The following is a 144,179-nucleotide window of genomic DNA, read 5'->3' on the forward strand; positions in this document are numbered from 1 at the left end:
TCGAGGGTATGGTTAAAACAGTGAGTGGGTTCATGTACACCCTGACTGAAGCCAATGGAGTCTATTAATGAGATAAACGCGGTAGCCAGGGAGTCATTATCAACGTCGACATGAATGTTAAAATCGCCTACAATAATAACTTTATCTGATTTAAGAACTAAACTGGATAAAAACTCTGAGAATTCAGATACAAATTCAGAATACGGGCCAGGAGCACGGTACACTATAACAAATAAAAGTGGCTGCGAGGTTTTCCAGGTCGGATGTAAAACACTAAGAACGAGGCTTTCAAATGAATTATTATCTAGTTTAGGTTTAGGGCTGATTAACAGACTAGAGTTAAAAATGGTTGCAACTCCCCATTTTCTCTGTGTGTAATTAATAACATGGTTATCGTAGATTAGCTGGGCTAACCGTTAGCTGTTAGCCGTGTCTGTAATAACTCACTAAACTCACAAAGTGGCCCGTGAAAAAAATATTTTCTCCAGTGGATGTCTTAGTTACAACATGATTGAGCTAACTGGAGTAGTTTCATGTTGTATCCGACAACGGGAGGCTTTTAACGGATGACGATCCTGATGTTAGCTTTGCTGCTAGTATTAACGTTAGCTGTCCCTGTCAGCTGCAGCCACTGATGCTTTCTAGACATCGTGATTTCCCAAAACTGAATAAATACCACACATCAACACAAAACTGCTTTGCTAGCTCAATCATGTTGTAACGGCTGGATGGTTGATGCGTACATGCTGATTCAGGTGCTATCAGAGCCGATCCGCACATCACTATGGCTTAATGATCAACTCAGTCAATTAAAACAACCCGTCCTGTGTTAGGAGTGTATGTCGCTGACAGAAAGAAAGAAAGAAAAGAAAAAAAAAGATAGAAAAGCAGTGTACACCTCACATATTTATTTCTCACAGGTGCGCACACGTTTGGCTGGCATGCAGAAGCACCGTCTGTGTGTCTGTGTGTCGAGGGTGCGAGCCGCAGCTTCAGCTGCTCAGGTAGAGAGGCTGTGTAGCCCGGTGTGTTTTTTCGCTGATTCGGTTCTGCAGGTTCTCTGCTGGTACACTGGAGACGGGGATCAAGCAGTTTGTCTCACTCGGGATAGACTGTGCTTTTTTGGTTCATAGTTTATGATTGACGTGTGATTTATTCGCGTTTAGAGGGAATAAATTTCCGTTATAACGGAAACGTGGGCACAGTTATCTAACGTTATACAAAATACACAGACTAACTAACTAACTAACTAACTAACTAACTGATTGACTAACATAAACAACTGAAAATTGAAAAAAAATTAGCTTGCACCGTTAGCTCCGGTAAGGGAAAGCATGAGGGAAAGCGGCTGACCGGAAGTCACGCACAAAAAACGGAAGTTGATCACTATTTACTTCCATGTTTGAAAATAAGGTGGATACCCGGCTCACTTCACTGAATGGCCATCAGCTGCGCTCATTACATGCATTGATGTATAGAAAAATAAACATTTCTATACTGCTACAGTCAGTTTGGCTGTAGAATCTAAAATTTCTCCAGGGGGAATTCCCCACAGACACCCCTGGAAGGCTGGGTTGCAGAAGGTGTTTAAGAGGTTTACACACACACACTGGGTGAGGATGCACTTGTTTGATTTAGATAGATAAATTTTGTGGGGGGAAGAGCTGCACCCCTTTTCCTGTTGCTCATGTTTTGTTGCCATTATCAATAAATGATCCAACACAATGCATATTTGAGTTGTATGTCGTAGCTAATGACTCCTGCTACAAAAGTTGTTTTACAGGCCTGGCTTGAAAGGGTTAATACTCATTTGGAATGCAATACATTTTCCATCACCTCTTGTTTGAAAAAACATTAAAGAATGTAAATTTGATGCATTTAATTTATGTATTCAGCATAAAATATCATAAGTCTATTTTTGTGTGCTTTGGGGCATGAAGGAGTTAATATCTGAAAATTCCCAAGGGATATCACCGAGCACCCTCTTGTATTTTGAAGAGGTACCCCCAAGCTACAAGAAACAGCAAAGAAAAAAATTGCACCCGACAAAACAAGGTTCAACCCCATGGCTCCCGGACTGCGTCGAATCATGTTGGAGAGGTCGTTTACGTCACCTGACGGGGCGGGGTTAGAGAGTCGTAAATGCGCCTGTTCCTTGGGCGCACAGGTGATCTTCAGTGTGTCGTTGTGGATCTGTGAGATTATGGGGAAGCTTCAGGAGTTTGAGATCACATTTGATAAAAACAAAGTGGTGTACAGTCCGGGCGAGTCCATCTCTGGAACCGTGACTATCAAACTGGGTCAGCCGCTGCAGTGTAAAGGTGAGAACGCTTATTCCACCAACATTTGATCACCTGGTGGGTAAACGTCGCCGCCGCTAAACAAGGAAGTGGGATTTAGCCAGTAATACATGGGTGTAAATTTATATTCATCATTCACTGTGATCTTACTGTGGAAATAGCCTTTCTTGTTTGAAAATGACTTTAATGTTGACATGATAGTGTGTGGTTGTCGGTGTCTGTGGTTGTAATGGGTTTCAAGTGGACTTTTTAGGGCACTTTAAGTCGTTTCATAGAGCAATACTACTCCGTAATGTTCCTGTAATATTCCTACACATTAATCCAGGGTTCCGGTGAAAGATTTGACTGGGAGTTGATGGTTTCATGCGTTGGTCTTTTTTTTAATTATCATAATTCTAAAGACATGGGATTTCTTATATACTGAGACTAGAGTCCCCCCCCCCCCTCCCACAGAAATAATGTAATACAGACTCTGGTCTACTCTGTGCAATTTATTTTCAAATATAAAATCTCTACCTTTCCAAAACATAAACTCTTCACCTTTCATCTAAGAAAAACAGTCCTGTTTTTATCTTCACATTGTATTTTAAGATAACCCATTGTGTTTTTAAAAGGCTCATTTACTTTAGGAGACATTTCTCAACACATAAAATAATACTTATTATAGAAGTTTATTTAAAAAAAAAACCCAAACAAAAACCCCCAAAACATTAGGTTTCCAAATCATGGAAAAAGAAAAAGAAAAAAAATGAATTTAAAAATAATACGTAAAAGTTAACTGTTGTGACGTCACCCATTAGTTTGCTGACTCATTTTGAAGCATCAAGTTCAGCATTTCAGTTGTCACTATCTTGATTTGTGGAGTCAGAAGTGACCATATTTGGAGAAGAGGGTAGGGCTGTGGAGGAACTAGGGATGGATCTGACTCACATACTGTAGCGATGCCTCACAGACAACCTGTAACTCAAGCAGCCCCACCCTAAAATAGGCATAACTTTGAGCCTTGATAAAATGTAAACAGGCGAGTTATACACCCCCCGCACAGGTGTCATAAATGTTGAAATTAGCTAAAGAGACCAAAACATTTTTTTGTACCGGGCTGTTAACACGTTTTTTTCTGCTGTGAAGTTTGGCATTTCAACATGGGGAGCTAAGGGGATTGACTCTGTTTTGGAGCCAGCATCAAGTGGCCATTAAAGGAACTTCAGTTTTTGTCAGTTTTTGGCACTTTTCTTGGGCTTAATTTTTCAGCCTTGGGAGTTGCTGCTTGTTCCAAATGTGATTCATGATTTTCACTAGACTGACTCTGCACATCAGAAATGAAAAAATGTAAAGGAATTAGTGAAGCTTTTATTTATTGACCAAAAATATTTCAAAATTGAATATACTGAGTTTAAGAAATAATAATAATCAGCCTATTAAATGTTCATCAATATAATATCCCAACATCTACTATGAGTCTACATTAGTTTTGTGTAATATCCATGATGCTTATGTGGTTTGTTCGTGTGCATTCCAATGTCTATAGTCTTGTTCTTTTCTATAGTGTGACGTTCTTCTTGGATAGCATATTGTGCCAGCCTGGCTAGGCATTGTCATTTGTGTACTTATGTGGACCATGTTCCTGCCCTTACTGTTCCACTGCTGCTCATTCCATATCTATTGCACACCATATACGGTCCAGTCCAGTTCTTGTTGAACATGGTACTATGCATGTGCTGGAGCCTCAGTGCTCATTTCTTCATAGTCCAGTCTGTTCCTTACCATTATTTGTCCAGCTTTGTTGTCCTTGTTGCTAGCTGTTATATCTATTTCTGCATCAGTATATGAGAGCAATGCAAAATTCAGAGTCAGAATCCTTGTTGACAATAAAAGTCATTCTAATTGTTTAAAGAGACTTTTTAGGACAGTATTTGCTCTAATTATGAAGTGACACTTCCTTTCTGAGATCATTCTCAAGTGTTCTCTCTGTCTCTCTCTCATTGTATCTGTCAAAGTGATCAGGGCAGCTTTTTTCTGTGTTTGGGAGTTTCTGTTTGAATGCTTGCAGTGCCTCCAGTCTGTTTACATTCCTCTTCAGGTAAAGCTGGTCTGACCGCTGGCTTCATATTGCTTCCTCCCAGGGAACAAACTCTCCCCAAGCAACAGTTTGAATCACTGATGGATTACGAAGTGGGCTCGGCCCTGAGACATATTTTTGGGCAAATATTGACAGTGCATCAAATTTGTTTCAGTCATTATGATTGGATACAATGAGTCATATTGAATGTAAAAAAAAAGAAAAGAAAAAAATAGTATTTGTTTTTCAAGTGTTTCTAGGCTGAAAGGACAAGGTTACATTTTATTAAATATATAAGATATGATTATATGCTTGTGTTATGGGCCAGTTTTTCTGAAGTCAGTTCTGAAGGAGAGATATCTACACCACCATACAATGATATTTTAGACAAGAGTGTTCTTTTAACTTTGTTGCAACAGTTTGTGTTTGTCCCATTCCTGTTTCAACATGAAACATGAAACAGGAATGGGACAGTGTCCCCCTGCACAAAGTCAGCCCATAGAGAAATGCTTTCTGTTTGGTGTGAAAGAATTTGACTTGCCTGCTCAGAGCACTGACCTTATCCCCATCGAAACTCTTGTCCACACTCATGTGCTGTCTTGGCTTGGTTTGGCCCGTCAGTTCAGCACAGCTGGGATTTGCAGGATTACAGGACTACCTGCTTCAAGGTGTGTCTTTAAGTGATAATGGCTTGTCTTGATTGATGATGTTTTAAAGCAGGGGGCTGATCCACAGCTAAAGTCCCTCTTTATTTTGCTGCCAGTGTTTTTCCATCATGTAGCAGGGCAGGTAAAAGGAGTTTACCTGTTGGAGGCAAGCTGTTTGCAGAGGTGCAATAAGAGCATGAGCGATTCATCTAACATCTCACTGTGGCTGTTTCTGATTTTACTCTTCCTCCCTGCAGTATTAGTCGATTTGTTTTTATTGAAGAAAAACCACTAACAAACTTCCGCTCATTTGGTGATGAACCTATTTCATTTCCTATAGACTTTCCCACAGTAAAAGTCCCCTGTTATTTTGTTATTTAAAAGCTTTTATTGTGAAGCAGAATAAGGACATTTTGGGTTTTCATCAGCAGTTACTTTTTTAAATTTTGTTTTTTATTGAACAATAATTGCAAAACATACAAAATTACAGTTGAAACAATATTTTTTCCTTCCATTTTTCTTTTCTGAACAAACATCCTGGTACAGGTTCAACACACTATGACATTGATTCCACAAAAAAAAATAAATAAATAAATAAAGTACAGTACAGTAGAAACAAAAGGAGGATTGGTAAATGATAAAAAAAATTGAAAAAAGTAAAGGAGAAAAGAGGAGAAGGTCTTTTGAAAAACAGTGCATGAGAGTAAGAAGCAATAGCATACATTTATATAATATTTCTCTCCTAATCAGGAGGGAGTGTTCTAAGGCTATTAAAATAAATTATCAGGCATTGCCATTTCTTATATATAAACGGTCTTCAGAACCCCTAATAGTGAATTTTAGATCAGGAGTTACTTAACAGACTCCTGTACATCTGAAAGTGAACATGAAACAGGAAAGTAAAGCAGCTCTCTAAAGTACAAACTGTAGAGTTTCTCTACTGCATCCCTGCAAACCACAGAGATTCAGTAAGAAGTTGAAAAGTACTATGAGCTAAACACACAGAGACTGGTCTCCTGCACTGACAGGTAAGTTGACATTTGGAACACAAACCATTTCAAAGTTGTTGTTTTTTGACACTCACATTTTTATTGGAATTTATTACATTTAAACAAAGAAATACATATTTGAATCATGTATTCCATCGCAGAATTGGATAGAAAATTAGGACAGATATGTTAAGTAAGAAACAAAAAACAGAATAATAACAGTCATGGTTACCGGCATCCATTATCCCAAACAGAGTACATAAATCCAAATCAGTCAATCCTTAGGCATCATTCACTGTGTCGTACTGTGTCCATTTCTCCCACGAAGACACTTTCTCTCATTCTAAGCCGATGGATCATTCTCTCCATGGTGCAGACCTCTCTTATGATGAGTTATAGTGGGTGGTTCAGTCTTGCACCAATTTTTTGTTATTGCTTGTTTACATGTGACCAATAACATTTTGGTTAAGTGTCTATCTTTTTCTAGAACATAATTATTCAAACTTCCAAGATACATAACTTTACATTCCCTGGGTATTACATATCCCAAAATGTCTTTCATTATGTTATGTACACTTTCCCAGAACGAGTTAAGTTTATGACACTTCCAGAAGATGTGTGTATGGTTTGCTTCTCTCTCTCCACATAACCGCCAACATTTATGTTGGGAACCAGTTTGTTCACTCTTCAATTTAGGTGTAATGAAGTAGCGAGTCAGGTTTTTCCATCTAAATTCCCTCCATGTTCTTGAATTTGTAGTTGTGTGTTGTTTCCTGCCCCAGTCCCTGCTTAAATCTGTCATAATATGCAAACCAACTTAACAGTTTTAAATCTCTCTCTAATTTGTGTTGTTTGACAAAATCAAACCAGATATTCAATGTGTCCAAAGTTATTGGATCGATCGTGTCTTGTAGTGACTTCATTAATTTAGCATTGCCAATCAGGGACTGGGTTGGAATACCTGCCACCGCCCTCTCAATGTCTTTCCACTTTGCAGTATAGTCTTTCATCACACCACTTGACCACTGGTCTGAGTTGTGCTGCACGATAATAGTCTTTCAAATTGGGAAGTGCCATACCTCCTTTATGTTTTTCCAATTGTAGTGTACAATATTTTATCCGTGGTTTTTTTTACCGTTCCATACAAATCTGGAGATCATTTTATCCCAGATTTTAAACTTTTCTTGTGGAATCCTAATAGGCAGACATTGAAAAAATATAGTAGTCTAGGGAAAATGTTCATTTTAATTACTTCAATTTTTGAGTTGAAATCTAATGGCAGGATCGACCATCCTTCTATGTCTCTACTAATTTGGAAATGGATCTGGTCATAATTTGCTTTATAAAGGTGAGCGAGCTGTTTTGTTAGAGTCACACCGAGATATTTAATAGTTTTTGATTGCCATTTTGGTAAGTTCTCTTGATTTGTGGGGATGGGGTATAATTAAAGGTCAAGATCTGTGTTTTATTTACATTTATTCTGTATCTGAGTGCTTGCCAAATTCTTTTATAAGATGCATTAGCTGAGTAAAAGTTGTATTGGGGCTGTCCAGGTATATCATAATATCATCTGCAAATAGACTTATTATATGTTCCTGTCCATTAATATTAATCCCTTTTATTTCCTCACTCTGTTTGATCGCCTGCGCTAATGGCTCAATATATATAGCAAAGAGGAGTGGGGATAAACAGCATCCCTGTCGCGTACCTCTTCCTAACATTATTCTTTCCGTTAGACTCCCATTAACTTTTATTCTGGCTGTAGGATTTTGATAGATAATTTTAATACAATTAATTGAGTCTTTATTAAATCCAAATCTTTCTAATACTAAGTATAGGAAGTCCCAATTTACACTGTTGAAGGCTTTTTCAGCATTGAGACTTAACAAAACAGCACTGTTTTTATAAGTTTGTATTGTGTTAATTATCTGTATGGTCCTCCTAATGCTATCTTGTGTTTGGCGCCCTGCAATAAAATCGGTTTGGTCTTCGTCAATTAGGTCATTTATAAATTTCTCACATCTTTGTGCTATAATAGATGTATATATCTTGTAGTCCACATTAAGAACTGATATTGGTCTTAAGTTGTTACAATATTCTGTGTCTTTTCCTTCTTTGGGAATTATTGAAATTATTGCCTCTTTCCAGGATGGTGGTAAGTGGCCTTCTTTGAGGGTCCAATTAAAGGAAGCTGCAAGGAGAGGTATCAGTTCCTCCTTAAAAGTTCTGTACCACTCCGATGGGAAACCATCACCTCCAGGGGTTTTATTGGCTTTAAGCTTAGATATAGCCTTGGATATTTCCTCAGGTGTTATCAAATCAAATCAAATCAAATCAACTTTATTTATATGGCACTTTTCATACAACAGTAACACAAAGTGCCTCACAGAGGTTAAAAACAACAAAGATCCAAAACAGAAAACAAAAAGAAAAGAGAAAACCCAACCCTCCCACCCCACATAGAGATACGTAAATATACATATACACACACACACACACACACACACACACAAGCTATCACTAAAGAGACATGGCCGTGCACCGAGACCCGAGGCAAGGAAAAAGCCACCTCTGGGAGCCGTCCACACTGAGAGGGCCCACGGTCCATGGCCACAGGGAGCGCCACCATAGAGACCTCCCCGAACCGGGCAGACATGAGGCTCCACACCGAGGTGCAGTGCCCTACAGCCACCCAGGTCAGAGCGGTCTCCCGACAGCACCCCCATTGGGAGACCAGGAACAACTCTCAGTGTGGTAGGCCCCCATGAGGAAACACTGGAGCTAAAAGCTGAGGGACTAAAACAGTAAGATAGGATAAAAGGTCTAAAAAGAACCAAATAAACAAAAAGCTATTTAGCTCATAAAATTGAATTAATGGATAGGTAAGAATGATCTAAAACAGAGACATAAAATGCATTAAAACTAAAACCTATCGGCTAACTAAAATTACAAAAGATAAAGGTTAAATGAGATAAGAATGTAAAAAGAGGAAGGGTAAGAACATAAAAAATAAATAAAAAATAGATAATAGATAGATAAATCGGAATTTAAAATGGATAAATAAAGAGATCAGTTAAAAGCCTGATTAAAAAGATGAGTCTTGAGCCTCTTTTTAAAAACATCAACAGTCTCTGCAGCTCTGAGGTTCTCCGGCAGGCTGTTCCACAATCGGGGGCCATAATAACTAAATGCTACCTCCCCATGTGTTTTAGTCCTAACTTGTTATAGGAGCTGTGAGGTCGTTGTTTTGTAATTCTCCAATAGCTGGCAAATCGAGTGAGTTGAGAAACTGTCTTTTTGCCTCCTCACTAGATGAGGGTAGTTGTGTATATAAGTTTTTGTAATCCTTAAATATATTTTCTGTTTCTGCAGCATTGTATTTTAATTGGCCTGATTGAGGATCTCTGATTTTGTGTATTGTATTTAGCGCCTGTTGTTTCCTAATTCGCCTTGCCAGTAGTCTAGTAGCTTTAGGGCCAGTTTCATAATATTCCTGTTTCACAAATAACAAAGTTTTTTCTCTATCTCTCCTCTCAGAATTTTGTCTATATCCCCTTTTATGGTCTTCATTTCCTGTAGGAGTTTTTATTTTGGGTGTTTTGATATTTTATTTCCAGGTTTTTTAATTTTCCTGTCAGATCAAGATAAGCCGCTTGTTTTATCTTCTTTTGATTTGATGTTATAGCTATTAATTTTCCTCTAATTACAGCCTTTACAGTGTCCCATAGGATTGTCGGGTTAATTTCATCTGTAGCATTTTCTTCGATACATCTTTTTTTTTCCTTTCTAATTTGCTCAATTATTACTTTATTGTTCATTATGCCACTGTTCAGTCTCCAAGTTGTATTTTTATGTCTATTATTAATTTGTACAGTTAAATGAACTGTGTTGTGGTCTGAAATATCAGCCACTCCAATTTTACATTCCTTCACCTTGTGCATGTCCCAGCTATTCATAAATACATAGTCTATTCTAGAATGAGTGTTGTGTGTGTTGGAATAGTGTGTATAGTCTTTCTCTGTTGGGTGGAGTTCTCTCCATACATCTGCCATACCCTGTTCCTTCAGTGACATATTCATGAATTTAGTCACGTGAGTCTTACTTCTTTTTGTGCTTGTTGTGTCTATCTTATGATCCAGAATTACATTAAAATCCCCAGCACACATCACAATGCCTTCTGATTCTGATGCTATAATTGTAAATAGAGCTGTAAAGAAATGTTCATCACTTTCTGGCGGGGCATATACATTGATTAATGTGACTATCTTGTTCTCTAATTTTGCTTTAACAAGAACATATCGTCCTTCTTCATCATTAATTTCTTTCAAGCATTCAAAATTTACTGCATTTTGTATCATTATCGCAACCCCTCTTTTGCGGCTCCGCTTGCATGTGCTATAGAAAGTGTTTCTATAACCAAATTTCTTTAGCTTTTCATGCTCTTCCTGAGATAAATGTGTTTCCTGGATGAAGATGACTCATGCTTTAAGTTTTCTCAAAATTACCTTACTTCTCTTAATTGGGTTGTTTAGCCCATTTACATTTAATGACACTAGTGAGATATTAATCATATTGTTTTTGTAAAATCTTGTACTTTACTTGGATCCGTATCGTAACCATGGCAACCAACAACAACTTCGTAAGAACATAGAACAGTTTGATATAGAATAGGGAACAATTTGACTTCCAAAAGTAGGCATGTATCCATGTGTGTGCCTCCCACGTTACCTTCGTGGGGTGAGGGGAATATCCCGCAGCATATGGGGGCCCCTCTCTAGGTAGGTTTAGTCTTATTTTCCAATAATGTACCTCTCCCCGGTACCTCTGCCGTGATTCCTCTCCGGCTGAGCTCTTTCGCAGCCTCCTGTGTGCTCTCGTATGTCCGCATGCCAGCTTCCCAGTTGATTCTGATTTTCGTCAAGGGCGTCTGGAAGCGTATTCCTTTCTCCTTCAGAGCTTTTTTAATACCGTTGTATTCTTTTCTTTTCCGGATAACCTCGGTGGCGTAGTCATGGTCAAAAAAGAGTGCTTGGTTTTGATAGTGTTTTTTTTTTTCTTCCAGGCTTCCCTCAGCACCGTTTCTTTCACCGTGTATTGAAGGAAGTTGACCACGATAGATCTCGGGTCGTTTTTCAGAAGATGTTCAATGTATTGTGTTACAGAGCTGCCCTCTGCTCCCTCTTTCAGACCGATGATGCGGATGTTATTCCATCTGTTTCTTCCCTCTTGGTCTGTCAGCATATCTTATAGTATTCTCTGATGTTTTATTGATTGAAGTAGGGCTTCTTTTGCCTCAGTGTTCCAGTTTTCTAGCTCTTCGATTCTCTGTTCGGTCTCAGTGATTCTCATAGTTTGTGTGGACTCTGCTGTTGTTTCTGTGAGCTGCTGGTTAATGTCCTTCTTAAAAACCTCGAATTCTTCTTTCATTTCCTTTTTGATTTCTTCTTTGAATGTGGTGAACTCAATTTTTTAGTTCGGTTTTAAAGTCCTGGATTTCCTTTACAATATCTTTAAGTCCTGCTCGAATCACTGCAGCCGCCTCGGCCTCCACGTGTTCTTCCTCACCCTCCATGTCGTCTGCTATATCACCTCCGTCTTTGTTGGTCAATTCGGGTTGTTTTTTCAGGTTCTTTTGGTTTGTTTGTCTTCTTGATTTCCCCCCCCCTTTTCCATCTCTGCTTCAGATGTATATATTTCTATCAAGGTAATCAAATTTGGTCAGGAGCTAGTTACCTATGCTGCCATCTTGGGCTGAGTCAACCCAGAAGTCCTACCATTTCAAAGTTTTAAACAATACAGCATGGAGAAATAACATTTCCCACATTGGACTTCAAGTCTACCAAGTGTCCCTCTTTACGCTGGACTAGTCATCATACAAACACTTTCATATGAACAATGACTTAAACCTCCACCCACCACCAGCCATTTTACCAGATCCAATCCCTCACCCAGCAACATTGGATCCAGAGGAGCAATTTAAGAATGAGAAAGTTACTGGTAAATGAAAGCCAGTGCATTGGGAAGTAATGGCTTTAAATGAAAATGTATAGGATATGATTTAGAATAGTACCTACCTTAGAATGCAGATTTGCGTTTAATCTAGGAATTCAGGAAAGTGAGTATAAAGCAGTGAGGTAGAGTCAGCAGGAGATGGTTAAACCCCCGACCCAAAGTACACATCAAAATGTTGCTCCCAGAATGAGCACCGAAGCTCATCACATGACTTATAACAAGGTGGCCTGAAAAAAAAACAAACAAAGCAACAGCTGTAGTACTTATTACCAGAGCTAGCAGGCCAAGCTACCAACTTGCAGACACGAACAACAAATTTAGTCAACCACTTCCTCACTGCCATTGTTTGTTCCTTACCAACCAAACCAAATTCTACCACATGCCAAGCCATCTTGAAGCATGCCAGGCTCAAAAAGAGTTGATAGTGCAACTTACCATCATGTCCAGACAGAGGACATTGATTCAGCAAAACTGGTTTAAGATTACAAACCCACAAAAACAAATGTGTACTGGAACATGTGCAATGGTGAAATCGAATAGTCACCACAGAGCTCAAGCTTCCCAGTCCTATCCAACTGGTCACACTTACTAGCTAATTAATCTTAACCCTAGTCTTCGTACAGATACTGGTGGTGGGTACTTATCCACTGATTCCGGGATCGTCCATGATTTTGTTCGCCCCATAGGGCCGCCAATGGGTGGGGTATAACATCGGGGTGTGAGTGTGTTAGAAAACTGCGTAGCAGGTGGTTCCTTGTATGGTAGCCTTGGCCACCAGTGTCTGAATGTGTGTGTGTGTGTGTGTGTGTGTGTGAATGGGTGAATGTGACTTGTAGCATAGAAAGCGCTTATAGTGGGTCCATTTACCATGTTCAGCTGTCCACATACTGTTGATCATTTGGTGTAAATGTGTCTCAGCACAGAACACTCAGCCTTGTCTTTATTCTGAAGAATGGCAGCTGAAACCATTGTTAAGGAAAGGTGTTGAGTACACTGCGCAAAAAAATTAGGGGAGCACGTAATCGTCACAGTATAACACCAAGTCAGTTAAACTTCAGGGTTTTTAATCTGTCCATTTAGGAGGCACAAGTGATTGTGAATCTGTTTCACCTGCAAAAGCAAGACAACCCCCAAAAGGGAATGGTTTTGCATGTGGTGGCCACAGGCAGTTGGTATCACAGATGAGAGCAGGTTCACACTGAGTACATGTGACAGGCATGAAAGAGTAGGGAGACACAATGGTGTATGCTGTGCCTCCTATAACATCAACCAACATAACCGGGTTGGGGGTGGGTCAGTGATGGTCTGGGGAAGCATATCCTTGGAAAGTTGCACAGACCGCCATGTCATAGCCAGTGGTACCCTGACTGCTGTACTGGGATGAAAACCTCAGGGCGATTGTCAGATTATATATGCTGGTGCAGTGGGCCCTGGGTTCCTCCTGGCGCAGAACAGTGCCTGGCCTCATGTGGCCAGAGTGTGCAGGCAGTTACTGCATGGCGAAGGCATTGATGGCATTGACTGGCCCTCTCGTTCTCTGACCTAAATCCAATTCAGCACCCATGGATTATGTATCGGTGCATCCACTACCGCCACGTACAGCCACAGACTGTCCAGGAGCTCACTGATGCCCTGATCCAGTTCTGGGAGGAGATCCCCAGGACACTATCTGCTGACTCATCAGGAGCATGCCCAGACGTTGTACACAGGGGCCATACATGCTACTGAGTCACATTATGAGCTGCTGTGATAAAATTCATGCAAGTTGGATTAGCCTGTGATTTCATTTTTTTTACTTTGAATTTTGGTGTGATTTTGAATCCAGCCCTCAATGGGTGATTTTGGTTTCCACTGACTGCGTCATTTTATGATAAAGGAAAATTTGTTCATCAAGATCTGGGCCCGTATTCACAAAGAATCCTAAGACTAAAAGTAGCTCTTAGTGATGCCATTCAAAATCTTAGAATTCCTTGGATTGTAAGATTTTTCTTAGAATTTTCCCTTGGTAAGATAAAAGTTATGCACAAAGCATCTTAGGCCTTAAGAGAGCTCCTAAGGTGAAAAACTGTTAAGAAGAGGGAATTTTAAGAAGCCTAAGAGTGTCTTAAACAGAGAAGATGGCAGAAAGACAGAGAGGAAGGAGAGATATTCTCCGTATATTGAACGACAGTGATTTAATAAGACGCTACCGGCTTGATCGTGCAGGGATGTTTGTGGTTGACCTCATCAGAGATGAGCTTACTTTTCCCACCCAGCGCAATAACGCCCGCTTTGGATTGCAGCACGTACCAGCGCTTCTCACACTCATCGCTTGTGCGTAAAAGGAGGGGGAACGATGCATTGATTTGTCGGGCAATGCGCTCCCAAGTCTGCCTCTTCCCTTGTGCCGTGATCCTGGGACTGAATTTCCCTCTTAAACCTCCGTTGTTCTCCTCCACGAGCTGTGCCAACAGCAGGCACTGCTCTTCTGTCCAGTTTCTCGTTCTTTTTTTCTCCATTTCGTTCATTGTTTTGGTCATTCCGACAAATCAAACCGCTTTTTACAAGGAGGCCAGCAATCACAGTAATTGCTGACAGCTGAGTCTGCGTCCACCATTAATATCAAATAGATTAAGCAGTAAAATTACCAGCATGGTGAGTAAACATAACAACAAGCAAATCAATATAATAATCGGCATGTTAATGAGGTACGTTCAAACATTTTAAAGCTGTGTAACAATGAATTTAATTTTGCTGAGTTTCATCATCATGACATAAAATTATTTTCACGATTACACATTTCTTAATACAGTCTAAGTTCTATGATCGGTTGATTTCACTGTCCATTCATTACTAGGAGCGCATTTGTTTTTGTTTTGTTTTTTTCTTTTTTCCTTTTTGTAACAACCAATCACAGCTTTTAGAAGACTGTGTCATACCTAGAAATGGGGTCAACCACACCTCCTCACTAAGATAAAAGTTTCTGTCCCCTCCTTGCTCAGAGTTGCTCTCAGAAACTTCCTGAATCACTCTTAAGCTAAGATTCCTTGCTAGGAATTTTTAGGCTAAGTTAGGAGCTCTCTGAGAGGACTCTGAGAATCTTTGTGAATACGGGCCCTGATGTGTGATTTAAGCATTCCCTTAATTTTTGGAGCAGTGTAGGTTTGTTCAGTGTAAGTATGTATTTCATTAAAATACACTTACATTTGACATTTGAAGAGCCAAGGTTTTGTGGTCTGTAGCTGACATCAAGTTGTTCATTTGCTCATAACCATAGATGACATACCAGATGACTCTCTTTGTGTAAGCTTATTGGACACTAGATATGTAACGGTATGAAAATTTCATATCACAGTGATTGTGACCAAAATTATCACAGTTATCATTATTATCGCGGTATTGTTGAAATGTGTTCAAAATGTTCAAAAAGTACTTATACACACGCTGAAATCATTTAACCAAGTTCTATTTAGAAAAACAATTAAAATAAAGAATACAATGTACTTTCTAACAGAAAGTCTAGCATGTTTGATTTTCTCTTTGTCATTCACGATTAGGCCTACTCCCATCAAAGCCGTCACTTTGACCAATAGAAACACAGAGTTAGCTGCTGCCATAGACAACTGTATGACAACAACACCCCAGCCTTTTTAATATTTCCTCTAGGGATGTTGCCACACAGAGTAAAAGGGGGAAATGATGGTGTGAAACAGCAGAGGCACTTTGTCAACCTGCTGAGTACTGCCATTAGCATCAAGCTAGCAAACAATGTTATGTCTTCATAATGGAGACAGACATAAAGTAAGAAAATTAAAAAATAGTGGCAGGGCTTTTACTGACCACAACTGCAGAGGCTCCCAGCTTCATGTGAAACAGACTACAATATAAAAGGGCCGTTATTTATTAATCCCTCTGTGTTTTTATATTTTACTTTTATCTGCTCCCTTTGGCTTCATAAAGTTAATGCATCGCGCCGTCATTTCAAACTCAACGCTTCCTGAATTTGTTTCAAATTAAAAGCCCCTTATAACCTCAGCTGAAAGAATCCCTCCATTTTCTAAATAGGCTTTTATTGCGAAACATTTGCAGAAACTTGTGGAGGAATATGTTTGCGATTCAAATGTAGCTCCTGCCGTCTGCTGGCACTTTTTACGTTACTACAACAACATTTCGGCTGGCACATGAACAGACACAGTGACTGATAGTAAAAGTAATAAAAATAGGACAAGAATAACCCGATGACATCACACACGTCGTGAAAGACGACCGGGGATAATTGGTGTGTACCATCGTGTAGTGTGTCATGTCTGTCGGCCAAGTCACGACACGATTTTATGACTCCACAATTGTGAAATGTGACAAAGTGACTTTCAGAACGGGCAGAAAAGTCGTGTGTGTACCAGGCACAGGTACACTCGCTGTATAGTTGTGGGTGGTGGTCACGGAGATTGCTCATCAAATTTCAAGTGTTACCCCCACTTCACAGAGACTTTTTTTCTGCATTTTCTACAGACAGTGTTACTATCTTCAATTAGTTTCCCCTCAGCATCCTTATAAAACCCAAAATACGTCCAGACTTCAGACTTTGTCCTTTTTAGAGGGGTAAAAAATCTCCGGTGCACTGTCCATGCGGGTGCCTTCCGTCATGTTTTCAGAGGCCAAACATTGCAAACTGCACATGCGTGCCTGTGTCTGAGGGACTACTGCTGCTTTTCCAGGCAATGAGCAGTATCACCGTGAGTTTTTCAAAGTGCGGTAATCAAACACAGTTTTAATCAGCTCCAAAAATCCAGTAATGGTCAGGCTCTAGTTTTTGTCTGTGTAATAGATGAAAGACCAGGAGTGTAGACATGAATGATAATACTTCATTATTGTAGACCAATGCTCTTGTTTCAAATTTTCAAGAAAAAAGTAGACAAAAACAAAACAAAACATTAAAATGCATGTGGATCACAGCAACAAACACATTCTGGTCATCTTCAAAAAGCTGCTGAGTCATCTCTCAAAGCAATTGAACGCAACTGGACTTGGTTTTGTCTTAGAAGATGTTTCACCTCTTATCCAAGAGGCTTCATCAGTTCATGCTTATCAGACTAGGCTGGAACTAGTCTGACAAACTGGTGTGGAAACAACCCAGGTATTTAACCTCTGGGGAGGTCTTCACAAGGCCAATGATGTCACTGGTTCATTAGTGCTCCAGTGGTATGTCAGTGATGGTCGTTGAAACTCCTGCTGCAACGGTTGATATTGGAGGCGTTAGAGTCACATGAGGCCATTTGTGAACGACCATTGTTTTTAGAGGTTAAGTTGTTAAACCTCCTGGGCAAGGATGAAAGGACAGCATTATAGGTAGGGGATAGGTGGTGTCGCAGACCTCCTCCTCTATTGAGAGATGGTTTTTCCAATTTCACATAGATGGCTTCTTTTACACCTCTTTTGAACCATCTGTCTTCCCTGTCCAAAATGTGCACATTGCTGTCTTTGAAGGAGTGTACTTTCTCCTTGAGGTGTAAATAGACAGCTGAGTCTTGCCCTGACAAGTTAGCCCTTCTGTGTTGGGCCATGCGTTTGTTTAGTGGTTGTTTTGTTTCACCAATGTACAATTCTGGGCATTCCTCACTGCATTGGACATTGGTCTTTTGGGTGCACCAGTCTTTGTCTGAGTGTGTTACTGGGTTTGAAATACACAGGGATGCAGTGTTTGCTGAAGATCCTCCTGAGTTTTTCAGATACCCCAGACACATAGGGGATGACAATGTTATTGCGCTTGCTCTTTTCTTCATCACCCACCTTGTTCTTTCTGGAACGGGCTGTTGTTTTCACAAAGGTACAACTGGGATAACCACAAGTTTTTAGAGCCTCCCTCAGATGTTCATGCTCCTTCCCTTGGGCCTGAGTGCTGGTAGGTACGTTATCAGCTCTGTGTTGTAGGGTCCTGATAACACCTAGTTTGTGTTCCAGTGGGTGGTAAGAATCGAACAGTAAGTATTGGTCTGTGTGAGTGGGTTTCCTGTATACCCCAATGTGGAGGCCTCTGTCCTCTGTAATGTGCACATCACAATCCAAGAAGGGCAAACTGTTCTCCTTAACATCTTCTCTTGTGAACTGATGTTTCTGTCCACTGAATTGATGTGTTCAGTGAAAGCTTGTACCTCTTGAGTTTTGATTTTAACCCATGTGTCATCCACATATCTGAACCAGTGGCCTTGGTGCTGTTCCCTCAAAGGAGTTCAAGGCTCTGTATTCTACATCCTCCATGTATAGGTTAGCCATAATGGGAGATACCAGTGAGCCCATGGCACAGCCATGTTTCTGCCATTGTATTTGAAATAGGTAGTGCTCAGGCAGAGATCCAGTAGTTGGCATATCTGGTCTGGACTGAGCTTGGTTCTGTCGTGGAGGGTGTTGTCATGTATCAACCGTTGCCTGACTGTTTCCACAGCCTCCATGGTTGGAATGCAAGTGAACAGGGAGGTCACATCATAGGATACCATGGTATCATCTGGATCCATTTTTAAACCTCTTACTTTGTTCACAAAGTCCATGGAGTTCTGGATATGGTGGGGCGTATTGCCCACCAAGGGAGCCAGGATGTTGGCTAAATGTTTGGCAATGTTATACGTGACCGAGTTAATGCTGCTGACAATGGGTCTGAGGGGGGCCCCTTCTTTGTGAATCTTGGGGAGCCCATATATGCCCGCTGAGTCATGCACACATTCATGATCACAATGTAGTATTTTGTTCCTGCAATGGGGACTAAAACGTTAATTCAAAACCCAAAAGTGAATTCAGCCAAGTTGCTGGGTTCTTCCTCCCTACCTACATTAGTGAAGCTGCAGCAGACTTTTAAGCTTAATGATGATTGGAAGCTTCATAATACAATGCTCTTTGGGACTTGAAGTGTATTTTTCTCCATAAGTTATGTACATTAGAATATTTTTTTTACATTGTTTGCACTGATATTGATTTACTATGTGTATTATTTGCAGCCATCAAAGTGAACTGCAACGGTTTTTGTGGTATCACCAACAAGGTCAATGACACGGCATGGACTGTGGAGGAACAGTACTTCAACAGTACTGTTGCTGTTGCAGATAAAGGTACGCTTATGAACACTTGTAATGCTAACTACAAAACTGATCCTATGAGTTTATACCATCCCTTCAGTTAGTATCTGATAGGTGCAGTCTGCCACATCGCAACAGTTCATGCTGAGGCAGTTCTAAGTCACAAATTACAGCACTCAGACGGCCTTAAATAATTGCTTGTGAGTTGGTCTACCGTAGGAAATGTCACAAAACACAAGGTGAAAAAACACACTTAAAGATTTAGACACATTTTCTTAATAACAAAACAACAGTTTTGTTTTCCATGATTAAAGATAAAAAAAATAGTGTGGCAAAAATAATTAAGTTGCAAAGACTGTAGTAGGAAAGGTTCCCATTTTCCACTGTGAATATTGCATACAGCCCTGTGGCATACCTGCCTGGTGGGAAACAGCAGGCCCATTGTCACTGTTTCCACTGACTGATGTTATCTGTGCTCTCTGTGTCCTCTACAGGAACCCTGAAACAGGGAGAACACACTTTTCCCTTCAAGTTTCTCATACCAGGTAGGAGCGTGGAGTGATGGGATGAACAGTTGTCGCTTCACATTCTTTTCTATGTTTGTGTGTGCTTTGACAGACATGTCCTGGCATATTGATATTTACCCTAATTTCCCTGTGGTTCAGCAGCAGTGAGGATGGATCTTTTTTTCCCAGTATTTACTGGGGCTTGTAAACATTGACACACATGAAACATTGCACTGATTTCCAGTATTTGTTCAAACCAGCCCAACTTATTATACAAAGGCAGCACTTTGCCAATTTTACATTCAACATTTTACATTCAAATTCAAAGTTCCCCTAATCAAGTAACCAATACAAAAGCATCACACAGCAAATCCTGCCATCAGTTAGAGATACTGATCCAATTTAATAGTAGTCACAAGCATACTTCTGTTTTATTACAACTTCGCTTATTGTCTGAAGCCCTGTTCCCACAGGACTATTACCTGGGGACCTCTAGTGATTAGTAATAATTGCAGGGGATCATCTGTTATCTTAATCTCATATAAACCTGCCAGGCCGTAATTTGTCAAGTAAAATTCCCTTGCAGATTACCTCCCATATTTGACAGAGGTCATGTTCTAATACTAGCCCCGCGTGAATCCTCATCTCTGTGATTTGGGGTCATGTTAAGACTCACAAGTCAGTCTTTAGATGCTTTGCTTACCTAAAGACTGATGTCTTTCTCCCTGATTTTGTGTTTAGATGGGCAGATACAATTTCAGAGTTTAAAAAAAACTCCCTACGTTGCAGAACCAATAGTAAATCCGCAGGGCGGTCCTTCGGTGGCTCGCTGAACTCTTGTGCTTGTAAACATAGTCCCACTAGAAACACGTGTAGCGGTACAAAATGGCTCAGCCGCGCTCGCAGAAAATGCTGTCAAAGTTAGTGGATGTTTGTCGCGTTTGCAGCGACACATTCTCACCAACTAAAAGAAACAAACATAATCTTTTACAAGGCCATGACTCATCCGTCCGGCCGGACTATAGAGGGAATCACCTTGTTGTTTACAAATACTTGCGGGTAGAAAACCAGCAGAGCTTTTAGCTATATATCTATCTCACATTTTTCACATCACTGTATCACCGTTTAGACTAATCTGATGTTTATAAACACAATGATTGAAGAAACATTACGATTTCTGCGTGCACGTTTTGTAATTAATAACATGGTGCTGGGCTAACCATTAGCTGGTAACGTTAGCTGTTAGCAGTGTCTAACTCAGTAACGGTCCGTGAAAAAAATATTTTTTCCAGCGGATATCTTAGTTACAACATGATTGAGCTAGCAAAGCAGGTTTGTGTTGCTATGTGTGGTATTTATTCAGTTTTGGGAAATCACGATGTCTAGAAAGCATCGCTGGCTGCAGCTGTCAGGGACAGCTAACAGCAGCAGCAAAGCTAACATCAGGACGTCATCTGTTAAAAGCCTCCCGTTGTTGGATACGACATGAAACTACTCCAGTTAGTTCAATCATGTTGTAACAAAGACATCCGCTGGAAAAAATATTTTTTTCACGGATGAGCACACGTTTGATAAAACGGAGTTAAATCTCTCGGCATCCATTTTCAAGCTCTCTGTGTGTTTCTTTCCTTGCGGACGAGAAAAGGGGGAGCACACATTTCCGGGAAGGTGTGTACTTTTCAGAAATGCAAGAGGCGTTGCTTTGTTGCTAGCCGTTTTTGCCGGTGTGTTAAACACACTTTAGAAAGGAGTGTCCCCAGACTATCAGAAGGCGGAGATCTCTGATTGTCTGGTGGTGAGACTATGTTATTATTGTTCCACAGCAGCTGACGCAGCTATAGATTCATTGTGCTGTTGAAAGCTTACCGGCAACTTTTTAGATGGAATGTGATCTTGCATGTTAGTAAATATATTTCAATCAGAAGAGACAGGTGAATAAAGTAAAGATGATTTTTTAACCCTAGGGGCCCGAACGAACGAAGTGCGTCCAAATTCACACCTGTTCTTCTCTATTGATTTTCTCATAGCGAGAAGCCACTCATATCACGTTAAACAGCGGAACCACAGCTTTCCGACAAGACCAAGCACTTGTCGGTAGTCCAATGTTTTCACAAGGAAAAAAGATATAAATTTACACTAAAAGTATGTATAATGGATGGATTACTCGCGAATGCGTGGTCGCACAGAAATGCCACACATATCACACGAAAGCGCAGGACCAGAGCTTTCCGATGATACCAATCACATCATTGTGCTGTCATTCCATCACGCTATTAATACACATCAATTGTCTACAAAATAAAAACCTAGGGCTGGGCGATATGGCCTAAAAAAAAATTTCAGATTTTTTCACAAAAAATCTGATTCACAATTTAAAATTCCCCTCCTAGTTAAAAAAAAAAAAAAAAATTCGGCCTGGTAGCACATACCTGGGGTCCAAAACTTTCAGCATGTGAATAAACCCCAGCTTTTCCACGGTAGCCTATGGGCACCATATCTCTTGGAATATACATGGCGACTGCATCTGTGAATGCTTTCCACCGGACCCCTTTCTTATCATACGGCAGTGTTTCCCCTACCATCATATTGGATCACAACAGAAGTGAACTGAACTACGGGAGCCCAGCGTGGAGCGGCGGTGGGGGATTTTAAATAGAAACTCGATTTTCATTAAAACAAATCGGCCTAAACTACAAATTCGAATTCATCGATAAAATCGATTTATCGCCCAGCCCTATAAAAACCTGATGAATTTCTTTTCAGTCCATTATACAGATCTTGTTATCAGTCACTTCATATAGTGAGGAATATCGTATCTTATCACGTCTTAGGCTTGCGTGTGTTTCTCCCTGTCAATCCAAGTTTGTAGTCTGGCTTTCAAGATGCAAATATCTCCATATTGTTCAATATATGGTTGACACTCCATCAAACTTTGTATGACAGAGTATTTCTGCAATTTGCCTTTTGTTCCAATGATTGAAGCATTCATAAGAAGACCAGCGCACTTCACATTTGCGCACCCAGACAACTTCTTCTTCTTCTTCTTCTTCTTTTTGTCTTTTAACGGAGGTTGGCAACCAGCGTATTAGGTGTATTACCGCCACCCCCAGACAACTGTAGCCTAATTATGCATGCGTGACGTAACTTCAGGTCACGTTCGGGGCAGGTCAGTTCAGGTCAGGCCAAAGAGCAGCACGGAGCACGGAGAAGTAGGTCAAGATCATGTCGAAAAGGAAACGTCCAGAATTCTGTTTTACTGCAAACGAAGTGGCAAATATTATCTTGGAGGACATCATTGAAGTTGGGTGACTATTTTTCTATTATCTTAGATGTAAATATTGCTTGTTTCTTTCAAATAAAATTAATTTTTGGCTTGTGAATGAGTCAATGGAATTTCATGCAGTAATGAAAAAATACTGGCGGTCATGTCCGCCTGGCACAAACCACATGTTTTGGACAACTGTGAAGTGCCAGAATGTCCCAGCATCATGGTTCTTATATTGCCAGATTCCAGAAAGTCTCCCCTCCTCATATATGGCAGAATATGTCTACTTCCAACTTGCTATGGTGAGATACATGTAAAAATGTAAGAATTTGGTAACACAGATTTTTTTCCATTGATATAAAAATTAATATAAAATACAGGCACATAGAAGGACATGTAATGATGGCAAATCTGGATAGCCCACATTGTCCTGAAAAATACAAGATATAGCATGTGTATGTAGCCCTTATAATGACTATGATATGATCTTAAAAGTAAAGGCAGTAAAAATACCCCAAAAAGCCCAAGGGCCCAAAGGGTTAATATAGATTGCAGGTACACAGATTAATAGTCAAGTGGACTCCAGAGGGAGCTTTGGTAGTCGAGGGGCGTCTGAGCAGCAGCAAGATAAATCCCCCATAGAGTCCAGACACTCATAGTGGTGGTGGTGGCTGATGACTCTGAGACTAGTGTTGTCACGGTACCAAAATTGGGACCCATGGTACGATACCAGTGAAAGTATCACGGTTCTGAGTAGTAAAACGATACCTCAGCAAAAATTAGGCAGATGTGCCTTTTGTCATTTATAAAAAGATAAATCACTTTTCTATAATACATCAATGACATTTCAATGGAATGAATTACTTATTGACTACTTCATACTTCAAAAACAGCATCAATAAGTGATTAACATGGGGGGGGGGGGGGGGGGTCAAAATAAAATAAATAAATAAAATAAAAATCAACCAGCCACCCTCCTTCTCTGATAAGTAAAGAACAGTCACTTCAGTGCGGTGAAGTTTGTGGACCGTTACCTGCCACAAAGAGAGAAATGTGAACAGCTCGTTTCTCCTCTGACACGACACATACCTATGTGCCGCCACGGCTCGGCTGTTCAGGTACTTCTTGGCAGTCATGACACCAACAAAGAGGAAATTACTGGACCTGGAGCTGGGCTTCTCGGTCGCCGGTAAACCGTTATCTTGCAGTGGCCATAGTGCTCCGCTGTATTCCTGTCAGTGACAGGCAACCGGCAGGATTCGCCTTTTGTTTCTGCTGCTGGTTGAAATCTATACTCGCACAGCATGCTCGTGAATGATTTCTTTTGCTTGCACAGAGCTATTTTTAGTCACAAATGTGAGTAACAGTAACAGCACACAATGCCTGCAGCATGGAAGAACTGCAGGCAGTCAGAGAACCATATTTAAAACAAGAACCAGTTTGATGATTGCCGAACGGTGTGTCGCTGTGTTATTTGTTAACTGTGATCAGCTAACAGAACAGCTGATGACTCATTGACAGCCCCCAACAATGAGAGCAAGAAATTCTAAGTGAGCTTGCGTGCGAGGAGTGAATGGCAGAAGGTATGAGAAATAAATTACAGACCTAAGCATAGAGACAGAGCGCAACGCGTCATAATCTGAAAGCCACGCCCCCAAATGGGAAACGAGGCCCACTTTCCCTTCTGCTTCTTCACTCGTTCGCTGTCATTCTGCCGCCGCAGCTGCGCATTCAGGTCTCCACGACTGAATTGCTAGCTAGCTAGCTAAAATTATTAGCTGTAGCTAGCTAATAATTAGCTAATAATAAGATGGCAAAGGATTATTTTAGCACGCTATGCCTACCAGAGAGGCAACAGTATATTGATAAGCTTAATATTGCCGGTCTACCTCAGTGTCCCTTCTCCTTACCTTGCTCGTCTTGAAAAAAACATGATGTGGAGATTCTTTTTTAAGAAGATGAGCATTTCGGCATGCTCAGCCATCAGCCTGCTCCTACTACCGGCACACGTTGTTGTTTTGAGACATGCCTCTACATGCTAGACTCACAAGTCAGTCTTTAGACGCTTTGCTTAACTAAAGACTGATGTCTTTCTCCCTGATTTTGTGTTTAGATGGGCGGATACAATTTCAGAGTTTAAAAAAACTCCCTACGTTGCAGAACCAATAGTAAATCTGCAGGGCGGTCCTTCGGTGGCTCGCTGAACTCTTGTGCTTGTAAACATAGTCCCACTAGAAACACGTGTAGCGGTACAAAATGGCTCAGCCATGCTCGCAGAAAACGCCGTCAAAGTTCAGTGGATGTTTGTCGCGTTTGCGGCGACACATTCTCGCCAACTAAAAGAAACAAACATAATCTTTTACAAGGCCATGACTCATCCGTCCGGCCGGACTATAGAGGGAATCGCCTTGTTGTTTACAAATACTTCCGGGTAGAAAACCAGCAGAGCTTTTAGCTATATATATAGCCTATATATCACATTTTTCACATCACTGTATCACCGTATGGACTAATCCGATGTTTGTAAAGTCTATAAACACAATGATTGAACAAACATTACTATTTCTGTGTGCACGTTTAGCTGGGCTAACCGTTAGCTGTTAGCCCTGTTAGCCATTAGCAGTGTCTGTAATAGGTAATAACTCATTAAATGGTCCGTGAAAAAAATATCTTTTCCAGCGGATATCTTAGTTACAACATGATTGAGCTAGCAAAGCAGTTTTGTGTTGCTATGTGTGGTATTTATTCAGTTTTGGGAAATCACGATGTCTAGAAAGCATCAGTGGCTGCAGCTGACAGGGACAGCTAACACTTGCAGCAAAGCTATCAACAGGATGTCATCTGTTAAAAGCCTCCCGTTGTCGGATACGACATGAAGCCCAGCTAAATGTGCACACAGAAATAGTAATGTTTGTTCAATCATTGTGTTTATAGACTTTACAAACATCGGATTAGTCTAAATGGTGATACATTGATGTGAAAAACGTGATAAATAGGATATATACAGTACAGGCCAAAAGTTTGGACACACCTTCTCATTCAATGCATTTTCTTTATTTTCATGACTATTTACATTGTAGATTCTCACTGAAGGCATCAAAACTATGAATGAACACATGTGGAGTTATGTACTTAACAAAAAAAGGTGAAATAACTGAAAACATGTTTTATATTCTAGTTTCTTCAAAATAGCCACCCTTTGCTCTGATTACTGCTTTGCACACTCTTGGCATTCTCTCGATGAGCTTCAAGAGGTAGTCACCTGAAATGGTTTTCCAACAGTCTTGAAGGAGTTCCCAGAGGTGTTTAGCACTTGTTGGCCCCTTTGCCTTCACTCTGCGGTCCAGCTCACCCCAAACCATCTCGATTGGGTTCAGGTCCGGTGACTGTGGAGGCCAGGTCATCTGCCGCAGCACTCCATCATTCTCCTTCTTGGTCAAATAGCCCTTACACAGCCTGGAGGTGTGTTTGGGGTCATTGTCCTGTTGAAAAATAAATGATCGTCCAACTAAACGCAAACCGGATGGGATGGCATGTCGCTGCAGGATGCTGTGGTAGCCATGCTGGTTCAGTGTGCCTTCAATTTTGAATAAATCCCCAACAGTGTCACCAGCAAAACACCCCCACACCATCACACCTCCTCCTCCATGCTTCACAGTGGGAACCAGGCATGTGGAATCCATCCGTTCACCTTTTCTGCGTCTCACAAAGACACGGCGGTTGGTACCAAAGATCTCAAATTTGGACTCATCAGACCAAAGCACAGATTTCCACTGGTCTAATGTCCATTCCTTGTGTTTCTTGGCCCAAACAAATCTCTTCTGCTTGTTGCCTCTCCTTAGCAGTGGTTTCCTAGCAGCTATTTGACCATGAAGGCCTGATTCGCGCAGTCTCCTCTTAACAGTTGTTCTAGAGATGGGTCTGCTGCTAGAACTCTGTGTGGCATTCATCTGGTCTCTGATCTGAGCTGCTGTTAACTTGCGATTTCTGAGGCTGGTGACTCGGATGAACTTATCCTCAGAAGCAGAGGTGACTCTTGGTCTTCCTTTCCTGGGTTGGTCCTCATGTGTGCCAGTTTCGTTGTAGCGCTTGATGGTTTTTGCGACTCCACTTGGGAACACATTTAAAGTTTTTGCAATTTTCCGGACTGACTGACCTTCATTTCTTAAAGTAATGATGGCCACTCGTTTTTCTTTAGTTAGCTGATTGGTTCTTGCCATAATATGAATTTTAACAGTTGTCCAATAGGGCTGTCAGCTGTGTATTAACCTGACTTCTGCACAACACAACTGATGGTCCCAACCCCATTGATAAAGCAAGAAATTCCACTAATTAACCCTGATAAGGCACACCTGTGAAGTGGAAACCGTTTCAGGTGACTACCTCTTGAAGCTCATCGAGAGAATGCCAAGAGTGTGCAAAGCAGTAATCAGAGCAAAGGGTGGCTATTTTGAAGAAACTAGAATATAAAACATGTTTTCAGTTATTTCACCTTTTTTTGTTAAGTACATAACTCCACATGTGTTCATTCATAGTTTTGATGGCTTCAGTGAGAATCTACAATGTAAATAGTCATGAAAATAAAGAAAACGCATTGAATGAGAAGGTGTGTCCAAACTTTTGGCCTGTACTGTATATATCTAAAAGCTCTGCTGGTTTTCTACCCGGAAGTATTTGTAAACAAGGCGATTCCCTCTAACGTTATAGTCCGGTCGGACAGATGAGTCATGGCCTTGTAAAAGATTATGTTTTTTTTTGTTATGTGTAGCTGCAAACGCAACAAACATCCACTAACTTTGACGGCGTTTTCTGCGAGCACGGCTGAGCCATTTTGTACTGGTACACATGTTTCTAGTGGGACTATGTTTACAAGCACAAGAGTTCAGCGAGCCACCGAAGGACCGCCCTGCAGATTTACTATTGGTTCTGCAACGTAGGGAGTTTTTTTAAACTCTGAAATTGTATCCACCCATCTAAACACAAAATCAGGGAGAAAGTCATCAGTCTTTAGTTAAGCATCTAAAGACTGACTTGTGAGTCTAATAAAAGCTAAGCTCTGGGTTTTTATTGGTCGTGCAGCCCACCACACAGGAACTTTTCATCATTTGGACTTAGGGAAAACTCAACAGGCTGGAAACGGAGGGGAAAGTGCAAGGGGAAAGCCAGACTTGTTTCCCCTTTGGGGGCATGGCTTTCAGATTATGACGCGTTGCGCTCTGTCTCTATGCAGAAGTATAGTCCTAATTAAACTTTCAGTAGAGCTCATGAGTTTATGTTGTGAATCATTCAACACACCTTTAAATAACAATTTCACAACTTTGACATGGGGTTTCTCCATGCACACTTAGTGGAAATGTTCATGGCAAAGCAAAGCTTTTTGTTGTCACAAAGATACAAAAGCCACCCTCATGAACTTTCCATCATTACATGGACCTGCTGTGCCGATGGAGGTGCTGTTTTCCTTTTTTCTTTGTCTTTGCGATGCTACTATTTTTATTCTGCCGTTTTCTGTTTTGTGAGTGTGCCTTATTTGTACAAGCTTTTTATAAATCATTCAATCTACTCTAACTCCAGCTTATGTTTGATAGTGCTGATTATTATTATTTGCTTGCAAAGTGGATAATATAAAAAGTTAGTATAGTTATAGTTATGGCTATTGTGGTACAATATGTTGAAAGTATATATTAATATCTGGCAGTATACATGTGTGACAATAATCATATGTATATAATAACCGTAGAAGTATGACTAATGATGGCAGCAGCAGGAGGAGGCATCTGGCAGGACCACGGCAGCAGCACAACCACACACACGCTATCCAGGCATCGCTGCAATATGAGTTAATCTGAGAGACAGTGGAGCACAAAGGCTCCGGAGAAGAAGCCGAGTTAGTGACGAAACACGATGAAAGTGTTTAAAGGGGCCGGCTGCTTTGGCTGCTAGAGCCACCATGATGTGCGCTTTCTCGTGACCGGTGGTCTTGAGCGAGACTGAGCGGGCCCCTCTGGTGTTGACTGTACTGTCACCCACCATGTCGAACCAGACAGCTGTTTAGTCCATGGCAATGATATTCTTCGGCTGGATCTTCTTGCTCTCTATCTGGTGACTGGAGAAGATGATAAAGTTGACTAGCTTCTCAATAGGAGCCTCCTTCTGAGCTACAGTTGTTCTCCTCCTGAGGGAAAAATTGTTACGTCGGAGGAATCGGTTAAGCCATCCCATTGTCGCTCCAAACACGTCCCCACCTCTCTTGTCACCCGCCGTGGCATACAACTCCTTGGCCTTTGTGGTAATCATTTTGCGGGAGACCTGGAGGTTCCGTCCACAAGTGTGGTGTATCCACTGGCATAAGTTATTCTCAAGCCCTTCGCTCACTTTTTTCCTCCCTCCACCTGACAAGCGAAGCCGCTTGGCATCTGTGGCCGCCTGCGACGCCATTTCACCTTTTTCTTTTCTTCCATTCACGGACGCGCTTCGGGTCCATGTTAAACTCTCTGGCAGCTGCTTCTCCGGAGTGCTGCTCTGCGTATTTCACAACTGCTAGCTTGAACTTCATGTCAAACTTTCTGTTTTTCTTCCCTCTTAGGTTATCGTTTTTGTCCCTCTCCTGACTGTTCTCCTCATTCCACTCCATCTCTGTGTTTTCCTCTCCACCGGTATAAACTTCCCTCGCGTCCGCCATGCTGGCTGTTTCGTTCTTAGTGACGCGAGAGTAGAAGACGGGATGTCACGTGACTCCCATATCAAATAATCGCCCTGGCGTTTAATCGGACTGGCGTTTAATACGCGAAATGGGGTCAAACCCCCGGCGGCTATTAGGTGCCCGGCGGCTATTTGCCACCAGGCGACTATTTGGAAATATATGGTATGTTCTACGCCTCCTCCTATGATGCCCTGTACCTGGCTAGATCTGAGAGCTACTGCTATTGGTTCAATTGTGATGGCAAACAACAGGGGTGAGAGCGGACATCCCTGACAGGTTCCGCGATTAAGAGAGAAGTATTGAGAGTAGTTGTTGTTTGTCCGAACCCATGCTGAGGGAGACTTTTACAGGAGCTTTATCCATGAAATGAATTTACGGCCAAATCCAAATTTTTTTAAAACAGAAAATAAATATGGCCATTCTACACGATCAAATGCCTTTTCAGCGTCCATTGATATCAACTCTGGAGTATCACAAGCGGATGAAGAGTATAATATATCGAAAACTCTTGACTCTCTGATGTTATGAAAGGAATGTCTACTTTTCACAAAGCCTGTTTGATCAACAGGGATGATATTTTGCAGAACAGCTTCTAAACGGTTAGCTAACATTTTGGCCAGTATTTTAGCATCCACACAGAGCAAGAAAATTGGACAGTAACTGCTACAACAGAGAGGGTCTTTATCTTTTTTTAGAATGAGAGAGATAACAGCCTGGTACAGTGATGGTGGTAACACAGTAGAGTTAAACGCGTCATTAAACATATTCAGAAGTATGGGAGAAAGTTTGTCAACAAAAGTTTTGAAAAATTCGGCAGGAAGGCTGTCAGGTCCTGGAGATTTCCCGCTTTGCATTGCCATGATAGCAGATTTGACATCGCTAATGGTAAAAGGAGTGTCTAGTTTCTGAGAAGTTCCAGAGTCAATAATAGGAGTAGGGATGGGTACCGAACTCTGGTATTGAACGAGCACCGGGGCTGCATTCTTCAAGACCGCAGTATTGATAAGCTCTGACCTAAACGGTTCTGCTATCAGTACTGGAGCAGTCGCGTTTTTTTTTTTTTTTTTTACAAGATAAACCTTATCTTGCACATTTATTTCACCAACTCCGTCAATTATCCGTCATTGTATCATAATTTTCGCTATTCTCCCTGAAGACAAGAGATCTGTCTCACTCACCCTGGCTGCCTGCTGTGTGTGAGTGGAGAGCAGGGGGGGCTGTTGTTCCAGTGACACACACACACATACACACACACGCACACAAGACAGCGCATACACCAACTCAAGCTCGTAGCCTACCTTTAGATAGATAACAATGGCGGAGAGAGCCAAACGGTCAAAAATGTGGCTTTACATTACAAGGGTTGATGCAGACACAGGGTCTCATTCATGAAACGTGAGCAGAAGGAATTTGTGTGTAAACTGTTTGCAGATGGAAATTTACGTGCGTGTCTGCATTCATCAATATTTTAGTAGCTCCGATCTTTTCGTAGCTACTAACAAAATCTACTCCTGCTCCTGACCACTCGTAGAGCTTGTGTAAATTTAGTAAAGCAGATAAATATTGCTTGTCACTATTGGAAATTTCAATTTTAACTCGTATTGCGCTCTGTTATGTACACAATACACAGATGCCTTTGAAACACGTAATGTAAACATGATAAAATATTAAAAATATAACACATTTAGTTAAATTAGTTGGCAATTAGCAGGTTTAAGATCCAGATTAGGTTCATGATTGTCAATTATCTATGTAAATCGACTCAGTAGATTATACGTTCTTTCTACATGTTGAATGATGATAATAAAAATATCCATAAGGACAGCCGGATCACAGCCTCTTCGGCCTCGGTGCCTGGGTTCAGCAGGGGCAGCTGAAAGAATCATTGAGACAACACGTGTTTTTGTTTTGTTTTGTTTTTTTGTGGCTTTTTGATCATTTGAATGAATAAATCTGATTTGAAAATGTTTAATTTACGTTGTATAAAACAGAGCTTTAGGCTATTAAGATTCAAATAATTTGAAGATGATGCATAAACTGCTGTAGCTATATGTTATCAGTATCATTTGTTAAAATAAATGTTAAATAGCTCTACATTCCGACAGCCATCACTGATTTAGAGTTTATCCATTATGCACAAAACATCTCTGGTTTCCCGTACCCACTTCATTCAAAACCCCATAAAAGAATCTTCTGTTTGTTTGGTGACCACTACGCTATCAATGATGATTTTCAGAATGTATTAGGCTTGTCGCTTATTCCTGACGGAGAGGTCTCCCCAATTATGCCAGCGATGCGCTCGTCTGCAGCAGATAGTTGGGACTGTGAGCCTCCTCCTGTGGCTGCTGTATTTTTTTGTGTGTGTGCTTATGCCTTTCTTTGCCTCCAGTTTCATATCAAACCATTTACGCTTCACCTCTGACATGGTTCTTTGTACCATGGAGACAACATTAACAGCATCTGTTGCCTCCCTCCAGGCCTTCTCTTTGTCTGTCCCTGTCGCACCACTGCTAACTGAAGAAAATAAAATGTTTTTTCTTAAGTCCACTTCACCCAAAATTATTTCGATCTCCACTTCGGAAAAATTCTTTTTTCTTTCTCTGTCTTTCTTTCTTTGCGCCATGACTGACAGGTCAACAGGATGCATCTACACCTCCTTATATGGTGGTCATTGGCTATTCATGGGCGGGGATTTATGCTAATTGCTGATTACCGGGAGTGCGCTGTCACTTTACGATGGATTGGCATTCATGATCATACACACGTGTTTACGATCAAATCTGAGTTTCCCGCGGCGTTCCTGAATCCGGAGTACGTTTTTAGTAGAGTAGACTTTTATGTGCAAATCTACGCACAGATTTACTCACTTTTCATGAATGAGACCCACAGCGCGTTGTCACAAGTGTGACAAATGTTTTGCGTGTAAGGGCAGCAACACTAGTAATTTGTCAAAACACCTTGCGAAAGTGCATCATATTCAGACAGAAAGTTGTACAGTGTTTGACTGCCCTAGCACAGCTAGTTCATCTATGTCCAGTCCAGGTTTGTAACATTATGCTAGCAGCCAACACGTGGCGTTAATAACCATTAGATATTTTGCGACCCTATTTACTAAATAGGGTTTCCGGCACAAGATAACTGCTTACCGGCGACGGAGAAGCCTGGCTCCAGGTCCAATATTTTCCTCTTTGTTGGTTTCAAGAAGTACCTGAACAGCCTAGCCGTGGCGGCTCACAGGTATGTGGCGTGTCAGAGGGGAAATGAGCCATTCACATTACTCTTTGTGGCAGGTAACGGTCCACAAACCTCAGCGCACTTTAGGGACTGTTCTTTACTTGTCAGGGGAGGAGGGTGGCTGGTTGATTTTTTTTTTTTTTTTTTTTTTTTTTATTTTATTTTGATCCCCCCTATGTTAATCACTTATTGATGCTGTTTTTGAAGTATGAATAAGTCAATAAGTAATTTATTCCATTGAAATATCATTGATGTATTATAGAAAAGTGATTTATCTTTTTATAAATGACAAAAGGCACATCTGCCTAATTTTTGCTGTGGTATTGTGATACTACTCAGAACCGTGATACTTTCACTGGTATCGTACCGTGGGTCCCAATTTTGGTACCATGACAACCCTATTATTTTATGTATTTTACATTTCAAGTTGTAAAAAGTAAAATGTTTTGTTAAACTATTTTGTTGCATAATGAGAATTGAGAAAATAAAGCAATTTATATTCTTAATTTGTTTTTTTCTTCCTCAAAAAGTATCGATAAGAGTACTGTTAAAATACCGGATCGATAAGCAGTATCAATAAGAGTAGTAGTACCGTTAAAATCTTTACGATACCCATCCCTAAATAGGAGTAGTTAATTTGCTAAGAAAATCTTCAAGAAGTGACACAGACACCTTATCTGATGTATACAGTGACACGTAGAAGTCTCTATGTCGATCATTTATAGCTTGAGGGTTGATTGTCACTCCATCTACAGTATTGATTTGGTTGATGTGGGATATTGAGCTGTTTTGTCATATTTGGTGAGCAAGCAGCTTGCTGGGTTTATCGCCAGATTCATAGTGATTATAGCGCGCTCTTAACAATAATGCTGTTGTCTCATTAGAGGTTAGGATATCAAATTCGGCTTTCCTCAAAAGCAGTTCTTTAAAGGTATCTGGATTGGGGGATTCTGCATATTTTGCTTGTAAATCAGATATGGCTCTAAGCAAAGCTGTGTTCTTCTCAGCCTTGGACTTTTTCTGGTATGCTGAATAAGAGGTTATTTCTCCACGAAGATACGCTTTACAAGTTTCCCAGATAGTTGATGCAGACACCTCTGAGTTAGCATTAATAGAAATGAATAAGTCAATGCGACTGTTAATTGTTTTGACAAACTCAGCATCGGAGGGTAGCGAAGAGTTAAAGCGCCAGTGTGTTCTTGATAAAGACCTACCAGGAAGAGATATATCAATGATAACTGGAGCATGATCTGATATAACAATTGGGCTGTAAGAACATAGGATGACAGAAGAAAGTAGTCTATTATCAATAATAAAAAGTCAATTTGGGAAAAAGTACCATGTACGGGGGAAAAAAAAAGAAAACCTTGTATCGTTGGGATTAATGAAACACCAGGCATCTGAGACTGCGTAGTGTTCCATAAAATGGTGGATGACTTTGGACGATTTGGATTAAGTGGCTGATTTGTTTGATGATCTGTCAAGCACAGGATCTAAACAGCAATTAAAATCCCCTCCAAGGATGACCTGAGCAGAGTTCAAATCAGGCAGAGAAAAAAAGAAGTTTTTGAAAAAATAATCATCATCCCAATTTGGACCGTAAACATTAGCCAAAATTAAGTTCCAGAGATCTTGCCTGTAATGATAACAAAACGTCCGTTGGGGTCTGAAATAACTTTAGAAACAGAGAGCGGAATCGATTTATAGATAAGTATGGCTGCCCCTCGGGCCTTACTTGAAAAGGATGAATGATATGACTGGCCTCCCCATCCTCTCTGAAGCTTGAGATGATCTGACGGTTTAAGATGAGTCTCCTGTAGAAAAGCAATTTTAGTATTTAGGTTTTTTAAATGATTAAGCTGAATTGAGCCCTTTGACATTCCAACCTATAAATCTTAGAGCGCCATTTGACGCGGTTAGCTGAATCGTACTAGACACGACACACAACTTTGGAATCCTGGTAAGGTGTCATTCCTTGATATCCCCCCCTCCAATGACTGGTACCTCCTGCTAGTTGTGAATGAATAAATAAAGAAAACAAATTAGAGAGACAGTAGCTGATCAAGTCACGTGTATTGTGTCGGACAATTTTACATATCTTGTAAACACAGAAAAGATACTGCTTAAGGTGAAAAGCAAGATAACAAAACTGAGACAAACGTGTATTACACCCCCCCCCCCCCCCCCCGAGTTCCAACCCTCAACCTAAACCCAATTTCTGCTAGAAAAAAAACAGCCAAACCTCTGATACAATGATCAGCATGTTTCAGTACTCCCATATCCCTAAACCCTGACTCCTACAACATCCCTTTTACAAAATTTAACAGAATTTAAACCCTTAGAAACAAAGTACCATAAGTGCCATGACACATTAATAGCTTACCCATACCCTATACCTTTACAACATGGCATATCATCCCTGTAGGTAACAGTCTTTATGAAAATGAGCTAGCATTTATTTGTCTAAGAAAAAAAAAAGAAAAAAAAAGTAAATAGAAAAAATCATGATGCATAATCAAAGGTTTGAAGTACAAAAAACTACTTCTATAAGTCAAGTGTAAGGCGCAACATTAAGGGCATTGCAAAAGCACCTGGAGTAGTAGCATCCATTTTCCCTTTTATAAACGTATCTAAATCAAATATTTAAGTCCCAAAAGCAACATCATTTAGGCATTGAAGAGTTTTTCAAGGGTCTGCTTAACGATAAACACCTCAGAATTACACATAAACTCACGTCATTAATCTTAGATGAAGCTAGAACAAAAAGCAGTAGAGAAAAAGAGTAGTAGTGTCTTCTATGTATATGTAAATAAAATAAATAAATAAATGAGCACTCATACAGTATTATAGAAGTAAAAGGAAAGGCAGACATCAAGATAATATATTTTGTCCATAAATAGCCTGAGGTCACATGTATTTCAGGTTTAAATGTCAAACTTATTTATACAAAATAAAATAATAATAATAATAATAATAATAATAATAATAATAATAATAATAATAATAAATAAAATAAAATAAAATAAATAAATAACTAAAAAGACTGGGGATGAGGCACTTTACCAAAAATAGTCACTGTTATGCCATTTTCAGTAATAATAAATTCATTTTCAATGTAAGAAAGAGAGAAAAAAGAGAGAAAAAAGAAAAAAGGAGTAGAAGAAAAAGAAAGAGGTCTACGATGTAGATTCTTCATCAGACAGCTGCATTGGTGCTATGTTCAAGTGGCTACCATTGAGGCTAGCCTGTTAGCCTGAAGCCGGGCTACATTAGCATCTGTCGAGTTAGCTGTCTTGGCCTGGTATGTCCTTTAAACGTTCGGAAAGGCTTGTTTGTTTAGGCGCTCGTTTTAGTCATTTTTTTTCATGCATGGATGCCAGGTAGTCTTTAGCTTTTCCGACCGAGAATAGTCTCTTCTTACCTCCATCCTTGGTGACAACAGGGAGCCTAGCAGGGTACTACAGGGCTGGTTTGAGGCCTAGGTTATACAGCTCTGCCATCACCTCTCGATATCAGCGGCGTTGCTCCATTATCTCTGGTGCATAGTCTTCATAGATGGCTTTAGGAGTTCCTCTGTACTTGAGCTCACCTCTCCTGGACCAGGCCTCACGGATGATCCGTTCTTTCTGCTGTAACTGGTGTAGCTGGATGATCACGGGCCTTGGCCTCTGACCGGGACCTGGTTTAGCAGAGAGTGTACGGTGGGCCCTGTTGCACTCGGGTGCAGATTCCAACACATTAGGGCCAAATACCTCTGCTAGTAGCTTGGAGAAGAAGGTGGAGGGACGAGGCCCCTCAGTGGATTCAGGTATACCGATGATGATAATGTTATGGCGCCGGCTACGTGATTCGAGGTCGGCAATTTCTCCGTCAGCTTAGCGTTGTTCTCTGATAGCTTAGCACACGTAGCCTCCAGAGCCAAGATTCGCCCGTCCTGTAGATTTGCAGTAGTCTCAAGCTCCGTTATCCTAGAGTCGTGGTCTGTACTGCATTTAGTTTCGAGCTTTGTGATCGCTGCTTTGAAGTCAGCGGAGAGGGCTTTTCGGTGCTCCTCCAGAAGGACTGCTATTGGATCCATATTAAATTCGTTGTTAGCTTCTCCTACTAGATCTGTGGCGGCGCTTTGCTTTTCCTCCCTTTTTCTTTGCTTCCTGGTGTGTGGCATCGGTATAAAGTTACTAAAGAGTGTTGTTTGGAAGTTAAGGTTTTTTTTAAAAAAAAAATACAATTAGTGATAGTTGCAAGAGCAGGGGTTCGACGCTCCCTTATGCCATGTCTCCTTCACTGGAAGTCCTTATTTGTCAAATTTAAAGGCAGAGTCAATATCATTCCAAGATTTTTGACATGGGGTTTTACATAGTTAGAAGGGCTGCTGGGCTGGTCAGAATTCTCTTTGATGGAGTCAGGGGGGCCAAAGAGGACAACTTCTGATTTGCCCTCATTCAGCTGAAGAAAGTTCTGTGCCATCCAGTTCTTTATGTCCTCAAGGCAGTTTATGAGACTGGTAACGTTGAATTTGTGGTTAGGCTTGAGAGGGAGATACAGATGTGTGTCGTCAGCATAGGAGTGGAAGAAGATGTTGTGTTTTTTAAAAAATTTGGCAGAGGAAGTATGTACAATGAAAGGAGAATAGGGCCTAAGATGGAGCCTTGAGGGATCCCACAGGAAAGACTGGCTGAGGGAGAGGAGTGATTTCTCATGCTGAGAAACTTTTTTAGGTAGGAAGTGAACCAGTGTAGTGCAGTGCCACTAATGCTGACACCAAACTTGAGGTGTTTGATTAAAATGTCGTGATCCACAGTATTGTACGTCGCACTGAGGTCAAGAAGAACTAGCATGGCACAGTTTCCAGTGTCAACAGAGAGTAGCAGGTCATTGTACACTATCAGCAAGGCAGACTCTGTGCTATGATAAGCCCTTTCAATCTGTCAGTAGTTGATGGAGAATAACCTTCTCCAGAACCTTAGAGAGGAATGGAAGTTTAGAGATAGGTCTGTAGTTGCTGGGGATACAATACCAGTGGCCAATGAGGTTGCATAAAATACAAAATTCCTTACCACCAGCAAATGTCTGACTCTTAAACAATAAGGGAATTTTGTTTGTGGCCAGACATTAGTTTGTTATTCTAAGATACGGAGATATTTAATGATGAAATATTACCTCTTTCTAATAATTGGTGAGAGAGAGAGAGAGAGAGAGAGAGGTGGTTACCGGAGTGTTGGTAGCAAAAACAATGCTCTCTTGATTTATCTTTAATATGTAGTGTTTTTCATGACGAAGTAGATGAAAATACAAAGTAACCGACGACAACAATGAAGATGAACAGTCAAAGATACATTTGAGTGAAAGAACGAAGAATTTCCATCAACTACAAGCAAAAAAAGGACCAAGATACAACTGCATCAGTCAGCTAAGTGCCAGTTAACTAGCAACTGACAGTAGCTGCCATGGAACACTGTCTGATCAGCCTGAGAGGACTAGTCCAAGTAAGCTAACGTGATAACTGAAGTTAATAACTGAGAATACAAGGAAAGCTAAACCAAGGAGAAGTTTTTTTTTGTTTTTTACTTCTAAGAAGAATACAGCCAGGCAGCCACAATGATACAAGGTTGTGAGATACTGTATCCAAGCCACATCACAACTGCTAAAGACAAAAAGACCTTCAAACCGAAAGTCCTGCAGGAGTCACCTGAGACAGCCATAGCAGACTTTACAACAACAGAAAAGGGCAAGGTAAAGTCCAACCTTCTTTTCTTCACACACAACCCAAAAGTATGGCATTCAAATTTCACAGAAGCCTTCATACATATAAAGAAGAATGGTATCGGCAAAGGAAGACAGATTATGGTTTATGAAGATGAAAACAAAACCTGCCAAATGTTTACCATTAATATTTACAATAATGGTACAGTCATGGTCCAAGGATCTGAAAACTGTCTGGACAATTTTCAAAATAATTTCCAGAAAATAAAAGAGGAGGCTGAAAAGAAGGTGAAGGAAAGCTCAACATATTCAGTGACAGACAGCACAAACAAGACAGAGAGCTTCATCTTATCCAGCAACCCTTCAGTTAATCTCTCTCCTGAGTCAAAGCTATCAAAGAAGGACTCTCAGTGTTGGAGAGGGAATTCATGGAGTTCAGAGAGAAAACTATGGCCAGCCTGCATCAGAAAATCTCCAATAATCAACCAAACAATGAGACTCACACTGATGCTTCAGCAACGAGACCAAATCAGAGAACTACAACAGGCCATCAGAGAGCTGGAGGAGGATAACCAATCACTGAGGATGATGCTTTGGACAACAAGAGAGGAAATCACCAACATCAAACAGAGCAGAGCCAGACCAGCACGAGAGGAAGAGGTTCACCACCAACCAATAACCTCTACTGATCTTCCTACATCCTGCTATTCAGATGCCATCTCCCCTCCATCTGAAGTCAATCCTCCGAAAGCTCCCAAACACCCAGCCTCCTCAATACCCCCCACCCCTCATTCTCCAGGCCCACTTACCCCTCCAAAGCCCTCAGACCTCTCTGCTGACCACAGGCGTAACAACAGACCCAGCAAATCTACACACAAAGAAATGTTTCTCTGTGACTCCAATGGAAAACACATCAATATGGCACGTCTGTTCCCAGAGAAGAAATCTGTGAAGGCCATGGAACACCTGTCCAGTGGAGAGTTTACAGGTGTAGAACATATCCTCATCCATACTGGCTCAAACGATCTCACCAGAAGAAATGGTGATATTCTCACAGCACTATGGCAGCTGGCAAAAAGAGCCATCAAGAACTTCCCGACTTCAAAAGTAATGATATCCACATTACTTCCTCGCTCAGACATTCCCCAAATCATTATTAACACTATTAACTCAGAGATCACCAGGAGCTGTACTCATCTCCCTAATGTGAGTATAGCGCAGCACGGCAGAATAAGTTGCCAACATCTGCATGATCACATCCATCTCAACAACAGAGGAGTAAAACTTTTTTGCCAAAAAGATTAAAGAGACAGCTCTAAACAGAGAGCACTACCCCCAGAACCACCAGCAGCACCAGGAGAACCACAGTGGCCAGCAGTTCTTCCAGCAGCACCAGCGAGATCTTCCCCAACAACACCAGAGAAACCAGCAGCACCAGGAGAACCACAGTGGCCAGCAGTTCCTCCAGCAGCACCAGCGAGATCTTCCACAACAGCACCAGAGAAACCAGCAGCACCAGGAGAACCACAGTGGCCAGCAGTTCCTCCAGCAGCACCAGCAAGATCTTCCCCAACAGCACCAGAGAAATCTCCAGCAGAAGCAGCAACATCACCACTATCAGCAGCGACACCAGGTCCAACAGCAGCAGCAGCGTCACCACCTTCAGCAGCTACACCAGACCCAGCAGCAGCTCCCTAGACCACAGCTACATACACCCACACAGAGAGACTCCTATGCTGCTGTTGCTTCCAGAACAAAGGTTCCTTTAGAGGAAAATCAATTAAGAGACATTATCTACTCATTTGTCATAAAGTTAATAGGTTAAATCGACCATTTGGTCATTTGGTATAGACAGGAACATCACAATTATATATTACCAGTCAAAAAAGGGAAAACACATATCTGGCTAAAAATCAGCAGAGGACTTCTTGAAAACTGTAAAGATGTTTATCTGTGTGCTATCTATTTACCACCTTCAAGCTTTATACATTGTAAATGGTAGAACATGAGGAGACTCCCTGGGCAGGTTTACCTACTGCTCTGTATTGGGAAATAGTGTCATTGATTATGCAATCACAGATATCTGTCCAGAAAATATAAATGCATTCACAGTCTTGCCACAACGCCCATATCAGACCACAATCACATCACACAAAAAAGCAGAGACCCATACCCAGAAACGTGCCCCCGATGACAACCTGTTACCTCTCCCAAAACATTACAAGTGGACAGAGAAAAGTCTCACTGACTACACCAATGCATTTAGCAACACCAATATACAAACCATGCTTGATAGTGTAGCAACACCAATATACAAACCATGCTTGATAGTTTTCTGTATAACCAATACCTGCTAAACAAAGATAGCATAAATTCGGCCACTAAAGATTTGAATCAGATATTTATGAAACTAGCAAAAGAGTCTAAAATGATAAGATCAAATGCCAAATCAAACAAAAAGCAAGCAAAAGAACAGTGGTTTGACAGTGAAAGTTCCCTTTTCAGAAAGCATCTCAGAAACCTGTCAAACAAGAAACATAACGATCCTGAAAACCAAGAACTCCGCCATGAATACCACATAGCCCTTAAACATTATAAGAAAATTATCAACCAAAAAAAGGCCAAATACACTGAAGATGAATTGATTCAAATTGAAAAGGCAATAGACCAAAATTCTTGTGGAAAAAATTGAATTCAACCAAAAATAATAATAATAATAATAATAATAATAATACATTTTATTTATAAAGTGCGTTCCAAAGTTCTCAAAGTCACTTTACAGAATAGGTTAAAAACACATCAAAATACAATTTACAGCAAAATACATTGAAGACAAAGAGGAATAGCAATGGGAGTGAAAAACAAATAAATAAATAAATGAATAAAAAAAACAGCTAAACATTAAAAGCAGAATGGAACAGGTGAGTTTTGAGTAGTGATTTGAATGATGGGAGGTCAGTGCAGTCACGGATGTGTTTTGGGAGGGAGTTCCAGAGGGTGGGGGCAGCAACGGAGAAAGCTCTGTCCCCCCAGGTTCTGTGCTGGGGGGATTGAAAATTGGCATTGGAAGAGCAGAGGCTGCAGGAAGGGGTGTAAGGGTGGAGCAGGTCTGTGAGGTAAGAGGGGGCCTGGTTGTGGAGTTTATTGAGGAGTTTGGAGGTTGTGCCATAAAGGATGCTATTGCAATAGTCAAGGCGGGATGTAATGAAGGCGTGGATCAGGGCTTCGGCGGCAGTACAAGAGAGTGAGGGGCGGAGGCGAGAAATGTTTTTAAGGTGAAAGAAGGCTGTTTTAGTGACTTGTTTGATGTGTTGGTCAAAGGAGAGGTTGCTGTCGAAGATGATACCAAGGTTGCGGCAGTGAGGGGAGGGGGACAGAGTGGAGTTGTCTGGTGAGGTGGAAGTCTTTGGCTGTTTGGGTGAGGGAATTTGGACCAATTAGGATCATGTCTGATTTGTCACAGTTGAGTTTAAGAAAGTTTGCTTGCATCCAGGATTTAATTTCAGAGAGACAATTTGACAGGGTGGAGTGTTTTGGGTTTTTTTTAAGATATTTTTTTGGGCATTTTTTGCCTTTAATGGACAGGACAGTTAAGTGTGAAAGGGGGAGAGAGAGAGGGGATGACATGCAGCAAAGGGCCACAGGCTGGACTCGAACCCGGGCCACTGCGGCAACAGCCTTGTACATGGGGCACCTGCCCTACCACTAAGCCACCGACGCCCCAGTGTGGAGTGGGTTAAATGGGTGATGGATTTAGTGGAGATGTATAGCTGGACATCGTCAGCGTAGCAGTGAAAAAAGAGACCATGACGACGGATGATTTGACCAAGGGGGAGGAGGTAGAGGATGAAGAGGAGAGGACCAAGCACCGAACCCTGGGGGATGTCTTGGGACAGAGGGGCAGTTGAGGAGGAGCAGTTGTTGATGAAGATGAATTGTTTTCTGTCAGTGAGATAGGAATGTAGCCAGGTGAGGACATTGTCAGTGATGTTGAGGAGGGATTGCAGGCGGGAGAGTAAGATGGAGTGGTTGATGGTGTCAAAGGCGACGGTGAGATCAAGGAGGATGAGGATGGAGAGTAGGCCGGAGTCTGAGGAGAGGAGGAGGTCGGAGGGCAGTTTCGGTGCTGTGTTGTGTGCGGAATCCAGATTGAAATTGTTCGAAGAGGTAATTATTGTTGAGATGGGATTTGATTTGTGAGGCGACGACACGTTCAAGGATTTTTGAGAGGAATGGGAGGTTGGAAATGGGCCGGAAATTGCTCATGATGTCAGGGTTGAGACCAGGTTTTTTAATGATGGCGGTGACTGCAGCCATTTTGAGTGAAGGTGGGGCAGAGGCAAAGCTGAGGGAGGAGTTGACAATTTTGGGGAAGCAGTGCTTAACAGTGGCGGATGGGATGGGATCTAGCATGCAGGTGGAAGTTTTCATGGTTGAAATGATTTTAGACAGCTCAGCTGGGGAGACAGGTGCGAATTTGGAGAGGGGCAGGGTGATAAGATGGATGGAGGGGGGTGAGGAGGGTGTGGGGGTGTGGGGGGTGGTTAGAGAACTGTAGATGGTGTCAATTTTGGATTGGAAAAATGAGAGGAAGGAATTGCATTTTTCAATGGTGAATGAGTTTGAAATATTGTCACTGGGATTAAGGAGTTTGTTAACGGTGGAAAAAAGAGCCTTTTGGTTATTGGAGCCGGTGTGAATGAGGTTGGAGTAGTAGATAGAGCGGGCAGTATTGAGGGCGGTTTTGTACTGACGGAGGTGGTCTGTGTAGGCTTGGTGATGAACTGTTAAACCGGTCTTTTTATGTAGTCTTTCGAGCTGACGCTTGGGGGATTTCACTTGGCGGAGTTCGGGGGTGTACCAGGGGGCTGAATGAGACAGATTTGGATTTGATGGGGGCCAGTTGATCAAAACAGGAGGAGAGAGTGTTGTTGTAGTAGCTGACAAGCTCATTGGGGTCATCAGACAGCAGGGGAGGGAAGGTAGACAGAGTGTTGGAAAGAGAACCTGAGAAATCTTGAGGGGAGATGGATTTGAGGTTTCTGAATGATATTATGCGTTTGTCCTTGGGGAGGGGGGTGGGGAGATGGATGTCCATGATGATAGCCAAGTTGTCGGAGATGTGGAGAATGATGCTGGAGAGTTGTTGGATGGTGAGACCGGTGGAGCAGACTAAGTCCAAAGTGTGGCCATGGTTGTGAGTGGGGAAGTTGACATGTTGAGTGAGATTGAGGCAGTCCAGTAGATCAAGAAATTCAGAGGCATGTTTGCAGTTAATGTTGTCAATGTGGTAGTTGAAGTCGCCGAGGAGAAGAACAGAAGGTGAGATGGCTGAGGGCTGAGTAACAAAATCAGAAAAGTCAGAGGGAAAAGATGGATTGGGCTTGGGAGGGCGGTAAATAACAGCAGTGACCAGGGGAGCAGGGCCGGGGAGTTTAAAGCAATGTGTTCGAACGACCGGGAGTGGATATGATGGTGATTCTTAGGTCTCTCTTATGGACTGAGGCCACGTCGCCACCTCTTCCAGTGAGATGGTCAGTGTAAGTGTATCCAAAGGGGGGTGGCTTGGTTGAGTGAAAAATCGTCCAGATGTTTGTGCCAGGTTTCTGTGATGCAGAGGAAGTCTAGGTTGTTGTCAGTAATGAATTCGTTTAAGATCAGTGCTTTTTTGTTGAGTGAACAGGTGTTTAGCAATGCCAGTTTGAGGAAATGCTGCTGTGTGATTGGCTGTGAGGAATGGGGGAGTTGGCGGAGGTTGGGATTGGACCGTTTGACGTGTTTTGTTGAGAGGTTGCATTTGTTCACAGAGTTGAACCTGTTATAGGGACGGAGAGGTCTGACTGAGATGATAGACTGAACGGGGAGAGCAGCAGCAGGTGGGGACAGTGACAGAGCAGCAGCAGGAGGGGACAGTGATAGCTCGGGCCTGTGGGGGGTGCTGTGGCAGGAGGAGGTACCCAGAGATGACACCAGAGAGCAAGAAGGAGGTAATGGTGTGTGGGTAAACACTAACAGTCAGTCATGTGGGTAGCTTTGCACAGCGTGCTGTAAATTGGCAGCTGACATTTGGCTGCCCAGCTTATTGGGATGAAAACCGTCGCTTTTTAAAAAGGACTGTCAGCCCCAGAATAAATTAAAATTATCGATGAAGCCCACATTGCATGTCCTGCAGGCAGACAGGAGCCAGGTGTGGAGGGAGAGGGTTCTGCTGAAGATCTCTTGCCGCGAGGAGCAACCAGGGACCAGGATGCAGGCTCGCATGGAGTGGAGCTCCAACTGGAGCCCACAGCGACGAAACTGCTTAGCAGAAGTGACTCACAGAAAGCACAGCACAGGACAGGGCATCAGCAGCGGGACTTACTGGCAAGGGCTCTACACTTGGGCCCAGTGCGGAGATCAGGCTTCAGGCTTTGGAAGAAGTGTTAAGAAGCATCTTGACACCCAGAGAGTCCTCGGCTGGATATGCTCCAGCTGGTGGTGGCTAGCAGCCTGGCTAAAAAATAAAGATGGAATTAAAATTCAGAATGGCAATGTTTGGAAAAACTACTTCTCAAATTTATATCTAAATCCTGAAAATGATGGTTTAAACACACAACAGATGTCCACAATTGACAAAATAAAATCATACCCTACAATTTGGAACAAAGGATTGATTACTCCTATCTTTAAAAGTGGAGACACTCTAAATCCTAATAATTATAGGGGTATTTGTGTAAATTCCAATTTAGGGAAACTATTTTGTAGCATTCTAAATTCAAGAATACTGTCTTGCCTGACTGATAGCAATGTATTAAGTAAATCACAAATTGGCTTTATACCCAAACATAGAACAACAGATCACATTTTTACTCTCCATACTCTCCATAATCCAAAAACATGTACATCAAAAAAATAAAGGGAAAATATATGCTTGCTTTGTTGATTTCAGGAAAGCTTTTGATTCAATTTGGCACAATGGTCTTTTCTATCAGTTACTCAAAAATGGTATTGGAGGCTAAGTTTATGATCTAATTAAATGTAAATACAATGAGTGTGCTATAAAAATTGGAAAGAAAAGAATGGATTTCTTCAAGCAGTGTTGCGGGGTCCATCAAGGTTGTAATATGTCCCCGACACTTTACAATATATATATTGACGAATTAGCAAAACTACTTGAAAACTCCCCAGCCCCAGGACTTGACTTGGAGGGGAAGGAAGTCAAGTGTCTGTTTTATGCAGATGACCTCCTACTTTTATCACAAACAAAATAAGGAATGCAAGAATATCTGGACATACTTCATGATTATTGTGTAAATTGGGCAATCAGAGTAAACCTAGATAAAACTAAAATTGTAATATTTCAAAAGAAAGCAAGATCACAATCTAAAAAGTATCAATTTACTTTGGGAGAGACACCACTGAGTCACGCATTGGAATACACTTACCTTGACCTAACTATCACTGCTTCGGGACGTTTTGTTAAAGCTGTGAGTTCACTGGCAGATAAAGCCTGTAGAGCATATTACAGCATACGAAAAGTGCTATTCAAATTAAACCCCCCAATCAAGATCTGGCTTACAATTTTCCAAAGTATTATTGAACCAATCCTCCTATATGGAAGTGAAGTTTGGGGCCCGTTAATTAAACAAGACTATTGGGACTCAAACCCTGTTGAAAAAGTGCATCTTGAATTCTGCAAAAATATACTGAGAGTCCACAGAAACTGCCCATACCATGGCTGCAGAGCAGAGCTGGGCCAGTTCCCCCTCTTAATTAAAATTAAAAAGAGAACTATCAAATTTTGGAACCACTTGATAGAGTCTGATTTAGACTCATACCAGCACAGAGCATACTTGGAGCAGCAGGGCTGTCTGAACCCAGAAAATAATACCTGGAACGGGACAAATGAGGAAATCAGATTGACAAGTCATAATGACACTACAAAAATAATTCCATACTCACAAATAAAACAAATCAACAAAGATAATAAACAAAAATATTGCAAACAGTGGAAAACAGAAACTCAAACAATCAATAAACTAGAATGTTATAATTTACTGGACAGAGAATTTCAATTGGCCCAATATTTAACCCAAATAAAACAGCCCCCAAAAAGACAAACTCTTACAAAATATAGACTCAGTGACCATAAACTTGCCATTGAAACTGGTCGCCATAAAAGAGAATGGCAAGAAAGAACAAAAAGAATTTGTGTCCACTGTGATACAGGAGAAGTAGAGACTGAAACTCACTTCCTCACAATATTTGCTTGTTTCATCGATTTCAAAAAAGCTTTTGATTCCATTTGGCATGAAGGACTTTTCTACAAAATCCTTCAAAGTGGAGAGCCATCATCGCTAGGATACACTATTATCAGGTGAAAGAGCTTGTGCTACGGCTCGCAAGAGAGAAAGCTCCTCTACAATATGATGGGCGCCCGGTGTACATTTTTCCGGATCTCACTTCGGCCACGATGAAGAAACGTCAGGCTTTTCAAGCCATCAGGGAGAAGTGCAGGGCCAAGTCGATTCAGTGTGGATTCCAACACCCAGCACGGTTCGTGGTCATGGTCAACAACAACACCGGCACGTTCACCACCCCGGCCGAAGCCGAGAAGTTCCTGAGCCGTAAGGTTGAGGGATGGGACTTAACTGCCAGCGCTGCTGCAAGCTGGGGGACGGACTGATATTCCGTACACGTTATGTGATAAATGCTGCCACACGAAAGGATGGTGTAAGTTAACGCTGTTTAATAAAGACTGCCAGTTCATAAGGTATGCCCATGTTTAATTTGGGTGAGGACTAATAAGTTTTATTTTCTTCTCAATGTTTATTTGTGAAACGGGGTATCTCGTCTCCCCTGTTTGGAGAGAGGTAGATAGTTATACCGCTAGTCTGGGCCACCTGTTGGTCCCCAAGTCTAGTTTTAACTTAAAGTTAGGGGTATGGAAGCACTGCTCCTGTGTTTATAGGGAAGTTTTTTGTGTTTGTTATGGGGTGTTTTTCAGTACATCTATCAGTTTGAATTATTGAGTATGCCTTGCCACAGTCATGGTAAATGTTTTCTTTTTTATATATACAATAGATATTTTCTATGTTAGCTGATTTACATAGACGAAGCAATGGTAAAATTAAAATAACTAGCTGGAATGTAAGAGGGATGAACAGCCCGCTGAAAAGAGGGAAGGTGTATGCACACTTACGGGCACTTAAATCTGACATATATTTTCTTCAGGAGACGCACATTAAAAAAACAGCAGCAAAAATACTTTGTCCCTCGTGGGCTTCACAGGTCTATCAGTCGAACTTCAGTACAAAATCGAGAGGCGTTGCAATTATGATAAGGAAAAACATACCATTTATCCACTCCCAAACGATTTCAGACCAGAGGGGCAGGTATGTGATAGTCAGTGGGACTCTGAACTCCATACCATTAATATTAGTAAATGTATATGGGCCCAATTTCGACGACCCGCTTTTTTTTTCAGAACCTTTACAATGCTTTACCACACTTGTCGAATTCAAATGTAATGGGCGGCGATTTTAACTACGTTTTAGATCCTGTTCTTGATCATCAGCACTCCCAGACCAGTATATTTAGAAACAGCGGCACACTCAGCAATCTTATGCAGTCTTACAATTTGGTGGATATCTGGAGGCTTCTCCACCCCACCATGAAGGATTTTTCTTATTTTTCCACAGTGCATAAATCCTACTCTAGGATTGATTTCTTTTTGTTGGATTCTAAGCTACTACAGTCAGTTGTTGATTGCACTTACCATAATATACTAATATGAGATCATGCTCCTGTCTCCTTAAGTCTTGACTTGAACCATAGGAGAGGTGAACATAACTGGCGTTTGAATAATACACTTTTAAAAGATAAAGAATTTTGTACCTATCTTTCTGGTAAAATAGAACTATATTTAAGTACCAATGATACGGGCGATGTGGATGATTCCACTCTATGGGAAGCGATGAAGGCTGTCCTTAGAGGCCATATAATATCATATGAGGCAGCAGCAAAAAAAAATCGAAGGAAAGATTAACTGAAATTGATGATCAACTGACTAAGCTAGAAGCTTCATACAAAACTGAACCTAAAACAGAAGTACTTAATAAAATAACTGCTCTACGGTATGAATATAATTCTATAATGTCAAAAAACATATCAAAATTGTTAGTACAAGTCAAACAGAGATATTTTGAGCTTGGCGACAAGCCGCACAGGCTATTAGCCCACCAGCTGAGACAAATACAGGCTTCCAGAGCCATTCATTGTATCAAATCTGAGAGAGGTACCTTGCACATGGACCCGGTGAAGATCAATGAATGTTTTGCGGATTTCTATGCTAATGTCTACCGGTCACAGGGCGGCCTAGATTTTCAAGAGAATCTGGACTTACCCAAATTATCATTAGACTCAGTTGATATGCTAGATAAAGACATCAATCTGGATGAGATTACGCAGGTTATCTCTTCCTTCCCCAATAACAAGGCGCCGGGCCCAGATGGTTTTAATGTAGAATTTTTCAAAAAATTTAGCTCTAAGTTGTCATCTCTGCTCTCATGCATGTTCAACCATACGATGCTGACCTCAGGTTTGCCACCTACCTTATACAAAGCTAATATTTCACTAATCCCAAAGCCCGGCCGTGACCTCCAGATGGTGTCATCATATCGCCCAATTTCGTTACTATCCATTGAAACCAAAATCCTCGGAAAAATTCTGGCCAATAGACTTAAAGAATGCATATGCTCCATCATACATCCAGATCAAACCGGCTTTATGCCTGGTAGACACATGTATTTCAATCTACGCCGCCTTTTCAACATTTTATATGCCAAGCATTCAGGAGAGACGGTTGTTATTTCACTGGATGCACAACGTGCGTTTGATCAAGTACAGTGGCCCTACATGATGTCTGTGCTCAAAAAATTTGGATTTGGACCCTCCTTCATAAAATGGATTGAAATAATTTATTTGCGACCGACCGCATCAGTTATCACTAATCAGAATATCTCCCCTCCATTTGCAGTTCACCGTGGGACCCGTCAGGGTTGTCCCCTCTCCCCCTTTTTGTTCGTGGTTATCATCGAACCACTTGCTGCTAGTATCAGACAGAGCCCTTTAATCTCTCCCATCGACATGTTTGGCCGTAAACATTATCTTTCGCTATATGCGGACGACATCCTCTTTTATATTTCCCAGCCGCAAGTATCAATACCTCCTCTCTTGACTCTCATTGATAAGTTTGGCAGTCTGTCAGGATTCTCTATCAACTGGGAGAAAAGCGAACTTATGCCAATCTCCGCAGCAGTTAACAAGGCATATTTGCAATCCATTCCATTTAAGAAATCCTACAAAGCTTTTACATATTGTGACTGTCACCAAAAACCCAAATGATCTCCTCGGCTTAAACTGGCAAAGCAAAATTGAGCAAGCCAAAACCAATATTGAGTTTTGGAAAACGCTCCCAATATCCATTGTCGGGAAGATGAATGCAATCAAAATGATCATATTGCCCCGCTTTCTCCATCTTTTCCAATCCATTCCATGTTTTATTGCGCAATCATACTTCAAGCAGTTAGACTCGATTATTATACCTTTCATTTGGAGCTATAAAACAGTTAGAATCTCTAAAAAACACCTATCAAAACCAAAGGATATGGGAGGTTTTGCTTTACCGAATTTTAGGTTGTATTATTGGGCTGCACACCTATCTATTCTCGCATGGTGGAAGAAGGGCCCTCCTTCTGAGGCAGATTCCTGCCCCGCATGGTTGTGTACGGAATGAATGTTTTGCAAAAAAACTTCATTATCCGCTCTTCTTAACAGTCCCACTGCTGTTAAAAAGGTATGCTTTAATAATAGTTTTGTAATTGGCAACACCATAAGAATCTGGAAGCAGATAAAACATTACATCAAGGCTCCAAAAACCTACTTGGACACCCCAGTATGTGAAAACCATTCTTTTTTACCAGGTCTGACTGATAGTGTTTTCCTCCTCTGGAAGCGGAAAGGCATTTGTAACATAGGTGATTTATACATTAACGGCATTTTTGCCTCATATCCACAATTTGTAGCTAAATATGACATTCCTAAATCTGGCCTTTTTCAATTCTTCCAAATTCGAAATTACGTCAAGACGCATTTACCCAACTTTGAAATTCTGGTAGAGCATGAGGCCCTTGAGGCAATAAACAAATTTAACCCTGCTGCTAATGGGGCTGTTTCGTTCTTTTACCGGATTTTGCACAACAATACTCCATTGAACACAGTGAGTCTTAGACAGGCATGGACGGATGAGCTGAGTACAGAACTGGGAGATGAAGTATGGGATGAATGTTTAAAAAATATACATGATTGCTCTGTGAATGTTAGGCATTGCCTTATACAGTTTAAGACATTGCATAGGCTCTATTATTCTAGAGAAAAACTGCACAGTTTCTTTCCTGATGTTTCACCCATTTGCAACAGACCTAAGTCTATGACTGGTAACTTAGCACATTCTTTTTGGTTTTGCAGTAAATTGTATACATACTGGAAAAGTATTTTTCATTGCTTCTCTATGGCTTATGGGAAATGTTGGGAGCCTGATCCATTTGTAGCCATTCTTGGGGCAACTACCCCTTTGTCTTCCGCCAGTAAATATGAGAAAAAGGCTATCATATTTGGAACTGTGATTGCGAAGAAGTAAATCCTCCGGGCATGGAGGTCGGACATTGCACCCACGTACGATCTGTGGCTGAGAGAAATGGCAAATATGCTCCATCTGGAGAGACCGAGACTTTACAATGAAGACAGGGGAGACACAATTGATAAGATGCGGGACCCGGTACTGCAGCTGTTTCAAGGAAAGGACTAATGTGTCGATCACTGTGAGACACCTTGCTGTGTGTATCTCTCATTTTACTCTTCACCTTGTACTTTTTTTTTTTTTTAATTTGTATGTTTGTATTTTATTGTCATGACTGTGGCTCAAATTATTATTATTACTACTATTATTATTTCTTACGTATGATGTGCTGATCCTGTTCATGTTTGTTGTTTTATTTGTTAGTTTTGGGGTGGGGGGAGGGAGGGTCTTTTTTTCTACTATCTGTTTGTCCTATGTTCTTGTTTCATTCTGAAAAACAATAAACATATGTTTAAAAAAAAAAAGTTTCTGACGACAACAAATGAGGCGACAGTGGAGGAGGTCATTATGGACGCAGAATTCGGAGAATTCTTTTCACTATTTTCACAATATATTACTGTATATTACCAATTTGTTACGTTCCGCCATTATTTCAACTTCTTTGTCGTCTCCTACAGTTTTATCTCCCTTAAACACACTACACTGCCTCCATGATCTCTGGTGACGCTACGTGATGCTGCTCTGTTTCATCTGTATCTGTAAGCTCTCAGAAAATGTGCACAAATAAATACAAAATGAACGTTAAAAAAAAAAAAAAAATCCTTCAAAGTGGACTAGGTGGTAAAACATGTGGTGTCATTAAATGCACGTACAAACACAACACTGCTGTGAAAAATTCACAATCAAAGAACAGAATACTTTACTCAAGGACACAGTGTAAAACAAGGATGCTGTTTAAGTCCCACATTATTCAACCTGTATATAAATGAACTTGCAGACCAGTTGAACCGCTCAACAGCTCCAGGCCTCACACTCTTTGACACAGGGATTAGATATTTGCTCTATGCAGGTGACCGGATTCTGTTGTCTCCAACCAGTGATGGTCTTCAACATAACCTGACCATCCTGGAACAATACTGCCATAACTGGGCCTTGGATATAAATTTTAAGAAAACCCAAGTTATGATCTTTCAAAAAAAGCCCAGATGTCTTGAAAACAAATACCATTTTACTTTAAACAATACGGTAATTGAACACACAAAAAGTTATACTTACCTTGGTCTGACCATATCTGCATCAGGAAGTTTCAACATGGCAGTAAATGCACTCAAAGAAAAAGCTCGCAGGGCAATGTATGCTTCATCCTCGTGAGGGTTGCGTGGGGGCTGGAGCCTATCCCAGCTATTTTTTACTTCTCTTAAGATATTTAAATTATCCTCTTACCTAAATTATTGCATGACAAATGACATGAAATGTGTTTTTAACCCACTAACTTATATCTACTGCCATATAAACTCCTCAGTAACAGAATAAACATTTTTATCTCACTGCACAAACATTAATGTAAGAGTAGCTAGCTTAAGTGCTGCGAATGCGCACGTTAACAGTTCAATATGGCCACGCCGCCGTGCAGTATCCAGGAACTGGCTTACACATCGACTGAAATTACAAGAAACTCATCATTTCACCAATATAACATTACAATAACACATGGAAAACTATTGTGAACATGTTTTGTGAAGTTTACAGTGCTTTATGTACGGTAATTACCTTAAACAGGAGGAATAGTAGTGAGAGAGGAATGAGGACAAACACGCAGCTCTGTCGTTCACTGGTCTGTATTGAGTGAGGAAGCAAAGTGCGTCTCCCCCTTTCAGAGCCCTGAGGCATTACCAACAGATCACCAAGCAGTCAACTCACTCATTCAAGGCTCTGCACCACCTATCTGTGTCCATTTACTTGCCTCGCTGTTTGCATATCTTGACAATAACCAATACCAGTACACATTAGTACCCAATAATGACATCAAATAAAATTACTAGGGCTGTAGTCAACCAAAGAAAATCTTGGTTGACTGAAGTTGCACATAATCTTCAACTAATCGATTAGTCGTGGGAAAAAAAAAATCTGCACGTTATTTTTACTTCTGCAGTGTCTGTGTCACTCTGCAGTTACACCCCCAAAACACTAGTCGGCGGTGGAGGACTGTGTGAAGTGCTGTAAAATTTAGTTAAAATCAAACTTTATTTATATAGTTGATTCAAAACACACATTAAATAAGACTTAATAGAGACAATTTCAAACACAAGTACGCAAATTGGCTTCACTATAAATCGCAGAACTGACAGACAAACACTTGTCTTTACCTGGACACATTTCCCCCGGGTGCGTGGCATCAATCCGACCACCCAATGGTTCGACTACCCATTAGTCTGACTACCCAAAGGTCCGACCTAGTATTTGAATCCCATTAGGTCAACCTCCCAAAAATCCAACCGCAGTAAAGTTACATTTCAGGGGGGACCAGGCAACTTTCCCCTTTCAGTAAACACAGAGCAGCGGTACCACTAAACAACTGTGTTTATCTTATCGACAGGAAATCACATCATCTGCTATATGTGATGTACATGCCCTTATTTGGATAACACATCCTGGAATTCCCCACACACTGGAAGATGTTTTAAGTGGGGGGTGGGGGGGGGGGGGGGGGGGTGTACATAGATAAAAAAAACAACATCAGCAGAAAAAGTCTTTATGTGTGGGCAATACCAGGATATGTTATCCAGATAAGTGGAAAGTATGTCACATATAGCAGATGATGTGATTTCCCGTCGATGAGATAAACGCAAATGTCCTCACAGTCCGTGCCGGCGCAGTGAGGGAGAAATGTACAGACTGCATCGTGTTGGAAGTGCTGTGGTCGGACTAACGGCCGGTGGGACTACTGGGTATGAAACAATTTTGCTCCATTACAACTCACAACATTCACCAAAAAAACAACTGTCTTATACTAAACATGTTTTCCAAACAAATACAACATGCTAACGTTATTAGCACCAGCCTATGGCATTTTACATGGTATACATTAGCCTACCGACAAGCGGAGATTTCCTCTGCTCATATGAAGCCAGGATAAATCCTGAAGTATAAATCCCTGAAGGACAAATTGCACACAAGACTTAAAATGCTTTTTTAGTGGAGCCTTTAGTGTCTTCACAATTTATTGTTTCTTATCTGTGAAATACAAGTAAATAAAAGCTTCGTTTCCACTGAGGAAAAATGGCTTCAGCTTACAGAAACAGACAGGAGGTCTGCGTCACCGCGACGTTGAGCGTGAGGATGGGCGAGCTCAACTTTCTGTCAACAAAGGTAACAGGTAACTTAGCCTGTCCCCCTGCCGCAGGAAATAATGGATTAATCCTGGAAAGCTGTTGATGTAGCACTTTTCTCCTTATGAAAGTAGCATGGCGATTATTCAACCAATAAGAATTTGGTCGGACGAGAGCATAGCGACCAAATAATCAATTAGTCGACCAGGAGACTACAGCCCTAAAAATTACACATTTCACCTGGGGTTTGATGACTCTGAGATGGATTACTCTTGTTTGTCATATAATAACCCTGGTCCAGGAGGAAAGAGCGCAAAAGAGTCTTAGGAGCAAGAGCTGGTCAGCACCTCAAGGGAAAGAGCTGCAAGAGTCTGTAGAGCAAGTGCCCCGTTCAGTGGTTCAGGGGCAAGTATGTCTGAGCCGGTCAGCGGCTCAGGAGAAAGAGCACAGAGAGAGTGATGAGAGGGAAAACTTCTCCTAAGTATTTTGGCCCAGTCATGATGTTTGGTGAACACTACATCTGGTGCCTCGCTTCCTTTCTACAAATTGCTGTCATGGTTATTATTATGATGGGCTCTCAAGCATGAAAGAACTCAGCCAGCCCCTGTCTTTAGCCTTTATTAGGCCACTCAACTGCTGGAGTTCATTTTTCCAGGTAAAGCACTCCCTGCAGTGTGACGAGGAAGACCACAGAAACTCAAAAGCAACCCAACCGGTCTTTTAACTGTTGTGAATCTAAATCTGTCATTTGAAACAAGCGTGCGTTCACTGCCAGAGTGCCTGCAGGTGTATCAGGAGTCTTGTCTTGATGCTTACATGAACAGTCAGGGAAATAACTGGTTGTTTGTCAGGTTTTTAAAGTTTATGGAGTGGTAACATCTAGGAAAAGGTTTTCATATGTCTATAGAGCATCATATATCCTGTGAGCAGTAATTCTCTACCATGATATAACCCTGTCAAATTGTGTGCCATAATTCCATTGCACAAAACTTATTTTTAAAGTGAGCAGCAACCAAGTCTAAAAATTGTGCCAAAACGATTAAAAAGAACATGGAAACTGTGTGATAACCCTGTTTTAACAACCTATTAGTCTGCATTTGCTATATATGATAAATCTAATATGTATTTGACTTCTTCTCCACAGACACTGCTCCGACATCATTTGAAGGCAACTATGGTAGGATCGTTTACAGAGTGAGAGCTTTTATTGACACACCACGATTTGCCAAGGACTACAACACAGAGAAAGCTTTCTACCTGCTCAGGCTTCTAAACCTGAATGAAGTGCCAGACATATGGGTGAGACATGAATAGATGTGTATGTAAATGGTCAATCCTTGACTTGTTCGATTAATACACAAGGCTGATCTAGGTCCTCAGAGTTCAACAACCCACCACCAGCTAGGGCTGGGTATTTGTGCTACAACTCCATTTTCAAAAATGTTTGGACACTGTGTAAAGCACAAATAAAAACAGAATGCAATGACATGCATATCCTTTTGACCTATATTCAATTGAATTCAGTACAAAGACAAAATATTTTATGTTCCAATTTTATTTTGTAAATATACACTCATTCCGAATATGATGCCTGCAAAATGTTCCAAAAAAGTTGGGACAGGAGCAACAAAAGATTGCAAAAGTTGTGGAATCCACCTGGAACTTTTCACAGGTAAATAGGTTCATTGGTAACAGGTGATAGTATCATGACTAGGTTTAAACAGAGCATCCCTGAAGGCTTAGTCAATCGCAAGCAAGGATGGCACAAAGTTCTTAAATTGTTGGACAATAGCCCAATAATTTAAGAATGTTTCTCAGCCTGGGGCGTCGGTGGCTTAGTGGCAGAGCAGGTGCCCCATGTACAAGGCTGTTGCCGCAGCGGCCTGGGTTCGAATCCAGCCTGTGGCCCTTTGCTGCATGTCATCCCCCCTCTCTCTCTCCCTCCTTCACACTCACCTGTCCTGTCCATTAAAGGCAAAATTGGCCAAAAAATATCTTTAAAAAAAAAAAAAGAATGTTTCTCAGCCTACAATTGCAAGGAATTGAGGGATTTCACCACCTCGATCACAGTGAGCCTGTTACAGACAAGTGATTATGCTGGTGGCCTTGTGGTTGATGACTTTATTCAGTCGTGTGTTGACTGCTTTTTAAATCTGAATGTCACTCAAATATGAGATGTACAGTCTGTGAACATTTTAGAAGAAAGCCCTCCACAGTCTTTCAGACAGTTCAGGGTCAGATCATTAAACAACTTCAATGTTAGAAATATTGGGTACTGTCATTGATGATCAGCTGACATCACAACTCAGTAGCAAAAAAGCTGAGCAACAGCTGCACTTCCTCTGGAACCTCAGCTGGTTTGGGGTGTCAAAGACAAAAATAAGTCTTCATAGCTGAACATTTTAAAAAGGGCTGAAGTCCAGAGGAATTCAAGAGTCACTGTTGTTATTGTCAAGTTTTTTTTGGGGGCAAGTCAAAAGTAATCAGATTCATGATTTCAAATCGTATGACTTGAGTCCACACCTCCCGTGACTTCACAGTGACAACAAGACTCTCAGAAGCTGCACGCAGTCACTGTGTCATTTGTTTGTTAACTAAGAAACAACTCCACCATTTCTAATTGTGTAATGGTTAAACAAATGAGTCACAAATACATATTTGTCAGTGAACTAATTCAGTTTGGATTAAGCCAGGCTAGCTGTTTCCCAGTGCTTCCAGCCTTTATGCTAAGTTTGGCTAACCACGTTGTGACTCCAGCTCTGTACTAAAAACACAGAAATGATATTGATTTCCATCCATCCTGTCGTCTAACTTGTCATGTAACTAGGAAAGAAAACAAATAAGCCTGTTTAAATGTTGAAATATTCCTTTTAATAAACATGTATGACGTGATGTTATTTCACCATCTTCTCCATGCAGGGAACCTGTTCATCTGCTGTGACGCAGCAATTCACCTACATGCTGATGAAAACAGGCACAGTGGTCCTGAAGGCCGAAACCGACATGAAGGGTTACACACCAGGCCAGATCATCAAGGTGATGGCCAATATCCACAACCAGTCTGGGAAGAACACAGGCAACATGGTGGCCAGCCTGATGCAGGTAAACACTTGTTACAACCAAACCTCTAAGGTTATGTTCAGGCGTACAGATTAAAATCTACTTTATCAAAGAACTACCACCAAATCAGAGTGATCCAAATCTCCCATTACATTTAAAGGCAATACAATATTTTTGCACTAATTTATAATGTATTGATTTTATGATTTGATTACTGTTTTATTAAACCTCCGTGTTGGTGGATTCCTTATGTTTTTGTCCCTCCATCCATCCACCCGTCCGTCCGTCCATCCTTCTGTCCATCCATCCGTCGGCCTCATCCTTGTGATAGGTCAAGATTGCCTCAAGGGAATTTCTTCCAATTTGGCACAAATGTTCACTTGGACTCAACAATGACCTGATTGGATTTTGATGGTCAAAGGTCAAGGTCAGTGTGACCTTGTATGTGTCTCATTCTTATGAACATGATATCTCAAGAACACTTTAAGGGAATTCCTTTAAATTTGGCAGACAAATATACACTTGGACTGAAGAATAAATTGATTTGAATTTTGTGGTCAAAGGTCAAGGTCAGTGTGAGCTCACAAAATGGACCATAACTCAAGAGTTAATATGCTAATTATTACAAAACTTCACACAAATGTCCAATAGGATAACATAATGAAGTTATGACATTTTATATCCAAAAGTTCAAAAGGGGAGTATTTTGGATCATTGTTACAGTACAATCAGCAGTGCCCATTATGCCAGTTTCAGACCAGGGTGAGTTATAACAGTAACAAACCCTGGTTCACAGCTCAGCTCAGACAGCTAAGGTTGTAAAAAAAAAGGAAGTGTTAAGGGGTGGGGACAGGGATGGGTTATAAGAGTCAAAGTACAGACTTAGCAAAGGACATCTCTCCACTTTGTGCATGTATAGGTCCTGTTTGTGCATGTGTGTGTCTTTCTGACCTGTGTGTAATTGACAAGCAAGTGAAAACACTGAATTTTTCCTCAGGGGGATTAATAAAGTAAATAAACTTAAACTTAAGAGAGGCTAAACCACTGTACTCTGACAAACTCCAATTGCACTTAGCTGACGACTGTGCATCTGTCTGGAGGAGGTCTCAGACAGATCACCAACTGCAGACCTAAAGCATGCCAAGCTGACAGCTGACCAATATTGGGCCGTTGGTGAGTGTCTGTCGCTCTAGTTTTTGCGATGTGTCCTGCACCGTCAACTTTTTTTCAGCTGTTTCAGCATATTGAATTAGCGTTAGAGATGGCACAGCCCATTGGTGAATGTAATCACTCTAATAGGCAGTTTAGCTGAGTGCACTAGAAGAGGAACAGAGGTGAGGAAAGCAAATAAACCTCTAATGTCATGAGCGAGTGAGATAAGAACAAACTTGTTATATTAGGTAAGATTATTTTTAGCCATTGAATTTTTTAGCAGAAATGGTTCGTAATAGTTTCTGTTATTGTTTGCTAGTGCACAGCAAATATCCTTTGTTCTTTCAACATAGCATTGCATTGTTAACTACTGTCTTGAATCTGTTGTGTCAGTCCTCTGGTTTCCCTTTTTGAATGACAATTACAGACTAGTGCTGCCTGTTGCTATGGAGGATTATTTCCTCTCCCACAGGCCCAGACTGTATGTGCTGTTTGCTCTGTTGGCTCATTTACAACTTTTTTGGCTGAGATACAGGTAACACAAGGCAATGCGACATTCAGCCTTTGTCACTGCTGCTGTAGTTCTTAGTTGTGAGTTTGGTGTGTCTGGGCCTTGAAGCCCCCACTCCATTATCAACTATCTCCAGGCCAATGACCTGAACGAGTTCTACTGTAATTTTGGAAAAAAACGTGGAGATGGTTTTGGATTTTAGAAAGAGTTAAGCCCCACCTACCCACATCCCATCAAAATATCTGCTGCGAGAAATTCTTCTGTTTTCAAAGGATGAATCCCTGAATCATCCCATAACTACAGAAATAACAATGTCTTTGTACTCTTAACATGTGCTTTTAAGTTTATTTGGGATTCAAACATTACCTTTGATTAGAAGCTTTTTTTTCATTGCTTTGTGTTAGGGTTCTTGTTTTTTTACCATTAGATCAATAAACTGTGCTTAATGTAAAACAAAACAGATAATATACACCGTTTTCTAACAAGTCTGCCATATCAACTTTATAAGGTGATTATATACCAATTTTATTTTTTTTTTTTACTCGCAAGTGGCTAACATTTTTATAAATAGATTACAACCCCAATTCCAAAACAGTTGTGATGCTGTGTAAAACATAAATGAAACAGAATGCAATGATTTGTATGACCTTTTTGATCTATATTCAATAGAATACAATATACAGACAAGATATTTAATGTTCAAACTGATAAACTTTATTGTCTTCTGTAAATATACACTCATTCTGAATTTGATGCCTGAAACACATCATAATATAGTAGTTTACCACTCTGTGACATCACCTTTTCTTTCAACAACACTCAGTAAGTCTTTAGGAACTGAAGACACTTATTGTTGAAGTTTTGAAAGTGAAAGTCTTTCCCAGTCTTGTTTGATAAATGACTTTTGTTGATCAACAGTCCGGGGTCTCTGTTGTCGTAATTTGCCCAATATCACAAATCACAATTTGCCTCACAGGGCTTTACAGCATACAACATCCCTCTGTCCTTAGGACCCTCACAGCGGATAAGGAAAAACTCCCCCAAAAAAACCCTTTAACGGGGGAAAAAACGGTAGACACCTCAGGAAGAGCAACTGAGGAGGGATCCCTCTTCCGGGACGGACAGACGTGCAATAGATGTCGTACAGAACAGATCAGCATAATAAATTAACAGTAATCACTATGACACAATGAGACAGAAAGAGAGACAGAGAGAGAGGGAGAGAGATGCAGGACAGACGGTAATGACAGTAGCTTACAACAACATTATTGAAAGTAATAATATTATAGTTATAGTTCTGGCTACTGTGGTACAATATGTTGAAAGTATATATTAATATCTGGCAGTATACATGTGTGACAATAATCATGTGTATAATAACAGTAGAAGTATGACTAATGACTAATGATGGCAGCAGCAACAGGAGGCATCTGGCAGGACAACGGCAGCAGCACAACCACACACGTCACGCTATCCAGGAACCACTGCAATATGAGTTAATCTGAGAGACAGTGGAGCACAAAGGCTCCGGAGAAGAAGCGTCAGTTAGTAACATCCAGAATGGCCGAGTTAGGAAGATGCAGTAATAGAATACGAGAGAGAGAGAGAGAGAGAGAGAGAGAGAAGGAGAGAAGGTGCCCGGTGTATTATAGGGGGGTCCTCCGGCAGACTAGGCCTAAGTCAGCCTAACTAGGGGCTTGTACAGGGCAAGCCTGAACCAGCCCTAACTATAAGCTTTATCAAAGAGGAAAGTCTTAAGTCTAGTCTTAAATGTGGAGACGGTGTCTGCCTCCCGGACCGCAACAGGAAGATGATTCCACAGGAGAGGAGCCTGATAGCTGAAGGCTCTGGCTCCTGATCTACTTTTGGAGACTTTAGGGACCACGAGTAACCCTGCGTTCTCAGAGCGCAGTGTTCTGGTGGGATAATAAGGCACTATGAGCTCTCTAAGATATGACGGAGCTTGATCATTTAGAGCTTTATAATTTAACAGTAGGATGTTAAATTCAATTCTGGATTTTACAGGGAGCCAGTGCAGAGAAGCTAAAACAGGAGAAATATGATCTCGTTTCGTAGTTCCTGTTAGTACGCATGCTGCTGCATTCTGAATTAGCTGGAGAGTTTTTAAGGACTTACTAGAGCTACCTGATAATAGAGAGTTACAGTAATCCAGCCTTGAGGTAACAAAATCGTGGACCAATTTTTCTGCATCTTTTCGGGTCAGGATAGGCCTAATTTTCGCAATATTACGCAGATGAAAAAATGCAGTCCGTGAGGTTTGTTTTAAATGAGAATTAAAAGACAAATCTTGATCAAATGTTACTCCGAGGTTTCTTACAGTAGTGCTAGAGGCCAGAGCAATGCCATCTAGAGAAACTATGTCATCAGATAAAGAGTCTGAGTTGTTTGGGGCCAAGAACAGTAACTTCAGTTTTGTCTGAATTTAACATCAGGAAATTGGTGCTCATCCAGGTTTTTATGTCTTTAAGGCAGTTATGTAGTTTAGTTAATCGATTTCTTCTGGCTTCATCGATAAATACAACTGTGTATCATCTGCATAACAATGGAAATTTATAGAGTGATTTCTAATGATGTCACCTAAAGGAAGCATATATAGAGTAAATAGGATTGGTCCGAGCACAGAACCTTGCGGAACTCCAAAACAAACTTTAGTACGTAAGGATGATTCATTATGAACGTCAACAAACTGAAAACGATCAGATAAATAACATTTAAACCAGCTTAGTGCAGAACCTTTTAGGCCAATTAAGTGATCCAATCTCTTCAGTAGAATTTGATGGTCAATAGTGTCAAACGCTGCACTAAGATCTAATAAAACAAGTACAGAGACAAGTCCTTTGTCTGAAGCAATCAGAAGGTCATTTGTAATTTTAACTAGTGCTGTCTCAGTGCTATGATACACTCTAAATCCTGACTGAAATTCCTCAAATAAATTATTATCATGCAGAAAATCACACAGCTGGTCTGCGACTACTTTCTCAAGGATCTTTGACATAAAGGGAAGATTAGATATTGGTCTATAGTTGGCTAACACCTCTGGAACCAGGGTGGGCTTTTTTAGTAGAGGTTTAATTACAGCTACCTTAAAAGACTGTGGTACATAGCCTGTTAATAAGGATATATTGATCATATCTAATATATGAGTGTAATGTGCCACACATTATTGAGAGACAGGTTTGGACTGCAGGCAGGTCAGTCTAGTATGTGCACTCTTTTACCATGAAGCCTAGCTGTTGTAACACATGCAGAATGTGGCTTGGCATTGTCTTGCTGGAATAAGCAAGGACGTCCCTGAAAAGACATCTGTTTTTCCAAAAATTGTATGTGCTGTTCAAAATTAAAGGGGAACTGTGCCTATTTTCAAAATTCATACATGTTATTACTGTGGTCTAAGACAGTCTAAAAATATTACTAAACATAACCAATTCTCTCCCAAATCTAAAAGCTAGAGTCAAATTTGCAGTGTCATCAAGTATGACGTCTAGAGCTGCTCCATGGACAGTAAATGGTGAAAGATGTTCTATTATGCTGAGAACACCCAGGGGAATGTTTTAGTATATGGGTACATTTTCTGTTTCTGAACACTACAATAAAATAAAGCTCACTTGGGTATAAAAAAGAAAACAAACATTCTGTGGCTCCACAAAATCAGTCTCCCAGTCATTGTCTGTGGAGCAGCTCCAGACCTTGTACATTGTGACATCACAAGTTTGAACCTTCTCTGATTTCTGGTTTTGAGAGAAAGTAGCTCATGTTCACTAATAATGACTGAATTTTCTTAGGCCATGGAAATAACATACTGGAATTTTTCATTTAGGTGGTATTCCCCTGTAATGGTTCCCTACCAGATATGCAAGTTACCCATGATGCCATGGGCACTAACACATCCCCATACTATCACAGATGCTGGCTGTGAACTTTGAGCTGGTAACAGTCTAGATGGTTGTTTTCCCTTTTTAGCCCAGATGACACAACGTTCATGATTTCCAAAAACAATTTGAAATGTGGACTCGTCAGACCACAGTACACTTTCGCACTTTGTGTCACTCCATCTCAGATGAGCTCGGGTCCAGAGAAGTCGGCGATGTTTCTGGATGTTCAATCAATTCAATCAATTTTATTTATAAAGCCAAATATCATAAATAACAATTTGCCTCAGAGGGCTTTACAGCATACGACATCCCTCTGTCCTTTGGACCCTCTCAGCGGATAAGGAAAAACTCCCCTAAAAAAAACCTTTTAACGGGGAAAAAAATGGTAGAAACCTCAGGAAGAGCAACTGAGGAGGGATCCCTCTTCAAGGACAGACAGACGTGCAATAGATGTCATACAGGACAGATCAACATGAATGATACATAAAGAGAGACAGAGAGAGATGCAGGACAGACAGTAGTGACAGTAGCTTACAACAACATTAATTTTAGTAATAATATTATAATAACTGTAATTGTGGTACAATATGTTGTTGATATATATTAATATATGATAGTATATGTATGTGACAATAATCGTATGTGTATAATAATAGCAGAAGTATGACTAATGATAGCAGCAGCAGGAGGCATCAGGCAGGACCATGGCAGCAGCACAACCACACACGTCACACTATCCAGGCATCGCTGCGATATGAGTTAACCTGCCAGACAGTGGAGCACAAAGGCTCCGGAGAAGAAGCCGAGTTAGTGACATGCAGTAGATCCGAGTTAGTGAGATGCAGTAACATGATATGAGTGGGAGAGGGACAGGGAGAGGGAGAGAGAGGGAGAGAGAGAAAAAGAAGGTGCTCGGTGTATTATAGGGGGGTCCTCCGGCAGACTAGGCCTATGTCAGCCTAACAAGGGGCTGGTCCAAGGCAAGCCTGAGCCAGCCCTAACTATAAGCTTTATCAAAAAGGAACGTTGTTGTTGTTGATATACGGCTTTCACTTTGAGTGGTAGAGTCTTAACTAGATGCAGTGATGAACTGTGTATACTGACAGTGGTTTTTCAAAGTGTTCCTAATAGACTTGCAACGATTACAAGTTTTTGGGCAGATACCGATTTCCGATTTGCAGGGTTTTTCGATGGCCGATTCCGATTTCATTTTTTTCAAACCACTTTACAGCACACAAGATATTGCAATATTTTCTATCTTCCCTAGAACATTTTAATCAAGATACAACCAGCTTTTCAATAATCATCTCAAACAAACAAACAAAAACAGTGACACAGGTTAAGAAACATTTTCCTTTTTGCTCAAATATAACTTCAGGTACAGTATTAAAATAAATAAGTAAAAAAGGCATACATAAATAAAAACATAGATAAATAAAATAATAATTCTTGGTGTAGAGCATTTGTGGGTAATTTCTTGAATAGACAAAAAAGTAAAAATATCAGTAGTGCGCGGACACGTGCATCTTCGCTACGCGGACACGCGCCTCGTCAATTTCAAGTGGCACAGTGCAGCAGTGAGAGCTCTGCAGTTAAGTTTAACACAGACAATTAACAACTTTCTCTTTCCCTCTTTTGATGTGCTTGCATGAATGATTAAGGTGAGAAGCTGCCCATGTTTCACTTTCTCACATTGCCCAAGCTGTGAGTTGCACTTGTGCGTGTGTGTGCATGATGTCAATCATGAGGCGCGGCGGAAATTTGACCAGCATTTTAAATCAGCATATTTTAGACTGACCGGCCGGTCACAGGTCACAGCCGATCACGTGAAAACCGGCCCTATTCCGAGCACTGCTGATTAATCGGTGCAAGTCTAGTTCCTAAGCCCATGTTGTAATATCCTCTATACAATCATGTTGGTTTTTAATGCAGCGCAGCCTGAGTGGAATCTTTTAATAATAATAATAACATGAATTTTAGATGGTAAAATCCATTAATTCCTGCGACTGTGTGTTGAGAAATGTTCTTAAACTGTTGGACTTTTTGCCCACACAGTTTTTCACAAAGTGGTGAACCTTGCTTGTGCATGACTGAGCCTTTCGATGATGCTCCTTTAAGACTCAATCATGAAACTATCTGTTTACCTGTGGATTGTTCCAGTTGTTTTCTTAGCATTCCACAACTTTCTCAGTCTTTTGTTATCCCTGTCCCAACTTTTTTGGAGCATGTTGCAGCATCACATTCAGAATAACTGAATATTTACAACAATCAATAAAGTTTATCAGTTTGAACATTAAATATCTTGTCTTTGTACTGTACTCAGTTGAAGAGAGGTTAAAAGGGATGGCAGATCATTACATTCTTGTTCTTGTTTCCTTTTTACACAGCATCCCATGTGTTTTTGGAATCAGGGTTTCAGATAGCAGCTGGTTCCCTGTCTATTGGCATAAGGCATAGTGTTTTTTTTTAATACTGACTGCCTTTGTATTCCCCAATCACTGTTTACTGAGTCCAGTTTGTGAATCTCCATGTCCACGTGTCTTTTCAGAGAGTGACCTATGAGACGAAGAGGCCCACCCATGATGTGAGGACGATAGCAGAGGTGGAGGGTGGTGTGGTGAAGGCCGGCAAAGAGTTGGAATGGAAGGAGCAGATAATTGTTCCTCCTCTTCTTCAGTCCTCTCTCGCTGGCTGTGATCTTATAAAGATTGAATATTATGTCAAAGTAAGATACCCTCATCCTCTGTTACACTTTCAGCAGTTTTTTGTTTTTTGTAAAGTGGCCACATTTGTCATGTCTCTGATTGTTAAAGACAACTTTATGGGGCATCTGTCAATATAGCCCCTTTCAGCTATACACCTTCTGTAAATGTGCTAGAAATTCTACAAGTTGGTCTCCTGTCTGAGTAAGTGCCCGAGTCACTAACAAAAAAAAAAATTACAATGACGGTCTGCCTATATCAGGCCCGTAATATTTCTTTAATATTAACTCTGAACTTAATGCATTACATTTACGTAGATGTAAGGGATACCACAGCACAATTTACCCAGTCAGATTAAATGCACTTTTACTTCTTTACTTATTTAAAATAGTTTATATAATTTATCACTCATTGAAATTTATTTTGCACAAAGAAAATAATAAATCATGAAACACTTTGCTTTGCATCAAATGTTTGATATATCACATCTTCACGCTGCAAAAGAGGATAAAAAACATCAAATGTAATCAGAGCAGCAGCCTCCCTTCTTATAATACCAACTGAATGGATGAACAAATGTCCAGCAAAACACTTAACATACATACATGTGAGCAAAAAGTAATTTAACAAGAGTCCCAGCTGAAACATCTTAACATCATCCCTGTATTTGAAGATTCATTAAGAGGAGAGCATCATTAGTTAAGGCCTCAGTGGCTAATGAAGTTTTGAATTCATCACTGATGAATGAGAGAGAACAATCTTCTTCTTTCATGTCATGAAACTTTTCAACTCATCGCTTTTTCCAGCTGCCAAATATCCGACGAGAATTGTGGTTTCCTTTTGTTGTGAGCGACACAGCTACAGGCTATAATTCATTTTCAGTGGAAGGACATTAAGCTACAAACTAATGCCTGGCACTTGTCGCTGCTGATGGGCGTGATGCGCTACAGATAAAAGCTGAGCTGGACTCAACTTTTTTCAGTGCACCAAATGATGCAGTAAAGCATCATCACATGTTGTTGTTGCTAGCTGTGGAAACATGACTGTGTTATTTAGCGTAGCTAGCGGACACTACGCTAGCTTTACATGCACTGCAGTGTACACAGGGATGTAATGAGGCGGCAAGATGTGATGTTAAAATGGGCCTCAGACAGATATTTTTTGACCAGATGCAAACTTTTGGTGACATTCAGTTGAAGTGCTTTGTGGCAAGTAGCAGACACACACAAGCCTTTGACGATGTAACTACTTCAACAGTCTCATTGAGATTGAAAGAGAATCAAACAAAAGATTAGATTGGGGTATAAATTCTGTATTCCTCCAGAAAATGTGACATTCTCTTCTCCTCTAATTAATCAGGTCAGTCTTAAGTCTCCAGATGTCATGTTGACATTACCCATTCACATCGGGAACGTCTCTCTGGACAAAAAACTTCACCCTTCCAAAAAAGTAATCCCTCCTTCCTCTGCTGAAGCTGAAGATACACCAGCATCTGCTTCAACCCCGAACACCTCCACCTCCACCACCACTCTGCCACCTCGACCTGCCCCAAAACCCGCCCCACGTCCAACTCCTCGCTCCAGGGTGTCCTCCTATAACTCCCCCAGTGCTCCTCCAGCTGAGTACCACCAGGGAGCGGAGGGTGGGACTCAGGTGAATGATGGCTTCCCCAACAAGCGCCATTCTCAGCTGGTGTCACCCAATGCTTTCAGCTACGCACCCGGCCTCTTTTTCTCCCAGAACCATCAGCAGCACAATGGGCCCGTCCCTGCACCCGGTGAGCCTCCACTCAGTGGGCCCACAGGGGCCACAGCACCTTACCCCAGTGCAATTGGTACTAGCTCAGTGCCAACACCACTCATCCTGCCTCCAGACTACGGCACCTCAGCGTATCCACAAGGTGAGTTGGCACATGCTTACTCTGCATCTTCCAGGCTCTGGTCATGAATGAGGCTGTGCCTAGAGAAGAACAGAGCTGTAATTAGGACTGATTTAACCACTTCGTCATCTTTAAGGCACACAGTGTCTGAATTGAATGTGTGCTGCAAGGCTAACCTTTATACATTACACCTGTCCAATCTGTGCAATCCAATACAACAGCCCTGATATGAATTCTATGAAGCTTATAATGTTCAGTAAGCAGTGATGACAGTGTCAAAGAAGAGTTAATTACCTTGTGTGTAAATGGGGTAAACAAAACATGAGAAACACCTGGCAGCATAATGCAGGCCAGTACAACAGCAGCCCTATCAACCACCACAATAGTAAACATATAGATAAAAACTTAGACTTAGAGCTGTGTGTGTGTGTGTGTGTGTGTGTGTGTGTGTGTGTGGGGGTGGGTGGGTCATCTGGGGCTCCCACTGATGACATCACATGCGGAGAGTGTGGGATGTAACCAAATGTTTCTGATGGTGACTGTCTGTTACAGAGGATCCTCCTTCTTATGATGAAAGCTGCAACACATGAAGTGGATGAAGTATCAGCAACCTCCAAACAGGATGATGATCAATTCAGTCTGATGTAAAACAAAATGTTGTCTTGCCATTTTAAAAAGCAGTAACCTGGACAAAATGATTGCATGAGGCAGAGGAAGACTACTGTAACATGTTATGAAGAGGTTATTTAAAGGACAACTTCTGTATTTTTCAACCTGGGCCCTATTTCCCCATGTGTATGTGTGCGTATGATTCATAGGTACAACTTGTTCTAAAATTGGTTCAGTATTGAGGGAGGTGGATGCAGCTGGCAGCCGCGAAACGAGCTAAAACGGTAATGGGGGCAAATGCGTCCCGTTTAAGTTTGCACATTAAAAGTGCTTTTTTTGGCCACTGACCAGTTCAGATCGCCAGTGCTATCTCTGTAGATAGCATACTAAGCGTTTCCCTGACCCTTCACCTCCTCCCGGCTGTGACGTCATCTCGCGAGAGCTTTGCTTGTTGCCGGAATAAAACAGAGGAGCCATGCTGAGCGCCACTCAGAGTGGCGCTGGTTGTCCCAGAGTACAGTTGAGAGTTTTACTGCATCGATTGAAAACAATGGTTCGTGTTTGTGCTTATCTGAATTGCAAGAACAGGATGTCGCGCAACACCCCTTACAACTTTCATAGGCTGCCTTTGTTGGACGGTGAGATGCTGAAGTTGTGGCTAGTTGTGCTACAAATGGACGCTAACACTCCTGTCCAGACACTGCGCCTTGCAGACCATCGGGTCTGCAGTGCTCACTTCTCCCAAGATGACTACTGCCAGCCGAAGAAGAGAAGACATCCAATCCCGAAACACCTCTTCCTCAAGAAAACGGCTGTCCCATGAGTAGAGAGAGCTACAGACAGTGTTCAAAACGCTTAGTATGCTATTTACAGAGATAGCACTAGCGATCTGAACTGGTCAGTGGCAAAAAAAAGCACTTTTAATGCACAAACTTATACAGGACGCATTTTCCCCCGTTACTGTTGTAGCTTGTTTCGCAGCTGCCGGCTGCATCCGCCTCCCTCAATACTGAACCAATTTTAGAACGAGTTGTACCTATGAATCATACGCACACATACACATGGGGAAATAGAGCCCAGGTTGAAAAATACCGAAGTTGTCCTTTATTTAAGGCCCAAGTCCCAAGCCTTTCGAAATATAAGGGAATCAGCATTTTGAATTGAAACGAATGTAAATTGACCTGAGTTCTGCTGCCCAGTGAACAAGGACCTTCACTGATCTAATGGGGGTTATTTTCTCCTTCAGACCAGCCACAGCGAATCAACACTATCTTTGGTTTATTTTTAGCACTCTGAATGAAAGACACGAGGAATATGCAGAATTAATTTAGCTGTTCTTTGTACAGTAACAGGAGTCATGTTTTTAGTTGTGAGTTTCTTATTTAGAAAGCTCTTAGATGGCATCTGTGATGTCAAGTTTGAAAGTTTTATGTATGAAAACCTGTGCAAAACAAACCATCTTATCTTGTAAATGGCCAGGTTTGTTTGGAAAGATCTTTTTCAATTTGCCTTTGGGAATTTTTAATTTTATTATGATAATTAACAATCTAGATACTGCTGTTGCATGTTGTCTATACATATTGCTTTGTAAGGCTATAGAGCATGATCCAGTCCAGCCTCATAAGATTTCTGCCATGTTTGATCATTTGTTACTTTCATGTCATTGAATTGTGTTGTAAGGACAGTTGACTTCTTCCCCTGCTGAATGTGTTTCTTCTGTGTATGCTCTGTGAGATTTTTTTCTGTAGTTGGACAGTAACACATCACTATGATTTGAGGTTTTCTTTGGCCCTATTTGATGTAGTTCACATTATATATCTCAATCATAGTTTTGTGAATAAGTTTTAATATTTTTGATCAAGTTAAATCCACCAAACATGCATAAAGACATTTTATTTATTTATTGTTTTAAGTGTTCTCCAACAACTGTCTGGATTTCAATAAATCTGTGAAAACCACTTGTAACAAAGAATTTCATATTTCTGACTCTTGTAAGTGCTATATCGTAGGCAACTGGACTTGCTTGCGTTTCTTGAAGATGTTTCGCCTCTCATCCAAGAAGCTTCTTCAGTTCTGCAAAGGTTACCACCCACACAGGATTTATAGCCTGCAACTTTGTATCAATCATTTAGAACTGAAGAAGCGTCTTGGATGATGGTAAGGGACAGCATTTTCAATATTATGACATCCAAAATCTTAGACAATATCTGGGCTCACATCATGACATCCATATAATATTAATGTATTGCTCAGCCCCATATTTTGTAAATCCACAGACACTTTCTGTGGTGACTATGATTTGGAATGTGACTGTTTGTTTGTGCTTGCTGTCGTAAACATTTTATATGTAGTTGATTCGTTCATTCTAAATTTACAGAATTAATTGTGGTTGCATTGTGCATTTAAATTATGTAGCCCATCAGCCTGGGGTTACTGAACCTCATTTTTCTTGAGTGGTATTATTGTTTGTGTCAAAATTCATCAGTTACTGCTATAAACAATCCAGCCCACTCCCCACTTGCGTCTCTCTTTATGGGGAAACACGCTTATTGTTTCTGCTGTGGGGTGGGGTGCTCGCTGCAAATATTTAATAACCTCAAGCAGATACCTTTTAACGTACAGTCTTTTGTATAGTTCCCAATTCTCTATTTTTGCTACGATCCTTCCACTGTAGCTCTACAGGGAAACACTGAACGGGAATAAAATTCAAGAGCAAGGGGGGCACAGAGAAGCAGAACATCTATCTATCTATCTATCTATCTGTCTATCTGTCTATCTATCTATCTATCTATCTATGCCATAAGTATAGCCAATGCCAATGTTTTGAGATGCAGTAGGGGCAGATAATATAGATATAACAATAAAGGCGAAAAACAAGTAGGTTTCTGGTTTTGGTTTAATTTCTATTTCAATTAGCCATTTGAAGACGAAAACAGAAAAAGCACGTGGATTTCTGTTTTTTTCTCATTCACATGAAAATCGGAAAATTAAAATAATGCATTGTATATTTGTTTATCCTATTACAAAACAAGTTAAACAAAGCTATGGATGGAGGGTAGGGTAGACTGAGTATAGTTGAGACGTGTACAGTTGAAACACCCTAAATAGGCTATCTTTCCTGCGCTGCAGGTCTGAGCTGTGATTTTTACTCAGCACATGCATATTAGCATCCTCTTTGGTGGTGGGAAATTTGAAGAGTGTTAGCATCTCCAGTCTGAAGATATCAGCAAAAGTCTTTTTTATTAAGGTAGAATTTCACTTTACCTTGTCCCTTCCACAATGACTAGCTTATTGTCCTTTTGTGACCATCAAACATAACTTACATCATTGCAAACATTATTCTGTGCCCTAAAAACTCACATATTTCATGCTATCCTGGCATGTTAGGTCACTGCATAATCTAGAGAAATACACAAGGTGGTTAGCGGGGTACAGTTGAGACACAATGTCTCAACTGTACCCGTGACAGCGTTCTATTACATCACATGCTGTTAAGTTGTGCAGCGTAAAGATAACAGGTTACAAGTCATAATAAGACCACAAACAAAGAAAATGTAGAGTGCACCGCTGGCAGCCAAAGCTACATATGCCATTACTGTGAGGAGTGAATCAATGTTTATGATTTTTCTTTGTTGTTTGTTGTTTAGTTTTGTAAAATAAAAACCACTGCCAGCACCAGAGCCTAGCCCCACATGACCACTCAGTTGCGTGTCATAACTTCTTGTTTAGCCTATTTTTAGTGTTGACATTTTAGGCATTGTTGGTGTTTTATTATTGCATGTTTACAATAATATTCCATTGTTTTTAATTTCAATAAAGAGGAATGAATTTATATTGAAATATTTTGTCAAATTGTCATTTTTTTAAAAGTTTATTGCATTTACAATTGATGTTCAGTCATCATCAATGGGTTTCAATAGGTGTCTCAACTGTACACTTGGGGTATAGTTGAGAGGTACCATGGTAAAAATGGACCTCATGTTTATGACCTGATTCTGGAAAAAATAAACAACTTATAAATGATGTTCATCAATAATAACTTAGTATAGGCTACAAACAAATTAAACTGCATATGAAAAATCACTTATTTTCAGTGTATAGTTTTTGTGCAATATCTGTTCAAAAATGGAGAAGCAAAAAGTGTCTCAACTGTACTGAGTCTACCCTACACCAATAGTAGCAAAACGTTCATAGTTCGCATGTTGAAAGTTCAACACATAGCATATAGCATATGAACAAGTTATGGCATGAGATGTATAATGCTTCATAAACAACAGTAACTTAGCCTACATGGTGATCTCCTTCCTTTCTCGGTCATGTTGATCTTTTTCTTTTCTAATCATTTGAGTTTATAGTGCGTAGATTGGTCGCTTTAAATATTGCCGCCGCAAGGACTTGTGGGACGGAATTATCTCCTTTCCTTTCGGAAAAGGATGGTCCAGTGTACCCTGGGTACGTCCCAAGTCTCTTATTTTATAGACGAATTCGGCGAGCCACTTGTGTATGCCGCCCACAGGATGTGCTGCAGCTTCTTAAAGGGACTGAAAGAAATGCTGCTGTTGCAGAAAATTATAATTGTGATATTTTTGTGGGCGAAGTAGACATTACAAAAAAATCCTGCTCTAACACATATTTGAGAAGCTGCTTACAAGCAAGGATTCTGCCTAGAGGTCAAATTTAGGCTACTGGACTGCACAATTTGGAGAGGTTAACTGGCATAAAGCGTGGCTGGTTGGTGACAAATTCTGTCTTAATAACAAGGTGAAAGAAGTTTCGTTTAAAATTTTACATCAAATCTACCCTGCAAAGAAAACACTAGAAAGATTTAAACTGGACATTGAATATGTGTGTGATTTCTGTGGACTTGAAGATGAAACCATCTCTCACTTATTTTATTAATGTACTTACACTAGAACCTTTTGGAAAGATGTTCAACATTTTGTGCAAGAGAAAACAGGAAGAACGATCAGTTTCCAGGAAAAACACATTTTTATTTATTTTGAGGACCAAGACAAAGATTTGTGTTTTTTCTGTCAGTTGATCTTGAGTTTGGGGAAATTTCACATCCATAAAAACAAATGGATTAAATCTAAACCAAACATTGTACCCTTCCGCACTGCACCGTTATGCTGCCACAATCAAGGACATCAGAAATAAGAAAGGCTAGGCTAGGCTACTCTATTATGGAGAAATTTTGTGGAAGTGATCTGTAAAGGCCTCTGGCTGTTTTTTTTTGTTTTTTTTTAACCCTTGCTTTGTGTGTATTTCTGCACCCCATGTAGGTGTGTAAGTATGTATATGTGTAAGGTTTTGTGTGTCGCACAATTTAAAAAAAAAAAACAACTTTTGTATGCCGCCATCTTCCGGCGCCGCCATTGCTGCGGTGACATGTTTTGTTTTTTTTTTAAACTTTATTTAATTCCAAAGATTACATGACCTTTCAATAAGTAATATACAGATATTTCAATACAACAATAAAATTCCTTCTCAGAGGTCATTGTAATTTTTTTTTCTTTTTTAGTTAAAACAAATCTGATAAGCAGTGAACATGCACAGTTACGTTTTAGACTGAGCGTAAACGAGTGTAACATAAACAGATAACTAGGAAACCATAACCAAATAACAAGAGAAAGCCATAAAATTAAAGGGTAAAAAAATAAGTAAATAAATAAATAAAAATAAAATAAAAAATTTCAATTATCACTTTCTGGGGTCAGATTGAAAGACAAAGCAGATAACACACTGTAAAGGCATTCAGCATTCTTAGATCCAACTTCTTTCAAAGAGTCCAAAAAGATAGCAAGCTCCTTCAACAGAACATGAAAATGAGGTGTGACAGACATGAATTTACATTTATGTATACAGTATTTTGCAAGTATAATGATATTGTTTAATAGAAACTCAGTTTTTGCGTCCTCCAAGACAAGACCAAATTGAATATTTTCATAACTTAGGGGTGACAAAGACAAGTTATTTTCCAAGAACCACTGATAAAGATCTTTCCAAAACCTATCAGAAATGTTACATGAGAAGAAAAGGTGTTCCTGAGTTTCAATGTTATTTTCACAGAATGTACATTCATTAACATCAACATTAAATCTAAGGCGCAATAGTTCTTTACATGGATAAATCTCATTCATTGTCTTAAAGTGCACTTCTTTAGCTTTCGGTGGAATAGAAAATTTCAAATAGTTACATCTAATTCTCTTAGCGGTGGATGCAGCAGTAGTGTATCTTTCTAATATGGATCTTCTTTTTAAGGGCGATGGGAAACATCCTTTGGAAAGTAAAGATCTTAGAAATTGATTTTTGCTACATTTATCAGCTGAAAAAAGACAGTCTTGAATGAATAAAGGGTACATTCGAGGTATTGTTGATTCATAAAATAAATATCCTTTGATTGTAGCTATAAGAGCTTGAGGTATTGCTTTAATCGCATCACTAAATAATTCTCTGGTACAGTTTAAATTGTACTTGTTCCTGAATTCTGTAAATTCCAATATATTGCCTCTGTCATCCAATAAATGTAGGATAGACCAGATTCCCTGGTCTGACCATTCTTTGAAGTAAAAGGACTTCTTTTTTATCAAAATATATCTATTATTCCATATTGGAGTATTGTGGGGGGAGAAATTATGTTTGAATATTAATTTCCAATAATGGAGGACCTGTTGGTGAAATTTGGAAAGTTTGACTGGCAGTTTACTTATTTCAAAATCACACTTCAATAAAAATTCCACACCCCCAAAATCCGGAAACAACTTCGTAGGAAGATTAAACCAAAAATTTTCATACTGTTTGATAAAACTCTGCAACCACTTCAGCTTTAGTGAGCCATTCATGGGATTGAAATCAATTGCATTCAAACCTCCTTCTTCCAAAGATTTAATGACATCATTCTTCCTAATATAATGATGTCTATTTTTCCAAATAAAATTAAAATTGTTTTGATTAATAATCTTAATTATATATATATATTCAATATGATCAGGGACGTTCAAAGAGTACGCTGGGTAAATCAATCTCGATAGACCTTCCATTTTTGAAAGCAAAATTCTTCCGAAAATAGATAAGTCCCTTTGTAACCATGTATTCAAAATTGTTTTACTTTTTTTCAGAATGTTCTCAAAGTTAGCCCTCTCTCTATCTTTCAAATCCTTAGACACTGTAATTCCTAAATATTTGACTTCTTTTTTGATTGGAATGCCTTCAATAGATGTTAGAGGTTGGTCATGAATCGCCATCAATTCACATTTATTTAAATTCAACTTAAGACCAGAAGCTTCTGAGAAGGAGGAAATAATTTTTAGAGCTTTCGGTATTTGAGCGGCATTTTTTAGAAATAAAGTTGTATCGTCCGCTAGTTGGCTTACAACTAAGGGACAACCCATAACATTTAGCTGCTTGACATCCTCACTATTTTTTAACATAATAGCTAAAATCTCCGCCGCCATAATAAAGAGTAGAGGAGAGGCAGGGCAACCTTGACGGATACCCCTTCTCACCTCAAATCTACTGCAGGTGCCAAATGGTAATGATACTGAACTATTTATGTCATTATAAAGCATACTGATGATCTCTCTGAAGCCATCACCAAAACCGAAGTGTTGCAAAGTGTCCAAAATAAAAGGGTGTTCCACTCTATCGAATGCCTTGCAAAAATCTAAAAATAAAATGAAACCATCATCCTCAATTCTGTCACTATAATCAAGTAAATCCAACACTAGCCTGATATTGTTATGGATGGAGCGTTCTTTAAGGAAGCCAGATTGTGTTTCACTGATAATTTGTGCCATACCTTCTTTTAATCCGTCAGCAATAACATGGGCAAACAATTTATAATCGACATTAAGTAGTGTAATAGGTCTCAGATTCTCCAAGTATTTTTATCCTTGCCAGGTTTGGGGATAAGGGTTATTAATCCTTGCTTCATTGTGGGCATTAGGGACTTGTTCGTGAAGCATTCACAAATAGCAAAAAATAACAGTTCTTTTATTTCATTCCAAAAAAATTTATAAAAATTTGACGATAACCCATCTTGTCCAGGTGCTTTCCCTAAACTAAGTTTTTTGATTGCATTATCCAATTCATACATTTCAATTTTAGCATCACATAGTTCCTTGAAATCAGTGCTGATTTTGGGGATGTGATGTTTAATACTTTGGAAAAGGGCATCAGATTTCTCTTTAGAATGAGACGAGGAATATAAATCTTTGTAAAATCTATGGACTTCATTAGACAGCTGTTTAGAGTCCGTGCATTCGACATCATTTATCATAAGCACATTAATTGCATTTCTTTCTTGTCTTTTTTTTTCTCTAAGCCACAGAAGTACGCAGTATTTTTCTCCCCCTCTTCTAACCATTTGGCCCTGGATCTTACATATGCCCCTCGTGCTTTCCTCAAGTACATTTCATCTAGTTTCGATTGGAGGTTTATGAATATATTTTTGTCTGACTCTGACATAGGTGTCTTTTTACAGCAGTTATCAATATCTTGTACTAGCTTAAATTCCTGTTCCCTGAGAGCTTTGCTTCTTTTTTTCCCAAATTTGATTGAGATTTGTCTGACCCTGTACTTAAAAAACTCCCACCTATTACAATAGCTACCTATTGTTGAGTCAAATTTTATCTCTAATATCAAATCTTTAATTAAATTACAATATTCATCACATTTCAGAAGGTCACCATTAAATTTCCAGTGTGTTTTTCTTTTGTTATTGTGTAGTGAAGGTTGTAGCACAAGAGATAAAAGGCAATGATCAGTTAGGGGTGCACTTGACATTGATACATCTGAAACAAAATCTACTAGTTCAAGTGTTGATAACCATAAGTCAATTCGAGATCTGGCATTTCCATTCGGTTTTATCCATGAAAATTGACTGATATTCATATTCCTACTTCTCCATATGTCAATAAGTGCATGAGTATTACAGAAGTCAAGTAGAGTTGTATTATAATGATTATTACTGAATTTAGATGGACATCTATCAAGCCAGTCATCAGGAGCTAAATTAAAATCTCCTCCGAACAAGATCAGGTTTGTGCTGTAAACATTTCTGTATTTAGTGACAATATCAGAGATTTCTGATAACATAAGCTTATTTAGATTGAGGGTACTATAACCATAAATGTTAATTAGAATAACAAACGAACCTTCAATGTTTAAAACAACTGCCAACCAATGACCATTTTCATCAGCTTTATGTGTAATTACGTTTCCAGGACATCTATTAAAACAAATGGCAACACCTGCAGATTTGTTGGAACCATGACTGAACAGCACCATGTCTCCCCACTGACTCGTCCAGAAGGTGGTGTCAGAAGCACATGAATGCATTTCTTGCAGGAAGACACAATGAGCTTTTTGTCCTTTGCAGTATAAAAAAATAGCTTTTCTTTTTACATTGTCCTTGAGACCCCTTGTATTCAGTGAAATAAAAGATAAATTGGCTTTCAAAACGTTCATTCGCTGGTTAACCTCGCAGCAAACAACAATCAAACAGTTAAAAAGAAAAGAGTGAAAAAGAGGTTTTTTTTCTTTTTTTTCTTTTACTCTGAAAAAACGAGTCGAGACTTCCTCTGTAAACATTCCCCCACGTACCTTTTCAGATATTTATGTGTCCAATAGAATGACACATCTTTCAAACAACAATCAAATCATTCTTGGATACGGCGACCGTTAATGAAAGCAAATGGGCCTCTGAAATAAGCCTTCTCGCCCGCCTTCTTTGCCTGGCTGATCCGTGGCCACAGCGCTGCTCTCGCCAGCCTGTCCTCCTGTGTGAGATCCTCCACAAACTTCACTCCGGCTTCCTGGCACACTCTCGAGTCCTTTGTCAGCTTCCAAAATGCATCACGATGCTGCCTCCGTGTGAATTGGATGATGATGTAGCGTGTTCTGTTCTCAGTTCTTTGTCCAATCCGATGCACTGTGTCAACGATATCATCCATTTTCTGCTCCCAGTGTGGTGCTATCTTACTGAGGAGGCGAATGACTTCACCTCTCGTATCTTCACTGATTTTTTCCGGCATTCCTTTAATCCTTAAGTTCCACCTACGTTTGTATCGGTCTTGTTCTCTGGACCTCTCCTTCAGAGCCACACATTCTGCCCGCAGGCTATTTAGCTCTTTCTCCATCACCGATACCTTAGTTTTACAGTCCTTCACCTCCATAGCGTTGAACTCAGATGCCTTAGTGAGGTTAGCTATCAGGGCACAGTTCTGCTTCATCTGTACGCTAAGGTCTTCTAGCTTCTTTTCTTGCAGGTCAAATCTCGTAGCCAGCGTGTTAATAGCAGCTAGAATGGTAGAATTTGTCACTTCATCGTCAGTAACTTTCACTACCTTGCGGGTATGTTCTCCTTTGGATGGTGTTGATGGGGCTGACTGACATATTTCATCCAGACCCCGCTTTTCGCCGGAGGAATCGGTCTCCATCTCCACAAGATCCTGTCGAGCATAGTCGTGTTCACCCCCTCGCTCGTTATTTTTCAGACGAGACTGGCTCATTTTGTTGTGTATTTTGAGGAAAAGTACTTAATTAACTTCTAGAATAGTCTTACGGTGGGGATAAGAAGTTAAAACACTTGTTTGAGGAAATTTAAGTAGGAGTAGCTCACTAACACGACCGCTCAGTCCGCCATCTTCCCGCCCCCCACCCCATGCTGCAGTGACATGTGTCAGTCATCAATTCATTATGCTGTCATTGTGTTTTTACTCTCTACAGTGACAGCATCATGAATAGCTGGATTGATGATGTTAGACAGTGGCCTCCGGTAACTGATGAAGGTATCTTAAATGAGTACCGATATTAATTTAGAAATTAACCATTTGTTTGAACGATAAGCAGGAAAGATTAGAGTAATAGGGAGATAATAGACTGTATCATTAAACACTGTGTAATATAACGTTAGCATACGTTACGTGTGCTGACGTTAGCAAGCTAGCAGCGTGACATTTAATCATGGCTAATCAAGATGGCAGCATACACAAATCGCTCGCCGAATTCGTCTATACTGCTAACTCCTAACTCCTTACTTGAACCGGAAGTCGTTCGAGGTCCGCCATCTTTAAGGCTGTCCCATGTCTCTTAGGCCCAATTCCAATCCGATCCCTTACAGACTCACTGACTTAGAGGCGCGTTCATGTGAAGTGCGTGAGTGTGTGAGGACTGTCCCATTGTCAAATCGTCAAGTCAGTGAGTCAGTGAGTGAGCCCTTTATGCCCCCTTACCGTAGGTCAGCATTGATGCGGACTTACGGTAAGGAAATTACCCTCAGTTCATAGCGTTGTGATGTCAAATACAGGGGTTGCCCTCGGAACACCGGAAGTGTTATAAAAAAAAACCGAAAACACGGTCGGCAGATATGCAAACGGTAACGTTATGGAAGGAAGTGTGAAAAAAACAGATAGACAAACAATGAAACATTACATTAACAAGGATTTAAGATGGTACATGAACACACATGAAGTCAGAGGAATAGCTACCAGTGGTTATAGTCCACACACAAAGAATATATATAGCCTATATATATATATATATATCCTATAGCCTATTCAATTCAATTCAATTTTATTTATAAAGCCCAATATCACAAATCACAATTTGCCTCACAGGGCTTTACAGCATATGACATCCCTCTGTCCTTATGACCCTCACAGCGGATAAGGAAAAACTCCCCAAAAAAAACCCCTTTAACGGGGAAAAAAAACGGTAGAAACCTCAGGAAGAGCAACTGAGGAGGGATCCCTCTTCCAGGACGGACAGACGTGCAATAGATGTCGTACAGAACAGATCAGCATAATAAATTAACAGTAATCCATATGACACAATGAGACAGAGAGAGAGAGAGAGAGAGAGAGAGAGAGAGAGAGAGAGAGATGCAGGTAATGACAGTAGCTTACAACAACATTAATGAAAGTAATAATATTATAGTTATAGTTCTGGCTACTGTGGTACAATATGTTGAAAGTATGTATTAATATCTGACAGTATACTTGTGTGACAATAGTCATATGTGTATAATAACAGTAGAAGTATGACTAATGACTATCTATCTATCTATCTATCTATCTATCTATCTATCTATCTATACACATAGGCCTATTCTTTGTGTGTGGAATATATGCTGACAATAACCGATAAATGATCACGTCCAGAGGCGCCAGTGTCAACAACATTTTGTAGAGAGGGGGATAAGTGCTGTCCCATTCCTATTTGTAGCATCCGGAGCCCTTTCAGACTCTCACACTTAATCACTTACAGCTGACGTCAGTTAAGTCAGTGAGGGTTCAGGGCTTGAGTCTTTAGGGGCTGGATTGGAATTGGGCCTTATTCCTGCCAGTAAGGAGTTAGCGTTAGGAGTTAGGAGGGATCTGTTAGGTGCGATGAGTAAGGTAACACGAGAGGTTCCTAACAGGAAGTCTTTTTCAGCTTGAGGCTCTGACGTATAAATACCCGCCCCCTAAGTCTGGCTCATTTGAACGAGATGGCGGAGAAACAGCCCAAGTGTACCCGTTACATGCATTCTTTGCAATGAAACGCTGTAATTCACATGCCTACGTGACTACAAAGAGTAACGTTAATGATATTTCCTGCAAGACTGTCATGTTGTAATTAAGTTTATTTCATTCACAACCCGTTGCGTTGTTCAGCGGATTGTCGGTGATGTGTGGCTGTTAAATGTTTAGCTGCTCATGTCCAGAACCACGGCTTTGATCAGCGAATATAATGTGACTTGGGTTGTACGCCAAACGCTGGCTCTGTTATGCAGCAGATCCAGCTGTGCCGCCCATAGGTGCCGCCGTCACCAGAATAGGACGTCGCTTTACGTGACGCTTTACGTGACGCTCTCATGTCTCTTATCAGCAATCCTCGCTCCTTACTCCTAACTCCTGACTCCTTAAATGTTTTCCTAAGTGGGAGGGACTAAACAGTTAGGTAAGGTGGCTAGGTTAGGTGGTTAGCAGTAATTTTAAGGGACTTAGGACGTACCCTCTGTGCTAAAGGAAATTAGACAGGAAGCATTGAAGCACCTCTCCTTAAAATTTAGAGAATTCGACCAGCTCTGTGGCTCGTTCGAGATGAACTGCGCCTCGTCTGGAAAGTAGACGAGAGCGGGCGGCTGCAGCAGGGGGCGGTGACAAAAAGCCGCGGTGGAGGCGGACAGTTTAGCCGTTTCTCAATACTCAAGTTCGGACTTGTGGACTTGGCAAGTCCACGTGAGAGTCCGGACTTCCCAAGAACGGGAGAACGGGAGGACGGGAGTACAGTCATTTATTATTATTATTTATTTATTTATTTATTTATTTTTAAATGAAAATAGAAAAGTCTTACATTCACATGAAAGAACAGAAAGCCAGTGTAAATAAACATTAACAATCAAACAAGAAGAAAATAAAGAGAGAAAGAAAGAAGAGAGAGAAAAATAAATAAATAAATAAATAAATGAATAAGTGAATAAATAAATAAATAAATAAATAATAACTGTGAAAATAATACCAACATAATAACAGCTAATTACCTACCAATATTAAACTTTTCACGAATGTTCTTTGTTTTTATGACTTTCTTATTTCCTAGCGGGGTGAGGGACTGTAAATATAATTCAAAACACTTGTAGAAAACAGAGAAAATGGATTTATCTCCAGCAAATTTAGCTCTGTGGATGTGGAACTTTGCATAAAGTAGTACCAGGTTAATAACAAAAGCCTTATCCAAATCTTCTGTAGTATCAGAATGAAAGCCAAAGATAACGTGTTCAAAATGCAGATTAAAGTTCATATACAACTTATCAGAGATACATTTTGCTATATTTTTCCATAACCTTTTTGTGTAGTTACAATGCCAGAATATGTGGTTAACTGTTTCGGGTTGTACCGAGCAAAAGGAACAATTGACATCAATATCATTCTTAAATTTCTGCATGAAATGCTTTACTGGGTAAATTTTATGTAATATTTTATAAGACACTTCTTTGACTTTGTTAGTGATCATATATTTGTGTGGTAACAACCAAACCTTGGTCCAAGGTATATTGATGTTAAATTTAGCCCAGTAGGTGGTGATATAAGGTTTCGTTGAGATTTCATTCATAAAACGTTCCCGAATAGCTCTATTGTTGCTTTTGTGTGATCCAAAACAGACTTTGCCACAGACAGTGTTAAGCGGATTTACAACGGAGACAGTACACGGCTGAAAGGAGCCTCTGTACAAGTTTACAACACCTGTAGGAATGGAATCAATTACCTGGTAAAATTCTTTTACTGTAACTGGAAAACCAAACTTTTGTATAAACTCCACATAGGACATTAATAGGCCATCTGGACTCAGCAACTGAGCGACTGTATGAATATCTCTTTCAAACCAGTTTATAAGGAAGAGGCTCTTTTTGTTGTGTAAAATGTCTCCGTTGTTCCATAGATAATACTTCTGAGGGGAGAAATTGTGTTTGTAGATTATTTTCCATGCAAGTAAGACCTGTTTATGGAACTCTGACAATTTTAGAGGTATTTTATTAATCTGGTAATTGCACACTAACAAATAGGGAAGTCCGCCAATTTGGTTAAATACAAATTTGGGGATAAAGTTCCATAAAGATGAATCATTTTTTAAAAAAACTTTTTAACCAATTAATCTTAAATACATGGTGTAATGATCCAAAGTCCAAAAAATCAAGCCCTCCATTCTTTCTGGTATTGATTACGACAGATTTTCGGATGTAATGTATTCTTCCACAAGAAGTTAAACAACATTTGATCAATTTTTTTGATTGTTTTACTGTCCAGAGCCAGAGAAGAGGCCGTGAAATTCCCTCAGCCTTGGATAGGAGCACACGGCCCCTCAAAGACAGATCTCTCTGCAGCCATTGATTAAACCTGCTCTCAGCCTTTTTCATTCTGGGCTCAAGGTTCAGAGAGCATCTCTCCTGCTGCTCTTTTGTTATGGTAATACCTAAATAATTTACCCTACTTTTAACACAAATATCATCGATTGAGGTTATATCATTGTTTTTTAATGCAAATAATTCACACTTACCTAAATTTAAGCATAAACCTGATGCTTTAGAAAAAAACAAGATTGAACAAATAGCCGGCTTTACTTGTAAAGCGTCTTTAAGAAAAAGTGCAGTATCATCTGCTAGTTGACTCAGGCAAATTTTCCTACCAGCAATAGAGATGCCCTCCAAATTACATGATTTTATATATACACAAAACATTTGAGCCACCACTAAAAACAAATAAACAGAGACAGGGCACCCCTGTCGTATTCCTCTCTCCTGATAAAACCTCTGTGTAGTACCACCAGTCAGTTTTACAGAGCTGTTACCATTTGTATAAAGAGTTTTCATTGCATTGCAAAAATATTCCCCAAACCCAAATTTTTCAAGGCAATAGAAAATAAACGGATGCTCAACAGTATCAAAAGCCTTGTAAAAATCCAGGAAAAGGATAAAACTATCATCTTCAATCAAATCTGAGTAATCAATCAAATCCAAAGTCTTAGGTTATTAACAATGTGCCTTTTACTCATGAATCCTGATTGATTTTCATCGATTATTGAGTCCAGAACTCCTTTAAATCGCTTTGCAAAAATTAAAGCAAATATCTTATAATCATTATTTAATAGAGTTATGGGTCTCCAGTTGTCAATAAGAAGCACGTCTTTTCTGGGTTTGGGTATTAAATTAATTAACCCCTGTGTCATAGTAGCAGGAAGTTGTGCTCTTGCAACGCTCTGAGAAAAAAACCTTAAAAAGAAATGGTGCCAACAGATCAGAAAACTCTTTATAAAATTCAGAGCTGACGCCGTCATTCACAGGTGATCGATTGTTTTTAAGGTTTAAGATAGCGTCTTGCACCTCCTGCTGGCTGATTAGGGAATCACACATCAGCTTCTGAGCGTGAGTAATGGTTCTAATACAGTGTATATTTATATAACTAAAGAACAACAACATAGCATTATGATCAAATGATCAAATCAATGATCTTTTCCTTATCATTGATAACGGACCCACTGATATTTAACTCAGATAAGGAGTTGTGCTTGGCTCGCGATTTCTCCATTTTAAAAAAGTATGAAGTCATCTGCTCTCCTTCCTCCAGCCACTTCTGCCTCGATCTAACAAAAGCCCCCTCTACCTTACATTTATACAAGTCATCAAGTTTCGTTTGGAGTTCAATCAATCTGAGTCTATCTTTAGCAGAGAGTGAATCTGGAGGAACGCTGGTTAGGGATGTTATCTCAGAGGTGATATTTCCTACTTCTTTTCTTCTAGATTTAGCTAAGTCGCTACCATATTTCCTCATATATTTACCTATTTCATATTTCAACAATTCCCAGTTTTTGCCATAAACTTTGTCCTTCTGAGCTTGATCCCAATGCCGCTTAATCAATCTCTGCAATTCAATTTTCACAGAATTATGTTTTAACAAGGAGCAGTTCATTTTCCAATAGGAGAAGTGTTTTACTTTTAGATTGTCTCGAGACAGGTTAACATTAAGCAAAACTGCCTTATGATCTGTCAACGGAGTGGGTAAAAGATCAGCTGTGATGGAATCCTTATCTAGAGAGTTAGAAACAAGCCAATAGTCGAGCCTTGATTGTCTAGAGCCATCCTTGTTACTCCAAGTGTAAACTCTGTCCCTGGGGAATTTCTCCCTCCATACATCATAAAGATCATATTTATTCATCAGCGTTTTTAATGAAGAATTTGCAAGCGAGGGCTTACAGGGTGGCCATCTGTCAAGAGACTCGTTCAGAACAATATTAAAGTCCCCTCCAATTATCAGGTGTGCATTAAAATATTTTTGTGTTAAAATGGTAAGTTTAGCGTCCAAAGAGTCCAAAAACTCATCATTATCTGACCTGCAATTATAGCCATAAATATTAATCAAAATGAAAACTATGTCCCTTATTCTGCAAACCAGACAGACATAGTGACCCTGTTTGTCACACAACGATTGCAAAGTTTCAGACCCATGTGAAAACCAAATATCACTGCCCCACTGTGCTTTCCAAAAGCTTGTGTCTTTAATGTTGGAGTGTGATTCTTGCAGAAAAGCAAAATCAACTTTTAGCTGTTTAATAAATAAAAATAAAGCTTTACGCTTCAGCCCATTTCTTAAGCCCCTGGCATTCAATGAAACGATGGAAAAAGCCATAAATAAATTGAAAAGAAAAAAAGAAAAGAAAAAAGAATATTTAACCTGCCTAAATAGTGTCATTAAATTAAACTAATAAGCAGCAGGTCGGCGACGCCTGCAGCACCATTGCTTTACACTACTTATCAGATTGTTTCAAAAGGAAATAGGCGACTCAGACGATGACAGAAATCAACTCAAAACACAAGTCAAGGTTGAGCGCACATGTCATATTTGGCCCATTATTAGTTCTTCATTTAACAAAATGGATCAACAAAAGCAGTCAGAGTGGGCCTGTGTTTCCTAGCATGGTTATAGTCAGTCAGGGAGTTTAATCTCACCTTCTCCCTCTATGAAGGCTCGAGCCCCGGCAAAGAAGGCCTTTTTCCCATCGGCGCGCGCCCTCTCCACCGCGGGCCAAAGCCTCTCTCTCCGCTCTCGGTCCCCCTTCGACAAGTCCTCTTTGAATTGGAAGCCGCGCTCCCTGAGGTACAAAGAGGTTTTTGCAGCTCTCCACACCGCGTCTCTACTGACCCGAGAGATGAACTGGATGATGATCCTTCTGGGGTTGGTACCCTCCGCAGGTTGCCTCCTCCTGCCCAGGCGATGGACGGTGTCCACATGCTCTGCCAGTGTGTCCCTCTTATCAGGCAGCACCTCCTGGCAGATGGTGATGGCGCGACTGCGGACGTCCTCCTGGTCAGACTCGGGAACTCCAACGAGCCTGAGGTTCCATCGGCGCGTGTATGTCTCCAGCTCATCCATCCTTTTGGTGATCTGCTTGACAGGTTGCTCCACCTGGGCGACCCTCTGCTCAACGTGGGCCACCTTCGCGCTCACAGCCTTCAGCTCAACAGTGGTGCGCTCCAACTTTTCCTCCAGGTGTATAATTTTACAGTCGATAGAGTCGCATCTGAAGTTAATCAGTTTCTTTACCTCCTCAAACTGTTTGAGCATGTCCATGCTAAGCGAGGTGCTCTCCACAGCCTCGCTGGCCTTTTTCTTCATTGGAGATTTAGATGGTGTTACCGGCAGCGGTGGGAATTCCTCCTCGAAAGCCTCGAGCTCCTCCTTGCAGCCGGCTCCAAATGTGTAGTCGTGCCCCGCAGCCTCGAGAACTTTACGCAAAGCAATGTCTCTCTTTCCACCAACTCTAGCGGCAAAGCTCGCTGTATAAGCACCCCGGGTCCTAGTCATTAAACAAATAAGTCAAAGAAATTCCTTTTCAAGCAACTGGATAAAGGTTGGTGCACAGCGTCCTCGTGCGTGGTTGCTCAAGCCGCCATCTTGCCAGGCGCTGCAGTACAGTCATTTATGCTTTTGGAACAGTAGCAAACTTGATGTCACCACCTCCGCTCGCCTTGGCTGTTGTACTGTGTTGTATGCATTTAGAATAAAACAAAAGGCCTATAAACACAGCCCAGCCCTATGCTTTGCATAGACATTGTAATGTGGCGATACAGGGGGGGGGGGGGGGGGAGGGGGCGGTGCGCGGTATAAGAGGGTCTTCAGTCAATCTGGTTAAATTGTACACTTCAACTATATTGTTGCCAGCAACGCCACCTGGGGAATTTCGCCCCAGGAATTACTTTTACACCAAGTGCACCTTAAGACACACAAGTTCGTTTTACTCAAGGCAGATATGACACGATTCCTTGTTTTTAAAAAGGCATATGCTTTATTACAAAAAGACAATTTAACACAATAAAACACCAGTCAGACAGGGGCAAATAAATGGGGGACTAAACTAGGGCCGAGGCTTACCGGGGTGAAGAGGCTATTGATAGTGTGGAGACACCCCAACCAAAAATATAAGCACCCAGACACTCGTGACAGTCACACACGCACAGTGAGGAGACCCAGAACCCAGGGGAGCACAGCACACGAAAAGGGGGGGGAACCCCGCCACCAGGTCACCACCACCGGACCTCAGCAACTAAAATGGAAACAAAGGGGAAATTAGTGGGGTCACACCAACACAATTCAATAAACAGAAATATCCTAAACAAAACAGGCCATTGGCAGGCAATATAAATCATAAACTAAAAAATACAAACTGCCAACCGCCAAATAAAGAAAAGACAAATACTGAAAAAAAGAATTAATCCTCTGCCCAAACAGAATATTAAAGCCAAAGCAATTAGGGAAATCAGACAGGCAGAGGGAACTGAATACAGTAACCAAGAAAACAAAACCAATCCACCACAAAAGGGTTTAACCCCACTCCTCAGTCGAACTTCGTTAAAATTGAGTTAATTAAATGGTCGGTAAAACGTAATACCAAGGCGTACAACGCAGGCAGGTCAACCAAAACGAGTAGACAAACAGGTTAAAGCAAAACAGGACAAAAAGTAAAGCAAAAAAAAGGAAATTAAACAAAAAGCTAAGCAGCCGCGGTGAAAAGCAGCGATCCAAAAGCAGCCGCAAAAGAAGCAGCAAAAAGCAACAAAAAGAAAAACAAAGAAAAAGCGACAAAATGAAAAGCAGCAGCGAAAAGCAGAAAGCAAAAACAGAAAAAGCAGCAGCGGTCCCCCGTAGCTGGTGGTGATGTGTCGCTTTAAACCCTGGCCGCAAACCCGGTCAGCTGGTGCTGACGTCACTCACGCACCATTGGCAGACGTCGCTCACGCACCATTAGCAGAGGGATCTGAGGACCCGATAAATTTATTATCTATAAATTTCGCATGTGCATACAACAATTGGGAATGCAGGAAGCTACATACCAGTTAGCAGGTCGACCAGTATGACACACACAGAGGAAGAGGGAGAGGGTAACGCGCAGCTACCGGCGTCCACCTACAATCAGGCTATTGTTAGCCGCGGTCATTATCAGCTGTTTAACAGGCAGAAAGGGAGACACTCACCACAGCAGGCCATTTAGGTGACACGCACACGAGCCTGGGAAGCACCAAGTCAGCCACTCTGCAACACAACACAAAATCATTAGTTCCCTGCCACATGAGCCGAAAGCAGCAGGTGAGCAGACAAGCCGCGTTACCTGTCCGAAGCAAAACGTCCGGCTCGGAAATGACGTCACCCGTCGGAAGCAGCGAGAGAGAGAACTGGCAGGGAGGGATCGCCCATTTTATAGGTGGGTGCGCCTCCGGTGGTTGGCTGTGCCATTGCCAATTAGGCATGGCAACCCACAGGTCTCTATACTGCCACAGTAAGAAATTAATATGTAGACCTATATGTTTTTAACGTTTCAACATATATAGGCTAACTGACACAAAAACATAGGCTATAGCCAAAATGTTTTCATAAAATGTCTTTTAAAACCTTTTCCCCGCAGCTGGCTTCTGATTATAATCAAAAGTCAAGTGCGGGGGGAAAAGTTTGTGGAGAGTTGGTGGTTATTGTGATCGTGAGCATTGTCGAGATGGAAATCAAAAATCAATAACGGACATGGATCGGAAAAGGCGTCTTGGCGCAGTTATTGGAGCAGGATTGCTGTACCTGCAGGCTGGGGAGGAGGCTGCCCAGCTGAGGAGGCAGATCCCAGAAAGACAGCGGAGGATGAGGATGAGGATGAGGATGAGACGTGCGATGCTTGCATGTCTGTTCGATATGTTTGTCCAGTTGTGGACAAAGTACCCAGGAATATCACAACAAAGAACAGACTCAGTCACAAGTAAAAGTGTTGCATACCAAATCTGACATGAGTAAAGGTATCTGGGTCTTGTCCGCAAAATATAGGCCTACTTAAAATGAAAAGTTCAAAGTACGTATATGTATTGAATATTAACTGATCAACGTCGGCTACATGTAAGCAGCATTTAAATGTTGTCATGGTAGAACTAATTTTAAAACCTGTCACTGGTGTACTAGTCTAATCTATAACAACACACAGCAACTTGTAAATATGAAACTTACAACATATAAAACAAACTATCTGAAAAGTAGGCCTATCTATAGCTATCAAATAAATGTAGTTGAGTAGAATGTACAGTATTTCCCTCTAAGTAAATGGAAATACCCAAAGTAAATCAAATTTGTACTTAAGTACAGTAGCTACTTGAGTAAATATACTTAGTTACTGTCCATCGCTGCATTTGTCTCATCATTATACTTTCTGTCTACATTTTTATGGAGACTTGACAGTTTACTTGGTACACCTAGAAAAAATAAAAGCAGTTTAATATTGTATTAAGTCTAACATTTTATTGAAGTGTTGAGTTGTAGATTGTGGTGCTGTTGAACTGTACTGGATTATACTGACAGCTGTTTCTCATTTAGTCTGTCCTCACCAATATAAATGGATCAAACAGGTCAGATGTTAAGAGGAAAAGTTTATTCAGCCACACTTCAGACATCAGGTATACAATTCATATCAGATAATCAATATTTAAAATGCTGTTGAATAAATACTACAATAAAGACAATTAATCTTTAAATATAATAAATAAATTAGCTACAATAAATTCTTAAAATCATTATTGAATGGTAAAAACACATAGGCCTAAATAAGCAAAAGAATGCAAAGAACAATAACATGTTACAACATTTAATAATATAAGAATATATCTTATAGTGAGACTGAATGTTGCCCATTAGACATACCCCAAACGAATTAGCCTACATTTCATATTTAACCACTACAGAGATATCAGTCACGAATTTCAAAAGGACTACCCGAGAGAGGCTGCTCTCTGGGGCAGCCTGAGCGCTCATACACACGTTTATTATCTATGAGCGCTGACACCGCTAGATGATAGCGGTGTGGCGAGAACACATCCGGGAATTTGGACTGAACTTGGCTAGATGTGGGCTGCGTCCGAAAGGCCCAGTGGCATACTGCATACTACTACTACGTAGCCTACTACCACTAGATACTACTCCTACCTACTAAACAAGTTGGGTCCATTCGGACATACTAAAAGATTGGTGGGAAAACACTCCATCCGCTGGCAGAGCAGAGGTACTGCACATGTGCAGTAACTCTGCTCTGCCAGCAGATGGAGTGCCTACGAAAGCAACCCATCTGCTGGTTTGGCTGAGTTACTGCACCAAAATCTGAACGCACCTGTGACTAATGAAATTGCCCAAAAATGAAGCTGGCCACTCTTTACCCACCTGACTGTTCTTTGGGTCTGTACCCTGTCCCCTCTCACTCATGTAACATGTAACATGAGGTTTTACAACTGTACACTTGTGATGTGACAATGGTGTTTTTTCTGATGTCTGATTGTTGGCCTCATAAATGTCGCCAAATATAACAGCAGGGCTGTACAGTGCTACAGTCTTTAGCCTATAGCATATGCTACTAGAAATGATCCCGTGCTAAGTGATATCTGTATCTACTGCACATGTGCTGGTGAGTTGTGAAAGGTTTGCAAGATATTACATCCAGGGTGTCTGCAGAGATTTAAAAAGTATTGAATGTTGATGAATCAATTTAGTGAAAATTGAGGCCTTTAAGTCTAACATAGTCTAATATTCCTCTAATATTGCACAGTTGGTTTGGCATCCAGAGGTTACATGGTCAATAATAGCTTTATATGGAGAATAATAGCTTCATATTATTTTTTTTTTTACATTTAAAAAGTCCTCAAAACCTGTAGGCTACATAAGATACATTTCAAAAAGAAGTGTTGTGGCATGTGAAGAATATTAGGCTCTATGTTAAACAGTTGGTTTGATATCATTCACTCAAATGGTTTTAGCATATAATAGATATTTACTTTTCTTTTGAATGTCAAACGAATGTGAATGTCTAATATCAAACTTAATATCGGTATAAAACAGACCGCTTTGTTCATAATCATATTAGCAGAAATACATTTTTGACCAATGAAAACTGTGTAGCATATATATATATATATATATATATATATATATATATATATATATATATATGTGTGTGTATGTGTGTGTGTGTGTGTGTGTGTGTGTGTAGTGTAACAAAGTGTGCGTGTAGTTAAATCTGTATTGATGCGCTGCTCCAGCCGCCGGCTGCCGTTGCTCCGCCATGATGTTCTGAATCTTGCCGGGCAGCGAGTACGTTGCATTTAAATAGTAAATAGGAGACTGATGAGGGCGGTAACATGCCGTGCAACGTCTACGATGAAGAAGAAGACGAAGAAGAAGCCCGTGGTGCATTTTGGGTAAGTAGTAGCCCTGCAGTATTAGGGTGCGTCCCAAGTCTCTTAAATTACTGCTAGTGCTACTGCTAGCTGACTTTGCGGTTTAAGAGACATGAGACGGCCTTACTCTGAAGTGTCACGTGAAGCAACGCCCCCCCCCCCCCCTTGTTATTGAGACATTTGCCGAAGTTTGTCACAATTACAGAACGGTCTGTAGCCCTGCCACTGTCACTGTGATGAGCATTATTATCATTATTATTATCATCATCATTATTATCACTATTATTAAATCCACTCGCCATCATTCAACAAGTCAGCTGCTGAGTGAATAAGACATCAGACCTGTCAGTCTGCCTCAATCAATTCAATTTTATTTATAAAGCCCAATATCACAAATCACAATTTGCCTCACAGGGCTTTACAGCATACGACATCCCTCTGTCCTTATGACCCTCACAGCGGATAAGGAAAAACTCCTCAGGAAGAGCAACTGAGGAGGGATCCCTCTTCCAGGAAGGACAGACCTGCAATAGATGTCGAACAGAACAGATCAGCATAATTAACAGTAATCCGTATGACACAATGAGACAGAGAGAGAGAGAGAGACAGAGACAGAGACAGAGACAGTGACAGAGAGAGGTGCAGGACAGACGGTAATGACAGTAGCTTACAACAACATGAAAGTAATAATATTAATTATTATTAATATTAATAGGCTAATTTATATTACCTACAAGCTATTAAACATTATTCCACTCACATGACATGCAGGACAATTACTGATGGGCAAATGTGTTTGTGTTCGTGTGTGGTGTTATATCAACACGTGTGGTTCTGGACATGAGCAGCTGCACATTTAACAGCCACACATCACCGACAGTCCGCTGAACAACGCAACGGGTTGTGAATGAAATAAACTTAATTACAACATGACAGTCTTGCAGGAAATATCATTAACGTTACTCTTTGTAGTCACGTAGGCATGTGAATTACAGCGTTTCATTGCAAAGAAGGCATGTAACGGGTACACTTGCGCTATTTCTCTGCCATCTTGTTCAAATGAGCCAGACGTAGGGGGCGGGTATTTATACGTCATGGCCTCAAGCTGAAAAAGACTTCCTGTTAGGAACCTCTCGACCATCCTAGCTCGTAACTGCTTAAAGCTTGCTGCTAGCTCCTAGCGCTAGCTCCTCGCTGCACAAATAAGAGCCTTGGGACGGCCTAGAAGATGGCGGACCTCGAACGACTTCCGGTTCAAGCGAGGAGCTAGCAGTAGCACTATAAAAATAAGAGACTTGGGACGCACCCTAAGGTTCGTTTTAGAGCCAGGCACTGCAGTTGCCCTCCACCGACTGCACCGCCTGGCTCTCACCTGATCTAACAGCTCATTGGTTCAGATGCCGACCAACAATATGACGTTTTAGATAAACTACTCATTTTTGTTGTATTTAGAGATTAAAATTGTATTTGTCTGATCTGAAGGTTTATTCTGTGAACAGAAAACATGTTGTGTGACTGATGGTGAAAACAAACTGATAGCCTATATGGGCCTGATCACTTTTTTAATGAATTGACATCATTCCAGACAGGATGTTAGTGTGTCTGTGACTTCCTGTACGGACTGAAGGCTGCTGGAAACTGTCGGGAAACTGTCCGACTTCACCGCAGCTTTTTATCACCGCCCCCCCGCTGCGGCCGCCTGCTCTCGTGTAGCTACTTTTCAGGCAAGGCGCGGTTCATCTCGAACGAGCCTAATAACTGAAAAAAATAATCTGCAAAAAAACAAAATCGGGCTGTTATTTGAATTTGGTTTTGTCATTTTTCGTTTTTGATTCTGATAACAAAAACGGAAAAACGGCTCCATTTTCTCGTTTTTTCGTTTTAAACCAAAAACGGAAAAAAACGGGAAAAACATGGTATTTCCGTTTTTTCGTTTTTGGTTTAAAACGAAAAAAACGAACTGCCTGAAGGTACCCTGACCATAGAGACTATTGGAAATTAAACAAAACTCTGTTGCAAAATAAAGAATTTGTCAAGGAAAGCCAAAAAATCATTGATAAATGCTGGAGACAAGCAAACACGCTAAAGAAATTTGGACTATACTGGGAATTAATGAAATATGAAATAAGAAAGTTAGCCATATGATTAAGCAGAAGGATCAGCAGCTACAATAAAGAAAAAAAACTACAACTTGTCACCGAAATCATTTCATTATCAGAGAACACTGACCCGACCAGTGATGAAGTGAAAGAATTGGCTTACCTGCAGACTGAATTGGATAAAATCTATGAGGAAAAGGCTAGAGGGGCCTTCATCAGATCCACAAGGAAATGGCTTGAACAGGGGGAAAAGTGCACAAAATATTTTTTCAATTAAAAAAAAAACAATCATAAAATATCTTCCCTGAGCAAACTTATAATTAATGATTCTGTATGTGAAGATGGAAAACTAATCTCACAATATGTAATGAGCTTTTACGCAAAGCTGTATCTTGCTGACCCCTTGAACAAAGATAAAATGGCATTATTCCTTCAAACCATTCAACCGGATATTAGAAGAATAGATGAAGATTTCCAATTTATTTGTGACCAGAAAATAACTATAACAGAGGTGCAAAAATGTATTGATGCCCTTAAAGATAACAAAGCTCCGGGGAATGATGGGGTAATAGGGGAATTTTATAAATGCTTTAAACAATCAATTGTTCCATTTTTAGCTGGTCTGTTTGAAGAGGCTCTAGAAAAAGAGGAACTGTCCCATACTCTGAGACAGGGATTAATAAAACTAATTCCAAAACCGAAAAAGATAAACTAAGTATTGAAAACTGGAGACTGATTAGTCTATTGAATAATGATGCAAAGCTTTTCGCTCTCATCTTTGCTAAAAGTTTAAAAATAGGATTAGCGGATATTATTGATGACGAACAATCTAGGTTTATGCCAGGAAGGAACATTGTAAATAACATTCATCTGATATTAGATATGATAGATTAGAGTGAATTTATACCAGATGAGAGTTTCATTCTATTTGTTGATTTTTATAAAGCATTTGACACAGTCAGTCACCAGTTTATGTTTAAAGTCATCCAGTGCTTTGGTTTTGGAAATTGGTTTCTGAGGGCAGTTCAAACACTTTATAAAGGAAGTAACAGCCCAATTAAGGTAACAAATGGTACAACCCCCAGGTTTAATAGTCGTGGAATCAGACAAGGATGCCCACTAAGTCCATTTTTGTTCTTGCTGGTCACACAGGTCATGGCAACACATATTAAAAGAAGCAACTTTCAGGGTATAAGAGCTTTAGGTAGAGAATTCAAATTAGCTCAATTAGCGGATGATACAACAATTTTTCTGTCCAATCAAAATGAGTTTGACACAGCTGTGCGGTGCATCAGGGAGTTTTCTGAGGTTTCTGGTTTGACAATGAACCTTAGTATCTGTGCTGTTTCCCCTTAAACACTGTGATCTGTTAGAATTGAGTGAGATTCCCATTAAACAAACTATGACATACCTAGGTGTAGTGCTTGACAAAAACGAAAAAAGGCGCTCGGAGGTAAACTTTGAACCAATAACTCAACAAATAAAAAGAAAATTCAATATGTGGTTAATGAGGGATCTATCCTTAAATGGCCGAACGTTGTTGTCTAAAGCTGAAGGAATATCAAGATCTTTGTATTTGTGTCTAGCACTAGAAATGCCTGCAGTAGTTTCTAAGAAACTAGATCAAACTTTATTTAACTTTATCTGGAAGATCTGAACAGATGCCATTACTTAAATGGGCACTGTGTAGGAATTTCTCCCATCTAGTGTTGAGATTGTATATTGCATTCAAACAGATAGAGCACTCTAGCGCCTCACTGTTTCAAACGCATATTGCAACAACGGTAGCTGCTGTGTACCAAAAAGCTATGATAACATTGATGAAACCATAGGTTCCTTCGAGATGAGCCAGGCCTGCGCAGATTTGATCACCGGCGATCGGCGCACAATGCATGCCGATTAGTTTTGTGTCCGACTTCACCCTAGCCGTTTCTCAGTATGCGTTCTTGTGCAGACTTGTGTTCTTGTGGACTTGTGACATGTCATCAGTCACAGCCCAAGTACTGTTACTATACAAAGCTCACATGTAGCCAAGTTCAGTCCAAATGCCGGATGTGTTCTCGCCACGCCCCTTTCACCGGGGATAGTTAAGTTTAAGTTTAAGTTTATTTACTTCATTAATCCCCCTGAGGGGAAATTCAGTGCATCGGAGCAGACTTGTATGGACTTCAGCAAAGATACTGTATTACTACAAGATGGCCCACCTACAATATACTGCCATTGTATGAAATGGTATACACTTCCGGTCTCCTAAGTAGCCATTGTCCCCCGTACCCCAATCAAAGACGATGGACAACCGCCAATCAAAGATGAGTATCCCCAACCTCGCTTCTGTCAACATGTGTGTACCCTTACTGGCTGTAAGCTAAATAAATAAACGGTCCGTGAAAAAAATATTTTTTCCAGCGGATGTCTTAGTTACAACATGATTGAGCTAACTGGAGTAGTTTCATGTCGTATCCGACAACGGGAGGCTTTTAACAGATGACGTCCTGATGTTAGCTTTGCTGCTGCTGTTAGCTGTCCCTGTCAGCTGCAGCCACCGATGCTTTCTAGACATCGTGATTTCCCAAAACTGAATAAATACCACACATAGCAACACAAAACTGCTTTGCTAGCACAATCATGTTGTAACTAAGATATCTGCTGGAAAAAATATTTTTTTAATCCAGTATCTTTGGTGAAACTGCACTGCTTGCAGCACCAGAGAGGAGATATCTGTTGCTAGATCTCACGGGGTGTGTTGTTGAGACAGAGACAGGTCTTGAACAAAGTAAATTTTCTCCTGATTTGTCCGTCTCAAATTTGCCATTTTGGTGTTATAATGTTCTGAAGATATGTGGCTTGTGATAAATGGGTCCAATATTTGCTTCTGTGACTATGGGGTGAAAGAATCGGCCATAATCTGTCATCACGTTCATTTCTCCCACTGAAGTAAATGGACTCAGGACCTGCTGTTAGTCTCCTAAAGGGGCGTGGTGGTCACGAACCCCACGTGACACTGATACAGGAAAGTGACTGGCAGTGGACCGTCTTAGTTTATCCACCGTCTTTGACTTCAGAGAGCCAGGTATCCCAGCATGCATTTTGCAGCAATCATTGGAAATGGCAAGTGAGGGAGAGGCGCAAAATTGTAAGCTGTAATTACTGACATGTTAGCCTACTGCGGTTTTGTCACGGAACGTAGTGTTTTCATGCATAGTTTAAACTTCAAAGCCGTGGTCGATGTATTAATATAGAGCCCACTTGAATGTGAGGTCCCGCTAGATGACTGCGGTGTCAGCACTCATAGATAATAAACGTGTGTATGAGCGCTCAGGCTGCCCCACCGAGAGCAGCCTCTCTCGGGTAGTCCTTTTAAACTCGTTGCTGATATCGCTGTAGTGGTTAAATATGAAATGTAATTCGTTTGGGGTATGTCTAATGGGCAATATTCAGTCTCAGTATAAGATATATTCTTATATTATTAAATATTGTAACATTGTTCATTTACTTGTTCTTTGTATTCTTTTGCTTATTTATGTGTTTTTACTATTCAATAATGATTTTAAGAATTTATTGTAATTTATTTATTGTATTTAAAGATTAATTGTATTTATTGTAGTATTTATTCAACAGCATTTTAAATATTGATTATCTGATATGAACTGTATACCTGATGTCTGAAGTGTGGCTGAATAAACTTTTCCTCTTAACATCTGACCTGTTTGATCCCATTTATATTGGTGAGGACAGACTAAATGAGTGTAAATGTTAGACTTAATATTAAACTGCTTTTGTTTTTTTCTAAGTGTACCAAGTAAACTGTCAAGTCTCCATAAAAATGTAGACAGAAAGCATAATGATGAGACAAATGCAGCAGTGGACAGTAACTAAGTATATTTACTCAAGTAGCTACTGTACTTAAGTACAAATTTGATGTACTTGTACTTTGGGTATTTCCATTTTGTGCTACTTTATACTTAGAGGGAAATACTGTACATTCTACTCAAGCTACATTTATTTGATAGCTATAGATACTTTTCAGATAGTTTGTTTTATATGTTGTAAGTTTCATATTTACAAGTTGCTGTGTGTTGTTATAGATTAGACTAGTACACTAGTGAAAGGTGTGAAAATTAGTTCTACCATGACAACATTTAAATGCTGCTTACATGTAGCCTACGTGTCTCAATTAATATTCAATACATATTCATGCGTATGATTACAACACTTGAAATTGGGTCACTCTGCATAATGAGTACTTTTAACTTTTCATTTTAAGTAGGCCTATATTTTGCTGACAAGACCCAGATACCTTTACTCATGTCAGATTTGCAGCACTTTTACTTGTGACTGAGTTTTTGTTCCTTGTTGTGCTATTCCTACTTTTTCTGGGTACTTTGTCCACAACTGCACAAACACATCAAACAATAGAGACGTGCAAGCATAGCACGTCTCATCCTCATTCTCCGCCTCATTCTCCACTGTCTTTCTCGGATCTGCCTCCTCAGCCTCCTCCTTAGCCTGCAGGTAGGCTAGGCTACAGCAATCCTGCTGCAATAACTGCACCAAGACGCCTTCTCCCATCCATGTTCGTTATTGATTTTTGATTTCCATCTCGCCAATGCTCACGATCACAATAACCACCAACTCTCCACAAACTTTCCCCCCGCACCTGGCTTTTGAGTAGCCTATATCAAAAGCCAGCTGCGGGAAAAAGGTTTTAAAAGACATTTTCTGAAAATATTTTGGCTATATGTTTTTGTGTGTCAGTTATATATGTTGAAATCTTAAAAACATATACATATTTATTTCTTACAATGACAATGAAAACACGCAGGGCGGGGCTGTGTTTATATTGTTTAATTCTAAATGCATGTATACTTAAGCAATATCACACTCGAGCTTGTGATGTTATAGTGTTATACTCGTATATCGTCACTGTATTGACGAGGCTTGCACACCGGAGTCTTGATTCGAGTGTTTTCATTCGTGGCTCTTTCCACATTGCAATCAGCTGTGAGGCGGAGTGATACATACACAGTGAAATAACCGTGATGTTATAGGCTACTCCAATATCAACACGGTTTTACTGTCTCTCGACCAATCAGATTGCAGGGCCGGAACTAAATGTTGTATAAAATACAGTAGGCTACAACAGCCAAACCAGCGGAGGTGGTGACATCATCAAGTTCGCTGCTGTTCCAAAAGCAGAAATGACTGTACTCCAGTCCTCCAGTCCTGCCTTTGGGAAGTCCGGACTCTCGCGTGGACTTGCCAAGTCCGAACTTGCCAAGTCCACAAGTCCGAACTGCTGAACTTGAGTATTGAGAAATGGCTCAAGACTTCTCTGACAAAAGTGGACAACAATAAAACCGCGAGAGCGAGGCGGCCGCAGTTTTTAGAGCCAGGCACTGCAGTTGCTCTCCACCGACTGCACCGCCTGGCTCTCACCTGATCTAACAGCTGATTGGTTAAGATGTCAACTCAACAATATGACGTTTTAGATAAACTATTCATTTTTGTTAAATTTAAGAGATTAAGATTGTATTTGTCTGATTTGTAGGTTTATTCTGTGAACAGAAAACATGTTGTTTCTCAGTTTAGTTGTCAGAGACTAAATAGCCTACATTCATCATAAACTATAGCCTACAGAGTCTACTGTAGGCTATATTAATATTGGACGGTAATTTAGCAACACAGAGACTGGTGGTCAGTGGGATGTGAGGATTCTTAAAATAACGTGTAGCTACAGATGTGAAGCCCTGACTGTATCTGACTGAGCCTTAATGAAAGCTGTTGTCTTGGTTTTTTTTTTCCTCTGAAAATATTAACCTTATAGTCAAACACAGTTTATTCAGCCTGTGTAGTTGAGTGGACAGGTCAAACTGATATGATGCTGATTTACAGGAGAATTCATATCAAATGGAGGATAAACCATGAACATAATCTACAGATCACCTGTAAAGCATTTTAATAAATTAATCTATCATAATTAAAACAACTGGAGGCCGAAAACAAACTGATATATGGGTCTGATCACTTTTTCAATGAATTGACATCATTCCAGACAGGATGTAGGTGTGTCTGTGACTTCCTGTACGGACTGAAGGCTGCTGGAAACTGTCGGGAAACTGTCCGCCTTCACCGCGGCTTTTTGTCACCGCCCACCGCTGCGGCCGCCTGCTCTCGTCTACTTTCCAGGAGAGGTGTAGTTCATCTCGAACGAGCCTAGTTTTCTCTTAACACCGGACCATAATGGGGACACTATGAGAGAAGCAGCACACAGCACGTCACGTGCTCGGGCGGGTGGTGGCGGAAGTAGAAACTCTTGTCTTCCTGTCCCATCCCTCCCCAACATTCTCCCCACCCTCGCTCGGATACAGCTACACCGACAGGAGCTGGTAGGATGCAACTTTGTTGCTTCAACTTTTTCTCTTAGACCTTGTTTTTACTTTCGCTCGTGTTTGTTGCCGTTTACCCGCGCTGTTTGTCCCTAATGAGTCCGTGCTGACACTGCTGCTCCACCGGCCGCAGCTTTGCTTTGCTTTCGTCCTTGTTTTATTTTCATAGCAATGCAAAGATGTGATAAGTTGTTATGGTGGACTGTTGATTGTCTTGCATGTAGAATGTCGCAGAGATACACACGCTGTATGCGCTATTCGCCATATAGTTTTATACTTTGAGATACTGTGTGTTGTGACCCTACGTTAAAAAGAGTTCAGTAAAACTTGTTGAAACTCCTCAGGTGCTGCGGAGGCCCCCACAGTCCGACTGGCTTCAACTATCAATCTTTCAGGACATCAATGGATCACAGCAGAGCCGGTGAGGGGCCCAGGCCGGGCGGAAGACCCTCCACTCCCTCCTCTGGGACACCCATGGTTGCCAAAGGACAAGCAGCACAGGGTGTTCAGAGGCCCAAAGTAAAGATAACTCCCTTCCACAGCTCACCCATAGTCAGCAGTGATGGAGCTCTCCGCAGCAGGCGACTAGGAGCAGTTTCTGGGAAAAGGCTGACATCTCCTGGCAGCTTGTTTGTGGACATACCTGGCCGGTTGACTGCTCCACCTAGAGGAAGACTGGCTGCTGCTGCCCCTGCTCCCGCTGCTGCTGCTGGAAGCTCAGATGAGCCAACTCTCAGTTCAGGCTCTTTATTGGCCACAACAGGAGAAAAAGCACAGATAAGTCCTCACGTCCTCAAGGTAAAAAGATATACTGATGAGCATTTGAACAGTGTTCAGCAGCTGAATGCAAAGTATTTTTAAAATGACTCAGATATTTTTTTAAATTTCAATCACTAGTTGTGTGAGTACAAAAACTTTATTGTCCACAATGGGGAAATAAAATAAATTAAATAAACTGACAATTATCATACCGTATACATTTACTCATGTACGATACTGGAAAAAAATGCAACTGGATGAAGAGTCTCCCCTTTATTTGACTTATTTTCTCAGGGGAGACTTTTTACACATACTTTCATTAACAAAATAGTTTCAAGTTTTAGTTATAGTGATAAAATATTTGTTCACACAACAATAACCCTTCTGTTTTCATTCGATTAAGAGTCATTCTGACTGATAATAATATAAATTCTTCAATACTGTGAAACCAGGATATTTTTTGAGACGGTTATCTTACAGTGAAAATGTCATACCCTTGCAACCCCACACGCCATAAAGACATATGTAAAACTGTGCATTCACCATAGCACATCCCATAAAATACATCCATTTGACAACATATGTGTACATAAAAGCAGAAATACAAAATGCTCTAAGGAAGTCTTGGCAATACACTTTCATAGAAAATACAACTCATAACATACAAGTCAGTGATATACACATTATACAAGTGTCCATGAAATGAAATTAATCTACTGTACTGTGCAAAGTGCTGTAGCAAAGTATTGGGAGCATCAGCCTGTATCATAGTCCTACTTATGGATCCTAGTTTCATTTATGACCTTAACAGCACAGGATTTCATGTGGTTATTGCTATTAGCCATCAGTAATCAGTAATCTATAACGCCTCCCTGAGGGTAAAGGTTCAGTTTGCTGGTGAGAAGGGTCATTAATAATTCTGTGTGCTTTACTCCTTAAGAGTTCTTAATACATTTATTTATTTTTTATTTATTTATTTGTTTATTTGAAGGGACAGAGCATATTAATAGACATTTCTGTAAATATGCCAGATTTAGCCAAAGGCTAATTTTCATCCGTTGTCCCTGGCCAGGTGTTACAAAGGCTCCCTGAAATAAAACAAAGTAGAACTATGTTGAGGGAACAAACATCAGTCTTATCTGAAAGCACCGATAAAATTAACATACAATTGACAACAAGACAACATAAGACAGCCTTACAGTTAATACACAACACAAGGGACAAAACGAACTTCACAGCAAGCAAATAAACATGCAAGCAAGAAAGCAGTTAAAAACATGTATGCAAGACAATACGTAGTTAAGACATAAGCAAGCCAACCCTCCACGCAGCATGCTGGTTAGACATCAGTCAGAACCAGAGTGACTAGCCCAGAGTGCATACAAAACAACACTTATGCACGAACAGGGTACAACATAAAAGATATTTCACAATGGACAAGCCATACATAGAACAGGACATAGGGACCAAATAACCATCTGATATTAACAAGGTGACAACAGCTGACAGAATTTTCAATGCTGACAAATTTGGTTACTAATTAGCCACTGTTTTAAATGAGATTTAAATATCACATATGTCCCGACATCCCTAATATGTGTTGGGATGTTGTTCCACTCTCGGGAGGCTTAAACAGAAAACGCTGACTGACTAAAGGAGCTTTTCTTTAGTGGAACACCACAGTCCCCTCTTGAAACCCCCCTTGTGATTTGATTTGTACTTGTTCTAATCTTAACAAAAGATCGGAGAGGAGGAGGAGCTAAGCCATGTATAATTTTGAACAGAAGACATATATTTACATACTTAATCATGTTTTCCCAATTCAGAAGGCCATATTTCTTTAGGATTGTACAGTGGTGGTGTTGTTTTGGCTTTTTATCTAAGATTTTTATCATCTGTTACAATAACTGCAGTGGCTTGAGTGTAGTGTAATTGGCTTGCGACCAGCTTGTTAGACAGTAATTCATGTGAGAAAGGGTCATTGAGTGCATGTACAGCTTGGCTGCTTCAGTTGACATAGAATTGCATATGAACCTGAAATTTGAAACCCATACTTTTTTAACCTGTGTGCCCTGAAATTAAGGTTGGAATCTAAAAAGATGCAAAGGTACTTGAATTCTTTTACCATCTGCAGTCGCTCGCCAGATATACAAATATCCGGATCTACACAAGTGTCATTATCATTTGTAAAGCACATGCCTACTGTTTTTGAAACATTTAATTGGAGACAGCACTGATTAAGCCATGTTGTAATTTCAACCATTGTCTTTGTGAGCTTGGTTGCAACTTCTGCTTTCGTGGTGCCATGTATACCACATGCAACTGAGCTGCCTTTATGGCTTCTAGATGATTTTGGAAGCCATGTTCACTACTCTCTGCAGCTTATTTCTCCTCTTGATGTTCAGATTATTATGTGTAATATATACAGTACAGGCCAAAAGTTTGGACACACCTTCTCATTCAATGCGTTTTCTTTATTTTCATGACTATTTACATTGTAGATTCTCACTGAAGGCATCAAAACTATGAATGAACACATGTGGAGTTATGTACTTAACAAAAAAAGGTGAAATAACTGAAAACATGTTTTATATTCTAGTTTCTTCAAAATAGCCACCCTTTGCTCTGATTACTGCTTTGCACACTCTTGGCATTCTCTCGGTGAGCTTCAAGAGGTAGTCACCTGAAATGGTTTTCCAACAGTCTTGAAGGAGTTCCCAGAGGTGTTTAGCACTTGTTGGCCCCTTTGCCTTCACTCTGCGGTCCAGCTCACCCCAAACCATCTCGATTGGGTTCAGGTCCGGTGACTGTGGAGGCCAGGTCATCTGCCGCAGCACTCCATCACTCTCCTCCTTGGTCAAATAGCCCTTACACAGCCTGGAGGTGTGTTTGGGGTCATTGTCCTGTTGAAAAATAAATGATCGTCCAACTAAATGCAAACCGGATGGGATGGCCTGTTGCTGCAGGATGCTGTGGTAGCCATGCTGGTTCAGTGTGCCTTCAATTTTGAATAAATCCCCAACAGTGTCACCAGCAAAACACCCCCACACCATCACACCTCCTCCTCCATGCTTCACAGTGGGAACCAGGCATGTGGAATCCATCCGTTCACCTTTGCTGCGTCTCACAAAGACACGGCGGTTGGAACCAAAGATCTCAAATTTGGACTCATCAGACCAAAGCACAGATTTCCACTGGTCTAATGTCCATTCCTTGTGTTTCTTGGCCCAAACAAATCTCTTCTGCTTGTTGCCTCTCCTTAGCAGTGGTTTCCTAGCAGCTATTTGACCATGAAGGCCTGATTCGCGCAGTCTCCTCTTAACAGTTGTTCTAGAGATGGGTCTGCTGCTAGAACTCTGTGTGGCATTCATCTGGTCTCTGATCTGAGCTGCTGTTAACTTGCGATTTCTGAGGCTGGTGACTCGGATGAACTTATCCTCAGAAGCAGAGGTGACTCTTGGTCTTCCTTTCCTGGGTCGGTCCTCATGTGTGCCAGTTTTCTTGTAGCGCTTGATGGTTTTTGCGACTCCACTTGGGGACATATTTAAAGTTTTTGCAATTTTCCGGACTGACTGACCTTCATTTCTTAAAGTAATGATGGCCACTCGTTTTTCTTTAGTTAGCTGATTGGTTCTTGCCATAATATGAATTTTAACAGTTGTCCAATAGGGCTGTCGGCTGTGTATTAACCTGACTTCTGCACAACACAACTGATGGTCCCAACCCCATTGATAAAGCAAGAAATTCCACTAATTAACCCTGATAAGGCACACCTGTGAAGTGGAAACCATTTCAGGTGACTACCTCTTGAAGCTCATCGAGAGAATGCCAAGAGTGTGCAAAGCAGTGATCAGAGCAAAGGGTGGCTATTTTGAAGAAACTAGAATATAAAACATGTTTTCAGTTATTTTACCTTTTTTTGTTAAGTACATAACTCCACATGTGTTCATTCATAGTTTTGATGCCTTCAGTGAGAATCTACAATGTAAATAGTCATGAAAATAAAGAAAACGCATTGAATGAGAAGGTGTGTCCAAACTTTTGGCCTGTACTGTATATATGTAAATAGCCTCTATATTACATAAAATGTGTCTATTGACCAGTAAATTCTTTGAGATATATGTTCAGAGTTCAGAATGGGTCATGTATCCATTAAATAATAGCACAAATGCTTGATGTCAGAAAGATGAGAGTGTTATTACATGAGTCCAGTATGTTGCACAAAAACAGCCAACCACAGCTGTGGGTGAATTTACATTATGCATGTGCTACTTGATTATTAATGCAAACAATCTATGTGAGGCTGATGAGTACAGACCAGTGGATGCATTATGTTATATAACTTCTGCTTAAGCATCAAAGAGAAGCTGTATAATTGCTAACATGCTGTGATTGTTTGTTTTCACATGCATTGTTCTTTCCATTAGCTGTTATTTTATGCAGAATTTATTTAATCTGACTGTTTGCATCTCAGATATTAAGAAGCTAAAATTTCTGAAATTAAACTAAAACTGTTGATTGATACACCGTACCATAACAAGTGGAAGACTATTTAATGTATGTTGAAATAGTCAGTGTTGGCTCCACATGATAAATGAATCCTCCATAATGACATACGTACATTGCACATGTGAATTTAAATGTAATTACTCATTTGGATAGCCTTCTCCTTTCATATTTATTAAATAGATAATGGAGCATGTTGTTTTCTCTCTGCCCCCAAAGCATACTGGAAGGAAGGAAGCAATGTCAAGCACAGAGCTTCATCACAGCCAGAGAGGCAAAGAGAGAAGAGCTGTCTCCACCTCCATTAAATCCCAGACCGGTTAGTTGAACCTTTATTTTGCAAACTTTGATTTTATTCTAACTTGTGAAGATAACTGGAGGAAAAGAGGTCTCAGCAGCAGCAGCAGAGAGAAAGCAAAGAATCCCTGCTAGCTATGTATAGAAATGTGTCCAGACAATAATATCACAAAAAGAAGGATGCAAGATATGGATTTATCAATAATTGATAATTACCTACATCTCATGGCAGATACTGATAAGATAACCAATATTTTCACATTTTTGTATTTTAAAAAGAAGTTCATAATGTGTAGTTTATGCACACCCAAGGGTAAGTGAGGCAAAGATGTTGGTAGCAAAGGTGGATGATTTAATGTTCCATAGCTCTGACCGAACCAAATCTGGCATCACTGTTGTTAACACAACAAAAACAAACAACAGTCTGGCTCTTCAGATGTTCATTTATTTATTCAGGAAAGTACATCAGAAGCTTGACAAACATAATTTGGCTTTTAAAGAGGGGTTTGCCAAAGATTTCAAATGAAATGCTTTGACATTTTGTCACATCAGACATGTCAACGTATTATACACATGTAATTAAAGTAAGTACATCCCTCAGTACAAAATAATGGCTTTGTGTTTCCCATACATTGATTCCTTTGTGACAGCCTGCCACAATATCAACACTGACCTGCTAAATTTTATTCTTTCAATTATTTTTTACTATTTAAAATGGGTAAACTTTTATCATAGAGCTACACACAGTGTCATGAATCACTCAGCCCCTCCTTGATCCGCTCTCTCTCCCTCTCTGTTTATCATGAGATGGTAGTGCATGCCTGCACACACACACACACACACACACACATACACAGTACATTTACATGACATTATAGAAAATGGACATATTGTATTAGTCTGACTAAAACTGGACTTTTCAAATACATGTAAACATGTTAGTCCAACTGAAATTGTACTGAATTCAAAGTTGGACTAACACACCCAGATAATGTGATTGGGAGTTGAATTACTCCTGCATGTATACAGACAATCACACCTAAATTGGCCTAGGTGCTCTGTGCATGCTCCACAGTTTGCTGCCCAGGGCTTTGGAAATAACATGGCAAAATCTACATCCAGATTTGTGCATTATTGGATGTACAAAATGTATGGAGCTGTGAAGTTGTCCACCATGGCACCAGTTTGCTGCTAGCTAACTGTAGCTAACTTGTTTATATTGTTTGGTCTGTGACCTAATAGGTAAAAAAAAACAAAACTTACAACAAGCTGAAAGGGGGCATATCGCCACCTATCATAGCGGGGTCAGACATACTTCTGTCAATAAATCGATTCCCCTCCTGTGGTTGTATACTTAGACAAGGACATAAGTCTAATTAAATGCCCTAGTCGAGCTATAACCATAGATCCACTTAACGGTGCATGTAAATGTACTGAGTGACAGGGTTAACGTTACCTACCAGTTTTGAAAGGGTTTAATGACATCAAACAGCGAGCGAGTCAGCCATTCGGTGTAGGTTTGACTTGTGGGACTGTTTAACAGCTTGGTGTTGGATGTTAGCTGCTGCTGTGTTAGCTTGAGCTGAGCAGATGTTAAATAGATAGATAGATAGATAGATAGATAGATATTTGTCCTTACAGAGACTTGTTCTGCACCATACAGTACATCTGATACAGTTGCTAGACAAAAGGGACTGGACAAAAGAAAGACAGCTTACTACTAGACAAGACAGGATAGACGTCAGTTTCTACCCCCCAACCCACCTTCTCCCCCAAGACTAGGACAAAAGACATAGACCCCTCTACACATCATAAGTAGAATGATAAAGTGCAGTTGTGCATATTATGACATTTATTTGAGAGAGAGGAAGTGCAGACTGCTATTAAAGTGCAGTATTCCATGATCTATTTACATTCAAATTCTTGTTCAACAGTGCTATACTGGTCGGAATGAATGACCTGCAGGCTCTACTTCTACTACAGCCTGAACCTCCTGCCTGATGGCAACAACTCATATGCCTGGTGTAGGGGGTGTGACATATCTTCACTAATAGCTTGTCCTTTCTTGACCACCCTCGTTTCACCAGTCATGGCCATGCTTGCTGGCCATGTTAACTATCCTGTTTAATTTGTTTTTGTTTATTACAGACAAGGAAAAATTCCAGGCAACAGAACAGAAAAATAAAATGCTCTCGACAAAGGAGTGATCAAAAATTAACATCATGTCTCTGTCCACTCTTAATTGTCTAAGCTTCCGCATAAAATACAGTCTCTGCAGCCCCTTTTTATAAATAGTGTCAGTATTACAGGTCCATGTCAACTTGGCGTCTATTATTGTTCCTAATATAGTATAATCAGCCACAGCCTCAATATTTTCTCCATTATTAACCATATGCTGGTGGGTGTAGCTCCCAGTTCTAAAGTCAATTATTATTTCCTTTGTTTTCTTTGTGTTTAAAAGAAGACAGCTGGACCTACACCAGTCTGCAAACTGGTCTACCCAGGTCCTGTAGTGGGTCTCATCATTATCCAGTATTAACCCCACTATTGCTCTATCATCAACAAATTTGATTGTGACATGCTCAGGTATGTTGCTTTTGCACTTGTTTGTGTAGAGGGTGCAAGCGCAACACACCCGAGCATGTCACAATCAACTGAACTTGTGTGTTTGCTGGGAAGGCAGCGGCTCTGCGGATGGTCCTTCAGCACTGCATCTAACCAGTGTCATGGCAGCTACAAAAAAGGATTAGACTCCCAGTACAATCGTATTGCCTTCCTTTTAAAACTGTGAAAAACGTCCACACTGGTGTTTGGCTCTCAAGTTAGCATGCTGCACTTGCTTATCTTCCTCTTTTCTATGTTTATTGGTGGTGTAGATGCTGCACCAGTTCAGTCAATGTAAGCAATTTGGCTTTGTATTATAGGCTCTAATTTTATTATCAGAATAATAGATAATAATATGAATTTCCCATTATTGGCTGATAATCTTTTGGCATGATATTGAGCATCCCTATGCTAAAATATCAACTTCTGTGCAAAAATAGAGTATCCTCAAAGTTCTGTTGGGGTTCTTTTCCTAGAGCTCATAATGGCAAATGCAGTTAGGAGCTCTCTGAGGAGCCAGGGGAACATGACTTTTTCACAGATTATCTGTCACATGCACTACTGTCATGATTTAGTGACAGTTTCATCAAATATGATGAAAAGTTGTTTTTTTAAATGAAGGATACTGGGTCTGTCACTTTTCCCAAAACTCAAGCTCAATATTTTAAGGTTTTCTTATATTCAGACAGACAAGATGTAAGGAGATGTGTTTTACCTGCTTGACAGTTTCGACTGAGACTCCAGTCTTCCTCAGAAGCTTCATCCGACGTGCTGCTGACGTGTCATATATCAGCTGGTAGGCCTGACAGACCAATCAGAGTCTGTCAGGCCAACCCCGCCTCCTGCGTCGTTGTTCGTTCTCTGGAGTAGGGAATTCCAGGTGTGTGAGAGGGTGTACGCCCCCTCGTCCCGGTTGATGGTGCCGCTTGCCCGCTTCATGATCTCAATGGCCTCTTTTATCCACCATTTGAAATGAAACTGTCAAGCAGGTAAAACACATCTCCTTACATCTTGTCTGTCTGAATATAAGAAAACCTTAAAATATTCTAAATAAGAAGACAGTATGAACCTTATCAATCTACTCAAGCTCAAACCAATGAAATAGTTAGTTTGGATGATTTGGATGATAGTTCGGATGATTCCTGCATTATGGACAGCTGTGTGGCTCCCTCTCAGCTCCGAAGTCTACCCAGCATAGATGTCAAGTTGCCATGGGTCTGAAATACAGTGAGCTGTGACTGTCTCATAAGCATGAGTGGTCAGCAATGTCCATCCAACTGTGGTATGAGCGAGTAGAGTCTGTACTGTGTGGTGTCACACAGTTGCACTATGTGTTTTGAGATTGTGGTATGATTTGGAATTTTATATTGTGGCTCCAGTTCAGTCATGTGATCCTGAAACCTTCAGCCAATGGGCTGCATATTCTTGCATGTAAATCCTGCTGTCTTGGCGGTGATGGCATATTTACAGGCTTCTGGAAAGGGCCCTGCTAATGCTGAGCATGCTGGATAGGCAGTCAGACAAATGGTACTCTTGCCATAGCTCCACTTGTCTAAGGCGCCTCCGCTGCCTCACTTGGGAGACAGGGTAACGTTAGCAAGTAAGTCAGTAGATTTATCGTTGTTTTAGAGTAAGACAGCTGCTTAGCACAGAGTCAACAAACAGCCTGTTACTTTTCCATCAGCAACGTAGAACCCAAATACTTACTCACTGCTTCTCAGATGCCTTGATGTAGCTATTGTGTGCTCAGGGAGACATCACTCGCCTGTGTCCCCCAGTTTTGTAGCAAACAACAACATTAGCATCTTTGCTTTAGCTTAGTTTATTGATAGGTCAAAATGGCACGGAACAGGTCAAGCTGATAGTGAAATTTTAGAGCGCCCTCTGCTGGATCAAAAGACAAACTACTTCAAAGGCTTTTAAATAGTCTGCTGCGCCGATAGACTGTACATTTTTGTTCTGAACACTTCTAAAATCAAACAAATGGTCTAATTTCTTATAAAAAGTGATAGCCCTGTACGTAACCTACTGTAGCTTTAAATTCAGGGTCACATTCATTCATCAGATCAGTTTTTCCATGTGGTAATACTACTTTTGAAGTACAAACTTGGGCTATTATGTAACATTTGGTCTCCCAAATGACAGGATCCTTCTAGGCACAATTTCCTGATGATGACTTCTGACCTGCAGCTAACCTCTTTGTGTGTGCTTTTCCTAGCTGTGAAGAAGAAGAAGAGGAAGATGGGAATGTATAACCTGGTCCCTAAGAAGAAGGCCAAGGCCCTTAAACAGCAGGAAAAGGCAGGGCCATTTATTCCCATTTGTCAGACCTCCCACCAGCCCACTGTTAGTAACCTAGAAGAGCAAATCAATACCTCAAACAAGATGTTCACTTCTTTAGAATGCCGATTTTTCAAAATATTTGTATAGCCTGTGGAAAGTGTCAGGAAGCATGGGGAAAAAGAGAGGGAAAGGGCCATGTTAAAAAGCTGTTGTCTTCAGTCTGAGTATTTATGTATTACTACCAGCAAGCATACATCACTCTTTCTACCAGCTGGGTGAAGACACCCTCTGCTGCATATGTGAAACCACTTATTAAATTATAATGTCTGTACTACGTTATCACACTAATGCTTTAGTTCACACAAAGCCACTCTGTGTAGCTACTATTTAGCATAGCCACTGTGTAGCCACTACATAGACTGAACATAAAGATGGATGATGCATCCCCGGGCCAAGTGGAGCGCAGCAGCGGCAGTCGCGGAGGCAAAAACTCGGGCGTGGGAGGGGTTCGGTGAGGCCATGCAGAAAGACTATCGATCGGCTCCAAAGAGGTTCTGGCAAACCGTCCGGCGCCTCGGGGGGAAGGCGGCAACTTGCTCACACTGTTTACAGTGGGGGCGGGGAGCTGCTGACGTCAACTGGGGACATTGTCGGGCGGTGGAAGGAATACTTTGAGGAGCTCCTCAATCCCGCCAACACGTATTCCAGTGAGGAAACAGAGCCGGGGGTCTCAGGGGCAGGTCGTCCAATTTCGGGGGCAGAAGTCGCTGAGGTAGTGAAGGAACTGCGCAGCGGTGGGGCCCCGGGGGTGGACGAGATTCGCCCTGGATATCTCAAGGCTCTGGATGTTGTAGGGCTGTCCTGGCTGACACGCCTCTGCAACATTGCGTGGACATCGGGGGCAGTGCCTCTGGAGTGGCAGACCGGGGTGGTGGTCCCCATCTTCAAGAAAGGGGACCAGAGGGTGTGTTCCAACTACAGGGGGATCACACTCCTCAGCCTACCCGGTAAGGTCTACGCCAGGGTGCTGGAGAAGAGGGTCCGGTCGATAGTTGAACCTCGGATTGAGGAGGAGCAATGTGGTTTTCGTCCTGGACGTGGAACCGTGGACCAGCTCTTTACCCTCGCCAGGGTGCTTGAGGGGGCATGGGAGTTCGCCCAACCAGTCCACATGTGTTTTGTGGATTTGGAGAAGGCTTACGACCGTGTCCCCAGGGGCATCCTGTGGGGGGTGCTCCGGGAGTATGGGGTTGGTGGCCCTTTGCTAAGGGCCATCCAGTCCCTGTACCGAAGGAGCACGAGTCTGGTTCGCGTGGCTGGCAGTAAGTCGGACCTGTTCCCGGTGAGGGTTGGACTCCGCCAGGGCTGCCCTTTGTCACTGGTTCTGTTCATAACTTTCATGGACAGAATTTCTAGGTGCAGCCGAGGGGTGGAGGGTGTCAGGTTTGGTGACAGGAGGATCTCGTCCCTGCTATTTGCGGATGACGTGGTCCTCCTAGCTCCATGGAACAGTGACCTCCAGCTCTCGCTGGGACGGTTCGCAGCCGAGTGTGAAGCGGCTGGGATGAGAATCAGCACCTCCAAGTCTGAGGCCGTGGTCCTCAGCCGGAAAAGGGTGGATTGCCCACTCCAGGTCGGGGGGGAGGTCCTGCCTCAGGTGGAGGAGTTTAAGTACCTCGGGATCTTGTTCACGAGTGAGGGTAGGATGGAGCGGGAGATTGACAGGCAGATTGGGGCGGCGTCAGCAGTGATGCGGACGCTTAACCGGTCCGTTGTGGTGAAAAGGGAGCTTAGCCAGAAAGCGAAGCTCTCGATTTACCGGTCATTCTACGTTCCAACCCTCACCTATGGTCACGAGCTCTGGGTAGTGACCGAAAGAACGAGATCGCAAGTACAAGTGGCCGAAATGAGTTTCCTCCGCAGGGTGGCTGGGCTCAGCCTTAGAGATAGGGTGAGGAGCTCGAACATCCGGGAGGGACTCGGAGTAGAGCCGCTGCTCCTCCACATCCAGAGGAGCCAGTTGAGGTGGTTCGGGCATCTGGTAAGGATGCCTCCCGGACACCTCCCTTGGGAGGTATTCCGGGCATGTCCAACCGGGAGGAGACCTCGGGGCCGCCCCAGGACACGCTGGAGGGATTACATCGCCCGGCTGGCCTGGGAACGCCTCGGGGTTCCCTTGGAAGAGCTGACGGAGGTGGCTGGGGAGAGGACTGTCTGGGCTTCTTTGCTGAGGCTGTTGCCCCTGCGACGCGGACCCGGATAAGCAGAGGACGACGAGACGAGACGAGACAAGATGCATCCCCCATCTTACCCCCACCGTAGAGAAAGGAAGCTAAGCAGCATCCACCTGGACTGATCTTTAGCTTCTTCCAGGGTTAAGTCTGGTAATTAACTGTACCTTTTAAACACATTTTCTTTCTCTGGAACCAATACACAGTCTTCTTTGAAGTGTGTTTTGGATCGTTGCCCTGCTGGAAGGTCCAACTGCGTCTCATCCTCACCAACCTAGTAGATGGCAACAGATTCTTCTCAAGAAAAGTCCGAGTACAGACTCCATTCATCTGTCATTTGATCATTTGGATTCTGCTGGTGCCATGAGAAGAGAAACAGCCCCATACCATGATGCTTCCACCTCCAAGCTACACTTTAGATATGATATTTTTAAGGTCACAGACATTTCTCCTCCAAACCTACCATGTTGTATTTTGGCCCTAAAACTTTTTTTTACAGTTTGCTACACAGTGTTTGGAGAAGCCTGTAGGTTACTGGGAGAATGTTAGTTTGGTTAGACGAGACAAAAATGAAACTTCTCTGCAAATAGCACATGGTGTTATGTTTGGAAAAATGTCTCTGCATATGACTTAAAAATATCACACCTACAGTATGGTTTTGAGGTGGAAGCATCATAATGTGTCGCTCTCAACTGGTTCCAGAGGAAGAAAATATGTTTGAATGGTCCAGTTAATCACTAGACTTAACCCTGACAGAACATTTGTGGAAGAAGCTGAAGATCAAGATTCATCAGCTGCCCCTCCCCAGAATCTTCTAGATTTAAAGACTACCTGTGTGGAAGAATGGACCAAAATCCCACCTGAACACTGCACATAGTTTTTTTTTTTTTTGATTGAAATGTGACGCTTTCTTTGTCAGTTTAGAGTTATTGAGTTAATATCAATGTCTGGTGTAAACTTCATGTCAAAAGATGCACTGGAAATATGTATAATCCAAAAGAAAATGTTGACACGTTGAAAACTTATTTCCACTACTGTTTATGTAGCTACTCTGGGTAGCCACTATGTGTAGCCCAGGCCCCCCAGAACAGCACTGGGCTTTGAAGCCAGCTATTTGTCGGTGAATACTTATGCGTTTCTTTTCTTCCCTTTAAAAACTTCTTCATCCTTTAGTCATATGAGATCTTTAACCCTCTGAGACCCACATAGACCCACTTTTGTCTTTTTTTTTTCAACAGAGACTGGAGATATTTAGGGGAGGATAGCAGGTAAATCGTATATGCTGCATAGAAGTGGTAAACATTATCTAAAAGGACAGAACCTAAAGATTAATTTCAGCTGCAGCTCAACACCTTTAGGTTTTCATAGTAATAAATCTGTAACAAACATTTTGTTTTGGTTAAGTTCCTGTTAAAAATTTTAAAGTTTAGAGTGTAGAGGGGCTCAGAACATTATAATGGAAGTATATGATGGCCAGTTCCATGCTCAATTATTAGTCATGAGTTGTTGCAGCATTTTTTGGGTTGATACCATTTGCCACACAGTTTTGGTGCTAAATCAAAACATTTTTGACCCCTCAAGAATTGATAAAAATGGTCAAACCTTCTCCCCTAATTCGGGACGTCGGTAGCGTAGTGGATAGTGCCGGCGCCCATGTACAGAGGCGATGCCTCACTGCAGCGGTCGCAGGTTTCACTCCGGCTTGCGACCATTTGCTGCATGTCACCCCCCGCTCTCTCTCACTCACCCTGTTTCACTCTGTCCTGTACATTAAAGGCAAAAGCCCGAAAAAAATAATCTTAAAAAAAAAAAAAAACTTCTCACCAAATCCCACATTACACCAAGACCTTGAGGAACACCACAGAAAATTCCATGCTGTGACTTGGTATCAAAAACTTTTTGAGATTTCTCTAGGAATTGCATTTCTTGGCGATTAGATGGTGAGCACCTCTGTTCTAGAAACAGCTGAGCAACATCCATCCATCCTCTGAATGCCCAAGGTCTCTAGATTGTTGCTGTGTTTCATGAGGCTGTGGTTATCCTAGAGGTCACTATACATAATTTTATAGAGTAATGTCATGACAATGAAATGGCTATTCTGGAGACTAACATCATCCCACATGAATACAACTGGACTCACTGAATCAACTGTCTCAGCTTTCCAGTCCAACCCATTTTATGTCATTCCAAGTCTGTTTAGGGACCCCATTATGCAGAAATATTTTCGAGTACAGTAGGTGACAATGACACCTTTATAATGCATGCAAAAAACTGCCCTCTGATTTTTGCCCAGAACAGCATGGGAGAAGCATAAATTGGGCATGTCTGTAGAGGGGAGAATTGTTGGTACCCATACAACCTATTTTCATTCAGATATCTTGAGGTCAGAGGTCAAGAGACCCTGTTGGGAATGGACATGCTAGTTTTTCCCTAGCCATAATTTAGCCTAACTTAGCAGTGTTATTTAGCCAACTTTCTGAGAAGCAAGCCTGACATGGCTCAGCCCGCTACAGCCTCTTAAAGACAGCAGCATCAGCCGGGATTTCCCGTGGCCCTGCATGTCTCAAAGGGTTAAATGAATTACATGTTTGTTTCCTGTTCAGCTTTTTTTCTATTTGTTTGCATGCTGTTGAAGCTACACATTTATTTTTTTTCCAAAACAACACTGCACAAGTTTCGATGAGTTTAGAGGTTGGGGTATAGATTATTAATACATTCAAATGCCATTCTTTTTTAAAATCAGGTGGAGGAGCCAGGACCCAGTGTGGAGAAGAACAGTGCTGCAGCAGATAAGAAACCAGTGACTGTACTGGAGACACTGAAGGCCGAAAATGCGACAGCTGTCATGAATAAATTGTTGATGGAGATGGATCCGGGAGAAGGCTGCCATGTGGAATACACTGAAGTGGCTTTGGACTGTCTGGATCTGAAAGTTCAGGAAGAACTTCTCTCACCTCCCCTGTCAGGTGAAAACAGCATGTCACTCACCCAAACTCAACTGGTCTTCTACAGTATACTGCACATTGCATTTATTTAGCTGACACTTTTATCCAAAGGGACTTATAATAAGTGCATCAGCCAAAGTGCAAGAATCATGCAAGTACATCAGCTTAAAAATAGAGAAAAGAGTTTTTTTAATATGCCATGTGCAGTCTGAACAGATGAGTTTTCAGTCTGATATACAAGGTATGTGAAGTTTCTGCTGTCTTGATGATAATGTGGAGTTTGTTCCACCATTAAGGATCGGTAGAGAGAGAGCCGTAGCTGGGCCCTCTTCCTTGTGAGGGAGGGTCACGATAATTGGCAGTAGCAGAGTGTACTGGACAGGCTGGGGTATGTGGTTGACCACACCCTGGATGTAGGATGGGCCTGAGCCAACCTCAGCACAGTAGGCAAGTACCTGTTTCAGAAGATACAGTGTAACTATGAGGATGAATGTATTTTTAATAAGTAAAGCACAGGCACAAATCTTTGATCCATGTCATTCACAACTGGACAGTTTTAACTTTGTCTGTAGGCTACAGCACAACAAGGTAGGAAATAGCAATCAGCAATCAACACAATTAAAATAGACAAAGAAAGAAACAATTTAACTATATAGCCTTCTCACTTACCTATGGTACAAGTACAAATATCAAGGAAAAAAGACACAACCAACAAAATCTGCAAGGCTACAAACATGGGCAGGCAAAACATTCCAGGTTGCAGTCATAACATGGGGCAGCTGTGTATGGCCAGATTGTTCCTTACGGCTCCCTTACAATCATCATGGTTGAAAGATAACAAAAAATTGAGATTTTAATGCCTCTGCACCGCTGATAGATGTGGCCAGAGGCGTTAACGTTTTTGTGTTGTACATCTGTCCATCCGTATGTATGTATGTCCATGCTATCCTTGTGAACACAATATCTCAATAATGCCTCAAGGAAATTTAGTCAAATTTGGCATAAATGTTCACTTGGACTCAACAATGAACTGATTGGATTTCAGTGGTTAAAGGTCAAAGTCAGTGTGACCTTCCATCTGTCTCATTCAATGTTTTTACGTGGCCTTGACCGACTACCTTACCCAAATAGGTGACCGTGGCCTTTGCAAATTCACACTTTTCCAAATTAACAGTCAACCCTGCCCAGACTAATTTGTCAAACAATGCGCGAATATGCTGAAAATGTTCAGACCATGTATCACTGTATATTACCATGTCATCAAGGTACACTGCACAGCCACAACCTGGTTCATGAGGCGCTGGAATGTTGCAGGCGCGTTGCGCAGGCTAAACGGCTAACATTGTACTTGTACAGACCAGAAGGTGTAATAAACGCACAAATTTCTTGTGCACGCTTAGACAGGGGGACCTGCCAATAACCTTTTAGGAGGTCAAATTTACTCACATAAGTGGCAGACCCCACCTGATCTATACAATCTTCCATGCAGGGAAGAGGAAACACATCTGGCTTTGTAATGTTAGTACAACTTACGAAAGTCAGTACATGATCTATAAGTGTTTTCTGGTTTACTGACCAACAGACACGGTGATGCCCAACTCGAAGAACACGGCTCAGCAAAATGATTGTCTAACATATATTGAACCTCTTGGTCTAAATGTTTGCGCTTATCTGATAAAACCCGATAAAAGCGCTGCTTTATTGGTGCTGCGTCACCAACATCCACATTAGGTTTGGGCGATATGTTAAAAATTTCCAACCGGCCACCGTCAGCCCATCAACCGGTGGTTGCCGATATATTCGGCAGTTGTGTGTGTGGCGGAGAAAAAAAAAAGAGGGGGGATGTTGCATTCATGTGATGTCGGAAAGAATCGAAAAATGACTTTCAGAATGGGATAATTCACATGAACGCCACCTCATGTCAGAAAAACAACTCGGCAATTCGGATCTTCCGACACCACATGAATGCAGCAAAAAAATGCAGCGTCCTTTGCGAGCCCACTCATGTCCAACATGGCACAGAAATATCTGTGCATACCGGCAACAAGCACGCCGTCAGAGAGGGTGTTTAGCACAGCTGGTAACATTGTTAACCATACACGCACTTTGCTTAAGCCAGATAAGGTTAACATACTCGTTTTCCTCTCCAAAAACATGTAAAACATTGTGTTTTTGAGTTAAAGACAGTGCAAAGGGACTTTATTATTTTATGTGATTTTTGCACTTTATTTTTCCATCGTTCTTCGTTTAGCCTATATTTATTATTATTTGTATTTATTTATTCAAGCAATAAGCCTACGAGAGGCTTTTAGAACAGCTATAACAGCTTAAGTTTTTTTGCCACATCCGCAACGGCATTATTATAAAGACAGCGCAAAGGGAGTGGACATTATTATTTTATGTGATTGTGTGATTTTTGCACTTTAACGTTACTTTCAGCTCTGCCATCACTGATGTGTTTTGTGAATGAAACAGTGTGAAGCTGCCAGTTCCAATACGCGCACACATTGAATTGTGCTCTACATAGTAATTATGAACTATATGTACCGAGTTGAATTCTGTGGAGACAGACCATTAATTTAGCAAAATAAAATGACAGTAATCGCCCAAAATGAAACCAACCGTGATGTACTCAGCCGATGGGCGATTGGCGATGTATTCGTCCAGTCGCCCAAGCCTAATCCACATCATACTCAATAAGATGCGTGCGAGAAGGCACATCAGAAAACAGGGCAGGATAGCTTTTAATAAGGGCAATCAACTCAGCACGTTTCTTGTCATCCAAATTTGCCAACATGCAATCCAAATTTTGTAGTGACTCTCAATTTTTCAACTGCCCTTGCAAAACCACAGTTGAACTCTCCTCCAGGCTGACTGCTGGAGATGAGCTCAAAACAACTGCAGATGTACAAGCAGAAGCATTAACCATACAGCTCCCACTTTCCCCTTTTCCGTCTGTCTGACGTGCATAAAAGGGTTTCAGCAAATTCACATGACACAATCTTGTGGCTTTCCTAGAGTTTGGAGTGGCAATGATGTAATTCAGGTCTGACACCTGCCGTACCACAGTGTAAGGGCCTGAGAACTTTGCCTCAAAGGGAGAAGTCACAATAGGTTGTAGAAACAAAACCTGGGCACCAGCCTTAAAGGGATAGTGCACCCAAAAATGAAAATTCAGCCATTATCTACTCACCCTCACGCAGAGGAAGGCTCTTAGAGTCCTCAAATCACTTGCGGAGATCGGCGGGGGGAGCGGCTAGCACACCTAATGGCTGACGGCGTCCCAGACTAACGTCCAAGAACACAAAATTGAAACCACAAAATATCTCCAACATGCTCATCCGTAGTGATCCAAGTGTCCTGAAGCCCCGACATGAAAAGTTGTTTCGAAAAACGTCACATGAACTCTGTTTTTAGCCTCACTGTAGCCTGTAGCTCTGACTGCTTCTCTGTGCTCCATGCTCACGTGCGCGCACTTCCGCGAGACCAGTGAAAGCATGAGCTTTGCTTACCCGTGTTTACATCATGTGACACGTGCACCGAAGGGAGGGACAACAGTAACCACAGTAGCTAAAAGATAATTTGCACTACGGTCTTTTAGCAAAGGACAGCCCAACATGTCTGAAGACGCGGAACTTAGGCTACTGGATGAAGCAGCCGCTGCAGCTCATGAACCTAACCCTTAGCCAGCTGCAGAATACCGGAGTCGAGCACTGGAAACCTGGTGGTGTAGTTGTTTCAAATGCAAAGCAATGCCAACGGATGAGGAAAGTCTTTGCTGCTCAGACTGGGAATTGGCGATGCCGGCACTTGAGAATCTGGACATCAGTACTGACGAGACTACTGCTCTTCAGAGTCCGTGCATCACCGATCACCCTGAGCGCGCACACGTGAGCGCGGAGCACAGAGAAGCAGTCAGAGCTACAGGCTACAATGAAACTAAAAACAGAGTTCAGATGACATTTTTCGAAACAACTTTTTATGTCGGGGCTTCAGGACACTTGGATCACTACGGATGAGCATGTGGGAGATACTTTGTGGTTTCAATTTTGTGTTCTTGGACGTTAGTCTGGGGCACCGTCAGCCATTAGGTGTGCTAGCCGCTCCCCCCGCCGATCTCCGCAAGGGATGTGAATGAACCTTTATTTATCCCCGTAGGGAGATTCCGGTGTCCAAAAAACATCAACAGTAAACGTTAAGAACGATTAATAGATAGATGAAGATAAATAGTAAATAAATAGATAAAAGGACAATCAAGAGGAGCTAGACCATATATTAAAAAATACTAATACTAAAAAGTCAAGTCCATGTAAGAAAAAGTGCTGTGTGCATAGGTCAGTATGCCAAGTCCATGTGCAGGGTTCATGGTTAAACGTGCAGGCGCAGAGTGCAGTTTTTCCAGCAGGTAGTCATGGAGCGTCTGTGGGCTTCCTAGCCCAGCCACTCCGTCCTGCATGGGTTCGCCGACCCCGCCTGTTTGTGTAGCCGGATGGCAACTGGCACAAATGACTGGCTGAAGCGTTTGGTGGACTGCTGCGGTGCCACAAGTCTCTGGCTGAACACACTCCTCATACCCTTTAATTCATGGTGTAGAGGGTGGTCGGTGTTGTCCAGAATGGTGCTCAGCCTCCTCCTCATCCTTGACTCCGCCACTGTCTCCAGTCTGATCAGCCTGTTCAGTCTGTCCACGTCTTTCATGCTGATGTTTGCCCCCCAGCATGCCACACCAAAGAAGAGAGTGCTAGCAACCACCAACTGGTAAAAAACCTGCAGCAGTTTGCTGCACACACTGAACGACCTCAGCCTCCTCAAAGAATAGAGCCTGCTCTGACCCTTCTTGAGAAGAGCCTCGATGTTGGTGGTCCAGTCCAGCTTGTGATTTAGGTGCAGACCCAGGTATTTGTAACAATCCACCCTCTCCACCTCCTGCCCTCGGATGGTAATGGGTACAAGGGGCCTCTTCTTCCTCCGTCGGTAGTCCACCACCATCTCCTTAGTTTTGTTGGTGTTAAGCTGGAGATGGTTGGTTTTGCAACACTGCACAAAGCGCTCCACCTGGTGTCGGTACTCCTCCTCTTCATTGCCGTTAATGTAGCCGACGAAGGCAGAATCATCTGAAAATTTCTGCAGGTGGCACTTGTCAGTATTGTGTTGGAAGTCGGAGGTATAGAGTGTGAAGAGAAATGGTGATAGGACAGTTCCTTGGGGGGCGCCCGTGTTGCATATCAGGACCTCTGACTGGCAGCCCTGCAGCCTGACATACTGGGGTCTATGGTGAGAGTGTCGAGGATAAAGGCCACAAGGTCCTCCTCCACTTGCATTGCTGACAGCTTCTCGGCTAACAGAATAGGCCTTATTGTATTAAATGCGCTCAAGAAGTCGAAGAAGGTGACTCGCAGCATGCTATGGGGCCTCTCCAGGTGTTTGTAGGCTCTGTGGAGCATGTAGGTTGTTGCGTCCTCTACACCAACGCAGTTCCTGTAGGCAAACTGCAGGGGGTCCTGAAAGTCTCTCACATGGGGCTTAAGATGTTCCAGGACCAACCTCTCCAAGATTTTCATGACCTGAGATGTGAGGGCCACAGGCCTGTAGTCGTTGGGGGTGCTTGGACGTGTTTTCTTGAGGATGGGGACAATGCAATGGGCGGAGGGATTTGGGGGGGGGGGGGGGGGGGGGGGGGTCAGAGGTGGGCAGTCACTAGCCCTGATAGGGGGACAGGGGGGCCAGTCAGCTCCACAGCGCTTCTGGGGGTTGGTTGGTCAAACCTGTTGAAGAAGTGGTTTAACTCATTGGCCTGCTGCAATGTCCCTTTGACACCGGCACTTTTCTTTTTGTAGCCAGTTATTTTCCTAAACCCCCTCCACACCTCCTCGGAGTTGTGGGCCGCCAGTCCAGCTTCCAGTCTTTCTTTATATTCTTCCTTCGCCACTCTCAGCTCCTTCTTTACTTCCTTTTGCACCGCCTTGGCTCCCTCGGTGTCTCCTGTTGTGAACAGCCTCCTCTTTTCTTTCAAGAGGGCCTTGATTTTACCGTTGATCCATGGCTTGCTGTTTGGGAACCACCGCACCTTTTTAGTAGTCACAATGGTTTCTTCACAAAACCTGATATAATCTGTAATACAGACAGTGAGACCATCTATGTCCTCTCCATATGCTCCTTTAAGCATCTCCCAGTCTGTGGTCCCGAAGCACTCCCTCAGCTCCTCCTCCACCTCCTCTGACCATTGTGGGATGGTCCTGGTGGTAGTAGGAAGTCTCATGATGGCTGGCCTGTATGTTGGTACAAGCCTAACCAAGTTGTGATCAGAGCCTCCTAGTGGTGGAAGAGCTGTGGATCTGTAGGTGTCTTTGACATTGGCAAACAGCATGTCTAGAGTCGTATTCAGTCTTGTGCTACAGGTGACATACTGCTTAAAGTCTGGCAGTGTCTTTGAGGCATTAACATGGTTAAAATCCCCGTTAACCAATATGAATGTGAATGTACTGGGATGCGCAGTCTGCAACTCTGCGATGCTGCTGTGAATGACGTCACATGCACGCGACAGCAGTGTACTCGGTGGAATGTAAACAGTGACTGCGAGTACATGTGAAAACTCTCGTGGTAAGTTATACGGTCTTAAGCTTACCGCCAGCAGCTCTATGTCCGGGGTACAGATCTGCTGCTTGACGGTTACATGTCCAGGGTGGCACCATCTGGAATTAATGAAGACCACCAGCCCGCTGCCTTTCCGTTTGCCGCTGTTCTTGCTTCTGTTGGCTCGCACCATGGTGAAGCCGTCCAGCTCCACAGCACTGTCCTGTTTTCGTGGAGCCACGACTCTATGAAGCAGAGAAGGCTGGACTCTTTGTATGCCACTTGGTGTTTCATGAGGGCTGAGAGTTCATGTGTCTTGTTGGCAAGAGATCGGATGTTCCCCATAACAACGGAGGGCAGGTATATTTTCTTATTCCTCTTATTCCACTTCTCTTTAACCCTCGCTCCGGCTCTTGTGCCCCTCTTGTGTGCCCTGATTTCCATCAGCAGTCCTGTCGGGGGAGTTGCAGCTCGGTTTCGGAGGGCAAGAAGCTCGTTTCTAGTGTAGGATCTCGTCTGTTGTCCTCTCATTGCTTCACAGTAGATGTCAGAAGTTAAAAGAATTAAAAGGGTTAAGAGGAAAGTTAAAAAAGAGAGCCACTAGGAGATAGTTTGTAGTGTGAAAGTAGAGCTGTTCAGACTGGCAGCCACCTCAACGGCGCCATCATAACTGGGATGTGAGAACTCTAAAACTTCAGCAGAGCTTTCCTCTGCATGAGGGTGGGTAGATAATGGCTGAATTTTCATTTTTGGGTGCACTATCCCTTTAAACTGCTTAGGCTCTGCACGCCTGTCATAGAGAGTTTTCATTTTGTGCTGTGATTTTACCAACTTCTCCTTTGCACTTTCAACTGCCAAAAACAGCCTATGCCTGAACCCACTGACATAGTCAAGCAGATTTTGGGGAGGTTCTGTTATTTCCCAACTATCTCTCAAAACAGCCATGGACCCCGTACCTTATGACCAAACACCAAGTCATTGGGGCTAAAACCTGTGCTCTCCTGAACCACTTCTCTGGCTGCCAACAGGAGACACACCCCAGCTCAGTACAATAAGAGCGCAGTAAAGATTTCAGTGTTTGATGAAAACGCTCAAGGGCGCCTTGCGATTGCACTACTGTGCTTAATGTGAAGCTGCTGCAGAATTTCTGCGAACATACGGGACGTGAAATTCGAGCCTTGATCGCTCTGAATGATTTTTGGTATCCCAAACACCGAAATGAACTATGTCAAAGCTTTTACCACCGACTTAGTAGTTATGGTTCGGAGTGGATACGCCGCTGGATACCTGGTTACTTGGCACATGACAGTCAACAAATAATTATGACCCAGTTTTGAACGAGGCAACGGCCCAACACAGTCAATAATCAAATGTTCAAACGGCTGCTCAACCACAGGAATTGGACAAAGTGGAGCCGGTCTGATTGACTGGTTTGGCTTGCCGGTTAACTGACATGTGCGACACGTTTTGATATATGCAAATATATCACGCTTCAGGCGGGGCCAAAAACAGTACTGCAACACCCGGTCATATTTTTTCTTTACCCCTGGATGCCCAGCTACATTATCGTGACAAGTTTGCAACAGCAAGTCCCGAAACTTACTTGGCACTACAAACTGAAAAATAGGTTCCCCAACAAGAGCTTCTCCATGAGGCACCCACTTTCTAAACAACAAGCCCCCCTGAAGAAAATAGCCGTGAGCAGAGCTACTTATCTCATCAAGTGGAAGCACTTTGCCAAACAGTTCCTTTAAGTTTGAATCATTTTTCTGCTCTGTAATCAACTTCGTGACATAGACTTAAACTGAGCAGGCAAAGTCACACAAACCTCGGCAGTTTCCAACTCTGCCTCCTTGGTAGTAGGACTCTGCGCGTCACACGCAATGGTCATAGCATGTGTAACGGCACAGGCCGGATACACAACAGCATCATCTGATACACTTTCCAACTGACCTTGACTAGGCATTTTTCTAGTGACTATATTAGGAAGAGGACCATCGGCCCACAACCGCACCCCAGCAAGACCATTCCCCAGAATTATGTCCACCCCATCCACAGGCAACTCAGGGCGCACCCCCATCTCGACATCTCGATTCACCAAACCTGAGACAAGACTCAGGCTATGCACGGGTACAGGGAACACCAACATTCCCATTCCCCTGACTAGCACAACGTCTCCTTTGTCAGTTTCAGATGAAAAGAGTAAAACAGACTCGCGCACAAATGAGCCAACTGCGGGGGTATTACGCAGTATCTTTACTGGCACCTGTTCATCACTACCTGGCTAAGACACCAAACCCTCATAAATAAATGGTTCATAATCCTTCATACTCCTCTGCTGCAATCTGCTGCACCCCCGCCGCAACTGGGCTGTGCGAATAGGCCAGAGCAGCTGGTTTTTCTTGTCCACTGGAGAATTTACTTTTTGATTTAAGGATTGGACACTCACTTTTCCTATGCCCATTACCTTTACAGTAATTACACGTCCTACCTACTGCCTGCCTATCTCGCACGCCATGATCATTTTTAGCATAAGAGTCTGATGCACCTTTTTGATGAGAAAAACTCTCCCTGCGCACCTTCTCTGAACCTGATGCACTAAAATTGCTTTTGTGAATTAACACATACTCATCGGCCAACACCACCGCCTGACCTGGAGTATTCGCTTTATGCTCTGTAATGTAAGTGGCCACATAATTAGGTACCGAGTTTTTAAACTGTTCTAATACCACCAAGTCACACAGTTTCTCAAATGTGTCAACCTCTGATGCTGCACACCAGTGACCAAAATGGGCAGTTAGGTCTCACACAAACTCAACATGAGACTGTTTATCTCCTCTTTTCCAACCGCGAAACCGCTGCCGGTACGCCTCAGGCACCAACTCATACGCTTTAAGCACTGCAGACTTAACTCGCTTGTAAACTTTACAATCGTCAGTGCTCCAAGCGGAGTACGCCTCCTGGGCTTTACCATTCAGGACGCATTGTAACATTAACGCTTGATCACCCTCAGGCCATTTCCTGGAATCTGCTATTCGCTCAAATAATGAAAAGAATGAATCAGGGTCTTTTTCATTGAACTTAGGAAGCAGGCACAAATTACTGATTACATCAAAAGATACCACCAGTGCACCAGACTGATTCATAGGGCCTTCACTATCAGACAAACCTGGCAATTTATCCTCTTGAATTAAGCTTAGCTTTTTATGCTGCAACTCTAACTTAACCAGCTCAGTATTTTGCTTCATCTCTTCCAAAGCCAATTCTTTTTGCTGTTTCATTTTTTCAAGTTCTGCTTGTAGCTGCAATTCATGCTTTTGCTTTAACAACAAAAGTTTCTTTTGCTGCTCAAAACTCAAAACAGTAGCTGCAAAAACAGAAGACTGAGTCCCCACACCAAGTTTAAGAATTCCCCTTTCCAACAAACCTGCTTTCAACCTGACCTTAACAGACTCCTTTAATTTTCTATCTGCTATCTCAAGCTCATATATCTCAGCAATTAGCAGTAACTGGTCCTTAGTACACTGATCTAATAGTGCTACTGAAGGCGAGTCAACAAATTCATCCACTATAGATGCCATGCTACACTGTCTACACAAACTGCCAAAAAGGAAGAAGAAAGAAAAACAAAAAAAAACAACAAATCAATGCTGTGGAGTGCTGGAACCACTAACAAAGTCTGGGACAGCCATACCAAAATAGAACCTCCCCATCCCTGACTAACTAACACATTAGCGACCCCATAACTACCTTAACGCCCTCCCTAGTCTTCGTACTGCTACTGATGGGGGGTATTTATGCACTATAGCCCACTGGGAAGAAAAAGCAACTGTTACCAGCGACCCTTTTTTGCACCATGGATGTGCCCCCGGCATGACTGTTCTACCCACTTTTGCAGCCACACTAAAATTCCCCAAGACCACCCCCCCTAATGGCAACCAGTCTTCTTAGCCTAACAGGGAATTCATGGTTCCTTACAATGTTAAATGACTGTCCCAACTAGGGATGTCCCGGTCACATTTTTTTTGCATCCGGTCCGATACAAGTCCTTTATTTTGAAACCGAGTCTGATACCGAGTCCGACTCGATACTTTGCAAAGCATTAAGAAAGAAAAAAAAAGAATGCATCCAAGTTGTCCCATAAGGTTTGTTTTTTTAATATATATATAAATATTTTTCTTTTACTCAATCAAACCCCACAAATAAACCATAAAACCTATAAAACAGGTCCCTTAACACCAATTGTTTTTACCTGGTTTCTGTAGAACAAAAGAATTATACTCAATTTTCAAAAATACAAATACAACAGTAATCAGTTTCAAGAAAGTATATATTTTTTTTTTCACCAAAGAAAAGAAATGCTCCGTTCCGTTCAGTCAGTTCAATCCAGTTCAAACAAAAAACTCCACTCCGGGATTTCCAAATAACATATCACAGTTCAATTGAGTTCAATCCACACAGTTCGCTAAACAAAAGAAAACTCCACCCCAGGTTTTCCCACAAACAAGGAGGTAAAGAACATCCACTGTTGGCTCTAACTCAGTTCAGTTTCAAAACAATAAATCAACCTGGCCCCAAGGTTCCAAATAAGGAATAATGAAACGGAAAGTAACCCTCGGCTTTTGCCAGCTCACGGGACTGTGGGTGAATGCCATAGTGCTCCGGGGTTGTTTCGGGCATGGAGGCTTCGTTGGATCCCTTGATATCCGTGGCGGAATCTCTGAGGTGAGGCCGGTGGCCGGATGGATGATATTCCACAGGGAAGCGCACCTATTTCACAGACTTTGAGCGGTGTAAAATGCAGTGGTAGGCCGAGTACGCAGAGGACTTCTGTCTCATTTCTCACTCACAGGCGACTCTCGCCATACTGCCAGGAGCAGCATAATGTATGGGGCCGGTCTACCTGGGCTCAGCTCATCGAGCCATCCCCCTGGCGATAGCACCGGTGTTGTGTGTCTGGAGGTAGCTCAGTGTCTAGAGGTGAGCAAGCTATCAGCTGACTGTCTTTTAAAAAAAATATATTTATAAAATATACAGGATCGCCACACTTTATACATTGGAAAGCAGAGGCAACAGTGAACAACATAGATGAAAAACATGGCCATTTTTGTTGTTTTGATTCCTCCAATCTTTTATTACTGATTCTGATTTTGTAAAAACAATGTGATCGGCACCGATGTGCAATCCAAGGATCGGACTGGGACATCCCTAGTCCCAACCAAACCAAAACAACCTCAAAGTTCCAACTCTTATCTTATTTATGACAACCAAAACATTACAAACCTTTAAGTTCAAACAAAACTTAACTTTATCAAACAAAGGACAAGCCCCCATTTTGTCACAAACCGGGCCAATTAGTGGCAAAAAGGGAGTCCACACATGAAGTACCAAATCAAAATATAATTTATTGGTAAATCATTTAAGTTGAAAGTAAATAACTGTTAAATCATTTAAGTTGAAATTAGATCACAATAAACAAAAAAGTATGAGTGGGATTTAATGTTAAGTGTCAGTCATTTATGCAGTGTATGGGTGAGTGGAGTGTGCTATGTGAAAGTGTTGAATGCAGGAGGAAACAATACTTAGTTCCCCATGTCAGGTGGAAACCCAGAACCAAGTCCAAGTCTGGAATCAGCAAGAGGGAGAATGCAAGGTTAGACAGCCCGTAAATACCCTGGTCCACATACACACACACAGGTGTGGCAAATTGGGCTGATGACCTGTCCACAACTTCCACCCAGGGAAGTGAGAAAGCCAGTGAGCAGGCAGAGGGGCAGGTTGTCACAAAACTTTGCTATAGATGTTAGTTTTTGAACCACAAACGAAGGCCAACATGTGTCCTGCAACAGACAGTAAGGCTTGCTGTTTCAGCAGTCAGTTAAAAAAAAACACAATATAACAGTTGTTGTGATCACCACAGCCACAAAAATATGATAATACCCACATTCCTCGAGGCAGCGGCCGAGGAGGGGGAGTTGCAGCCATTTTTAACTCTAGTCTGTTAATCAGCCCTAAACCTAAACTAGATTATAATTCATTTGAAAGCCTCGTTCTTAGTCTTTTTCATCCGACCTGGAAAACCTCGTAGCCACTTTTATTTGTTATAGTGTACCGTGCTCCTGGCCCGTATTCTGAATTTGTATCTGAATTCTCAGAGTTTTTATCCAGTTTAGTTCTTAAATCAGATAAAGTTATTATTGTAGATGATTTTAACATTCATGTCGATGTTGATAATGACTCCCTGGCTACCGCGTTTATCTCACTATTAGACTCCATTGGCTTCAGTCAGGGTGTACATGAACCCACTCACTGTCTTAACCATACCCTCGATCTAGTTCTGACGTATGGAATTGAAATTGATAACCTAACAGTCTTTCCACAGAATCCCTCACTATCGGATCATTATTTGATTACTTTTGATTTTTTTTTACTCGATTACACGCCACTCAGCAACAGTTACTATACTAGATGTTTATCAGAAAGTGCTGTCGCAAAATTTAAGGAAATGATTACTCTGTTGTTAAATTCAATACCAAGTCCTTCAGTAACAGAGGTTTCCCGTACCGACTTTAACTTCTCCCGAATTGATCATTTTGTTGATAGCGCTGTAGGCTCGCTGCGAACAACACTCGACTCTGTAGCTCCTCTTAAAAAGAAGTTAACAAAGCAAAGAAAGTTCGCTCCTTGGTATAACTCTCAAACCTGTAAGTTAAAACAAATATTGTGAAAGTTTGAAAGGAATTGGCGATTAACCAAACTGGAAGAATCTCGTTTAATCTGGGCAGACAGTCTCAAAACTTATAAGAGGGGCCTCCATAATGCCAGAGCAAACTATTACTCAGCATTAATAGAATAAAACAAGAATAACCCCAGGTTTCTTTTCAGCACTGTAGCCAGGCTGACTGAGAGTCACAGCTCTATTGAGCCTTGTATTCCTTTAGCCCTTAGCAGTAATGATTTTATGAGCTTTTTTAATGACAAAATTCTAATTATTAGAGGCAAAATTCATGACCTCCTGTCCTCAGATAGTAGGTCTACCTATCTAACCTCAAACACAGCTGTAAGACCTAATATATATTTAGATTGCTTCTCCCCGATTTCTCTTCAAGAATTGACCGCAGTGATTTCTTCATCTAAATCATCAACGTGTCTCTTAGACCCCATCCCAACTATGCTACTTAAGGAGGTTTTACCTTTAGTTAACACTCATATATTAGATATGATCAGTATATCCTTATTAACAGGCTACGTACCACAGTCTTTTAAGGTAGCTGTAATTAAACCTCTACTAAAAAAGCCCACCCTGGATCCAGAGGTGTTAGCCAACTATAGACCAATATCTAATCTTCCCTTTATGTCAAAGATCCTTGAGAAAGTAGTCGCAGACCAGCTGTGTGATTTTCTCCATGATAATAATTTATTTGAGGAATTTCAGTCAGGATTTAGAGTGCATCATAGCACTGAGACAGCACTAGTTAAAATTACAAATGACCTTCTGATTGCTTCAGACAAAGGACTCATCTCTGTACTTGTTTTACTAGATCTTAGTGCGGCGTTTGACACTATTGACCATCAAATTCTGCTACAGAGACTGGATCACTTAATTGGCCTAAAAGGTTCTGCACTAAGCTGGTTTAAATCTTATTTATCTGATCATTTTCAGTTTGTTGGCGTTCATAATGAATCATCCTTACGTACTAAAGTTTGTTCTGGAGTTCTGCAAGGTTCTGTGCTCGGACCAATCCTATTTATTCTATAGATGCTTCCTTTAGGCAACATCATTAGAAATCACTCTATAAATTTCCATTGTTATGCGGATGATACACAGTTGTATTTATCGATGAAGCCAGAAGAAAGTAATCAATTAACTAAACTCCATAACTGCCTTAAAGACATAAAAACCTGGATGAGCACCAATTTCCTGATGTTAAATTCAGACAAAACTGAAATTATTGTTCTTGGCCCCAAACAACTCAGAGACTCTTTATCTGATGACATAGTTTCTCTAGGTGGCATTGCTCTGGCCTCTAGCACTACCGTAAGAAACCTCGGAGTAACATTTGATCAGGATTTGTCTTTTAATTCTCATTTAAAACAAACCTCACGGACTGCATTTTTTCATCTGCGTAATATTGCGAAAATTAGGCCTATCCTGACCCGAAAAGATGCAGAAAAATTGGTCCACGCTTTTGTTACCTCAAGGCTGGATTACTGTAACTCTCTATTATCAGGTAGCTCTAGTAAGTCCTTAAAAACTCTCCATCTAATTCAGAATGCAGCAGCACGTGTACTAACAAGAACTAAGAAACGAGATCATATTTCTCCTGTTTTAGCTTCTCTGCACTGGCTCCCTGTAAAATCCAGAATTGAATTTAAAATCCTACTGTTAACTTATAAAGCTCTAAATGGTCAAGCTCCGTCATATCTTAGAGAGCTCATAGTGCCATATTATCCCACCAGAACACTGCGCTCTGAGAACGCAGGGTTACTCGTGGTCCCTAAAGTCTCCAAAAGTAGATCAGGAGCCAGAGGCTTCAGCTATCAGGCTCATCTCCTGTGGAATCATCTTCCTGTTGCGGTCCGGGAGGCAGATACCGTCTGCACATTTAAGACTAGACTTAAGACTTTCCTCTTTGATAAAGCTTATAGTTAGGGCTGGCTCAGGCTTGCCCTGTACCAGCCCCTAGTTAGGTTGACTTAGGCCTAGTCTGCCCGAGGAACTCCCTATAATACACCGGGCACCTTCTCTCCTTCTCTCTCTCTCTCTCTCTCTCTCTCGTATTCTATTACTGCATCTTGCTAACTCGGCCATTCTGGATGTCACTAACTCGGCTTCTTCTCCGGAGCCTTTGTGCTCCACTGTTTCTCAGATTAACTCATATCGCAGCGGTGCCTGGACAGTGTGACGTGTGTGGTTGTGCTGCTGCCGTTGTCCTGCCAGATGCCTCCTGTTGCTGCTGCCATCATTAGTCATTAGTCATACTTCTACTGTTATTATACACATATGATTATTATCACACATGTATACTGCCAGATACTAATATATACTTTCAACATATTGTACCACAGTAGCCAGAACTATAACGATAATATTATTAATTTCATTAATGTTGTTGTAAGCTACTGTCATTACCGTCTGTCCTGCATCTCTCTCTCTCTCTCTCTCTCTCTCTCTCTCTCTCTCTCTCTCTCTCTCTCTCTCTCTCTCTCTCTTCTGTCTCATTGTGTCATACGGATTACTGTTAATTTATTATGCTGATCTGTTCTGCACGACATCTATTGCACGTCTGTCCGTCCTGGAAGAGGGATCCCTCCTCAGTTGCTCTTCCTAAGGTTTCTACCGTTTTTTCCCCCGTTAAAGGGTTTTTTTTGGGGAGTTTTTCCTTATCCACTGTGAGGGTCCAAAGGACAGAGGGATGTCGTATGCTGTAAAGCCCTGTGAGGCAAATTGTGATTTGTGATATTGGGCTTTATAAATAAAATTGATTGACTGAATTGAAAAATATGAGGCTTAGTGGTTCAGTAGTTTGTAAGATTAGCTGCAGGCAGAAAGATACACACACTAACATACGCTCACACTCACTCATGCACACACTCACCCCACCAAATGCCTGATCCCCTCCAGGCATACAGCTAGCAGATACAATAAAAACCTTTTTATAAAACTGATAAGTACTGTTCTTTATTATGATTGGTGGAGCTGCGTTTGAAGCGTAGACTGTCTAAAATTATGGATGTAGCTACTGTGACAACACCCATTGGTTTGTGGACTCTCATTTTGAAGTCTCCAATGGGCTCTGTGCACCAGCTCCACTACTTCCTGAACGGAAGTATGCATGAGTATTTTCTGTCCTATACTATTGGATTAAGTGATTACTCAGGTGTGTGCTGGGTGTGCCGCACACCTGATTAATCACTTAGTATATAGTATATATGCTGTGTGCATATTACTGCCAGGTATATGGAGTGACCTTTTTTTTTTTTTTTATAAAAAACAGGAAGTCATTAAGAATATGTGATTTACAATGATTTCAGAACAGCTTAGGGGCCCCTAGCTCACTAATTTTTCATCTTCCATTTGTGTTTTTTTAGTGTGTGTAATTCGTTATTTCTTCTTTTCGTAAGCCCCCCTTCCCTCCATTATTTCTCCTGACCCCCATGCACATTTCAGGCACAGAGATTTGCCTTGGTTGTCATTTTCCTGATTGGCAATGGGATGTGTGTGTGCCGGTGTTGCAGGGGATGCTGAGGTGACAGAAACAGACCTGGCTGAGGAGTTACCACTGTGCTGCTGTCGTATGGAGACTCCTCACAACGGAGGCATCCTGTCCACACTGGATCAGACCTGCATGGCCACAGAGAGCATGGATGGAATGGTAAAGATCATTTGACTGAATAAAAACGCTCAAATATCACTTTGGTATTGGCCTCTTATTAGAAATCAGATTTAAAATATCAGATACAAGTTCCACTGACTTAGCAGAGACTTGTTTGATCAGAAAAAAAGTGTGACTAATTATTCTACAGTTTACTGCAGTAGACATCTAGAAACAGTATAGAATACTTCTCTGCTGTTTATGGCCACTCAGTCATCAGAATTAGATGGCTCCTTGTAGACTGATGAAGCAGGATCGTCACTGTTACTGTCAATAGAATGGACCAAAGTAGCAATGTGTTGTATTTCTTTCATCCTGACCAAGAGAACCAAATTACAGATGTGAAAATGACTCTAAGCCCATCAATACCACTGGGGGCATCCCTGAACTACAAAACAGGTGTTAAAGAGAAAACTAAAGTAATGATTTTCTGCTTTGAATGATTATGAGTGAAATGGCTCATTAAAGGCCCTTTTTTATGGGTGTACTCCTCCTGAAAGACAGTCACAGGTGTAAGTTTCAGTGGAACAGTTTCTGTGTCCCATGAATTAAAGCTGGTTTTCATCCCGTAATAAAAGAGTAGCTCTGTAAGGAACACAGTGTAAACTTGGAGGATATAGTCAAAGTAAAAACAGTTGGTGCTGGGTAAAGTTATTATGGGTTCATAAGCACCAACAGTATTTGGAACCCTGTGTGCTTTTATGTTGTGCAGTATGATTATTGGTGTTTATTTTTGTGAATTCCTATTTGATTTTCTCTCAACAGCTGATTCGTTGCCAGAAGCAAGTAATGAGGCAGGAAATGATGCGACCCTCTAACACGGTCCATCTGCTGGTTCTGTGTGAGGAGCACCGGGCTGGCATGGTCAAGCACCACTGCTGCCCTGGCTGTGGACTCTTTTGCCGGACGGTGAGGGTAAACAAAGCACACTGATACTGTAAACATGTTGATGCCTGACATTAGTACAATACTGTAAATTACTTTGACGATATATTTACAGTAGAATCTATCAGGATGCCACTGGTTAGCTAAGGAGAGATTTTATGCAGAAAAAAAATAATGCTGCGACAAAAAAGATTTTGCCGTGGTGGCTCAAAAACAGCGGTGGTGCCAGAGCATTGTGGGGGAAGGAAGTCAGGGTTTTCCCTGGGTTTTTTCGAGACCAAGGTGGCAAAGGCCTGTGGTGGGGGCATCTTGACAGCTGTACTTTTAGATACGGTTTCCCCCTTCTATTAAATATGAAAGGAGGCCCCCACATGCTTGAGCTTTACACTGCTGACTTGTATAATCAGAACAAACATGTCCTGTGATTTTCAGGCTTCTGTGATTATATTTACCCTTACAGCAGGCACATCCTGACAGCTGAGAATATTACTGTCAGGTATTGCCCCCCTCTATTAAATATGGAAGGAGGCTGAAAATCACTGGACATGTCTGTTCTGATGATACAAGTCAGCGTTCCTAAAATGTGTGTTTCTCTTCTGTAATACACACTCTACATCTCGGAGGTGATGTCTTTCCACATACGGGCTTCCTTTGCAGGGCTGCCAACTTTGCAAAAAACTTTGGAGTGAGATTCAGTGGGGCCGACCACAATTTGGTCGTTTAGGCTGACACATAAAATTTTTGTTTGTCAACTGATTTGATAGATGCGATCCTGATCCCCCGCATCCTAACGGATTTTTTGGGGCGCCTGCTGGAGAGGGATAGGGCCTAATATCTTACATACAAATACCATACAGAGAGAGACAATGGTGGTACAGTGGGGGTCTGGGGGTCCTCCTCCAGAAAATTTTGGATGTGGTAGATGTGATTTCCTACATTCTGGTGGATTTAGGGGTAGCATTCTGGTGATGGGCAATACCTACATTCATTCAAAGCCACCCTGACTTGCAGGGCCTTCACAAGTGAGCCTGCATTCAGCTCAGAGTGACTGAACTAGTTAATACCATAAACTAGGACTTTCCTATGTGGCATATAGCCTATTACTTTATAGACACAAGACCCATTTTGGATTTAAAGCAAAATTCATGGTTGAAGTGGTTGAATATATTTTGATTAAGATCTAATTAAAATATTATTTTTGGAATAATAATGTATTTTGTGTATTATTATAGTCTAAAGAGCATTTCATGATACATTTCTACACTATGCAAGTCTAAGAGTGCCTAGACCTAGGCAATTTCATTTCATTTCATTTTTTTTTTAAAGATATTTTTTGGGGTATTTTTCAGCCTTTAATGGATAGGACAGACAAGCATGAAAGGGGGAGAGAGAGAGGGAGTGACATGCAGCAAGTAGTGCTGTAGTTGAACCCGGGCCGCTGCAGCAACAGCCTTGTACATGGGGCGCCTGCTCTACCACTAAGCCACCGATGCCCCGATTTCATTTCATTTTTGACATTTACAAAGCTCTCCGAATGCCTTTTGACAAAGCTGTGGAAATTAATCGCGAAGTCACTTTTATGCTATAGATATTTTCTCTCAGCCAGTTATATTCTCTTCTCACCTGTGAAGACCCTGCATGATCATCCTTGCTGGCCTCTGGTCCACTGTCTCCTCCCTGACCCTGCTCTTTCTTTTGTGGCAATGAAGATTAAAAAATATGTGCAAAGCAATAGTGAGCACAAGTTCTGCGCAGAAATTAAGGAGGAGTGGGTTTATTCCTAGCATGAAACTAGCTAGCAAGCGATTTAACATAGGTAACAATAACATTAGTATTCTTGTTAAACTTGATATATTGGCATCTATTAATTAGTCATCATTTAGCAAACATTATCTACATGCAACAGCATTACTCAACTTACACGGTTTGTTTGGACGAAACTGTGCAAGGTTTTTTGCTTCTTGCTGGCAGGTTTGCTGAACATAGTTAACACACAGCAGCACTGCCCAGCAGCACACGTCTTGTCTGATCACAACACAACACCATATGTATACCGCCTGGCGCCACCTACTCATGGTGCGTTTAAAGATGGCTCGGAAAAACACGTTACCACAAATTAAAAATGAATTGAACGGTTGTAACGGCTGTAAAAAGTGCGGAGGACAGAGGGCACAGATATGGGAAGTGTGGGGGACATGTCCCACGCATACCCCGTGTCCGCTATGCCCATGCGACTATCAGCACTTTTTTTTTTCTAGTGAGAAATTGGAGGTGTGGCGTGAGACCGTGTGAAATCAACCAATTGTGTGACTCTCACGGCGAATGCGTAAGAGTTGGCAGCTCTGCTTTGCCTTTTAAACGGGGCAAAGCTCCGTGGGAAACAGTAGGAGAGACACAGCCCGAGGTGGAACCGGGATCTGACACAGCACCGCAGGGAGAAGCAGGTCTGTGGAGCTGTGTGCCGGACGAAAAAACAAGCGCGTTGCACCAAATGCACGTTGCTATGGCGTTGCTTTGGGTTTTGAGCGCACATAACGCACGTCTACATTGAAAGTACTGGGTTTGTGCACGCAAAAAACACTACATCTGAATGCCCCCCATGCACACACACACGCTTTAACCAAGGCGGTGTCCAAAATCACTCAGGCGGCCCGCCTTTGTCTTAGATAGGCAGGGAAAACCCTGCAAGTGGGGAGTGGGCTGGATTGTTTATAGCAGTTACTTATGAACAAACAATCAATAATACCACTAAAGAAAAATGAGGTTCAGTAACCCCAGGCTGATGGGCTACATAATTGAAATGCACAATGCAACCACAATTAATTCTGTAAATTTAGAATGAACGCATCAAATACATATAAAATGTCTATGACAGCAAGCACAAACAAACAGTCACAATCCAAATCATAGTCACCACAGAAAGTGTCTGTGGATTTACAAAATACGTGGCTGAGCAATATGTTAATATTATATGGATGTCATGATGTGACCCCAGATATCGTCTAAGATTTTGGATGTCATAATATTGAAAATGCTGTCCCTTTCCGGTTTTAAAGGCTGCATTACAGTAAAGTGGTGTAGTTTTCTGAACCTACCAGACTGCTCTAGCTGTATTATTTGTTTTTATCCACTTAGACATTATGTCCACATTACTAATGATTATTTATCTAAAATCTCACTGTGAAAATAAAGAGCACCAAAAGTCAACCCTACAGTATTGCTTCAATAATGATATTCAGGTACATGTTCAAAAGTTTTGGGATATATGATTTTCTCCATATCGCCCAGCCTCACTGGCTGCAATGGTAATGCACAGCCATCTTTTACTGTGGAAACAGGAATTTACTGTTTCCTTTTTTTTTGTTGCCTTTGTGTCCTTGTATATCAATCTGTGTCCAGTTGCTAAATTCAGAGTTTTTTGCGAATCCTTGAAGGCAGTGCAGGTGGAATTCTTATGCTGTTTTCCTCAGCAGCAGTTTGTGGAGTTTTGAATTGCAGGGTGGATGACTGATCAGTCGACCCCATCAGAAGTGGTCCAGTCAGATCGATGGATGAGAGAAGCAGCTATTTGTGAGTTAAAGCTAACTGTCAGACCCAGCAATGACGGGTTAAGTTTCACTTTCACCGTATCTGATGTTCTACTGCTCCGTCTCTGCCCAGAGTACTCTCTGCACTCCGAGAGGTTGGTGCAATGAATAACCAAACTGGATATATATTCCAACAATGCACCTGATAAATAGTCTAGCCCCAAAAACAGAAAATCAAAACGTGGCAGCAGATGTTTTAATTGTGGCAGGCTACCATCTATAAATGGGAAAACCTGACGGTCCTGTGTGTACAGGGAGTACAGCAGGAGACTCAAAACCCAGCCCTGAAGCGCACCTGAGTTAAGGATGAGGTTGGAAGAGATGTGTCCACCCAGTCTCACCACCTGGGGTTTGCCTGTCAGAAAGTCAAGGATCTACAGGCACAGTGAGGTGCCAGCTCCTTGAGCTTTGTGACCAGCCCAAACCAGCCCGAACATAATGCGTTAATTTTTTGATCATGGTACTCGCATGCTGCTATTTTTGCCGCTGCCAGAGTGAGATACTGGTATCATATGAAACTAAAGGACCCGAGAAATCCAATGGTACCAACCATGTCATGCTAGCTTCTCAGAAAAGGGGTTAAATAACACCTCAAATTTAGGCTAAATTTTGGTGGGGAAAAAAACAACATGGTCATTTTCACAGAGGTCCCTTGACCTCTGCCCTCAAGATATCGCCTGAATTTTGTGCTTTCTTTTACATAAATGAATACATTTTCACCATAAATTGCTCGATAAAAATTCACCAGAATGCCGTAAATAAAGTGTTTGACACCCACATTTTTTGGGGAAGGACCCCCCCAGGCCCCCCACTTATATGTGTCCCCATCAGTGTTGACGTGAAACCTGCACCCTTGCAAAAGACAATACAAACCACCTTAAACACATATACTATAATATTTCAAAGCCATACAGTATATTTTGGCTATATTCCTTCACAGGTAAAAGATATTGGTAAATATTTAATGGGTATGGATATAATAGGTAATTTTGTTGGCAGCAGGGAAAAAGGCTTTTACCATAAAACTGATGATGTATGTCGGGCCTACTACAGATAACTGGATAGATGTAACAATGAAGATTTTTATTAAAAAGGTTACTTTCTCTTACCGCTAAAAATGGACATTTTCATACAAGACTGGGAAAATGGGTGTAATATGTCAAACCTCTGACACCTGACTTAAAGATAATGAATTGAGGGAACATTCTCAACTTTTAATTTTATCTTGATTGTACTCTCTGTCCAAATATCTCACTTAAACATGCAAGCATATGAAGCCAAACTGCTACAATCATTTTTATTTGTTTTTACTTTATTTTTCCTTTTAGCTCAACCTCTCTGGATCTGTATACTTATGTAATGGCTCTTTCATAGTGATCCCTTGAAAATGAAAAGGAATGAATTACAAGTTAATCCAACTCAAAATCAGGCTGAGATTAAATGTGTGATACAAGATTCTTTCGAACTGTTTTTTTAAATTCTTTGCTCTGAAAAACTTTTTTTCACTGCTGGTATATATTTATTTGTATTGATCGTGGGTGTAACAACAATGCATTTTGGAAGAAAAGAGAAGGTAATGGTACCACACCAGGTGGTGTGGGGGTGCATCAGATAAAGAAGATTTGGAACCACTGCTCTAAATCTCTGATGTTTTTTCATCCTGACAAGAGGAGACTGTCTCTTGAAATAACACTTCAGTACTGTATACAATATAGAATATATATTATAATATAATTAGTTACTGAACTTGTTAACCTTAATGCAGTGTCTTTCTGTTCCGTCCCAAAGGGCACCTTCATGGAGTGCAGGCCGTATGGGAGCATTTCCCACCGCTTTCACCGCGACTGTGCCTCCATCTTGAAGGATCTCAGGTTTTGCCCCCACTGTGGAGAGGATGCCAGCGGGGCAAAGGAGGTCACAGTGTCAAAGGCCGATTCATCTCCCTCTGTACCCAGATCAAACCCCGGACCGTCACTTCCAGCTGTGCCCACTGTGGCCACCCTGCCATCAGTACCAACCACACCTGCTGTTCCACAGATACTCAGAGCGAAGAAGACCAGTGAGCCACAGACGAGCAGAGACGAGAGCCCCAACAGGTAACACAGGAGTGATGTTTATCATGCAAAACATGGAGATACCACCTCCTTCTTGAAAGTGATTTAGCAAAGTTGCAACTTCTAAAGGATAATTCCGGTATATTACAACTCAGGATGACTCAGGTTATTTCTTCCTCCAGGTTAAAGCGTGAGGCTGTGTGTGCTGCAGACAGACTACCTAAAGAGTCACTGGAGAGCATCCTGACTGCATTGGATGATGAAAAGTATGGGTAACCATGAAATATTTCAACTTCAGTGTGCAGAAAAGTACAGTGTGGGGGCGTCAATGGCTTAGTGGATAGAGCAGGTGCCCCATGTACAAAAGCATTGTCCTTGCTGCAGCGGCCCTTCGCTGCATGCCATCCCCCCTCTCTCTACACTGTTCTGTCAATTAAAGGCATAAAAGCCCCCCAAAAAATCTTAAAAAAAGAGAAGTAATTAAAAATAGAAGTAATTAGTACAATAACATAATTTCTTGAAACATTCTATTCTTTTTAGCCTGAAACCAAAGAGAGTGAAGTACCCTGCCAATCAGCTGTACATCTCTGCAAAACAAGGAGAGCTGCAGAAGGTCATTCATCTTCTAGGTAACTCAAATATGTTACCTGACATAAAGCAGCTTCAATTACAATTACTCAGTGTGTGTTTTTTTAGCATTTGTACACACTAATACACTAATAGACCAAACTTTGTTCTTTGAAGTTGATGGGAAGGACCCAAACTTTATGATGGAGGGCCAAAACAAAGGCACTCCTCTTCATGCAGCAGCTGCTGAGGGTCACCAGGAGATCTGCCACATGCTGGTCCAGGTGAGAAGACTGGCGTCACTACAGTTTGCACCTCAGAGCCTGTATTTATCAAGTGTCTCATACAGAGTTGGGTATAAAGTTACAAAGTAACGCGTTAGAGTACTTTGATTCCTTTTTGCAGTAACGAGTAACCTAACACGTTAGTTTGCTGTTTGAGTAATCTGATACTTGAGCACATTTTCAAACAAGCCATCAGTTACTTCCGTTACTTTTAGAATGCTGGTCCTTAAGCTCTGAAACAGCAATGACTGTCTTTTGGTTCGAATAACGGAGACAACGTTAAATGTTAAATGCTGCCATTGTCTATGGTGGAGTCTAAAACATTCCGCAGGATCGTCAGTAAAATCCCCACGACTCAATAGATGGAGTTAGGTTACCTAGAGTAACCTAACTCAATAGACTCGTTGACAGACAGGTCAGACTCAGGACTTGCATTATGCCTGGTACACACTAGTACTACACGACTTTTCCGCCCGTTCTGAAAGTCACTATGTCACATTACACGATTGTGGAGTCATAAAATCGTGCCGTGACTTGGCCAACAGACATGACACACTGCACGATGGTACACACCAATTATCCCGGTCGTCTTTCACGACTTGTGTGATGTCATTGGGTTATTCTTGTCCTATTTTTATTACTTTTACTATTATGTGAGTCACTGTGTCTATTCATGTGCCAGCCGACATGTTGTTGTAGTCGTCAAAAAGCGTCAGCAGGTGGCAGGAGCTACATTTGAAGTACGCAAACATTCAAGCTACTGAATCCTCCACAACCAAGTTCCTGCACATGTTTCACAATAAAAGCCTATTTAGAAAATGGAGGGATTCTCTCAGTCGAGATTATAAGGGGCTTTTAATTTGAAACAAATTCAGGAAGTGTTGAGTTTGAAATGACAGTGTGATATGTTAACTTTATAAAGACAACGGGAGCAGATAAAAAGTAAAAATATAAAGATACAGAGGGATTAATAAATAACGGCCCTTTTATAATGTAGTCTGTTTCAAATGAAGCTGGGAGCCTCTGCAGTTGTGGTGAGTAAAAGCCCTGCCCCTATTTGCTAATGTTATTACTTTATGTCCGTCTCCATTATGAGGACATAACATTGTTTGCTAGCTTGATGCTAATGGCAGTACTCACCGGGTTGACAAAGTGCCTCTGCTATTTCACACTATCATTTCCCCCTTTTACTCCGTGTGGTAACATCCCTAGAGGAATTACTAAAAACGCTGGGGTTGTTGTTGTCATACAGTTGTCTATGGCAGCAGATCGTTCTGTGTTTCTACTGGTCAAAGTGACGGCTGTGATGGGAGAATTGGATCTCAGTTAAGGGCAAGTGGTCCATAACTTTAATTTTGGAGAAATGTAGGCAAGGCGTCCTGTGGTCCATTGCCCAATAGGAAATGTAGAATACTCAAAAGTACTTAAAAAGCACTTGAGTTACTTTTCTCAGGGAGTAACGTTGGAAGTACTTTAAAAGTACTTGTGTTACTTTACTTACTTTACTCAGGGAGTAATGCAGTAAAGTTCTCACACCGACCAATTTTTGTTTCTACCTTTAGGCCTCAGATTTAAAGCAATTTATCAACTCTCCTAACTTGTATCTTGGATTATATTTAGGAGAGCTCCAGTGCTATATTGCACAATACTGAGGGGCACATTCAAAATGTCAGCATTTTTTTCAATGAACATATTTCCAAATCAAATCAAATCAAATCAAATTTAATTTATATAGCACATTTCATAGAGTAATCTCAGTGCACTTTTACATACATGTGTGAATAAAAACAAATTAAGTCTTGATAGTAATTCATCCTCAGCCCACCCACCTGCACAGACCCAATCACACATCCTCAAATTCAGTTTATTTAAATTTTATTTATAAAGCACAATATCACTAACCATAACTATCCATAACACTAACTATGTCAGGTAACAAACTGCGCTGGGTTTGGTCAGGAAAATGCGGCCCGAGCTGCGCTCTAGCATGCTCACCTGTGTGTGTGTGCACGTGTCTGTGTGCACATCGAGACAGAGCCCTCTCCTCTCCTCTTATAGGCTTTACTCACAAGTGTGAATTGACCTAAGGAGATTGACGTAAGGAGCGGCCATAGCGCCAAATAATATAATGGTAGTTTCTAAAGAACTAAGACGAAAAAAAATGTGCATATAGGGGAAACACTGAGCATACCACATCCCTCTGTCCTTTGGACCCTTACAGCAGATAAGGAAAAACTTCCCCCAAGAAAAACCTTAAACGGGGGGAAAAAAATGATAGAAACCTCAGGAAGAGCAACTGAGGAGGGATCCCTCTTCCGGGACGGACGGATGTGCAGTAGATGTCGTACAGAACAGATCAACACAATACATTTGCAGTAATCCATATGACAAAATGATACACAAAGAGAGACAGAGACATAGAGAGGAATTGAGACAAAGAGAGACAGAGACAGAGAGAGACAGAGAGATGCAGGGCAGACAGTAATGACAATAGGTACCATAACATTAACTTTAGTAATATTATAATAGCAGTAATTGTGGTAACATATGTTGTAAATATATATTAATATATGATAGTATATGTTTGTGACAATAATAATCATATGTGTGTAATAATTGTAGAAGTATGACTAATAATAGCAGTAGTAGGAGGCATCAGGCAGGACCACTGCAGCAGCGTAACCACGACATCACGATCCAGGTGTAGCTGCGATAGGAGGGAACCTGCAAGACAGTGGAGCACAAAGGCTCTGGAGAAGAAGCGGAGTTAGTGACATGCAGTAAAGCCAAGTTATTGATACACAGTAATAGGATGTGAATGTTAGCAAATGAAGAAGAACCAACTTTTCAGAAACTAAGGAGAAAGAGAGCAGGAGAGAAGGAGCTCAGTGTATCATAGGAGGTCCCTTGGCAGACTAGGCCTATGTCAGCCTTTCTAGGGGCTGGTCCAATACAAGCCTGAGCCAGCCCTTACGATAAGCTTTATCAAAGAGGAAAGTCTTAAGTCCACTCTCAAATGTGGAGACGGTGTCTGCCTCCCGGACCAAAACAGGAAGATGGTTCCACAGAAGAAGAGCCTGATAGCTGAAGGCTCTGGCTCCTGTTGTACTTTTGGAGACTTTAGGAACGATGAGTAACCTAGGGCTGTCAAAATTGCTCAAAAATGACGTTCGAATATTCCTTCTAAAAATAACTCATAGGTTCGAACCATTCGAATATTTTTTTTTCCTGCATTATGTCCACAAAAGGGCAAACTAATACAAGGAAACATACTTGTATATGTATTAATACAAGGAAACATAACTACTTGTAGGTATTTTTATTTCAACATAAACGTCTTTGAAAACATTTACATACCTACACATTAAAACACATAAAACAATTATCTATAACATTACGTTATAAACGACCGCGGACCTCTCGCTCGCCCCCCCTCTCTGACCCGTGGCCACACCGCCCGCGGAAGCGCTGCGAATAGCCTCGAAGCGCCGGACCTTGACCAGCTCGCGCCCTGCAGCGATCGTTTCGGCGTCTGGTCTATTTTCTGCGCGAGCCATGAGCGAATGTGTCAAGCCGGGTGATGGAGACAACAGCTGGGAGCAGAACCGCTTGTCGACCAGGCTGGAGAAATGCGCGTCTGATGCCAATGCCCACTCGCAAAGAGGACAGCTGCAGGGTGTTTTTTTTTTTCTCCACAATCGAATATCAATTTTCACATTCGAAGGTCCTTTTTTTTTTCAAATTCGAATTTAAATTCGAATTTAGAATATTCGTTGACAGCCCGAGAGTAACCCTGCATTCTCAGAGCGCAGTGTTCTAGTAGGATTGTATAGCACTATGAGCTCTCTAAGATATGACTGAGTCTGACCATATAGAGCTTTGTAAGTTAGGAGAGGGATTTTAAATTCAATTGTGGACTTTACAGGGAGTCAGTAGCCTTGAAATCCAGACTCAAATCTAGAAAGATTTTGAGTCTGACCCTCACTGATACACCCCTCCTACCCAAGGGGCAGCACTAACTGAGGCATATTAAATGCTGCAGCACGCAATTGGATAGCACGATAGCCAATCAGAGCAAAAACGTATTCATTGCACTAAGCCCCATTTGTTTGCTGACCAGTGGGGCTAACTGATATATTATGCTTTTGTTGTATCCCGTTGGCAAAACGGCAAAAATGTCCTTCCTGGAAGCGAAGGCTTCTAGGACAGTCTTCTGTTCCTCTCTCAAGGAAAAAGATAAGTGTAGTTGGCTTAGTGTTTCTTCCAAAGCTAAATTGAATGGACGCGGTCTTTCGGCA

At 41.3% G+C, this 144,179-nt stretch overlaps 2 protein-coding genes and 1 long non-coding RNA gene across 10 annotated transcripts in view; 2 read left to right on the forward strand and 1 right to left on the reverse strand.

Moving 5' to 3' along the window:
- Window positions 1–2,150: 2,150 nt before the first annotated feature.
- arrdc1a (arrestin domain containing 1a) lies at window positions 2,151–70,190 on the forward strand. 2 transcript variants are annotated; one of them, XM_033619475.2, is made up of 8 exons: window positions 2,151–2,321; window positions 18,976–19,086; window positions 19,548–19,598; window positions 55,557–55,711; window positions 57,332–57,514; window positions 65,577–65,753; window positions 67,090–67,630; window positions 68,162–70,190. In XM_033619475.2, exons 1-8 carry the CDS (start codon window positions 2,204–2,206, stop codon window positions 68,197–68,199), a joined length of 1,374 nt encoding a protein of 457 aa, XP_033475366.2. In that variant the 5' UTR covers window positions 2,151–2,203; the 3' UTR covers window positions 68,200–70,190. The 2 variants fall into 2 exon arrangements, with proteins under 2 accessions (XP_033475366.2, XP_078027128.1); XM_078171002.1 differs by lacking the exons at window positions 18,976–19,086; window positions 19,548–19,598.
- Window positions 70,191–87,017: 16,827 nt separating this feature from the next.
- Window positions 87,018–88,425, reverse strand: LOC117252504 (uncharacterized). Of its 2 annotated transcripts, XR_013492092.1 has the most exons (5): window positions 88,361–88,425; window positions 88,227–88,284; window positions 88,086–88,158; window positions 87,971–88,009; window positions 87,018–87,298 (listed from the first exon to the last, which is right to left on the reverse strand). It is a non-coding gene; the product is annotated as an uncharacterized LOC117252504 (long non-coding RNA). The 2 variants fall into 2 exon arrangements; XR_013492093.1 differs by lacking the exon at window positions 87,971–88,009.
- Window positions 88,426–99,594: 11,169 nt separating this feature from the next.
- LOC117252502 (histone-lysine N-methyltransferase EHMT1) overlaps window positions 99,595–144,179 on the forward strand; it is a 156,184-nt gene continuing 111,599 nt past the window's right edge. For 2 of the 6 annotated variants that reach the window (XM_078170997.1, XM_078170999.1), the window contains exons 1-11: window positions 99,595–99,930; window positions 100,275–100,728; window positions 105,415–105,514; window positions 110,315–110,442; window positions 115,354–115,576; window positions 132,368–132,504; window positions 133,270–133,419; window positions 138,765–139,072; window positions 139,213–139,296; window positions 139,571–139,659; window positions 139,775–139,881. In XM_078170997.1, coding sequence (XP_078027123.1) covers window positions 100,333–100,728; window positions 105,415–105,514; window positions 110,315–110,442; window positions 115,354–115,576; window positions 132,368–132,504; window positions 133,270–133,419; window positions 138,765–139,072; window positions 139,213–139,296; window positions 139,571–139,659; window positions 139,775–139,881 — 1,722 coding nt within the window. In that variant the 5' untranslated portion in view covers window positions 99,595–99,930; window positions 100,275–100,332. Of the gene's footprint in view, window positions 99,931–100,274; window positions 100,729–105,414; window positions 105,515–110,314; window positions 110,443–115,353; window positions 115,577–132,367; window positions 132,505–133,269; window positions 133,420–138,764; window positions 139,073–139,212; window positions 139,297–139,570; window positions 139,660–139,774; window positions 139,882–144,179 lie in introns of those variants that run through there. The other 4 variants (XM_078170998.1, XM_033619471.2, XM_033619472.2 and 1 more) reach the window with 4 other exon arrangements.

Source organism: Epinephelus lanceolatus, chromosome 9 (genome assembly GCF_041903045.1).
Source record: "Epinephelus lanceolatus isolate andai-2023 chromosome 9, ASM4190304v1, whole genome shotgun sequence".
Classification (NCBI taxonomy): Eukaryota; Metazoa; Chordata; class Actinopteri; order Perciformes; family Serranidae; genus Epinephelus; species Epinephelus lanceolatus.

Bases quoted from the DNA above. Each gene is read 5' to 3' on its own strand.
- arrdc1a (XM_033619475.2), top strand. From the start codon at position 2,204: ATGGGGAAGCTTCAGGAGTTTGAGATCACATTTGATAAAAACAAAGTG. The intron at 19,087-19,547 runs GTACGCTTATGA...TGTCCTCTACAG, and splicing joins TGTTGCTGTTGCAGATAAAG to GAACCCTGAAACAGGGAGAA. The intron at 67,631-68,161 runs GTGAGTTGGCAC...TGTCTGTTACAG, and splicing joins CACCTCAGCGTATCCACAAG to AGGATCCTCCTTCTTATGAT.